This window comes from Cnephaeus nilssonii (assembly GCF_951640355.1).
Source record: "Cnephaeus nilssonii genome assembly, chromosome: 8".
NCBI classification, from domain to species: Eukaryota; Metazoa; Chordata; class Mammalia; order Chiroptera; family Vespertilionidae; genus Cnephaeus; species Cnephaeus nilssonii.
Genome location: NC_137079.1, coordinates 27,029,057 through 27,173,235, shown reverse-complemented (window position 1 = coordinate 27,173,235; position 144,179 = coordinate 27,029,057). Strand labels below are relative to the sequence as shown.

Here is a 144,179-nt window from a genome sequence, read left to right as displayed (position 1 = left end):
CCTCACTTTCAAACACCTATAGAGGGCAGCATCTGAGGTTTTTCAACAAATGGAAACTGAACGGATGAATGAAAAGTAAAGATTGCAAAGAAAAAGGAATTTTAAATTTAAAAAAAAAAAAGTTGAAATAGGCCAGAATTGGGGATTCCTAAAAGTAAAGGAAGACAAAAGACAAGAGGCAGCATTGACGAAGCTCTTACTGTGCGCCAGCCACTGGACTACGTTCCTAAATGTGATTTCATTCTGCACGGCATCTCCCTACGGGGAGGAATGGTGCTGGCATTTTTCCACGTAGGAAACCAAGGCTGGGAGAGGATACGTGACTCGCCCTTGGTCATACAGTTAATAAATGGCAGAGGCCACTTGCAACCCAGGTATCTGGGATGGCAGAGCAAACGCTCGCTTCCGTGCATCCAAATGTTTGACGCTTTGCTTCGAACCCCAGCAATACAGTTTGCAAGCAGACATAGGCGATGTGGAACACAACGATGAACAATCCTGTGTAATTTAGAGCACATATCGCATGGCAGTTCAACGCAGAGAGAGTGTGAAATAGATCCTGGGTTCCTACCATGGGCATGGATGGCCCTTCGCTGGCTTCCCAGGGACGGCCATTCTGTGGGTACACAACCCACAGTCCCATTTCCTATTCCGCACTTACACGCGTTCAGGTCCCTTGCTGTGACTAAGGCTTTCATTTTTGCTTTATGCTTCTAATTCCAACTGAGAGACTTTCTCTCCTTCCAATTAGCAGCATGACAACACTGCACGGGACTTATTAATGTCCGTTGTTACAAGTAACAGGACTGATAATTATGACTTTCTTGTATGAACACTGTTAGCAAAATCCAAGAAATCTGGTAGAATTGCACTTAAATGTCTAAGTAAAAAAAGATGTGGAGGAACAGTTATTTTTCTAGACCCATCTAATGACATTGACGTAAAAATACTCTGAGGCTTTGAAATCAGAATAAAAGTGGAGTGTGCGAAATAACCATTCTATGACTTATTCGTGTTTGCTGTTTCGGCATGCACAGCGCTGGTAAAATCTCCTCCTCTCCCATCACTCTCTCTGTGCTCATCGATGAGAAGATAACTTCGACATCCTGACGGTGGTGCAGGTGCAGGAAGTGTGGCGGAAACAACAACTTCGCCTTCTCTTTGTACAGCTTCCCTCCTCCTTCCCGCCCTGCGAACCCCGGTACCCCCCAAACCATGCCCTGAAATAGCTCCTAGCCGCTGACCTCACAAAAATACTTCCTCAGGGCATCCTCGGTCGCGGAGACCGGGGTCCGGGTCCTGTGCAAGCAAGAGAGCACGCTGCCCACCCGCCACCCTCGCACGCCCCCTCCACCCTCTCCATCGCAGCAGAACTAGCACCCCAATCCCGCCAAGTGGCCCCGCGGGCACGTGCCAAGGCTACTTTTTCAGCGGGCGTAGGAGAAAGTCATCAAGCAGCTACAGGCCACTAGGAAGGTTGGTGAAGCCAAGTGACACTCGGCGGGTCACAGCCCGGACCCTCCCTGGGCGCCTCCCTCGCGCATCCCCGCCCGTCCCCCGAAGGCGCAGCGCCCCGCCCGGGCGAGCCGCCCGAGCCCCGCGGCGCCGCGTCCCCTCCGCTGGCGGGAGCCCGCAGCCCAGCGGGCAGGACGGCGGGAGGCCGGGCGCCGCACCACCCTCCGGGCTGCACAGCCTCCCCGAGGTCGCGGGCTGGAGAGCGCCGGGAAGCCGCCCCGCCGCCCCCACGCGTGCCACACCCGGCCGGCCGGGGAGGGGACCCCCACTCACCCCGAGGCTCCCCCCGGGCTGCCCCGCCGGCTCCCGCTGCTCCCGCGCCGCCCGAACTTTCCCTCCTGCGCGGCCGCCGCCGCGGGCTCGGCTCCACCTCCCGCTCCGGCAGCCGCGGAGCCTCCGGGGACCCTGGGGGCGGGGAGCGGCGGCGGCGGGCGGGCTGAACCGCGGCCGAGCCCCAGCGCTCGCGCCGGCCGAGGCCGCGGGGCCGCGAGCCCGCGCTGGGCTGCGCCCCCCCGCGCCCCCAGCGCCCCTCTGCAGCGCGTCCCCCCGCCCGGGCGGAGCGGGGCGCCCTGGCGGAGTCCGTCCGCCCTCGGACGGGGGCGCGGGGGCCGGGTCCCCTGCAGGTGGGCGGCTTTGCACGTGACTGGTTCCCGAGACCCGGCAAAGTTGAGGGAAGCGGCTCGGACCCTGGTGCGCGGCCAGCGGCCCGGACAGGGTGGCCGGGTGTCAGTTCCACCAGGAGACGGTCCTTCCTCTTTCAGGACCGAGTTCCCCGGGCTCCCTCCCTTCCCGCTCCAGCCCGTTCCCTTAACCCTCGCTGGGCTGCCCTCCCCTCCAAGGACCGACTCGCTCAGGGAAACTTTGTCAGTTGTACCTTGGGGAATGGATTCTGTAGTCAGTTACGACGCCCTCGCTGCAGAGCTTTTCTGTGCCGCGAAGGTTAGAGCCCCTTCAGCCCTACGACCCCATCACCGTGGGGAAGTGGTGTCTGCAGGGATCCTTGACGGCCACTGGGAGGCCCGGGAGAGGAAGCGGGGGAAGGATGGAAAACAAGCAAGTGGGGCATTGAGTAATAAAAGCCACCCACAGGCACAGGCACAGGCACAGGCACAGAGCCGCGGGGGCCTCAGGTGCCTTTGTGTGTAAGTGCCCCTGCACCTCTCTGCGGGAGAGGGAGTTTGGAAGTGTCCTAAACCCCAGTTCTCGGCGTCATGAGGGGGACTGGGGAGGAATCAGTGTTCCATAGAAGAGGTCAGCCCTCCACCTCTGCAGAAGCACCTGCAGAGGCTCCTGGGCTGAGCCATAGCAGAACCAGAGGTAGGAACCAGTCCTGTGATACCTGGTGCAGAGTTCCTTCTGCTGCCTGGCCATCGAAATGCTCCCAGTCCCCGTCTCGCACCAGACTTTTTAGGTGGGCGCGTGGCAGGAGTCCGGAGGCAATAGGCAGTCCTGAAGCAGCCAGTAAGCCGTTACTTACCTGCAGGAAAATCCTTGCTTCCTACCAACTCCCCGGCCCACCTGGGCTCATCCCCCTTCCAAACCAGGCTGCCCTGGGACCTCGGGTGGCCCTGTCCCCACCCCCACACACCTGGAGGAGTTAGTTAATCAGTCTTGTGACGTGAGATCCTCACAGCAACTCAATTGGAATGTGGGGGAAGAGGGAAGAAGCTGGTGTTTACCAAGTGAATGAAAAACACATCTGTTCTGTTACTACCCCCAAAATGTTTCATGGTAATGGGGGTCATAAATAAATAATCAGTCCGGCATCCACCTATATGTAGGACCAAGTCATTGGCCAAGCTTCCTCCATACAGCATCTCACAGCAGCCTGGTGGGGCAAATCATGTGACAATCCCTATTGTGCGGATGGAAGGGCCACATGGAGGTTGGGGTTAGCGAGGAGCTGTGTAAAGGTTCAAGCCTACACAATCGAGTACTGTAAACAGGTAACCCCTTCAAATATTTCCACCTGTCACCAAAACATTCCCACGCCTCCATGTATGGATGGGTGGGTTGTTAAAGCACTGGTTTTCTTTCCTCTCCTGAGGTATCTCCCATCACCATTCAGTGACATCTCCATAATTTCTACATAATAGGGTTTAAGCGGGGAATCTGGTTTGAAAGGCAGGCCAGGCACTTGAGTAGGGGCACATGCCAGTAGGTAGACTCAGATTCTGGGTTCCTGTGGGAAGGTGAAGGAGGTTGCCGCATCTCTACTGCTGTCATCTAGAAGAAAAAGGGAGATCATTTCAGGATTAATTAACATTTCCTTTAGGGGCTTGTAACACACTTTTCAGTTAGGATACTAATACTATCAGCATAGCAATATCAATATGTGGCATATCAGTATACATCAATATATATTGAGTCCTAAAGCCAGTGCTAGCTAAAGGGTTTGGTGCCTCTAGGTACATCTTGACAATAATTAGTACATGAAAAAATAAGGCAGTTGAAAAGGTGATAAAATTATGAACACGGTAGATATTATTTGGATTACTTTGGGCGGCCCTCATTATGAAGCAGTGTCAGCCATTCTTAGGCTCCATCATTAACAGAAACAGCAATGTATGAGGGGACAAGACCAACCAGCTTAACTCTGCAGGTCCCCTTCCAGAACAATGCCTAGCAGAATAGTGACAGTGAAACCTGTAAAAGACAGGGTTCCTTTACACTTCAAAGACCAAAGGACTAGAAAAACAGCGTTGAACACCGAATCCAGACGTTAAAAAAACAATTTTCAAGGCTTACTACAAAAAAATTTTTCTACATGCACTTTAGCTTTTAGATACAGTGTCATTATGTAGTTATACATTTTTCATAACCATCATGATTTAGGAATCAGAATATGTTATTTGAATTTTTAAGCACCTTATATGGGGCTGGTAATGTGATAACAGTAAAGAATAAATAGAGCCCTAGAGCGTTTGGCTCAGCAGATAGAGCATCGGGCCTGCAGACTGAAGGGTCCCGGGTTCGATTCTGGTCAAGGGCATGTGTTGGGCGCCTGCAGGAGGCAACCAATCAATGTGTCTCTCTCACATCGATGTTTCTTTCTGGCTCTCCCGCTCCCACTCTCTCTAAAAATCAATGGGAAAATATCGAGTGAAGATTGAAAAAAAAAAAAAAAAAGGAGAAGAAATAGAAAGTTCTGGAAATAGAACTGATGCCAGTGATTTTATCCCCTTGGGGCAGGAAAGTTAGCCCATATAAAAATATATTGTAAAACAGTACATATGGTATCAAACTTTCACACTCATAAAATGCAAAATATGTACATTATAACATGTAATTTGTTTAATAACTTGTTTTAAATTATACTGCAGAGGTGTTAAACTGTAAGTACAGAAATATTTCACACACAGTTCCAAGTCAGACTTCTCAGCCTCGCCAGGATCCTGGAGAACCTTGGTCCAGAGATCCAGGAGCTGAAAGAGCAGCTGTGAAGCTCGGTCATTAAAACACAACTACTCTACTTTCTAAGAGAGGCACTCAGGCGGTCGCTCAAGTTGTGTTGACTCTTTAAATAGCTTTGATAATCAGTGTTATCTGGTTTAGATCACAGCAAATGTGCTGTGTAGTCAGAGGTAGCTCATTAGATGGGAGAGGTCTGTTGTACTAACGCATGGAGACTTGCCAGACGGCACTACTGTGAGTGATGAGTGGTGAGTCATTGAGATAGGATCTAATTATGTTCCATATAATCTACTTCAGAAATCTTGAAAATATGCAATATAGTCCCAAAAAGGTTTTCATTTAAAATGAGTAAAATAAATAACGTTAGACCCAAAAAGGCAGACTTTGTTTTTCTAGGGGGGAAAAAAAATCACACGGGTTGAAGACCTCATTCCATGAGCACTGTAACTCAAACATAGTCAGGCTTAATTAATATTTGTTGACTGAATAAGGGATGCTTTTAACTTGAATGTTGTACATTGACATCTTTAAGTATGCACATTAAATCAATGAGTTGGTTCATAGTGTTTTCGATCTGACGCTCTGCATTATGCATGCTGCTCCTCTCCAGGTCAGTCCAGGAGGAGGGCATGCCAGGAGACTGGCGCAGCTCTACGCTGTCAACAGTGAAACTGAGGTTTCACGTAAAAGCCACCTACACCAGGTGCTGACTTTCCATTCTACTTCCGTGCACTGAACTTCACCACCCCCTTGTTTAAAGAAGAAAACAAAATGGTTTCGGTGGGAACTATAGAAAAATAAGCGCCGGGAAGCACAAGAGACTAATCCACATCTGGCCTGGATCTGCCTGAGATAAATTCCAGATAGCTCCATACAGATCAGCTCAAAACGCTGTCTTTTACTTCTATAGCAGTTGCACTCACTCACTCATGTGCACCCTAGCTCACCCAGGCCTTTCATTCTGCAAACCAGGAATACTGGTTCCCAAACCTTTCCCTTGGATACTCAAGTCTCTTTGGTTTACAGAGAAGAGGTCCTCTAACTTTCACGTCAGCTTTCATTATTTTTAACTCTGATAGAGTATTTTAAATGATTATCATTGTTTCTTTCCAAGCATTCCTAGCATCTTTAAAAAAAAACAACAACACTCATTTATCATTTAAGACAATATCTGCAAGTCCTCTCCACATTCAGGCCCCACTCAGTGTCCTTTCACTGCTATAAATATACACTATGATAAGATCTCCATTAATAAGAGAATATGTTTCAACAATACACATTATTGTAAGAATCTTCATTGCCAACAGTAGACATGGGATGGTTGGAGGTGTACTCAAGGGTGTTAGGACAGGAGTGCTACTGTATACAATATTAACATTGAACAGGGAAAATGGCCTGGGGATAGGAAGGGAAAGTATAGCTAAAAATCAATAGATCCAAACATAAGAAATGCCTAAAGGAGATGCAACAAGTGAGATACCCACTAAAAAACACAATAGACATAGAAAGGCAAAGATGACGCTGATAAGGAAAACAAACTTTACCAATTTCAAGGAAGGGTATTTCCTTGCCTTTTTTCCTAAGGACCTAAAGCCTGTGCAGGCACGGGGGTCGTTGTGTATAACCACACACATGTGCATCTGAGGGGGACTTTGTCTTCCAAGCAGATGGTGCCAGTATTGCTTCCCTTGCTGAGACAGATGTGGCTTTTTGTAAATAACCAGGAGATGTCTTAGTCAAGTTATTATTCATCCAACAACAGTGAGCTAGGCAGTGAGTGTGTGCCAGGCACTATAAAAATAACTGCACAGTCTTTAACCTCAAGGAACCTAAAATCTAGTAGGAAAAGCCAAACACAGTATTATACAAATTCAAAGGGAAAAATAAAAAGAGAGATCCCCGGGTGTGCATGGATGGCTTCATGTTAGAAGTGGCTTTTCAGAGAGATCTTGAAAAATGAGTGGGATTTTGATGGGCAGAGAAAATAGGAGGGTGGTACCCAAGAACTAAGGCCTGACCAGTGAAACTGAGATGGGTAAGTGCTGAGCATTTCCTGAAAATGGTGACCCACAGTGGCCAGAACATAGGGGACATTTACGAAGAAAAGTAAGCATCTAAAAAGTGGCCTGAGCCTAGATTATGGGGGACTTTGAATGCTAATTAGGAACTTGTTCTATGAGTTTTAGCAGGTGGGAATGTGTACGTGAGCTGTCCAATCAACAGCTTATCTTGCTTGCTGAAGAACCCGTCTCTGAGAGGCCCTCCATAAGGCCCTGAAAGGGCAGTAAACTAGCCCCCAGCTCTGGGTGGGATGTAGGGATGAATCATGGTTGATTTAAGCCAGGGGTAGAATATGTCCAGCCTGAGGTCCATATATGGCCTGCAAAATCATTTGGTCTGGCCCTGCCAAGGTATTAAGGGTGAGTTAATTAAATGTTTGACCAAATATAGCAGGCTAATTTTTAAAGTTGATAACTTTGTATGGCCTGAGAATCTACATATATAAAAGCCTAAGCGAACGCTACAACCGGATGACTGCACAACTGGATGGTAGCTATGATGTGCACTGACCACCAGGGGGCAGACGCTCAATGCAGGAGCTGCCCCCTGGTGGTCAGTACGCTCCCACGGCCAACCTCCTGCAGTCCCTCCCCCCAGCCAGCCCCTATCAGCCCCAAGATCACTGGCCAGGCAGAGGGACCCCACCCATGCACGAATTCATGCACCAGGCCTCTAGTGATGTTATAAATAACCAAATGGCCCTTTTCAGAAAAAGGTTCCCAACCCCTGGTTTAAGCCAACACGAAAATCAATGTGAAAAATGGCTGAGCTATCATATCTATGCGATTCTTTAGAGGAGAGGTCTGGTATCAATTAGAAATAGAGATCTAGATAGGTCACAGCCAGAGATATAGAGAGAATGGGGAGTCCCCCAAATAAAAAAATGTAATCACTTAAATAAGAATGAAAAGATCAACTAGTGAGAATATGTCATGTGAAAGAAGGTGGCTGAGAGCACAATTTTGGGAACATTAGAATTAATGGGACAGAAAAGAGAATTCTACAAAGGAAATTGGGAAGAAATGGGAAGGAAGAGAGGAGAACCAGAGATGTGTCTTAGGAGCCAGAGAGCTTCAAGAGGTGGGTCATGGTTACAAATATAAAATCCTGTAGAACCCATGGGTTTTGTCAAGAAGTTACTTTAGCTATAGACAAGCCATTATCAACATTTCAGAAACCAAACAGAAAAGGCATATTTATTCTCGACGACACTGCATCTGCTAACTAAATATAGAAAGTTTCGCTGGTTTTTACTGGGATCATATAAAATTGATTACACTGACATTTCACAATGGGTCCATGCTGATTTGCTGTTGACTACAACATAGGACTTTCTGGGATGTGAATGGTGACTCTGTCACTATGCATAGAGTGTCCAGCACGTCATCGATCTTGGCCTAGAAGACAACAGCCAGAATTAAGCAGCCAGGAGCCGTGAACAGGACCCAGTGTCTGTATGTTTACTAATCCTGACTGTTTCTTAGCATCACAACCTTGTCAGAAATTCAAGCAATAAGGTAAATGTATTATATCCCTTTGATAATGGTGAGTCGAACCAGAGATGAATTAGAAAAATAATGTAACTACAAACGGAAACAGTCGTTTTTGTTTGGTTTTTATCTGTATTGTTGAAAGTATTACAGATGTTTACTTTTTCCCCCCAGAAACACTCCCCTTTCTCTTCACTCCCCCCACCCCCACTCCCCAGAAACAGTCATGTTTGTTATGGGACCTCAAGACCTTTAAACTGCAGACCCAGCTGTATTTAAGCCCTGAGTTTATCCTAAACAAATATGGTCATCTGTTAGGATCCACAGTCCAGGGATGCTATTGGTCCTGCTGCCCTCAATCTGTATCCACTAAAGAGCATCTGCCTGCCAGCAGCTACACCCTCTCCCCTTAGCGTCTTCTTTTTCAGGCAGTTTTAAGGATGAGACTTGGTTTTCTGGAGGCATGAGCTCTCCTCTGAGAACGAACGGCCTCTGCTTTGAAGCCTGGGTTTCTGACCTGAGCCCTGATCTCTTCTTGTTTTGTTTCCCAGTTGCAGTTCCTCCACCTGCCGTACTATTCTCTAACTGAATCCTGCTCCGACCTTGACAACACAAGCAAAGTTAGCTTAGATCTCTGCACCTGAAAAATAGTACTGCCTTTGCACCCAAATTCCTGTTGCCCACTCCCACACTCCCTTACAGGTACAGCAACATCTCAGACCAAAGTTTGTTGTATCCCTTCGGGAAGAGTGGGGGGAGGGGCTACCACTCAGCTCTCAGAAGGGCCAACTCTTCCATCTGGTTAGTTCAAATAATGATAATGCCATTATCATTATTATTATTATTATTATTATTACTATTACTATTATTACTACTACTACTATTACTAAGATTTTGGCTTTTGCTATGTTCCAGGCACTGCTAAATGGGGCTTAGAGAGTCTAGTTATATAACTTTCCCAAGGTCTTATAGCTAGTCGGCCATGGGGTCAGGATTAACACCCAGACCAGCTTTCTTTCCCTTTGGACACACCCCTAGGGTTCCTATGTCTTTGCCTGAGATAAAGGAGTTCAGATAACTAATGAAATCTTTCAAAAAATGATGTCTACAGGGCAAAAATAATAAAAATCCCAAATTCAGCTCTAGCTCATTGACTCACAAACCAGTGCTCCTCTCCTGTGCCACGTGTTCTTCTAACCTTCTAACTATAATTGTTTTCGGGAAGTGCAGCGAAGTACTACAGTGGAACAGTAAACTAGATGTTAATGCATCTGCATCATCATCTGCTTTTTTCTTTAGTCACATGACATTATGTTTTGAACTCTAATTGAGGTGATAATCAACATCATTTATGCATTCTCCATTTATTAAGCCAACAACTAGAATCATACTGTGTTTACCTAACCAAATAGAGAAGCTTTTTTTGTTTCTTTTTCTTCACGCAGAACAGATACTTCTTGTTCCTAATTTTTTTTTTTTTAACCAGCATCTTGGAAGACTACCAGTCCCCGGACCTATAAACAGAGCTTCCCTCCAGATAGAGCTTTTATCTTGTTGGGCCGGGAAAGGTAGATGGCTCCCTCACTGATAAAGGGCCTTTTGAAGACCTATTACATAACATCTGTTATGCGTTAGAGAATAATGCCCAGAAAAAGGGTGGGGGAAGGAGGGAATATTGCTTATTGCTGTACATACAGTTCTTTTTCTTTTTTCAGAGTAATATGCTGATTAGAGATAAATAACTTCACAATACCACATTGCAGTTGAATTTCCCCAAAAGAGATTTGGACATTCATCCTCAAACTCCTGGGTAATTTGCACATGTTGCCTCTTTCCCCAGGGAAGGAAGAGACTGCTGGGGCCCACTCTTCCTAGGAAGTCTCTAGAAAACTCAAGCAATGTCAGCATTGGCTAAGCTCATCCCCTCCTCCAATCCTGCCACCAAGAAACCCCCTCTGAGAAAAACTGGGAAGTGACATCACATTTGGAAGTGATGAAGAAGCCGGCACACTGGCACAGGAAGGTGTCCTAGCCAGGGCGCCTCTGCTCATCTTCTTGCAGAAGCCCTGGTGCAGCTCTGAATTTGCAGTTACAATTAACCGGAGATTAACTATGGCTCTGCCCTTTTAGTTGGGGGCTGAGGGTTGCAAAGTCTATTTATACGATAATAAAAGCATACCTAATCGTAGCTTTTAGGAATCTTTCTTCAGAGGGACCACTCAGAGCCAGAGAAATTGAAAGGCCAGCCAGGCAGCTTCTTAGAGTAACAGTCTATAAGGAGAGACTAACATTTCACTAAAATAAATCAGAATTATAGCCCCAGTTAGCCTGAGTAAAATGTAACTGGCCTCACTACTCTTGAAATAGATGACATTCTGGAGTGGGAAAACCAGCACCATACACACACACACACACACACACACACACACACACACACACACACCTATTTCTGTTGAGTATTTTGTTAGTGTGTAAGTGCCAAATAGTAATTAGGTGCCTTTAGCAGAAATTCTGAAATAATGTGTGGCATAATGTTTACTGATGTGAATGACATTTTAAACCTTCTCGCATACCTCCTAAAATGTTGTCTGTTTCAGAAAATTAGAAAAGGAAATGGAAATGCAAAAAAGAATTGCAGAAAAATGGAAAGTAAATTTAAACAAATTTATCATCAGCAAATGAAGTTAAATAAGTGGTTCTCACTCCATCCCATGTTCATTACTATAAATTAGTTTCTTCCCACTTCCACTAAATAAAGGCTACATGATTATTTAAAGAATGTAATTTGAGTGGTGTTGCATTACTAGCTTGCTTGGACTGCACATATGAAAATCTTAAGCCAATGTCAGAACCACTCACACTTTTTCACTACCAAAAAAGAAAGAAAGAAAAAATATGGCCTCTGCCACTTTAGAAAACAGTTTGGCAGTTTATTTTAAAGTTACACACAAATCAACTACGTGATCCAGCCATTTCACTCCTAGATGCTTACCCCAAGGAGGAGGAAATATATGCCAAGCAAAGAGCTGTACACAAATGTTCACAGCAGTATTGTCTGTAATAGGAAAAAAACTGGAAACAACCCATATGTCCATCAACAGTTTAATGAATAAAGAACTTGTGGTCTATCCATACATTGAAATACTACTCAGAATAAGAAGGATTGAACTATTTAGACACTCAACAACATGGATGAATCGCAAAGCAATCATGCTGAATGAAAGAACCCAAACCAAAAACACTACATATTGTATGCTTTTGCTTACATAAAATTCTAGAAAATGCAAACTAATTCATAGGGACAGAAAGAAGATCAGTGATTGTTTGGGTATGGGGTGGGCAGGAAGGGGTAGGAGGGAAGAATTACAAAAGGGCATGAGAGCCCAGCTGGCATGGCTTAGTGGTTGAGTGTTGACCTATGAACCAGGAGGTCAAGGTTCAATTCCTGGACAGGGCACATGCCCGGATTGTGGGCTGGATCCCCAGTGTGGGGTATGCAGGAGGCAGCCAATGATTCTCTCTCATCATTGATGTTTCTATCTCTCTATCCCTCTCCCTTCCTCTCTGAAATCAATAATACACACACACACACACACACACACACACACACACACACTAGAGGCCTGGTGCACAAATTCGTACACAGGTAGGGTCCCTCGGCCTGGCCGGTGATTGAGGCCAATAGGGGCTGTGGGAGGTTGGCCAGAGGGAGAGGCCTCGGGAGTTTGGCTGGCCTTAGGAGATTGGCTGTGGGAGCACACTGACCACCAGGGGACAGCTCCTGCATTGAGCGTCTTCCCCCTGGTGGTCAATGTGCATCAAAGCGACTGGTCAACCAGTTGTTCAGTCTTTCAGTTGCTTAGGCTTTTATATATATAGATTTTTTTAAAAGGGCATGAGAAAACTTTTTAGGGTGATGGATATATGTTCACATTCTTGTTTGTCATGATGGGCTTGTCAAAACATAGTTTTGTCAAAACTTAGCCAATTATACATTCCAAATATGTGCTGTTTATTGTATATTAATTATACCTTTCTAAAACTATTTTTAAATTAACTTTAAAATTTAAAAAATAGGCCTCTGCATTTGAAAGAACACATTCTGTAAGAATCAGGAAGAACCTTTGGAGACTAACTAATTGATCTTGATCTTTTTGTTCAATGGCTAAAAGAGTGGTTCTCCAAATTTAGTGGGCACAGAATAACTGACAATCTAGATTCCTGTGTTTCATCCAGGGGTGAAAAAAAGGACCAGAAAAATGCTGGTATTCCATATATACATAAATATAATATATTTTTTGCTGAGAAATTTACAACATTCAATGTGTTTTTTATTTGTTTTTGTAAATTTCATAAAGTTAATTCACTCTTAGAAAATGCTTTGGTATTTCTGCCAGACTCTATCAATAGCTAACCTATGGTTGCAGTTGATGAAGTATAGTTTCAACATGACTGATGGATGATTTTTTCATTGACATTAATGAGTAAAACAAAAGTGAACCATCATTTATTAATGACATGAGAGATTTCTTTGCTACATTGTGGAATAGCTTTTGAATATTGGAAGAATCTTTCCTCATTTTTGTACTACTCATGATATATGAAGATATGACACTGTACAGTCTAATCTGCATTATTAATATTTTCTCTATCACTTTCTTAAGTCTGGACAATAAATTAAAAAATAAATCAAACCTGGTTTGTATTTGCCAATTTCCATGGTATAAATGCTTTTTATACCATATAGCCAAATTCAAGCTACCACTGAATGTGCAGTTGGGACAAGATGCACAGTTGCACACTATTATGTGGGGTTTCTACCACACAAACACAATGAACATGACCTCAAGAACATAGATAATAATAAAGTGTAGTAAAGTCCAAAGAAGTGATGAGTTTGGAGTATTTTTACCTTTGTTTTTAATATAATTTATTTAATGGTAAGCTTTATAATTTAATTTTTAATGACTTTTAGTAATTGGTTCATAAAATTTCTTAAAATTTAATAGTTGGCTCTCAAGAGCCAGTATAAGTTGGCTCCAGCAAACCACTGGCGCCACCTCAGCCCTAAGAAATTAGATCCTCTGAGACGGGGACCCAGGAATTTGCATATTTAATATCTCCCAAGATGGTTTGATGTAAGATGCCAGCAGAAAATCTAATTACCCTTTTTTTTAGCTAATAAGTAGGTAATCTTCAGAGGCAACATGTTCTGGGTAAAGAGTACAGGATTAGGCATTAGAACACTAGGGTTCTCACTCTAGTTATGCCACTAATTATATGGCCTTGGGCATATCACTAACCCTCTTAGTTTCCTAATCTAATAAGGAGGGAATGGGACTTTGAAAGGATTAATAGATGTAATTTTAAAAAGATTTACTTACATACTGAAGTATTTATGAGTTTAATGATCTGCTATCTATGATTTGCTTTCAAATGCTTCAGGAAACAGAGAAAGAAAAAACTGTTGGGCTAAGAGGTAGATAAAATAAGATTGGCAAACTGTCTTTGTGATGAGAACATGAGGATTTCTTACACTATTCTCTCTACTATTGAGTATGTTTTAAATTTTCTATAATAAAAATGTCTTGAAAAGTCACTAATAATCTCCTATCTTTAAAAATATGTTTCACATCAATTAAATAATATGTATGCAAATTGGGAATATTGAGACATTTTTGTTAACTTTCTATTTTATTTTCTAGATTATCCAAATTGCAAAAGCCCAATATTTGAAGGCTGTAGAAAGATTTAAAAATGCATGACTTTGATAGTAAATATATGAAAATTGCATTTGTTGATCTAGTATTAAACTAAGACAGCAAAAAAAAATTTTAATGTTTCACATCATCCTTGGGTTTCTAAATTGTTTAATGTGACAGGGGTTGGAGTCAGAAATTAGCATGTATTAGGGATTTAATGCTTATGAATCTAAATCTGCTTGGAAGTCGCAGAGCCAATGAATGACTGAGCTACCAGAGTCCAACACCCATGCAGCCATTCGAGCTAAATAGTACTAGGCAACATTTAGAACTTTTACATTGTGGATTTAGTAATTTTTTATTCATTCTAATTATTAAAAAATTATTATATTAATAAGGTTACTGAAAATTTTCAGTTTAGGAATTTTAGGTCCCTCTTGTATAAACCCCAAATGATAAAATTAACTCTATAAACATCAATTAAAAGACAAATTATTAGATTAGAATAATAAAAAAGGAAGCAAGACCCAATTATATACTAATTATAAAAAACAACTTGAAAATGTACTATGCAAACTCTAACCGAAAGACAGTAGGAGTGGCTGTATTAATATCAAAGTAGACTTCAGAACAAGGAGTATTGCCCAGGATACAGAGGAAATAAAAAATGTGCCATGATGGAAATCATGACCCAAGAGGTGCAGACAAATGACTTGAAAGAAGTGGTCAATAAATTGATTCCAGTTCGCATTGGAAGAGACATAGAAAAGGCTTCCCAATCTAGTATCTGCTCTTTTTGTCTTTGTTAGAAAAGTCAAAATGCTGAAGAAGCCCAGGTTTGAACTGGGAGAACTCATGGAGCTTCATGGTGAAGGTCGCAGTTCTGGAAAAGCTCCTGGGAGACAGGGTTAAAGTTGAACAAGTGGAAAGATATGAGCCCCAATCCAAGAATCTATTCAAAAGTCAGACTTTCAATGGTGACAAATAAAAAATCCTATTTGTGATATTTAAAAAAAAGATTCTGTCTCCAAATCTGGTCACATTCCAAGGTGCGGGGGGGTTAGGACTTCAACTATGAATTTGGGAGAATACAATTCAACCCATATCAAACCCAAATGTATAGCAATCGCAGAATAGATAAAGTTTGGAATACTTACCTGGCAGGGAAGATGCCATCATCACGAAGGTGGCTTTCCCAGGATGAGGCTTATCCATTGTACTTCGGATGTGCTGACCCCTGCAATTTCCCCAAATGTGGGAAACTCAACTGCATAATGTGTGGTAGTGGGGGACTGTGTTCCCGCTCTCCCCTACAAAATAAAAAAGGAAAGAAAGATAAAGTTTGGAATAATTACTCAAAGAAATATTACACAGCAGTAACATGAATGGTAACAATTACATGTGATAAGATGGATAATGTTGATTGGAAAAGCAAGTCATAAAAGACTAATTCCATTATACTATTTCTACATAAGAAAAAAACAAAACTAAAAGAATATAATTTAGGGATGTATATACATGATATCACTATTTTTAAAAGACAAAGGAATGATAAATATAAAATTCAATATAGCGAATTTCTGAATTCTTCTTGGAGAGAAGTAGAGGAATGGAACTCAGGAGTAGCCCACAGTATTGATCATGTTCTAATTCATAAATTGGGTAGTGAGCATTTAATAAATCATTACTTATATATACTCCTATCATCATATTCATAATATTAATATATATAATGTGAATGTATATAATTATTTTTATAGATTATTTAGTATTTATCAAATATTACCTAATAATATTAGGTAATAAAAACCCCTCTTATGATAACATATTTCATGTAAATCTATTTGGAAATGGATGCTAATTCATTTTTATTATTTCGCAGTAGTCCTAATTTTTTGTTATATTCTTATAATAATTTAGTGGAGGCTGTAGAATTATAAGAACTCTTTGTAGATAATAGAATGTGTCTCTGGTACATGATTATCCACATATCAGACTCCTCTTTTTGTGCAGTTCAAATTTAATACATTTGTGATTTTATCCCATGCATAGTGATAGCATAGGCAGAATCTACTTCTTTTCATCTCCTTATCCTTGTAAATTAATGATCGTGATAGTATAATTATACTGATTACTTTTTTTAGAGCTGGTTTCTCAGCCTCAGCATTATTGACAATTTGGGCCCATAATTCTTTGCAATGGGAAACTACCTTGTGCCAGTGTAGGATGTTTAGCAGCATCGCTGGCCTCTACCACTAGATGTCAGTAGCACACCCCTACCCCAATCCCCAGGCATGACAATAAAAAAATGTCTCCAGGCATTGTCAAATGTCTCTTGGGACAAAAACCACCCTATTTTAGAACCACTGTTCTAGAGCATTCCTGATTCGAATAACACTTAGATACCTCACACTCAAATTAATTTTTTCGTATCTACTTCACTTTCATTTGAAGTATTTCATTGCCAAATATATCCATTTTGTTCCTTAATGTAGAATCTAAGTGAGCTACCAAAACAATGCTGACCACAGTATCACATTCAAACACTTGTAATAACTGAATTTGACTTTTTAAATGTTTTATTCACAAAGGGGTGTGGATGTAGAGTGAAGAAAAAGCACCCGAGTTTCTCTGTGTTGTCCTGGTAACAAACCTTAAACTTTAATTTTCTACAGCTGTAGACAAATCCATGCTTTTACTTAAATTTTTCCAATTATGACATGAGGCTGTAAAATACACGCAGAATCTTTTCTTCCTACTTTTTTTTACATAAAGCTCCTTGTATATTTACAATAAATCCATCATTTCTTAAAATTGATTTACCAAAAAGGAAATTATTGGCTCAAGCTTATGAATAGTTTTAGAGCTCTTGAATGTACTGCCTTTACCAAAGGGTTGTACCAGTTCATACCAGCATCATATCTGGTTTGAAATACTAGTAATACCACTTAGTAGATAATGCTGCTAAAACAATAAGACTTTTTCCAACCACCTTGAAGATATTGGCTTTCTCAGTTCTTTGGAATGCTTTCCAATTTCTAGAAACTTAATTCTAAAAGCCCAATTTCTAGAAGGAAATTTCTTCAACATGATAAAGGCAATATACAAAAAACTGACAGATAACATCACACTCAATAATGAAAGGTTGAAAGTTTACCCCCAAATCAGGAACAAGACAAGCATGCCCTCTCTTGCCACTTCTATTCAACATAGTACTGGAAATCCTCCCAGAGCAATTAGGCGGGGGGAAAGCATCCAAATTGGAAAAGAAGAAATAAAATTATCTGTTTGAAGATGACATAGTCTCATATGTAGAAAACTTGAAAGAGTCCATCCACACAAAAACCTGTTAGAACAAAGTTGCAAAATATAAAGTCAACACACAAAAATCAGTTCAATTTTTATACATGATCAATGAACAATCTACAAAGGAAATTAAGAAAATATTCCATTTACAATAGCATCAAACAGAATAAACACTTTGAAATAAATTTAACCAAGGAAGCAAAAGACTTGTACACTGAAATTATAAATCACTCCTGAAAGAAATTAAAGAAAACATAAATAAATAGAAAGACATCCTGTATTACTGGAATGGAAATTTTAATATTGTTAAAATGACAATACTATCCAACGTGATCTACAGATTCAGTATAATCCCTATCAAAATCTCAATGACTTTTTTGCAGGAATAGAAAAATCCAACTTAAAATTAAAAAATATGGAATCTCAAGGGACCCCAGCCAGCGTGGCTCAGTGGTTGAACAGCAACCTATGAACCAGGAAGTCACAGTTTGAATCCCTGTCAGGGCACATGCCAGGGTCATGAGCTTGATCCCCAGTAGAGGGCATGCAGGAGACAACTGATCAATGATTCTCTCTCATCGTTGATGTTTCTATCCCTTTCTCCCTCTCCCTTCATCTCTGAAATCAATAAAAACAATTTTTTAAATTCTGAATTTCTAAATAATTATAAATACATATTTTTCTGAATGTCTATACACAGGAGGAAAGAAAGCATCAGAAATGAATATTCCAAATGTCACCCAAAAAATGGTGTGTGTTCAAGCATGTAAGCTCTAACCATAGGGCTGGCACAAAAGGAGTATTAAATAAAGGCTAGCCATTATTATTGCTCTCAAAATTAAACTAAGTATTAGTGGTGGTGAATGTGGAATTGTGGGTAATTTATGTATTCATTTTTGCTTATTTGTTTTTTTACTGAATTTTACACAAGAAACACATATTGCTCATATAAATTTTAAGGAGTTTAAGTTTTTAAAAATATTAACGCATATTTTTAACATGTGAGTTTTACTATCTGAATACATTGCTGTCCTTAAATTCACTCTGAGCCAGTTTACTGAATCATATTCACTACCATGTGTTGATATTGGTCAAGATAAGCGTTCTGGAAAGAGAAACTTACACTTTTTACACTATATACTTCAGTAACATTTTACGTTCTTATACTGAACATGTACAAATATATTATTGCCTGTGTACTTTTTAAAATAAAATAAAAAACTTGAAGAAAAACTAAAAGTCTCTGTTCTCAGATTATAATCAGAGCACATAATACTCTTGCTAAAAAATTCAGTAACTACTCAACTAGTGATCTCAAACAGATGATAGATTTTAGGATGGCGATTACTGTATTTGGAAGGTCTGCAGAAAAAAGAGAGAAAAGCCAAGTAGCCCAATATTTCTGCGCTTTGTTGTCTTGGTAACTAAGGCAGCTGGATGAACTCTTTTCTATTATTTTCCAATCCTGTCACAGAAGAAATTTTCAAATGGGAAAGCAGATGTGCCAAGGGTATAATTAATCTCCCTGAAAATGGCCCATTAAAATAATGTCAGTGGACATAAGGATAAAAATGAAACCAAACAAAAGAACTGGAAAAATATGAGCCTAAAGCCGAAAAGGGTTACACATTTGGTTCCCTTTATACAGTAATATGAAAAATTTTGCGACAGGCCAAAAATCTCCACAGCTGGACTCCAAGGAGGCCCAGCAGGCTTACTCAGAAACCAGTCAGAGTGGGAAAAAGCTTCCTAGGGCCAAAATCACTAATACAACGAAATAAAACTCCCACTGGTAAAGGCTTCAAAGAGGAAAAAGTATGACTTCATGGGATAAATCCGTATAAATGGAGTCTGTTTTCAACAGCCATGTGCAAAATGAGAAATTAATACTGCCAGAAGTAACTGGATCAAGAAAAACCTCTGTATGCAACTAACATGACAGGGCTGCATTAGTACAAGGACACATCACAGAGCACTTCCATGTGTGTAGATTTCTACAACAGGTCAGTTACCATCAACCACACAGATTGCGCCAATGTCCAAGTGCAAATGTAAATAGAGATAGATTGCTCTTAGTTGGGTTCGATTTGAGGCTAGTTTCAAGTCAGCGGGACTTTTAGCAACTTTTCACTCACCTGAGAGTGTAAAATAAGATCAGGAAATTTGTTTCTTACTTTTTATTTTTTTTTCTTCACTCTCCACATTGCCCAGCACAGAGGAATGATTTCTCTCTTAGTGAATCAATACACCAGCTGGGAAAATGTCAGAGGTCAGTTATCCTCAGATTCAGGCAATTAGCAGATTAAATAAGCAGCATTATTATCTGCATATGCTACTAGTGTTCAACAAAAATCTCCCAGGCCAAATGTTTTTATTGTGGGGTGGTGTTTTTTTTGTGTGTGTGTGTGTGTGTGTGTGTGTGTGTGTGTGTGTGTGTGTTTTCTGAAAGAAAGGGTTTACTGAGCCATATGCTGGCCAGAAAAAGGACCAGGTTGTGGGGCGTCCAGTCTCACCCAGCAGCAGCGGGGCTAGACACAGAAGGCCAACATGGCCAGTGGCTCGGGATTGACAGGCTCTTTTACACCATGAGTTTGGAGAAGAAAGACGTAAGCTGGTTTGAATGACTTTACATTGGCTATAGATAAAGGGGCAGGAGGAGGGGAGGCAGAGGAAGTTCTGGGGTAGGTGCATAGTCCTTTAGGAAGAAGTGTTGACTGCTTTTGCATTGGTTGTGGGCAAATAGTCCCGAAGTTCAGCATAAGAAGGACGCTGTTGCACCTGGTGATCAGCTGTTCTTTCTAGAAAAGGGCTGAAATAGCTTCCTGGAAGTTAATTCAGGGTTTCAACATACATTTAGGAATGAGAGCAGTCTTTGGTTGGTTTTCTGTATTAACTGATTAACCTCCCTGTCTCTCTCCCATTCTCCGGATCACTGTAATTTAATTTAGGATCTCTCAAATTTTTTCTCTTGTTACTAGCTTGAAAGAGATTGTTTTAAGTAAAAACAAACAAACAAACAAACAAAAAACAACTGGGTCATCCTAAAAACCATTTCTTTTTTTATATATGTTCTTTTTGTTTGTTTGTTTGGTTGGTTGGTTTTTTTATTGATTTCAGAGAAAAGAAAGGAGAGGGAGAGAGGGATAGAAATATTGATGAGAGAGAATCATTGATCGGCTGCCTCCTGCATGCCCCCGACTGGAGATCGAGCCCACAACCCGGGCATGTGCTCTGACCTCCTGGTTCATGGGTTGACACTCAACCACTGAGCCACACTGGCCAGGCAGAACCATACTTTTTTAGCTACCCTCTACCCAGGAGGAAAAAACTTTGAGCTTAATTATAGGTCTTTTTTATATTTAAAAGTAAAGTTTCCTGTTATTTTTCTTACTACCAAAATAAATTATGCTCATTGGCCTCCCCTCCTAAAGAAGAAAGAGGAAGAAGACATGGAGGAGGAGGAAGAGGGCAAAAAAACAAAATTGAGACAAGCAATAAAAGAAAATTAACAGAAGGTCCAATCTCCCAGCAACAGCCACTGTGGACCATCTTAGCATTGCATGTCCAAATGCTTTCCTGCGCATATACAGATTTCCCCGAAAACGTATTATTTATAAAGTTTTTTTTCACTTAAATTGTATAAAATGTCTTTCTCTTTGCATTTCTCTCCTTCTCCTTCTCCTCCTTCTCGTTTCCCTAGTGAACAATTTGGTCTATGGACCATTAGATCACGAAGTTGGGCTGAGCAAGGCAGGTCTGAGTGTGGGTGACTGTGAGGGGTGGGGTTGGAGTAGGTCCACCCAGCACATAGGATATCAGTCTGACAGGGTGAGGAGGAGATGGGGGCATGGGGCGTGACCTTGGCAGTCTCCTGTGAAATGTCAGAAGCCCAGTGGGTGAGGAGGGCGGCAGCAGGAACGACAGCCTGATGATGCACAGAGGCCCCCCTCAGGGAGTTGGAGTCTGGGCAGGGTGAGAGGGCATCTGCAAGGGGGTTGAGGAAGCAGAGGTGATGGGAGATGGATCACATGGGAAAAGATTAACAAAATAACAATACCTAATATCGAGGATGGAGAAAATCAGCATTCCCCTGCAATGCCGATGAGAATCTAGTTTGTCATCATTTTTCTGGACGGCAATTTAGCAACATTTGACCTTTAAAAAAAATCTTTTAAATGTATACACTTGATTTAAATAACTTCACTTCTATGATTTCGCCAAAAGAAACTATCATGAACATTTGAAAAGATATATTTACAAAGATGTTTAGCAAACCATTATTTATATTTAAAAAACTAGAAACAACTGTCTGATAATAATGAATATGTTAAATAATTCAAGGGACTATAATGAGGCCATCAGAGGTAGAACACAATGAAAATGTTTCTAAAATGTAGTTTTGCAAAAAGCAACTTTAAAAGCATTGTCTAGTGCAATACTTTTGTTTCCTTTTTAACGTTTTTATTGTTTCATATAATGTACATAAATAGTAGTATACAAAAGAAGCAGGTATAGCTGATTTACCACAAAGTGAGTATCTTCTAACCCCCATCCAGGTCCAGAGATAGAACCATTCCCTGAAGTGTCCTCCCGCAACCTCCCAGGCTTTGCTTCCTTTCTTTTCCCCAAATAAACCACACTCCTGACATGATTGTAACCATTTCCTCACTTTTCCTTCTCGTTTCGCCACTTTGTGTTTATATCAGTAAATACTGTAGCTTGGTTTTACCTGTTTTTAAACTTTATGTAAATGGGATTATATGGTGCGTGCACTTTGGTTCTGGCCTCTTCCACCCCCTGATGTTTCACATAGTAGTCATTTCTCATTGTTGTACATTGGAATGAGGAATGCCTTTCTAAATAGCTGTATGAATATATCACATTTTATTTATTCACTAGAGGCCCAGTGCACGAAATTCATGCACAGTCCCTAGCCTGGCCTGCGATCAGGGCCTATCAGGTTCCCCACCTTCCCACCTCCTCCTTCCCTCGCCACCCACGCACTGCCACTGCGCGGTTCCCCCCCAACCCCTGCCTCCCCAACTCCCCCTTCCCTTACCACCCACGGGCCCCCACTGTGTGGTTCCCTCAGTGCCCCACCGCCTCTGGGGGCCCACCATGTTCTGTGGTGCCCCCTGGTGGTCAGCGCACATCATAGTGTGCAATCAAACTCTTGGTCTTCCAGTCAAACTCCCGAGGGGACACTGCATATTAGCCTTTTACTAGTATATATATAGATTCTGCTCTGAGAGGACATTTGGGTCTATTATGAATAAGGTTACTCTGAACATTCTTCTATATGTCCTTTTTTTTTGCATAGGAACACACATTTTGTTGAGTAAAATTTAGGAGTGAGATTGCTTAGTGAAATGACATGTGGATCTTCAATCTAGTAGATATTGTCAGTTTTCTAAATTGGTTGTAACCAGTTGACATTTTCATCAGCAGTGTGTAAGTTTCCATGGTTATACTTCCTTAACAATACTGGTTATTGTCAGTCTTCCTACATTTTAATAACCGTATGAGTACAGAGCATTATCTTGTAATTTTAATTTGCATTTTCCTTATTTCTAATGGTTTTATTGGCCTTTTAGACATAGTCTTTAATTGAATGCCTGTTCTAATCTCTTGCCTGTTTTTTTATATTGAATTGTTTATCTCTTTCAAGAAGTAGAAAAGACATTTTAAAAAAATGACTGCATAGATATTCCATCATGATAATAATAGTTATTTCTGAGTGATGGAATTATGTGTGATTTATATTTTCTTCCTTGTGCTTTTCTGCACTTTTCTAATTTCTTATAATGGTTATGTATTAATTTCAGGACATTAACTATTGCACAATTTTAATGAATAAAAACAATGGGGTTTTTTGCAAAAGATACTGTCTAGGGAATAAAGTTTGAATGCTTAACTGTTAAATTTATGAGATGTTTAGATGATTTATGGTAATCATTCTCAAACTATTCAAAGGTGTTTTATAGCTAAAATTGAATAATAGTACCCTTTTCCAATTTGCAATGGTTTCATTTATTTTGTTTAATGTCTTACGACCAAATTTAATACATCAAGTTATCAAACTATATACACAACAATGAATTATTAATATGCCAAATAGGATCCAGCAGAATAAAAGTTATGGAAGAGGTTTGGGCCATAATTAGGACAACATATTCCTGTCTCAAGAAGAATTTCTGCTTTCACTCCCATCGGAACTCCTATTAATATAGCAGCTTCTAAAGTAAAAGTATTTGCATCCTGTCAAATCATAACTTAAAAGGACTTAAATTTCTCATACTCTGAAATTTTAATTATCAAATATTAATTGAATAACAACTGTGTAGGATAAAAAAGAATTAAAACATGATGCTTGACCTCAAATGCCATACAATTGGAGAAATAAAGTGAGCCCTTAAGAAAACAGGAAAATGCATAATAATGTATAAATTATGTAGGGAGTCAAGGAAAACAGATTTTGTAACATAGGATGAAGCCTTAAGAAACTGCCTAATACTAGAGGAACATAAACCTTGGATAAATATTCTTTTCTCATTATTGGGACTGAGGACTGTGCCCCACAGTAGATGCTATCATACAACAATATAAAACTTTTTACCTAAATGGGTGCTACCCTCTTATTGTTACTATAGTGGCAGATCAAATAGTTTTAAGATGGTCTCTAAGCTGCGACTCCCTAGGATACCAATCCTTTCTTTACTGTTTTGCTATACTCTACATCAGTGGTTCTCAACCTTTCTAATGCCACAACCCTTTAATACAGTTCCTCATGTTGTGGTGACCCCCAACCATAAAATTATTTTCGTTGCTACTTCATAACTGTAATTTTGCTACTGTTATGAATCGTAATGTAATTATCTGTGTTTTCTGATGGTCTTAGACGACCCTGCTAGCGGTTCTTAACAGTAGCAAAATTACAGTTATGAAGTAGCAACGAAAATAATTTTATGGTTGGGGGTCACCACAACATGAGGAACTGTATTAAAGGGTTGCGGCATTAGAAAGGTTGAGAACCACTGCTCTATGTTTTACATAGACACAAAAATGTGCTTTCTTTTAGCCAAAGTACCAAGGATGCCCTTGCATAATCTGAAGTATCTTGGAGAAGGCCTTGAAATGTCACTAAAACGTTAATTTCCAGCTATCACTCTCAATAATTCCAAGTTCCACTCAGCACTCTTTAGTCAGTTTTTATAACTGTTAAATTAGAATTTTGACACTGAGAATTTAAAATAAACTACTCCAGGGTGTAAAACTAAATAAGCCTGTATGTCAGTAAAGATGGCAATGCAGAAAGAGCCGGGAATTTCTCTCCTCATCTGGACAACATGTTAGCAAAATTTGTCTTAATGTAATTATTTTAGAATTCTATAGTCTATACAAAGGCTTGTAGCTTCCAGGGGAAGAAGTGTCTGATAAATTGTGGTTAATTTGGATCGATTTCAGCCTCCTGCAGTAGTGGCTACTCATCCTCCCCACTTCCAGCCGCATGGAAGGCAGCTGTACCAGTGTTTGCAGGAGCCAGAATGGCAAGCAATAAGGACTTTGGCCTCCAAATACCAGGGATCTTGTTCTGATCACAAATTGCTGCTTCTAATCATGGAGGTGCAGACACAGAGCAGGCAATCATTGTTGCAACTTCCACCACCATCATTTCATGCTCCTCCAAGGCAGCAACTTTCGTGGGATTTAAAGAAACGATGGCTATTTTATTTCCCTTATAAAGTTGGGAGTGTGTACAAGCATTCTACTATTTAATGGAAATGCAATAGGTAAGAGAAAGCCTGAGCAGGTCTGAAAAGCACGAGGAATTTTCAAGAGCATGGCTCAGAGTCCCATGGAGCTCTACCTACTGCCTCACCACGCCTCCCTGAACTCACACCTGTGGCCTCATGGGAATACAGAGAGTATACAGAAGGGTGTGCATGGTATGTTGGCAGAGGGAATTGGGTGACCACCAAATGACAGCTGTACTAAGGAGTAGCCCTAAAACACAATGAGGAAAATATCTCCAGTAGGTAGAACTTCAGGCAGTTCATCAGATGGTCCACTCTGGAAAGACAGTCTAAGGCGTGAATCTCTACGAACAGACGGTCTGACCGGTCAGGGACTTGGAAAGAACAAAATTGGAAGATTGGTGACAAAGAGGTCTAAGAGAGAAGTAGGTGGACTCAGAATTGGTGCAAAGTGTAAAGGCAGTTGTGTTCTATGTAAATGCTCCCCAGAGGACATCCACAGCGAAGAAGACTCTCACTAACCTGCTGGAAATAAGAGGACTCATCCTGAGGATGTCAGTCAGTCTCTTTCCCCAAACATCTGGTGTTTGCTCAATGGATCCATGGCAATAGGGATGCTTTGTGTGGACTCAACAGGAACTTCCCCTCATTAAGCATGTGACTAGAGCTACCACTGAGTGCCCAAATGACTAATGGCAGAAGCCAAAACAAGTCCCCAAATGTGCACCACTCCCCAGGGGAACCGGTCAGCTACCTGGTGGAAAGTAGATTACATTGGACCTTTTCCTATCACAGAGGAGGGACTGATTTGTCCTCATGGGAATTCACACTATTATAGATTCAGATCTTCCTACTGATACACTTACAAAACATTTTATTCATTACCATTGTATCCCATACAATATCACTTCAGACCCAAGATCTCATTTTATAGCACTGAAATGAAGCATGGGAACAGGCCCAAGGTATTCACTGGTTCTACCCTGTTCTCATCACCCAGAAGTAAGTAGCCTGACAGAATGGTGGAATATAATCTACTGGAGGCTTGGGATTCAGCTAAACCACATCCTGTGAGGTTGAGGTGGGTGTTATCCTATAGACACATTACTAGCATATGCTTTAAACCAACCAAGGGTGGATGAGGGAGTCACCCCTCAAATCATGCTGAATAATCCACTAACGGAATTCTTCATAACTGTCTCCCCAATCTTGTGTTCTGAGAATTTGAAAGTGCTAGTTCCCAAGGGAAAGGGGCTTCCCCAGGGAACATAGTGATGCTCCCATTGAATTGAAAGCAAGAATGGGACTCCCTATACTACTGACCCAATAGGCAGAAAAGAAAGGGGGTTACTTTATGAGCCAATGACTGATTCCAATTACCGAGGAAAAATAGTCACTGCTACGCAAATGATGCAGAGACTATGAAATCCAGAGAATTCATGAGACACCTCTTATTACTCCCAGTCCAGTAATAATTATTGCCTTAGGTTGAGTTACCCAGTAGTGCCTGAAACACATGCTTTATTGAGGGAGGAGCCTTCAAGAAAACCCTATGAGGGAAGGAAATAAGGAAGGAAAGGGCTGAGCATGAATGTGGTCTCAGACAAATCTGCTTTAGCACATAAACTATGCCATAGATTTTCCCCCTTGAGACAAAGGCACTAGCTTTTTGTACCTAACCACCCCTTTGGGAGTTGTTAACTTCTAAATGAAGATGAAGGCATTTCTCTAGAGAAGGAGGCAGCTGTGAGGGGTTAGCCGCCAGTACTCACAGCAGTAGGGAACAGGCATGACGCCTGGTAGAGGGAATTTGCACAGGGCACACAGTAGCTATTAGAATCTATGGGCGACTATAGCAACCCAATAAGAACATGTCCTCTTCTGGAAGGAACCAGTAGAAATAGATTGAAACTGTAGATATAGGGATAATTGATAAGACAAATTCTCTGAGGAAGCCAAGGCTATGGGATTCTCAGCACAGGTGAAGATTTTGGCCTTGAACAAATGGGACCCTTTATCCTCTGAAACTAGAGGGAATGAAATTTGTATAAAATTAGAGGTTATATGAAAATTTGTAAGCAAAGGGTGAAGAAATTAAAAATTCACCTAAATTTTATTGATAGCCTGTTATTAACACACTAGGGGTCCAGTGGACGAATTCATGCACCTTGAAAGGAACTGTGGGCCATGAGGCTGTGGTGGGCACAGAGGCGGGTCTCGGCCCATCCTCTGTGCCCCCGCCCGGCCCCTCCTGCTGTGGCCCCAAATCCCCTATCTGTAGGCAGCCCCAGTCCCGCTGCATCTGCTCCCACGTGCTGACGGCACCAGCCCTGCTCGCACCCGCTGACAGCGTGGAGCGATTAGGGCCAGCGCCAGCAGCGGGTGCAAGCAGCGGCTGCTGCCCTGATTGCCCCTCAGAAGCAGGGTGAGGTGGAGAAGCCCTCAGGGGCAATCAGGCCCTGCAACCACCACTTGACAGCACCAAGTGATCAGGACCGGCGTCAGGCGTCAGCAGCAGGTGCGAGTGGGGTCAGCACCAGCAGTGGGTGCAAGTGGCGGCTCTAGCGCCAGCAGCAGGTGCAAGCAGGGCCGTCGCCAGCAGTGGGTGCAAAAGATGGCTGCCAGCCCTGATCGCCCCTCAGGAGCAGGGAGATGGAGAAGCCCTGAGGGGTGAGCGGAGATGGCGCTGACAACAGGTGCAAGCGTCAGGCGGGACAGCGGCGCATGGGAGCAAAGAATTTTTAGTAACCGCCAGAGGCTCACCCCGATGACAGTGACCAGCACCCCACCTTGGTCTGGCAGCCCCCGCTCACCAGCTCCACCATCCCGCCATGGCCAACGCCTGCCATGTTCCCCACACGCACCCCCTGGTGGTCAGCGCATATCATAGCAACCAGTTGTTCGGTTGTTCTGCCATTCAGTCTATTTGCATATTAGGGTTTTATATATATAGATGTCTAGCATATCTTAGTGGCTGGGAAAGTAATATTTTAAAAGATAGTATACAAGAGCTTAATGTCAGGTAATTCATCAGATATACAACAGTATAAGGACCATGGAACAGAGGAGGGGTGAAGCCAGGGAGTTTCCCTGAGGAAGTGTTATCTAACAAGCAAAGAATTAGCCCCTTGACATTGGCCACGGTGACTGTTCTAAGCAAAGCAAAAGTGGCAGTACACGAGAATATGTGAAGACAATGTACCACACTGAAGAACTGAAAGAAGTCCTGGGTCAGGGGTGGTAGCAAAGGCAGAGCAGTAGCTACACGTCACACATCAGCATAACTGGAAACCATAAAAGGGTTTTAAGAATACTTACATGATCAAATGTTTGATCTTGAAATGTAAATAGGGCCATGATCCCTAAAACTGAAGGAGTTTAAGGCTTGATAGCCTCAGTCTTCTCAGTAAAAGGTAAAGTCATCTGCTCACAGTAAAGATAAGCACTTGAGAAAAATGACAAAGGCTTGAAACACAGTTGACTCTTGAACAACATGAATTTGAACTGTCTGGGTCCACTTATAGGCAAATTTTTCCCCCCAATAAATACAGTCAGCTCTTTGCATTTTCAGATTCAACCAAGTACAAATTAAAGACAGTATTTTCACATCCCCAACCACAGGTTCCAAACCACAAATCAAAACTACTGTTTTCCATCTGCAGTTGGTTGAATCTGTGGATGCAACGGGCTAACTGTAGTTAAGTTTTGGAGGAGTCAAAAGTTATACGCTGTCATCTGGCCAGTGTGACCCAGTCATTCAGCATTGACCAGTGCACTAAGAGGTCACTGGTTCAATTCCCGGTCAGGGCACATTTCTGGGTTGAGGGCTGGATCCCCAGTACGGGGCGTGCAGGAGGCAGTCAATCAATGTTTATGTTTCTCATCGATGTTTCTATCTCTCCCTCTCTTTCTAAAATCAATTTTTAAAAAAGTTAAAGGCTAATTTTTCAACTCAGCAGGGGTCAGTGTCCTTGACCTCCATGCTACTGTTTAAGAGTTAACTGTAAGCTGGTGAAAGAATGGGAGGTGGAGTCGTCAAGAGCCCAGACTGATACTAAAACCTGGAATTAGCTGTAGCATCAATCTGCACAACAGAACTCAGCCTCCTGGACATTCATTCATTGCACCTATTTCAAGCCAGTCACACATCCAGGAAGATGCACCATAGGATGGGACACAGGGGTGGTAATTTGAAGAGTAGATACAGTGAAGGGATAAAGAGGCAAAGACATTGAACATGCTGAGGGTACTAGCACAGGCTTTTTAGTATGAGCAGGAAGTAGAGTAAGCCCAGGAGAAGGCAGATACATTAGGAGAAAAAAAAGTAGATGTCAGGGAATAGAGGTCTGCGAAGCTAAAGTCAGGGAGAAGAGAAATGAAACCACTAAAAAGAACCAAGCAGGGAGTTGAGGGCAGGAAAGAGGCTGTGTCAGTGAAAGTTAAGAGGTTGTATTTTTGGGTTTTCGTATTTTGAAATTGAAGATACAAAGCAACACAGTGTTTACTACAAATCACTGAACTGAGTTCAAGGAACTTGAGGCTGGATGCTGGGCATCTTACATGACTTAGAATTTGTCGTGGAGAACATGAGCCAGATTGAGGAAACGTCTCCAAATTGGGAAAGGTCTCCAGCTAAACATTTCTCCTCGAGAGTGTCTTACTGGCATCTCAAGTATATAAGGAAGGTACTAGACCTAGTGAATGTACATCTTTTGGCCTCCTTGCCGTGATTTTGAATCTTCACTGAGAATCTGAGCACCTGGCTCATGTTCTCCAGACGACAACTTCTAAGTCAGAGACAAGAGCCAGGCATCTCAACTTCTTGACAGTATCAAAGGCCTTGAGGAAGAAGCTGTTGTAGTGACAAATTCACGTTGATATGACCACACCTGGAGGAACAGGAGTGCTTTGGTATATCTACAGCAGCCTTCTCTGCTGGGAAGAAATGGCAAATAAAAACTGATGCAGCTGGTGTGGCTCAGTGGTTGAGCATCAACCTATGAACCAGAGGTCACAGTTCGATTCTGGGTCAGGGCACATACCTGGGTTGAGGGCTTGATCCCCCATCCCTGGTGTGAGACATGCAGGAGGCAGCCAATCAATGATTCTCATCATTGATGTTTTTATCTGTTTCTCCCTCTCCCTTCCTCTCTAAAATCAATAAAAATATATTTTATAAAAAATAAAACTGATGCTGACTTGAAAAAACAAAGTTGGGTAGAAAATAGCCACAAATCTAATGTTGTATTCTGGCAAAAAGAAGCAATTTCAATTGATTGGCATCTAAAATACATCCAGAGTTCCCTTATTTAGCCCCTATAATTAAAAGTTTAGTTTCCAATTGTTACCTAATAGAACACTAGAGAACTCAAGATTCAGGAACAAGTATACAGGTTTTTTTTTGTGTGTTTTTTTTGGTAATTCCAAACATAAAGATTAATGACCAAATCAGCCGTTTTGCCATTTGAAAATCTCTACACAAACTTTGTACATTAAAATCAATAAAAATGCCCAGCCATTGAGTGTTGACCTATGAGCCAGGAGATCACGATTAAATTCCTGGTCAGGGCACTTGCCTGGGTTGCAGGTGTGCTCCCTAGTGAGGGGTATGCAGGAGGCAGCATCAATGATTCTCGCCCATCATTGATGTTTCTACCTCACTCCCTTTCCCTTCCGCTCTGAAATCAATAAAAATATCTATAATAATAAAAGCCAAGATGGCTGCCACAAGATGGCCATGCGCACAGCAGAGGCGGGGGCCCAGCGGCAGCTCCGCACGGTGAGGCCTGGGGGTCGTGGAGGAGGCAGATCCCAGCAGGGGAGGGCAGTTGGGGGCCATCGGGCCAGCAGGGGAGGGCAGTTGGGGCAATCGGGTCGGCAGGGATGCAGTTAGGCGTCGATTGGGTCGGCAGGGGAGCGGTTAAGGGGCAATCAGGCAGGGAGGCTGGCGAGTGGTTAGGAGCCAGTGATCCCGGATTGTGAGAGGGATGTCCAACTGCCCGCAATGATCAGGCCTAAACCGGCAGTCAGACATCCCCCAAGGGGTCCCAGATTGGAGAGGGTGCAGGTCGGGCTGAGGGACCCTCCTCCCCACCCCCCGTGCACAAATTTCATGCACCGGGCCACTAGTATTTTAATAAAATAGCCCTGACAGGGAATGGAACCATGACCTCCTGGTTCATAGGTGACCTCCTGGTTCATAGGTCAACGCTCAACCACTGAGCCATGCCAGCCAGGCAAATAATGAAAAAAATATTTAAGACAGCAATCTGTTTTTATGACCTACCCTTTATCAGGTAAAAGTTACCCTGATCTGTTAAGTTCAGTTTTCTGCCTTCTTTTCTACAAAGCCAAGTAATTTTTATCACAGCTTTCCTCGCCTACAAAAGGATCGAAAAATTAGGCTGTTCCTGTGCATAATCAGAGGACATTAAATAGCACCTTTGGAACCATAATGCTTCCTCGCTACATCACAGAATGACTGAGGTAAATGTAGTGAATCCTACCAGAAGATACCATTGAGAATACCAATGAAACAAAATCAAATTTTAAAAAGTTTTGGGGAAAGGGGAAGATACTTAACATTACCATTTTTGGAATGGGGTAAGAAGCAAAATAACCTCATAAAAGAGCTCAGACATTAATGAGTTGATAGCATTGGCACTTTACGTTGTGTTCCTTTGTGCCTGCCCTATATGTCACTTATCTCTAAAACTAGCCCACAAACATAAATAAATAACCCACCACTGATTTTTAAGATTGTTTATTTATAAAGTACTACAATTAGTAAGTATATAATTATACTTTATGCATAACCATAAATAGTAATGGTATATATTTATATTTACTTAGAATATTTATTATGTTCATGTTTATGTAAGTACATAGTAATTTCTTTAAAAACACACACACACAAATCAGTTTTGAATCCTTAATCCCTTGGTTTTAAATGGAAGTTTTCAGTGGTAATAGAATTTGCTAAAAAAATTTTTCTGCACAACTTGGATTGAAAATCTAATGCACTAATCAGAACCCACACTTTGGTACATTCTTCCTATTGGGCAAATATTGCTCCCTAAGGCCTTAAGTGCGGCCTCCCTTCCAAGAGAACATCAATTATTTCGTTTTCCTTCCCTCCAATGCTAAACAAATCTGAAGTTTTTGTAAAAATGACACTGATTCTGGTTGGAGAAGATACTTAAAACAGCATATTTTCCTGTAGGTCATACGTCCATAACATTGTAAATCCCTTGCTGGGACAGGCACAATCACCTTTGCAGCTCCCACAGACCAATTACTCCAACTGCTCAATAAATGTCGGTTGGGGAAACCAGCGAATAAAGGCGCAGCAATAAAATACAGACGTACTTAGGAAAGATAAAAGGCACCAGACCAAAAGCGAGGAGGCATCACATTCCCCTCTGCACCGAGCACCGTGCCCCAGATTTTACGCCTAATCTACTCCCGGGCAGTGAACCAGAGGCCAGTCCCTCAACCCGGCGGGGACGACGGGGATCCTTCCCACCGGCTCCGGGACCGCCCTCTGATTTTTCTCTCGAGCTTCTTCCCAGCCTGGTCCCGGGAACCGGGAGTCGCGGGCTACCCAGGCACCGCCCGCCACCTGGGACCGCCCATCTCCGCGCTCCCGCTTCCGAAACCTGCCCGCGCGAAGCTGCCTGCACTGGGAAGCGCAGCCTACCGACCGCAGCTTCCCGCGCATGCTCCCTGGTTTGACCAGGGTCTCGGTGAAACCCGCCAGAGTGAGAATCCACTTCTCCAGATTTTGGAGGTGACCTGGAAGACTCCTCCAAAACACTAGCTGCGCGGAGGAGGAAGGGGCCTGGCGGTCACTGAGAGCCGACCGGAAGAGGCTGCCCACAAAACCCGGAAAACTTCTCCCCGATCCACTGCCGGCGTCCGTGCGACCGGACATGCGCAGTAACCTTCCCGGCGGCAGCGGCGGCGGCGGCGGCGGCCACGGCGTTGGCAGTGTCTCCCGAGCCGGAAGGTTCGGCTGCTTCAGGCCAGCGGCCCGACCCCTCCTGGGCCATGTCGGCCCAGGGCGACTGCGAGTTCCTGGTGCAGCGAGCCCGGGAGTTGGTGCAGCAGGACCTGTGGGCGGCCAAGGCGTGGCTGATCACGGCCCGCAGCCTCTATCCCGCCGACTTCAACATCCAGGTGAGGTCGGGCCCTGCGCGCTCCGCCTTCGGGGAGGTGCGAGCCGCTTAGCGGCGCCCGGTTGCCCGGGATGGGCCGCCTCCTGCCCGCCCGCCCTGCCCTCCGTTTCCCCCCTTCTCGCTACCTGCTCCCCGCCCCGTTCTCCCACACCTTCCACAAGCCTTCTCCCCCGCGAGGCCAGCCCCCGGGGCCCCCGCGAGCCCCCTGGAGGGCGGGTCTGGTAGGAGGCGTGGCGCGTGTTGACTGCTGGGTGGCCCCGACCGCACACCCACGCCACTAGGAAGGGCTTTCGATCGTTCATTTGTCACGATGGCAGCCATTTGTGCAGCGCCTTCTACTTTTAAGACGTTATTCCACTAATCCCGGGAACCCGGCCCCGTGGCCCCGTGGCCCCGGGTGATGCCTGACTCCCGGGCACACCGCCCCCAGGCCCACCGGCGGCCCCGGCGGAGGTGGGGACCTGACGGGTCTGATCTGTGTTGCAGTACGAGATGTACACCATCGAGCGGAATGCGGAGCGCACCGCCACCGCGGGGAGGCTGCTGTACGACATGTGAGTGGGGACCCGGGACTTCACGTTCCCGGCGCTGGATCTCGCCTGCGGTTCTGTTTCCGCGAAGTGGGCATCGGAGGAAGAGCTTCACGTCCATCCACATCCCTCCTTAGACAGGGCTCTAGGCCTTCCGTTCATTGCTGACATGCCTTCTGCAGAGAAGTCGTTTATGTTTCTTGTTAACACTTTGCTGTCCAAGAGTTTCTTTTATTTTGGAAATAACACATGATGCTCTATATAGAAGTTAAAACAAGACTGAAGCAATTCAGAATAAAAAGTGAAAGCCTCCCCTCCCGCCTCCTAAATTCAGCCCGAGTTAAGTTTTGTGCATGTGTGTATGGTACACATACACACGATGCATATAACACGTTTGGGGGGGTGGATTACAAAAGCGAGGCCATACTAATTATTCTGCAGCTTGCTCTCTTCACCCACTGTAAAGGATCCATTTTCCTATTAGTAGGTGGAGATGGACTTCTTTCTTCTTCATGGCTGCATAGCATTTCACAACCACTCTTTTATTGGTAGTTTCCAAGTTTGATGTGCAGTGTCCATAGGCAATTTTGTACCCATATTTTGATGTTTTCCGTAGAATAGATTCTACATGGATTTTCCTAGTGAACGTTTGCACATTCTAAATTTTGATACACTGTCAAAGTACTCTCCCAAAAAGTACTATTCCAAGTTACATTTTCACTAACGGTGTACGCGTGTCCATTTCTCCATACCTTTGCCAACAATGGATATTATCAGACTTTCTATCAGATTTCATTTTTTGCCAGTGTGATAGAAAATGGTATTTTGCTATTTTTAAATAGTTGTCTCCATTATATTTCTAATCTTTTCAAATGTTCTCTTTGGCTACTTGTGTTTTTTTCTGTGATTTGCCTTTGCCCACTTTTTCTCTGGGTACCTTTTTTTTTCTTGTTGATATTTAGAAGTACTTTACACATTATGAAATATTATTTTTTTCACTTGCAAAAGTCCCTAAAAAGTTTTGTGGGTACCCTCATTTTTTAAAATATGTTTTTATTGATTTTTTTTATTTTTGTTTTTTTAGAGAGGGAGGGAGAGAAAGAGAGAGAAACATCAGTGTGAGAGAGAAACATCACTTGGTTGCCTCCAGTGTGCACCCCACCAGGGACCGAACCCACAACCTTTTTGGTGTACGGGAAGAAGCTCAACCATCTAAGCCACACGGGCCAGGGCTGATACCCTCATTTTTTAAAATTAGTTTTTATTTTTATATCTTTATTTTGGTTTATTTTAGTACATCTACATATTCACTTGGAATAATGAAAAATGTGTTTTTATTGAAATGTTAATGTTCTTTCTTTGTTGGATATTATATAGAATCTGACATTTTAATTTAATGCATTCATTTTAAAACTAGGTTTGTGAATTTCCCAGATCAGCCGGTGGTATGGAGAGAAATCAGCATTATTACATCAGCATTAAGGAACGATTCACAGGATAAACAAACCCAATTTTTAAGAAGTAAGAATGGAGTAATTACTTAACAGTGTATAAATTACTGTTTCTGGAATACCAAGTTAAATGTGGTAATTTAGCCAAAAAATGATATCTGTATTATTGGTACCCATATGTATGCTTATTGGCAACGGAAGTCTGTACAAATGGTGTCACTTGGTCCCTGAAGCATTTGCTTAGGATCCTATAAACTTCCTTAAAGGATGTGGATTTATCAGTTAGTTCAGGGAACTGAATATATTTTTAACAGGTTTTACAGCAATTGGGAAGTATCTGTACATTAGGCAGATCTCCACAAAACAGGAGAGAAACTAATAATTTATGACCTTTCTTTAAACCTTTACTCTGTGTTGGTTGCTATAGCCAATCAAATATTTCAAATTCTGGATAAAAAAGTAGACAGTTTAGGTCCTTTCAACTTAAACAAGTGCATGTTCTCTGTTTCAGCCAGCAACAAGCACTGTTGTGACCTTTCATATATATCATTCTTGTCTTCTGGATCCCCAAAAGGTTCTTATGGTCATTCAACAAACATCTTGTGCCCAATGCTGTCTGACCCAAAAGCCTTCTAGGTTGTAGGTGAAACCCAAGAACAGTGATTCTTCACGTAGTATTGACTGTTCTGTATGTGAAAACGCCTTCCTTCCACTTTTGCTTCAGTGTTCTTTCTGAAAGGAACTTTTAAAAGCGTGATATACTATGTTCAGGTTTATTTGAAACTCTTCCTGGTCGAGTCCAGTGTGAAATGTTACTCAAGGTTACGGAACAATGCTTCAACACATTGGAACGATCAGAAATGCTGCTGCTGCTTTTGAGACGCTTCCCTGAAACAGTGGTGCAGCATGGGGTAAGATTTGATCCTTCCCTTTTCCTTAAGAGAAAATAAAATTCATCAACAAATTCATCAGTGTGCTTAAAAGCTATAGTGGATATTGTAAAGCAGAAATTCTGAGGAACATTAGATAAGGTTGAGCTTAAATCTTTATCAGTAAAGCTAGAAGGATGTCACTATTACCAAACTATTCATTTCCAGTAGAAGTTGTTTTATCAGTGTAAGAAAACAGTCACTGAGCTTTGAGTAAAGTTTTTTAAAAATAATCTTATTCCAATGTTCTCAAAAATATGTTGGAATTTTAATGAGAGCCATAGTGTATATTCTTAACAGACATGTTTTTCACGTGCTTTTGCACTATGAACATTGTTTTCTCTTTATTCATGCCTTTTCTTACATCCGTAATAATTGAGTGCTATTGGCAGGCATTGGGAAATGTTAGGAATTTCCTTCTATTCTCCACAGACCCCTTGAGGTAGATAGTATCCACTTTGCAGATGAGGGAACTGAATCTTAAATGTTAGTAACTTTCCGTAAGTGGGAGAGTCAGGATTCAAATCATTAATCTTCCTACTGTTTCCTAGCTTTGGGTGGTCAACAGCAGTCTGTCATTCCTCGGTTTGCAGCTACATCCTTCCAGTTTCTGCCTCCATTGTCACATGGCCTGCTTCCTGTGTGTCTGTGTCTTGACATGACCTTCTTATATTAGGTCATTGAGTTAGGTCCCACCCTAGTCCAGTATGGCCTCATCTTACCTAACGGTATCTACAAAGAGCTCACATTTTTGTAAGGTAACATCTGTGTAAGGTCACATTCTGAGGTTCTGGGTGGACATGAATTTTGGAAGGGACACTATTCAACTCAGTGTAGTCCCTGATCATTACTCTGACTTTAAACCTTCTGTGCTGTGTAATCTCTCACATTGTCCCACCCCAACCTTGTGCATGCCAAGTAGTTGCAAGGAAGATAATGCTGACATCTTGGTGAATTTGATCAGCCAACTTTCTACTATGCTAGGGCATCAGTAATGGAAAGGTGGCTTAAAACTCCTACAGTCTGTCCAGCCTACTGCAGGCTGTACGACTGGCTACTCCAGAAAACTCTTGAAAGTGATGTTTCATCTACATAACACATCTTGAGGTAGATAGCAAAGTTAGTTTCCACATTTCTTAGAAAATCTCTACATCTCTATTATCATTCTAACGCTAGTTCCAGTGCATTCTTTAAGTTTCTTACACATTTGCTAGCGTTTTAATATTACCATTTCAGAGGAAAATAACAAAGTGATCTGTGGTCAGGTGAATTAGGGATTCCTTTCTGAGCTGTGTTGCTGGTATCTTTTTGTTTTCTAGTCTTAATATGAGATATTTGTTTCTCGGGAAGCTTGAATATACAAACTATGTAGTAAATTTAAAAATACCCTATTGCCCTAGCCTATTTGGCTTAGTGGTTAGAGCGCTGGGTCTTGGACTGAAGGGTCTCGGGTTCAATTCCTGTCAAGGGTGCTTACCTCGGTTGCAGGCTCGGCCCCTGGCCACGGTCGGGGCACATGCAGGAGGCAACCAACCGATGTTTCTCACATTGATGTTTCTCTCTCTGGCTCTCCCCTTCCCTTCCACTCTCTACAAATCATTGGGAGGGAAATATCCTTGAGTGAGAATTAAAAACAAAAAATACCATTTCTTCGTGTAATTCTGACATGTTAAACTGTAACACATTTAAATGATTAAATGTATTTTGAAACAGGTTGGCCTTGGGGAGGCACTGCTAGAGGCCGAAACCATTGAAGAACAAGAATCTCCTGTTAACTGCTTTAGAAAATTGTTTGGTAAGAAAAATTGTATTTTGTATTAATTCCTTATGCTACATAGAATATGCAGGGGTAAATATCATTTCAGGGATCAGGTCATTGGTAGAAAGCAAAGGAACTTTTCATATTTCGGCATTTAAATCCTTGTTTATTTTTCAGTCCAGAAAGCATTTTAAACAACTTCTAAGTTTTTGTAATGTAATATTTGATATCTCCCAAAGAATATGTGTGACTGTATATTTAAGTACGCAGTGTAATAATAAACATACACCTTACCCACAATATAGAATCTGCCCGTGTCTTCTCGCTGACTTCACCCACTGGTGTGCCTCTGCACTGCAGTTTTCAAGTAAATGTGCCATAAGGGTTTGTCCCCGTACATTAAGTGAACTCGAAAATAAATTCTGTTTTTGTCGGAACCCTACGATAGACTACTAAACCATTTTTTTCTTATTTTTCCTCATCAACAGTTTGTGATGTCCTTCCTTTAATAATTAACAACCATGATGTTCGGTTGCCTGCCAATTTATTATACAAGTACTTGAACAAAGCAGCTGAATTTTATATCAATTATGTCACCAGGTCTACTCAGATAGAGAATCAGCATCAAGGTAAGTGGGAATGTACTACAATCTTGTTTAGACAGACTTTAGTAAAATTGCAAAGTCCGAAATCCCTCATCATTCTGATTATTCCTTCTGGATACATACCAGTTTGATAGTGTTTCTAAAAGATGGTTTCTAGAAAAGAAATACTGCAGTTAAGAGATGAGACTTTTCTGGACTCAATTTTACCCCTTAATTACAACAGTTAACTTGTTGAACTCTGTGAATACACTGAGCTTTATACATGTACCACAGCTCAAAAGTCACTTCCTACTATACCAGTGGCCAGTGTAGGTCCTTGGGCAAGACACACACATGAGATTCTGTGCTCTAGCTTTTTGAATAGGGAGTGAGACTTTTTTTTTCCTCTATCATGTACCATATAAACAGTTAAGTAGTAATGTTAATTGCAGGCTATTTTTTCTTACATCTCAGGTGCGCAAGAAACATCTGATTTAATGTCACCTAGCAAACGTAGCTCTCAGAAGTACATAATAGAAGGATTGACTGAAAAATCATCCCAGATTCTGGACCCTTGGGAGAGGTTGTTTAAGATTTTGAATGTTGTTGGAATGAGATGTGAATGGCAGATGGATAAAGGAAGACGGTAAAAATTGTTCGTTTCTAGAATTACCTAACAAATCTTTGATGGCATAATCTCAGGATCCTAAGAAACAAAAACACTTTTTTTTCCCAAAGCAACTAATATATTAATACTAGAGGCCTGATGCACGAAATCCGTGCAAGGACTCGGCCCTCGCAGCCCTGGCTGCTTCTGCCGGCCCTCACAGCCCCGGCTTTGTCTGGAAGGGTGGCCAGAAGGTCGTCCGGCTATTCGGTCTAATGAGCATATTAGCTCTTTATTAAATAGGATATTGGTACATCTCTCTTTGGGTAAATTCTGTAACATAGTATTTATGCAAAATAAGGTAGTTTTTCATTTTATTAAAAGATTTTCAACAGAAATAGGAACTCTTAAGATGATGTTGAGTTTGAAGTACTCCTTGATGTTCAGAGGAAAGAGAAGCTACTTGGCATGTTTGTGTCATAAAATATTGGTCTAATCGCTGCTCTAATTCAGTAGAATTTGCATCCATATGTGGACAATAAAGACTAGTTTTACGTGCCTAAAGCTGCATTTGGTAAATGTGATGGCTCTACTGGGACATTTCTTTCAACCTTTTGCTGACAAGCCCAGAGTAACTAAGCAGATTTTATCATTCTTCATCTTTCAGAAGCTATGGTGATATTTTGCACAGAATGAAGGATCTCTGCAGATACATGAACAACTTCGATAATGAAGCTCATGCAAAATATAAAAACCAAGTGGTTTATTCCACAATGTTGGTCTTCTTTAAAAATGCATTCCAGTATGTCAATAGCATACAGCCATCTCTCTTCCAAGGTTGGTTTAAGAATTTTAGAGTGTCCCAAAATACTGGCCTCGGCGGGGATGGTGAAGATAAAAATGCTTACCTTAACATTGTTCTTGGATCCAGATAATTGTGGGGTGATACCAGCACTTTTTTAAGTTATTGTTGGTTTATGTAAGTACGTCGTCATTTAAAGTTTCTATATCAAAAAATGTAGTGACAATATGAAACTAAATGCAGACATTGAATGCCTATATTTTGCAAAAGCAGATGTAGCAAAGTATTGAAGTAGATTTCACAAAGACTGCAATAGGCAAAGACTTTTTAAATTATACACACACACACACACACACACACACACACTAGTATAGTGTTTGCTTCGGCAGCACGTAGACTAAAATTGGAATGGTAAGAGAAAAAAATATATATTCATATAAATTCTGGAAAATAAAAATACGAGTATGAAATCTCCCATAATTCTTCCAGTATAACACCAATCTCATTTTTGTGTATTGCCTTGTAGTCTTTTCATATATTAGATTTGTTTGGAATTTGTAACCATCATGTACGTGTAATTTTGTAGGCTTCTTTTGGTAATTTTATGATTCATGATTATGGTAAAAAATTTGTAAAAACATAAGAACAAATACAAAAAAGGAACTTTTTTTGTAATCTGCTACTGATGGGAGAACCTCTGTTAACAATTGGTGTATTCCTGTACAGTCTTTTTCTATACGTATATACTTGTTTGTTTTCCTAATTGGGGTCACACTGAACAATTTTTTAATGACCTATATTTTTACATAAAAGTTGAGTAAACTTTCACCTGATATTAAGTGTTCTTTTCCTTGCTACATTTTTAATTGTTGGTGTTTTACCCCACCCATAGGTCCTAATGCCCCAAGCCAAGTTCCACTGGTTCTCCTGGAGGATGTATCAAATGTGTATGGTGATATAGAAATTGATCGTAATAAACACATACATAAAAAGAGGAAACTGGCTGAAGGAAGAGAAAAACCCATGGTAATCCTTTTCAGTGATTATTAATAGATTATATGCTTATGATTTTTTTAAGAAATTAATCCTTGTAAAATATGGCTTTGGAACTAAATTGATAAAGTTATAACATGTAATTACTGTATAAATCAGTGGTTCTCAGCTAGAAGTAATTTTGACCCCTAGGGACACTTGACAATATCTGAGGACTTTGTTGTTGTTGTTAATCCTCACCCAAGGATATTTTTCCATTGCTTTTTAGAGAGAGTGGGAAGGAAAGAGAGAGACAGAAACATCGGTGTGTCTGACACATCGATTGGTTGCCTCCTGCATGCGCCCCAACCAAGGCCAGGGATCAAGCCTGCAACCAAGGCTGTGCCCTTGACCAGAATTGAATCTGGGACCCTTCAGTCTGCAGGCTGACTCACTATCCACTGAGCCAAACTGGCCAGGGCAGAGGACATTTTTGATGGTCATATCATAGCTGGGTGGGGAAGGGTTGCTATTATATGTGATGAGTAGAGGCAGGGTAACTGCCAGAAGTTCTACAATACACAGGAAACCCCCACAACAAAGAATTATCCATGTTCTTCACGTTCTCTAAGCAGAGTTCAGACGATGAGGACTGTTCAGCAAAAGGAAGGAATCGTCACATTATCATCAATAAAGCAGAACTTGCTAACTCAATTGAAGTGTTAGAAAGCTTTAAGTTGGCCAGGGAGAGCTGGGAGTTGCTCTATTCCCTAGAATTCCTTGACAAGGGTAAGAATATGCTTGTCCTATTAGTGTTGTTTAATTTTTCTATATAAAATCAATGTGCTAAAAAAAAATTACTTGATATGTCAAGTCACTTATGGCTAAATTAAGTAAGATATTTAATCAGTTATTAATAGTCAAATAACCATTCACCTCTTAGCTTCTGCTCTGAGTGTATATTATAGTCAGGGTTGGGGTGAAGTAGAGGGAGAATTTTGTATCGTTTAAAATTTCTATTGCTGGCCTTTTTTTTTCTGGGTTTGTTTGTTTTGTGGTTTTAATTATCCTGTCCTATTGCTCTTTATCTTCCTTAACCACATGTAACTAAGAATATAAAAGGTAATGCTGTTTTCCATCTGCATTAACTCCACTGCCTGAAAACCTCAAAATCCAAATGCTATAGAAAGCCTGTTTTCTTTGAAATATAGACATAAAAATAGGGTGTTTCATCTGAATAATATTAAACTATTAAGTATATCAGCATTTCTTACAAATGACCAGCACTTTATTTTTGCCATCCTTTGGAGTCAAGGTTTATTACTTCCTTTTAGCCAGTGGACATTCATGCCCTGTCCTGCTCCTGTCACGTGCCTATACAGAGCCCTTGGTCATGTTTCTAAGTAAATATAGCATCATTCTGTTTCTCCTGTTGCATCTAGACTTGAGAGCATGTATGTGACTTTTCCTTTAGCTACAAATTATCTTAAAAAGGAATAAAACTCTTAGTGTTGCATAGTATTTTAACAGGGTAAAAGTAAAACAAGATCTTTGGGGGGAGGAGCAAAGTAATTGAAAAGATAAATGAGGTAATATGTGAAAAGCATTTGGAACAGTTCTTGGCACATCGCATGTGCTCAGTAAATGTTGGTGCCTAATAAGAATGTGCTTGTGTATTACTAAGTATTCTGTTCTAACTTCACTGTCTAATTGAAGTTCTAGACCATTGTTTTAGAAATCAGACTACAATTAATGTCTATTTTTTTGGTAATGTGTTTCTCTGACTGTTGTTCTTTCTTACTGGGTTATTTAGTTCTGTTCTGTGTTACATATTTTTGGTAAATTTGCTTTGAATTCTCGCTCAGAATTTACAAGAATTTGTTTGGCATGGAAGACGGATACTTGGCTTTGGTTAAGAATCTTCCTCACTGATATGATCATCTATCAGGTAGAGTCATGTATATTTAAGCACCTGTATCTGTACAGGATGACTGTTGCTAACCATCAGCATGCAAGATGTGTATGTCCCTCTGTGGACTATTAGTCCCTGCTCTGAAGACGGGTGTTCTGTCTTCAGTGACGGAGGAATTGTGGTTCACTTTCATCTCACAGTAACTCCAAAACAGCAAGGCTGCATCTTCTGTATTGCTTTTGGTATGTCCAATCTAGTCCTTTGTAAAAATAAGATTTTTACTTTTCACTAAAAGATGGGTACTTCTCACTCCTCCTCCTCTCTACTCTGGTGAAGAGTTTCTGCCTTGCTCTGCTGTTGCTGAGCTCCTTCTGCTGGAATGGAGCGAGCAGACCATTCACTAATGGGATGGAGAGCCTTCAGCCTCTTGTGGAAATGGACAGGTTGCTGCTTTCACCCTTCATAAAAGAGAAGTGGTCTTAGTAGTAAAATGTTGATGGAGGAATGGTATATTCAAAATGTACTTTATCAAAATGTACTTTGTCATTTTATTTAGTCTTAAGATTTAAGACCAGAAAGGCCATTGCTAAGCCTCCTTATTCCTCCTTGGGGAATCAAGCAGAGGTACCTTATTTGTAGTTGTTTGCTAGTTGCTTAGTTAACTCAGGAGGTTGGTTGGTTGGTTTTTAATGGCAGTATTTTTCCCCTTCTTGCTGTTTCTCTTTCTAAGGGTCAATATAAAAAGGCAATAGCCAGCCTGCATCACTTAGCAGCTCTCCAGGGATCACTTCCTCAGCCACAGCTCACGGGACAGGGCACCTTGGAGCACCAGAGGGCGCTCATCCAGCTGGCCACTTGCCACTTTGCTCTAGGGGAGTACAGAGTGAGTACTGACACCTTGCTCGGGCCCTCAGGGGCACTCAGCTATCCTGGTCTGCTCTTTCTTTCTCCTTGAGTGGCTTTTTAATTCTGTGCGTGTTTGCTTGGAAATTTGTTCTTTCTGCCTAGATTTATTACCCAATCTGCTGGGAAATCACGGTGATTTTGTTGTACTTAATTTTCCCTCTACTATAGCTTCCCTGAAATTGGGCTTCGGTGCTTTATTATTGTTCCATTTTGTTGGAAGATTATCTTTCTTCCTTTTTTTTTTTTAACTTTCTTGCCTGAAATCCCTTCAGAGTGGAATCAGGCCTGAGGTTCTGAACAGAAGGGGCCTTTACTCAGTGGGGAATGAGGACTTACGTTAGCTTATCCAAACCTCAGGGTATCTCTGTGGTTGTGAGCCCCTCCTTCACAGTGTTCTTTATCTTGGATATCTTACTACCTATCACGGTAGTTTGCACAGCTTCCATACTCAATAAATGTTTGAATTCAGTTCATACTGTATGTCCTGTTTTGTTAATTTTTCTATCCGGTGAGTTAGTAAATGTTTTAAAGACAGGGACATACTTCTTTTGGGTTGCCACTATGCTATTTAATACATTGGTAGTTTGATTAAGTAGTAAGTTTTGTTTTGTTGGTTTTTAACAACAGAGAACGAGTTATTGTTCCCTCAAAGGTCTAATACATAGATTTCACCTTACTGTTACTTTCTCTGTATGTTGAGCAAACAATGATGGCCACTTGAAGGATCTGGAGGCATTGCCACAGACGCTGTGTGCACGTGTTGCCCAGTTGTACACAGATAGTCAGTGTGGTGTCGGTTTGCTTTCAGTTTCAGAAACTCCACATTAGCTCCTTCTCCTTGTCTTCCCAGATGACATGTGAAAAAGTCCTGGATTTGATGTGCTACATGGTGCTCCCCATTCAAGATGGAGGCAAATCACAGGAAGAACCTTCAAAAGTAAAGCCCAAATTTAGAAAAGGTACAGTGACAAGTTTTACTTTTATTTTGTAAAAATAGCTTTAGGACCCAAGGCTGGGAAATTTTTTATAATTCCATATAAGATAGTACTGTGTGATCTGCAGGGCTTGACAAAGTGTATCAAAAGGTAATCCCTTTTTCTTGGCTCTGATTTCCTAAGTCGCTGTAAGTCTGCCTTTCTTCCAGAGTTCTCTTCATTTCTTAAGTTTGTTATCTCTTCAGTTCTGAACTCCTTTTCCTTCCTTTACCAATTCTAGGAAAACGTGTAGATCGTACATATCCCTCTTGAGCTCTTTTGAGCTGCACTTCAAGTTGCATGTTGCTTAAAAACTACATAAATTTAGCTGTAATGCTTATATAAGAAAGATTCACTGATCTAAATTTCTACCTTAAAAGTCAGAAAAAGTTGAACACATTAATCCCAAAGAAAGCTGAAGGCAGGAAATAATAACAATATGAGCAGAAGTCAATGAAATAGAGAAAATTAATAAAGCTAACAGTTGGTTTTCTGAAAAGAACTAATGAAATTGATAAACCCTAACAAGGCTGATCCAGAAGAAAGGGAAACTGCCTGCCAGTATCAGGAACGAAAGGGGGAATGTCACTACAGAGCCTCCTGAAGTCAAGGACATTAAGGGAGTAAGTTATGAACAACATTAGGCCAATAAATTCAGCAATTTAGATGAAATGGAAAAATTCCTTGAAAAACACAACTTACCCAAATGGACACAAAATGAATTAGAAAATCTGAATGTTCCTGTATCTATCAAAGAAATTAAGTTTGTTATCAAAAATCTCCCACAAAGAAAACTCCAGGTCCAGATGGCTTCACTGGTGAATTCTACTAAGCATTTAGGAAGAAATAATACCAATCCTACCTGCACTCTTTGAGGAATAGAGGAAGAGGGAATACTTTTCAGTTCAGTTTTTAAGACCAACATAACTCTGATAGCAAAACCAAATAAGAGCCTTACAAGAAAACATTAAAGTCCAGTGCTCATCCTGAACCTAGATGCCAAAATCCTTAACTAAATAGTAGCAAGACAAATATATAAGAAAGGTAATACAAGTGACCGAATATACAGGGAATGCAAGTCATTTAACATTAAAAAATCAATAACTAATTCACCACATTAGCAGATGAAAAGAGGAAAATCATGGTTGTCTTAATAGGTAGAATTTAATTATGTTTACATTTATTATTCCTGATTTTAAAAATCTTAGCAAATTGAAAATAGAAGGAAACTTCCTTGCATCATACTTAACTATGAAATATTGAATGCTCCCCAAGATCAGCAGCAATAGAAGGATGTCTGCTCTCACCACTTCATTCAAAATAGTCTCGCTAATATAATAGGCAAAAAGAAGAGATAAAGGTTGAAAAATACCGCCATTATTTACAGCTACATATTTGGCTACATAGAAAAGCCTAAGAAATCTCCAAATAGAACACCATCAAAAAACATAGAATACATAGGGATAAATTTAATGAAAGAAATGTTAAAATCTTGTTCGTGGCCCTGGCCAATAATGGGTCAGTTCATTGGAGTGTCATCCTGTACACTGAAAGGTGATGGGTTTGATTTCATTCAGGGCACATACCCAGGTTACAGGTTCAATTCCCCTTTCGGGGTGCATCCAAGAGGCAACCAGTTGGAGTTTCTCTGTGTCTATCTGTCTCTCCTTCTCCCTCTCCCTCTCCCTTCCTTCTTTCCCTTTTCCAAGATCCATTTTTTAAAAAATCATGTTTGTAGATAGAAGACTCAGTATGGTTAAGGTACCAATTCTCCCCAATATATCTATAGATTCAGCAAGTTTAGGAAAGAAGATTGATAAATGAAATTCAGAGACCATTCAAAAACCAATTTCACCTCCACTAAACATAATTGTGGTTTAACTATTTATGAAATCATGTGACTGTTGTTCATCCTTTTTTTTTAGGAAAGCATCTTAAACATTTGCTTTTCAAAGCTGTTTTCTTTGATAATAACAAGCATATTGTGGACTTTTGTTAGGTTCGGACCTGAAGCTTCTGCCTTGTACCAGCAAGGCTATCATGCCGTACTGCCTGCATTTAATGCTAGCTTGTTTTAAGGTAAGCTTAAAGTTGTGGGACAGTTCATTTTGTGTGAAAGAAATTTAATTTGGAATATTGTTCAGATGATTCAGAATAACTTGACTTCAGAACTTTGAGAACAAACATTAGTTTAGTCCTTTGCAAATGCAGGTGGTGTAGTGAGGAAAGTGCGTGGCTGGGAGTGAACAGACCGTTATTAAATACAGACCGCACTGGGCGAAGATGAGTAGGAAGTGATCCCCATCCTTGAGAAGTTTGCAAATAATAGTGGGACAAATATGCAAATAACCTTGCTTGTAGCAGTGTTCAGTAAATATTTATGAATTACTATACAATTCAGAATATATTAGTTACAGAAGAAGGGGTTGTCCATGTTGGGTTCATAGAGGGATAGTGAGTGTAACATCATAACGATACAGTGGGTGGAAGCGTTTCAGGCATAAGGATGAACACCAGCAAAGGCCCCGCAGAGCTGGGGAAGGTTAAGGACTTGACAGAACGCCAGGCCCTCAGCTGCAGGCGCTGTGGAGCCTGAGAGTAGACAGGTTTTATGAGCAAGAGGACGATAATACTGGGTCTCCCTTTAGAGTAGTTATTCCAAACTTAACTCATCATCAGGATCACCTGGGGCGATAGAAACTATTGAAAGTGTGATTTTAGGCATGGCTGCTCACTTGGACCAAAAGTCCTTTGCCAGTTTCTCCAGTTCTCACTGCTGTTTACTTCCTTTTTACTCACTACCTTTCTCTCTCCCCGAGTCCATGTTTTCCATCCCTTCTCTCCTAGAGGGTTTCTTGCCCACCCTCCTCTCTCAACTATCTCCTTAAAAGAAATCCCCCAATTCTTCTCTCTGTTATATAGACCACTCTGCTTTCTCTAGCTCTTATTCCCAAATTCAAACCTTCGGGCCCATGGTGTGTGCCCAGGTTCCGTCACGATACCATGTAAACCCTGCCAGCCCCATTCGCACAGTGCGGGGGTGGGGGCTGAGGCTTCTCTGTCAGGATTCCCTCCTCGGCAGGCAATTGTGTGCTGCTTGCAAGGCCGGTTTGTTTTCTACCCCTTCTTACGCTAATGACCTCGATTGTGCATTTTCAAACAATAGCATTTTTTTAAGGAAGTGATATTTGGTGTATTTTGGATTGCCCCATGATTTCCTTTTCCTTCTGTGTCTGCATAAACCCTTGTCTTGCAGCTTAGAGCTTTCACGGACAGCAGGGATGACATGGCTCTGGGGCATGTGATCGTATTGCTTCAGCAGGAGTGGCCGCGTGGAGAAAATCTTTTCTTGAAAGCTGTCAATAAGATTTGCCAACAAGGAAATTTCCAATATGAGAATTTTTTCAATTATGTTACAAGTATCCTTTTTCTTGTTTAAGCATAAGAAATTCTGATTTTTTTTTTTTTAATGAATGCATGTTCCAAAAACAAATTGCTCATTCTGGGTAGAAATAATGGTTTTCACTATTTGGGGGGAAAAGAGAAGGTTTGGTGATCCAAAGTGGGACAGTTGCCATTGGTCTTGTGAAAGTCATAAAAAATAAAAGGTTTCAAAGAGGTCATGTAAGGAATCAGGAACATCAACAACCCTGTTCCATTGTCTATTTCCAGGGATTTCTGGGGAGGTGCCCAAGATGCCTAAAGTAATAGCCTACCTGTTCCTAACAGGCCCAGAGTTGCTGGTATGGCCATAGGGTATATAATAGCTCACAGGCCTTCATCTTTCAGAAGAGAGCCTCCTGGGCGTCAGCCATCCCTTGGGATCAGTTGTTGGAGTTCTACTCACCGCTGCTGAGGGCTCACCAAATGTGCAGCCCAACAGTCGCTTTCAGTGATAAGAAGTGTTGTATTCAGACTGTCTGTTAGGGAAAGAACACATTTGAATGGAAGGTTATGCATCAGTTTGGTGTTTCTACTTTATTGCGTATCTCAATACATTATTTTTGAGTTGCGAGAAATCTAATATCCTTGTCCAAGTGCCTAGAGCAATAGTTCTTACCTTTTTTGGGCGTATAATGCCTCTCATTTCTTATTAAGAAAAGATTTTGCTCTTATGATCATATAGAATTTTATATTGCCATCTCTGTGAAAAACATGTTTACCTTTGTGAGGTAGCTTGGTTGGTGTAAGAGTCATTAGCTTTGGAATCAGTGGGACCTGGGTTCCAGTACTGACTCTCCAGCTGTCAGGGGGTGTTAGTTCCTCAATTGCTATAAGGCGGTTTCCTCATCCGAGAGACCAGGGCACCTTGTTCTCACACGTGGTTAACCTGAATCTGACCTGCAGATATTGACATGCTGGAGGAATTTGCCTACCTAAGAACTCAGGAAGGTGGGAAAATCCATCTGGAGTTACTGCCCAATCAAGGAATGCTGATCAAGTAAGCAGACTGTCTTTTGCTCTCCCCTGCTAAGTGCTCACCTTTTGTGTGCTTATAGGAAATATTGGTAAATTTCAATACCTTTTTAAAATTTAATAGGAAGGAATCCAAACCTAGTCTCTGTTTTTGAGAGCAGATTTGATTCTGGTGCCTTTTGCTTGGCGTTTCTTTAATGACATTTCTGACCAACCATTATTTAAACTAGGATGTTTTTGTCACTTCTGAAACTATTTCACTAAACAAAAGTCTCATTCGTGATATCTTTTCCTTTCTAAAATTTACAGACTAAGTCAGTAAATGTCTGATTAAACATAGAGTGCTTTTAATGAAAAAAAGCCAGGCTTAATTGGAATACCAGATTAGGATAAGTCCTCAGGAAAACTATAGACTTTAGTTATAAACTGTACTTGAATTTCACTGTTGAACTGAGACCCACTAAGCAGTCCTCACTGCATTATAGCACAAAGAAATGTAGCCCAGGCTAGAGCCTCCAAAACACACCTGTCCCAAGAAATGATGGTGGGTGCTGGGTCTCAGGCATGCCCTCCCACACCTAGAGTAAGTTCGTGACCATTTATGATTTTTAAATAGCTCATAAATCTTGCTTCTCTCCTTCAATCCTCATCATAGTTTGGATGATATATGCTCTGTGCTGTAAATGCCACACATAGTGTGATTTTCATACTTCCTCCTTTGTGTCCCGCATAGTCAGCATGTCTTAAGTCAGCGTTAGAGTCTCTGCAGGAGACTGACCCAGAGGGAGAAGGCAATGCTGCTAAGGCTGAAAATGTCTTCCTTTCTCCCTCACTTGTGACCTGAGCGAGTATTCAGTTGTTGACGGAGAAATATCCACAGCTTGTTCTATCTCTGTAGTCTTAGAAATGTTAAGAGGAGGAGGTAAGAGAAGTTCATTCTGGATTTCTGTGACCGCAGTAATTTGTGCATAGCAGACACATGCTGTCAATAGTAGGGTCTTGTAGAATCCAGTCTAAAGAAAGGGAAGACTCAGTGGGGTTCTTGTCCTTCATCTTAAAAATGTTATTAATATTCTAAACATTTAAAACAAAAGAACAAATGCTCTTTTAAAAGAAAATGAGACATTTATACATTCGGTTGCTTCAGCAAGATGGACTGGGCATGCTCATCTTCCCATCTCCATTCACTTTCCAAAGACTGAACACGAACTGGGAAAATAATTGCATGGGTCAAAATATTCTTAACAGTGTTTGAGAATGAAGATTCCTTTTGACATGGGCGCCTTCATAACCCCTTTATGTTGTGATTTTGTGATTTCTTTTCTAGGTTTGAGGCTGGGTATACAAACATAGCTTTTTCGTTAATTCCCATTAATACTCATCGTACAAATTATCATAATATATAGACAGCCTTAGTAGAACCAACTCCATTTACTTAGGAGTAAACCTACAGAAGATTCTCAGTTTGCTTCAGGGGTGGGGAACCTTTTTTCTGCCCAGGGCCATTTGGATATTTATAACATCATTCGCAGGCCATACAAATTATCAACTTAAAAATTAGCCTGCTATATTTGGTCACTCAATTAACTCACCCCTAATGCCTTGGAAGGGCCAGAGCAAAGGAGTTTGAAGGCCTTATATGGGCCGGACATGCCCCACCCCTGGTTTAGATACTGCTTAACTGTGGAAGTGGGAAAGAATAGATTGCCAAAAAATCACCAGTTGAATCTCAGAGTTTATTATACTGAATCTTTTTTAGCCAGTTTTTACTGAGCTAAACAATGACAGGTACATGCAGACAACCCCTGAGATAAGGGGCTTGGACACCCACATAATATGGCAAAGCGTTGTTTAGGATAAGGCAGGGATACACAGCATGCATTTCTAGGCTTTTGGGAGGTAACTCCATGCTCCCTACCGTGGTCAGCATAACCCTTAATTGCTAGACCACTAACTTCGCAGGAAACCGGTCTGAAAGCAGGCATAAGGATTGTTACTTAGTGAGCTGACCTTGTAGGAATTTGCCCAGTCGTCACTAAGTGAGTCTCAAAGTCCATTTGAAGCTGCATTTCCAATTACTTATGCCTAACCTACAGCGGGAGAAGCAAGCAGCATAAGCCAGAGCATTCTTGCCAATTGAGGTACGATGAAATCTTGAGTAAAACTATATTCCTTTTCCCTTTGGGTTGCACACAAATTCTCTGAAGCCATTGCAGACCTTGTGGGTGGCCCCTGCGCCTGAGTGGCAGAGATGTTGTGAGCAGTGTACAGCCCCTCCCCTTGGGTAAGGTTGTGAGTCCGTCCTAGTTGTGGCATCTCGGATGCAAGCAGGTACAGTACGAACACCGGGCACCTGGGGCCTGCCCCACAGGAGGGATATGCTCTTTATTTGTTACATAGACATTTTGTTCTTATGTATTTTAAAGTAGAGAAAAATTTCTGTGCTGATATTTGCAGTCTCTTAGTTGCATTAGACTGGATGAAATAGGAAACGGTGTCCGATGTATGCTTTGAATAGGATGGATAATAATCTATGAGGTGATCACCCAGCTAATGTACTAAATCTTTGTTGTTACAGAATTCTGCAAAGCCATGGGTCCCAGGCTCTTTCCCTTCCCACCCCCATTTTTCCTTTTCTCGGTACTTTTTTGAAATTCAAACTAATCTTTCTTTATCAAAAACATTGCCAGCCCCTCTAATCCTCTTGGAAGGGCCTCTTCAATTTGGGGCTTCGATCCCGTCAAGGATGGTTACAAAAAGTCACCAGGTTTATTTCTAGGACTGGCGTGAGCATGAGAAGAGTGGAGAGTGAAGGAGGCTGGATTTGAAAACACGTCTTCTCAAATGTTCACCCCTCTCCCCACTGCCATTCAATTGCATCTCATCGTCCTCTTCCTCGGTGGTTGCTTTTTATGCCAAATCTCAAGTGGGCTGAGCTCGGGGACCAGGAACCAAGATGCCTCGGGACGCGCCCCAGCAGCGGGTGCAGTGAGAGCTGCGGTCAGGGGCCTCGGTGGTTAAAGGGTTTCTGTATAGTCTGCTTCCCGTCCTGTGCATTTTCTCTGGAGTGTTGTTTTTGCAGTGCAGGGTGAGTCGGTGTGGGTGTTTGAATGCTGCCGTTTGCTGTTTTTTAAAGGCCTACTAGCCCTCCCATGGGGTTACTGCAGCAGGAATTCTTACCTGTGCTTCAGCCCAGCATACAGACTGCTGACAGGTACCAAGTGGAAAAACACCTGCTCATATAGTGTGCTGTTTTGTCAACATGTTTCCTGCCCATGGTCTTCAGCTCTTTGTTCCTCAGTGCTCTTTTCCATGCTTGCTTTATTTTTTAATTTGTTCTGCATTCCTTGGCAAACCATCCGGTTGTAATATTGTAACATTTCTTATTTTTTTGCCATAAGTTGCCAGTGTTTTTGTGTTCGGTTTAAAAATCATTATGGAACTGGAAAAACATGAAAGTTATATAAAACTGTGTCAGATTGAATGCACATTAGGCACTGAACTCTTCTTTTGAGAAAATGTAAGGCATTCCGTTATAAACATTGGAGGATGCTAAAGCTTATTTTAAGTAAATGTTTACTCTTAAGTTTTTATACCAGTGACCAGTGTTAAGATTTCGGTCTCAACAGGCATTAGCACAGTATTTGCCTGTCGCCGACACTGGTTTTTCAGACCTTGTCTTTCTGAATTGAAAATACTCGGTAGGCTAGAATGTCACGGTTATTAGCTGATTTATCCTATTAAACCACAAAGCTAATACTCTTCTTCATCTAAATTTACCAGAGGGACACATGACTGAGTTGTGCTGCTCTGTATATATGTTAAACAGTACCTTTGAGCCATGATCAGCAGGATATAGTTTATTATATTTTTACTCGTATTAAGAAGAGAGTTTGCTTTGCACCACCAATGCCCTTGATTGTTTGCACATACCAGTAACTTTTGATTGGTCAGAGAGTCGGCTCCAATTTGGGGTTGTAGCCTGGCTCCCAGAAATGCAGCATCTCAGGACAGCCTAAGGTCTGTGTCTGTTCCCAGTGGGACTCGTGGCCTCGGCCTGACACTGTGTCCTAATTGCCAAGCGAACCAGCCAGACGTGACTGGAAAAGTCCACAGGAACTGCGTGTGTTCTCCGGGGCACCGCTGTTTTACCGCGTAGTCCCCAGCATTGCAGCGTGCCCGGGAATGTCACTGCTGGCCTGACAAGGCTGGGTGTCTGTTCTTTGCATTGCAACTTTATGACCTTGTTGTACTTGTTTACATGCTAGTCCAAGTTTACAAAACACACATTTTAGAGCGGTTTCAGTAGTGTTATTTTTGACCAACACGTAAATATCTAATTTATTATATATGCTGCTGAAGCGAGCACATAAAAATCTAATTTTAATCCCTGTTACTGTGTCTGAGAGAAGTGAGGCAGTAGGGGGTGGGGAATGGAGGTGGCTTCTATTTGTCTAAACCCACCAAATTACTGCACTGGTGTTAAAACTCCTTTCCTTTTCATTGAATCCATTGAGTTTTGCTAGGTTTTTCTTTCCTTCTTCACGTTGGTGTCTTTTCTGGGATTTCCTGTGTGGTTTCCCTCTCTAAAGCAGCGGTCCCCAACCTTTCGGACCTTACGGACCACCGCTTGGTGACTGCTGCTCAAAGGTTTCCTTAAACCAACGGTCGCCAACCTTTTGGACCTCGCAGACCACGGGTTGGCGACCGCTGCTCTGAAGCACACCCTGGAGAATGTAGTTGGAGGTCTTTACTTGGGCTCCCACGGGCCCTTCACCCAGCTGCAGGTCTGTGCACATGGACTGGATCCGGTCTTCAGGTGGCTTCTCTGGCCTTTGACTGGTGCTCAGTGACGGTGCTGCTCCCTCCCCGCCTGTGCCAGACTCTCTCTTGTCTGGGGAGCCAGCAGACCTGACCTGCTGGGCTCAGCACCTAGCGGAGCCGTCCTGTTCTGGCAGCAGCGGACAGAGACGTGCTTGTGACCGGCGGCTGTGCACAGTCCCGGAGCCCTTCACGGAGCCCCGCCCACGGGGCCAGGGGCCTAAGCTGTTCGGTGGCACTCACTTTGGTTTCCCTCCTCCCTGCTGCCGCCTCTGCAGTGTGGACTGGGCCCAGTCAGCCCACAGTAACTGAATTGTGCACACGTCAGCGTAGGGATGCATAATGCCAAGCTACAGGAGTTCAGAAGCGAAGCAGGTGGCATTTTACCGAACATTTAGATCTTTAAAATCTTTTCTTGAATGGGAAAGGTGTCTCTCTAGTTTTAAGTCTTTGAGAAGGAATGGGCAAAGGGGGCGGTTTGGTTAGGGCTTTTCTTTCTTTTTAAAATGTCTTACTTATGCTTAGATCTGAGGTAGGCTTTACTCCTACCCCAGAGGCCCTGCCCTGTAGAACCAGCGCTCAGCACGGTGTCCCTCTGTTTCCCTGTTGCTGCCCTCAGGCACCACACGGTCACTCGGGGCATCACCAAGGGCGTGAAGGAGGACTTCCGCCTGGCCATGGAGCGCCAGGTGTCCCGCTGTGGAGAGAACTTGATGGTGGTGCTGCACAGGTTCTGCATCAACGAGAAGATCTTGCTTCTGCAGACTCTGGCCTGACGGGAGCCCTTTCCGCCAGAGACGCAGAAATTTGGGGGAGACGTGAAGCCTTGATAAATGTCGCTTTACACCTCTTAAAATGAAGAAATCCATCTAGGTTCTAACTCCTTGGTTACTTAAAAATAGTTCCCGAAAGCCTGAGAAGCTACTTCTATTTTTTAAAAGTCATTTTTTTTGTAATTTTTGTAAAACAAAAAAATCTGTTTTGTAAATAAAAAAATCATCCCCAATTTGGAGGTTTTAGAAATTTGTGGTGTACTTTACTTTAAAACATTATTCCTTCACCCAGCCACAGTGGCTCAGTGGTTGAGTGCCGACCTATGAACCAGGAGTTCATAGTTCGATTCATGGTCAGGGCACATGCCCGGATTGCAGGCTCTGTCCCCGTGGCGGGGGCGTGCAGGAGGCGGCCGACCAATGATTCTCTCTCATTGACGTTTTTTTCTCTCTCTCTCTCTTCCTCTCTGAAAAAACAAACATACATTATTCCTTCCATGATCTCAAGATTTTATTTTCCACATTTAGGCCGTGGTTAAAAATTCATATCAACACATCTAGACTTTCATTCTGGAAATTTTATTAATACCAAAAACCTGTATGCCAAAGTGAACCTGTGAATTCCGCTGAAGGAGCCATGGGACTGGGGGCGGGGGTGGAGCTGGGGGTGGAGTGTCTGCCAAACTGCCCAGGAAAGGGAATGGTGGGGGGGGCGCCTCCCCCCTCAGGCCACAGGCTGGCCTGCCCTGCCCTGCCCTGCCCACGCGCTGGTGCTGCCCAGGCACTTGGCCAACTGGCTTCCAACCCTGGCTCTGCGGCCCTGCACTTGCCATCTACCAGGGACAAGTTCATGTCTCTGCCTCACGCTTGTTGGAGAAACTCGGATAGTGACACTTCCCTCACAGGTGGTTATAAACACGAAGTGTGACTTCATGTGAAATGCTTAGAAGAGGGCCTTACACATTGTAATTGTTCAGCCAGGGTTAGCTTATCAGGTTTACTTTTTTCTTTTGATCTTCCAGAAATGTCAGTAAAGAGCAAACAAACATTTGTTTCTAGAGGCTCTTTAAGAATGAAATAGCTTAAATTATTCAGTTACTTTGCATAAAAAATTTTAGAAATCTTTTCTAAATGAGGCCCTTTTTATAGCTATATTAAAATCAATAAAAGGGGTTTTTTAATCTCAGAAATTGTTTCCTCTAGCTCATTTTAAACTGTTTGTCACCTTAATATGAGTTGATAAATATATAAACCATCCTGTTGATTTTATCATGGAGTGTGTCCCACAATAGCTTTCAAATTAAACACTCTCTTACCGCCCTAGCTGGTGTGGCTCAGTGGATAAGAGTGTTGGCCTGTGAACTGAAGGGTCCTGGGTTCGATTCTGGTCAAGGGCACAGGCCTGGGTTGCAGGCTCGATCCCCAGCAGGGGGCATGCAGGAGGCAGCCAGCCAGTCAATGATTCTCATCATTGATGTTTCTATCTCTCCCTCTCCTTTCCTCTCTGAAATAAATAAAAATATTTTTAAAAATAAATTAATTTAAAAAAAAAACACTCTTACCTTTTGGTTTTATAACACCTTCCTCATATTAGTGTTTGGAGGCAGCATGCAGCAAAACAAGGCATTCCAATACCCAAATGGTTCGGCACCAGGTAACAGTCCTCTTCATTTATTTAGTGGTGCCACTCCTGTGTGCCAGACTGCAGGAGAGGTGGAAGGTGTGGCCACAGATAGGATAAGATGGAAGAACAAGCAGCTAGCCATGCAAGCTGGGAAAGTCGGGAAAAAAACTGGTTTCTGTAGAGCAAGTCCTAGTAGTCAGGAAAGAATGCCACCAGAACCCAGAATGGTAGCAGGCACTGCGGGAGCCCTGTGCTCACGCTGCAGGGAGCAAGGCCGGCTCGCCTTACAGCCAGCGTTTGGATGGAATTCTGCAAAGGAAAACCAGCGTGACGATGGCATCTCGTCTTACTGTTTTGACATGCACGATTAGATAAGGGGTTTATCAAGTCTGAGGCAGTTTATGACATAATACAAGTACCTAGCAGTTCTATCAACTTTGAATTTGGAAATGCACGTAGCCTGAAGAAAAACAATATTTTGGAACTAATGCCCAACAAATACTGATTACCGAGAGAAAAATGTTGGCTGGCTACACTGGGAGAAGAGATTATACATACATACAACTAAAAGCAAACACCGGCCATGGGTGTTCCTTTCCAATTTTACGCCCCCTTGCCCTCCCAAAGGAGGTAATCGCCATCCTCCACACAGCCACGGACGTGGTCTAACCCGGTTCCCGTCACTGCTCGTTTTTCTAAGTCGCATGAAGCACTTGTAGCCAATGAGACATGGGGGGAAGGCTGCCCAGAGGCTTGGGGACGGCACAGACGGGAGGCCCTCTCCTTCCAGAGAGTGTCCCATTTCCTGAGTGTGTGTCCCATTCCCCAGTATGTGGCCATCACGCGGTCGGTCCTCCCACAGCCCTGCAGCGAGCCGGCTGAGCCAAGCGGATGTGCGGGGGCCTGCCCCTCCCGACTTCTCATGTGAGATCAACTTCCCTTCTAGCCCCGCTGAGTCAGGATTTCTTGTTCCTTAGGGTGCAGGACATCCTAACGGACAGATTCCCCAATTTAAGAAAAGCTGGAGAATTCATCTGGAGAGGCCCAACCCAACTTCACTTGCTGGGGCTTGGGATGACAGCTGTGAGCATGCATCACGAGTCACTGCAAGAGGGTAGCAGCCAGTGCCCTCAAAGGTGACTGTCCCATACACATTAGCTCCACCAACATTTTCATGGGGTGCGCCAGACACTAATTTTATCAGCACTTAAATGTTAAAAACAAAAACAGCCAGCATTGCTTTGCTTTAATAAATGTTTATTTAGTGCCTGCTATGTACGAGGCGCTGTGTTTGTGCCAATGATATGCAGATGAACAAGGCATTAATTCTTGCTCTTAATGAGCTCACAGTCTAGCGTGGGAAACTAGACATGTAACCAATAACTATCATAAAGTGACAGATGCCAGGAGATCGATCCCAATAAGATATTATGAGAACCCAGAGGAATAAAATATTACTTTTGGATGAGAATACAAGTTTGGAGAGGTGTCTTAGAAGTAGGGAGTCTAAAGTGACAGGTCACGGATGGACCTTGAGAATATTATGCGAAGTGAAACAAGTCAGGCAGAAAAAGCTACGAACCACATGATTTCACTCATACGGGGGATATAAAATGGACACTCGTGAACACAAACTGCAGTGTGGTGGTTGCCAGAGGAAGGGGGGTGGGGGCTTAAGGGAGTCCTAATATATGATGACAGAAGATGATTTGACTTTGGGTGGTGGGCACACAGTACAATATATAGATCTTGTAACATAGAAACCCACACCTGAAACCTATCCTATATAATCCTATATAATAAAAGGCCAAGAGGCGTCACGACCGAAACGACCAAATGAAGGGTCACCATGAGGGGACCCCTGCCATGATCGGGGGCATGGCCCGCCTTCAAAATGCAGGTGGCCCCTCGTGCAGGCCGGCCAGGTGCCCCAGAGGGGACCCAAGTCTCAGGCTCCCCACCCTCGCGAGCCCGCATCTGGCCTCACCAGCGGCTGCTGCTCCCCTCAGCCATCAACCCACCGGCACGGGAGGAGAGGAGAGGAGAGGAGAGGAGGAGGGAAGCTGCCGGTGCGAGCGCGATCAGAATCACAGATCGCCCTGCTAAAAGCCACACACTCCCACCAAAAATCAGTCCTTATAGATGTTTAAGCTCTCCCAGTGTGCCTCCCTGCCCCGCCTCTGCCGATGGGACACCGCCCCTGACATGCCACCATCCTGGGAAGGTCAATGCCTGGCTGACTGCTCAGGCCTCAGACAGTAGACGCCAGGCAGATGCCATGACAAAGAGGTCATGGAGGGTCAAGACACTGCCTCTGAAGCAGGGGGGCGTGGCCCGCCTGTGGGAGCAAAGTGACCAAAAGAAATAGTTATGTCCAAGTCATCTAATTCCACACATGGTGTGCGAATTAGTCATTGTTAGAGCCGAATTTAGTACTGGTGTGCTCCATTTTAAGCAGATCCCCCAAATAGACTTACCATGTTGATAATTCACTTTACTACAGAAAGAATGCACAAAGATTCTTGAAATAGGCAAAATATTTTGCACCTCATAGTGCGAAATGTTTAAACATCATTAAAAATAATCTCTCTGAGTAAAGAGAGTTGATATTAACAAAATCTAATATATCCAATTCAAAATGTCATTCAGAAATGCATTACTATGTAGAATCAAAGTATGGGATCTAGGGCTTGGAAAAAACAACTTTACTCCTTTCTACCTGCTCATCCCCTCAGCCTTATGCTTTGCACAAAAGTCTCAATAAAGAGATGGAGCAGAAGGAAAAGTAATGCCTCACGGCACTGAAATTTATCTGTTTCTTCAACAAATATTTATAAAAGTTGTATTGACTTTGTGCCTGTATTATAGAAACACAATACAGCGCTGTCCCCATCTTCAAAGGGCTTAAAGTCTCTGTGAGTTCCCGGTAAGGTAAACCTGCAAACAGCCAAAGAAGGATCAGATTCCAATACAATTCTTATTATAAAAATTACTGAGTAAAAAACTGTCCTCACTCTCCCTCTAGAACAAGAATTAAAAGGAGCAAATCAATATAATGAATGAACCCGAACTCCTTTGGGGACCCCAACCCTCAGGGACTAACACAGGTTTTGTGAGGCCTAAAGTTTACTGAACCTGAAGGACTAATTTTTTTTTTTTTTGGGGGGGGAGGGATTTTTAAATAAGGTTCAAAAATGACCTTATTTAGAATAAGAAAATAAATTGCAAATAACTGTAGGCTTGGGGAATCTGTCACTTTCTCTTTTAAATCATTTCAGGCAGGTTATCCAAAATGCTGCTGGTGGCAACTTGCTTGCTCTCTCCCCCAGAACAAATCCAGCCCTCACAAGAGCTCTGAAGCTTCCTTAGCTTTACCATAAAAATAAAAATAAAAAAACATTTCAACAACACTTTCTGGACAAAATTCTTTCTTTTTAAATTTTTTAATTTTATCAAAGTAGTAAATACATAGTTCATAATGTATCTTTTTTTTTTCCTAATAGGTGTGTAGTGTAGTGGTATATCATTGTTGTTTTTATTCTATTGTTGACACTATTATAGATGCCTCCCATTTCCCCCCCTTTACCCTCCTCCACCCAGCCCCCCACCTCTGGCCATCACCACACTTTTGTCTATGTCCATCCCCCTCCCCTCTGACCTCTACCAGTCCCTCCCATCCTATATAATAAAAGGCTAATATGCAAATCAACCAAACGGTACAACAACCAGTCGCTATGATGCACACTGATCACCAGGGGCAGACGCTCAATACAGGAGCTGCCCCCTGGTGGTCAGTGCACTCCCACAGGGGGAGTGCTGCTCAGCCAGAAGCTCTGAGCTAGGCTCACATCCACTGGGCTCAGACATCCCCCAAGGGCTCCTGGACTGCAGGAGAGCACAGGCTGGGTTGAGGGACCCCTGCGAGTGCACAAATTTCATGCACCTGGCCTCTAGTATGATCATATTAACCAATGTCACCTGTGGAGAGTGGCTACAGCGTTCAGGCAGGATCAAGCCTCAGACTGACTTGTGGCAAAGCCATATACAAGTCCCAGCTTGGAGGGCAAAACCCTCCCAGCACAATTATATCCAAAAGGCTATGGTTGTAAGCTTGACCTTATAGTCGGATGCTAGGTAGCTAAGGGATTTGGGCTGCGGGGGGTGCAGCAAGTGCTGCCAAAACAAGGCTTGAGAGAGTTCAGAGAATGGCAACAACAGGAAAGAAGCAGATTTGAAATTCGCAAGAACAATGTAAACATCTTGCCCTTGTTTTGCTTTGTGTGATCTGACTATAAAATAAAGACTCGGCTTACAGGCTGTGTCACTATTTCCTCATCCAGGCACAGTGATCCACCTGGTCCCAACTGTACTCTCTTGTCTGTCTTCTTTAATCCTTCACTGTCCCTCCTCAGGTTCACCCCTGGCCGTGCTGGACGCGGTGCAGCCACCTCAATAAATTTAATTTAAAAAAATGTAGATAGGAGAAAAGTAAGAGGAAAAAGTAATCCAGGAAGACTATGATCAAAGTCGGAAGCAGGAGGTCCTGGCTAAGTGAGGGGGGCAGGAGGGGTCTAGTGGGGTTGGAATAAGTAGGGTGGGCACAGGGGGGTGGGGACGGGAAGCTGGAAAGATGTTTTGGGCTCAACGGAGGACAGTTATGTCTGCCCGGCAAAGCTGTATCAAGGTCAATGGAAGCTTTTATAGGGAGGTGATATGCTCTGAGCCCGGCTTCAATCAGCTCAATCTAGTGACAATGGGTGCGACTCTCTGGAAGGAGGGACTGAGGGAAGGAGGCCAGTATAAAAAGAAGTAGAGTCTAGACTAGAGTCACAGGTAGTGACAATGAGCATGAAGAAGGCACAGGGGGAGGTGGAGACAGAATTGGGAAGACCTGGCAGTGACTCAATATGGGAGAAGCAGGGATCATGGAGGGTGGGTGAAAGAGGGCAGCAGTTTTATACCAGAGATGAGATCCACTCACAGAGCTAGGAGAACCCAACGAGGAAAAGGTGTGAATTTGGGACAAGAAAGGGGGGAAGAGGTGAGCCCGGATGCTGGCGGACATCCAGGTGGAGGGGCTTGCAGGCAGTCCCAAGTTCGGGGCAGGGGTCGGAGCTGGGACACAGACCAGGCAGTCGTCCGTGCAGTGGCGACGGTGGAAGCAACGCTGAGCTGGCCCTGCCTTGCCACAGAAGGACGCTCTGGAGCACAAGCTATTGTCGCATTTCCCTTACACACGGAATCCTCACAGAAAATTCCCAAGTATGATGATGCATCACAGGAACAGTGCTGTTTCTCTTTGTGCGCCTTCCCACCCTCGCTCCCGAGAAACGACTTCTGCAGTTTTCATTCCAAGCAGGAAAGGTGCCTCCACTGTGGAGGGTCATTCTGAAAAGACGGACTCCAATGAGAGTTTTCTAAACTTTTCATTATCGCTTATTTTGGAGAGTTTTCTGTAGTGAAATTATTCTTCTAAGGATTTCAGAAAAGCTATTGATGTACCCCACCTCACTGAGGACCTGAGAGGTCATCGCTCTCTCCCTCATTTCACAGATGAGGTAACTGAGACTCAGACAGGCCAAGGGACTTGCCCGGCATCTTACGTGGCAAGGATGGCAAAGCCGGAGCCACAAGTAAGACGGCGCTTTCCTCCCCCACAGCCTTGTCCCTGGGCACCAGCTTCCATCTAGTCACACAGACACGCACAGGTAGCAAGGAGGTGGGTGGGTGGAGAGGTGATCGACAGACAGGTAAATAGATAGAGACGTAAGTAGATAATGAAGCAAGCGTGGCTGAGAATCACACACCTACATTTAACTTTTTTTCAAGTAGGAAAAAGAGAACATGGCTTCTGACAGGAAGGCCTATTTTGTTGGACCCACCAATGCCTTGCAGACCTGAAAGGGAAATTACCCTTTCTTAAAGTATTTTGCTACACTTCACACACACACACACACACACACACACACACACACACACACACACACAATTACACTACACATCACGTGCCATCAGCCGTAGAGTCAGCTGACAGAAATGGTGGCGAGTGGTGGGCGTGTGTGTACACGGAAAGGCAGTGTGCAGAACAAGACCAGTGAGAATCAGACCTTAGATGGTTTTATCCGTCATGGAAGCAAATGCCCAGGGTAATTCCCTTGTGAAAAGCTATCCGAGAAATCCTTGGGATGGAGTTCCAAATCCATCCATGTACAGAGAAGATGGAGAAAAAAGACCATTACGTTCCAAACAGTTAAGTTGCAAATATGCAGGCAGAGCTCTGACGAGCCCTGTCACAGTCACCTAGCCTGAGAACGTCAGCATCGTCCCCACTCATCTGGAAATTCACACCCTATCGATTTTGTCATTAACGGTTCCCTTTAATAAAGGCTGGGTCAACACTCCCCACCAGCCCACCACAGTCCCCCAGCAACACACGTCAGGTGGAGCGATCAGATTTTCCAGAAAACCTTCTTTCTATAGAGCACGTAGGCGATGAGCACCCAGAGTGCGGTGGCGACGAGGTTCTGGACGAGGTGCTCTTTGTGCGACTGGTTGTCCTGCAGCCTCCACTGGAAGGGGAAGTAGTTCTTGAATACCTCGTGGCCCACGTACACCAGGATGGAATTCATTCCTGAAGCAGAGAGACAGATGGTCGTGTTTTCCTGCGTGTTTTCCTTCCACTCATCTATTTAACCCTCTTTTAAAAAAAATATTTGTATTGATTTCAGAGAGGAAGGGAGAGAGAGCACTAGAAATATCAATGATGAGAGAGAATCTTTGATGGGCGGCCTCCTGCACGCCCCCTACTGGCGATCAGGCCCGCAACTTGGGCATGTGCCCTGACCAGGAATCGAACCATGACCTCCTGGTTCGTAAGTCGATGCTCCACTCCTGAGCCACACCAGCCGGGCTCATCTACTTAATTCTTGAAATTTGATTTTAGTTCAGTGAAAAAAACAAAAGCATGCACTGATATGTGCCAAAAACTGTGATGCATATTTTAGATACTTAAGTGTAAACTATATAAAAAATTATTAGAAAGTCTTCATTTCTTAACAGCATAATTCTTGAATACTAAATCTGAAAGGAAAGCCAAAATTTTAACTCAGATTTCCTCACAGAAAACTGGAGGTCCAAAGAAAGCAACGATTACTAGAATCAGAGGGATGCAATGAGTCACTGAAGTTACTGGGCCTATCGGTCTCCAGGCAGAACCGCACTGTAACCATTCTGTTTATCTCTTGGTATCGTCTCTGGACATTTCTTCTGTAGCATCTGTAAGGCAGTGCATTCACAGTAAGAAAGAAAGCATGCCCCATTTCTGAAGCATTGGAGACTGGATGATATGCCCCAAGTCGTTGCTGAGGACGTAATAGATCTAAGCAGGTACACTGGGGGGACTGCTTTGAAACAGGCCAGGGCTGTCCTGTGTGGCCTGGGCCTGCGTGGGCCCTGCCGCTTCCTCTCTCCGCCTGCAGCTTGGGGACACACCACCCGGCTGGGGCTCGAGGCCCCCGGTGGGCACTCAGCTGGTCTCTGGGCCAGGCCAGTTGGTCAGGGGGGACTTACCTGGATAATAGAATGGGCTTCCTGTCCACAGTCCCTTCACATCCACGATGGGGTACAGGATGAGCAGGATGAAGAAGGCAAAGGAGCTCAGCGTCGTGACGTACGAAATGGACCTGGGAGGAGGTGAGCGAGGTGTTTTGGGGCTCCCGAGAGCACACCAGCATGAGCAGCACCAGCCATCCCATTGACGCGACAGTTTTCTGTACCTACCAGAGATTCTTGTTTACCGGAACAAAGCCTTCGTTTTCAGAAACTTTCGTCAAAACAACAGAGATAAGCCCCTATAATGGGGGAGAAAGATGTTAAAGGTTTTTTTTCTATTACCTCACAAAACAATTATGTTTCAAAACTGGAAAATATTATTTATGTAATTGCTTAGGGAGGGCTGAAATTGTGTCATATCTTGTTCTTTTAACTGGAAAAAATATTTTTAAGATGCATAACTAAAAATATTCTCTCAAAATATTTTTTCAGCATTCCCCTGAATTGAAGGTAAAGAGAGAGATACATCAGAGTGAATCCTGAGAGGAACCATGACGGCAAGGTCAGGGGTAAAACACAGTCGACCTTACACTCCTCTGTCACCTGTCAATCTGGAAGCTGATATCTGGAAACCTGGCACCATGTGCCTGGTCGTTCTGGTACGGCTCCCCACCAAGACCCGTACCTTGGTTCTGTTGCCTCGTGCATTCCTGGCTGGCTGCTGATGCCAGTGCTGACTTCTATATAAAGACAGTTTCCTTAAAAAAATAAACCTGAGAATTTAGGTGGAAAGATGTGTTCCTCTCAGTTATTCAACTGAAGAATGCTGCCCTGGCCAGGTGGCTCCGTTGGTTGGATCGTCAAACCTCCCACCAGAAGACTGCGGTTTGGTGCCCAGTGGGGGCAGAAACGTAGGCAACCAATTGATGTTTCTCTCTCATCGATGTCTCTCTCTCTCTCTCCCTCTCTCTCTCTCTCCCTCTCTCTCTCTCTCTCTCTCTCTCTCTCTCTCTCTCTCTCTCTCTCTCTCTTTCTCTCTCTCTCTCTCTCAAATCAATAAAAACATATCCTCAAGTGAGGATTTAAAAAAAAAGAAAGAATGCTACCTGTTGCGATGTGGTGACAGCTGATACACAAGTGTTGCTAAACATTTTTTAATTTAAATACGTATGCGTGAAGAAAAGGCGTTTTAGGGAGGAACGTCGTTACTCACCAGAAAACAACACCAGGCAGTGAATCTGATCAGGATGTCTTTGGTCTGATCTTTGTAATACAAGAGTATTTTTCCTGCCTGGAAAAGAAAACACAGTCTGATCAAGAGAATCGCCGAAGGTACATTCTAATTTCACATCCATCCATTCTCTCAACCACCCCACTGACCCCTCTGCCAGGCACAATAAATCAATAAAAATAATAAATAAACTAACAAAATAAAGAAAATAAAATTCAGCCCTTTAATCATACTAGCCACAGTTCAAGTACTCAGTAGCCACACGGAGAGCTAACATACAGAATATTTTCATCATCACAGACAGATTCATTTGCGCTGCTCTGCACATTTTTCTTCTCCCAGTTAGCACCCCTCAAATAACAACTTCAAATACTAGTGAGGAGAACTTTAGGAAGAAAAGGCCAGACTGTTCAGAATATTAGCATGTGAGACAAACCAAGAATAACCTGCATTAACTTTGTCATAAAACACGCATGACCTGAAACCTCGTAGAGTGTACACAAAAGAAATGTGAAAAGTGTCACGGTGACGTCCCCACATCACCAGGACCAAGTCCTCCGCACAGTCCAGCGGAAATCTTTTATCAGAAACAGCTGTGCCTCCGTTTCCAAGATAAACCATGTGAGTAATAAGAATCTCTTCTGACAATACAGACATTATACCCAGTTATTTAACGTGCTGAATTTTAGCAGCTTCTAGTTTTGACAATTTGTCCAACACAAAACAAAAAAGTTTAGACCTAGAATACACAGAAGAGGATATATGCTCCAATGACTTTAATGAAACATTTTTTTAATTAGTAATGAACCAATAATCCCAAACTGTCAGAAAAAAAAAGTTTCCTAATGAAATGGACGCATACCTGAACTCCCAAAAATGCCATCACAATGGAGTTGATGGTCCCCAGGATGCCTTCGGGGTCGTAGGCCACCGTGGTGTGATAAAGTACCTGAACAAAACAGAACATGGGGGCAGCACTCGCTCCCTGGCCACGAAAATGCACACAACTCGTAGACGAAACATAAGCTTCAATACACTCCAATATTTAATGGGCTTCATTTTTACTGCAGAAATGCACTGCCCACTTGCAGGGATTGTAAGAATACTACCTCCGGCCAAGACAGCACGTGTGATTGACACCTCAGAAGGGACTCTGAGACCAAGGGCCAGCCACGGGCCAGCACCGCCACCTCGACTTCAGGTGGCTCAGCGGCACGACACACCCCTGACCAGTGTCTAACAATTTCCAAGTTTATTCTTTTTGGTCAATCCTGTTGTCACATCAATAGCGTCCTATCTTCTTTTAAGACAAGTAACACTTAACACATCTGTCTGTTATTTTATTATAAAATAAGTTGTTGTAGGAATTATAGAAATTTGGAAATATCCAGTGTAGCGGATGCTGTAGGGTGCCACCCAGATTCCCCCTCCCCACCCTGCAGGACTAAAGCCTTCCTGCCTAGCTGCTAGAAGTGTTAGTGGCCGATAGCTCTCAGCCAGGTGTCGCTCTGGATCTGTCCTTGACTGAAGAGAGCTGCCTCTCTAGGAGTCAGACCCCCTTGCTGGGGGAAGTCCACATCCCACCAGGGGTATAGGGCCAGATCCCTCCCCTCAATTCAGAACGCCTCTGAGGGCTACCCCAGTCCACCCCGCTCGCCATGAGATCAGCTGAGGCCTTCATGTGATCGGGATGCATTCCAACTGCTCCCTCAGCCCTTCATTCCCCAGCAAGCCTGGGTCCCACGGGACTGCCTGCTAAACTTCCTGCTAGTGAATCTGTCTCAGAGTCTGCTGCCAGGAAATCCCACCTGAGACCCACAGAAAAGCACGAGGCTTTGCATTTGATACAATGTAGACTCACTTTGAAATCCAAAGTAATGTTTCCCTACTGCCCCATCATGAACATTGACGTCCCTAACATCAGTCACCTTTTCAAATAAAAATCAGTCCCCGTCCTAGTCTGTGAAATGCACACAACTGAAAGCTGGCCCGCCCTTTCTACCTTCCTTCCCTCCTGAGCTCCTGGTGCCCAGCTCCAAGGACAAGCTCGTGCCACTCACAGTCGAGGAAGGATGCTGATAAATGTGATCGTCTCCCAGAAGCAAGCGGTCAATGTAGCCAGCAGCTCCTCCAGTGCAGTTCGGGAACTCCCCCAGATCTCCGATACCGCCAGGCCCAAGGTAGCCGCTGGGGAGTGAGAGCACGTGCTTACCTGACAAGACTCCAGTGGGATAAGAGCACATACTGGCTGTGCACGCAGCCCAACAAAGAGCCGCACTCGTGTACCAGCCAGGAACCCCTCTGCACCAGGCCCTCTGACCAATGCTCTTTCGACTAGCCTGCCTCCCACGTTAAGGCTCCGCAACTTCCATTCAAACGGACCCTGAAAACACCTCCCGGGGACACTGCTCTGGACACACACCACGCTCTTCTCCCAAACATACAGTGGCCTCAACGGAGAAGAGAGAGTGAAAGGATTCCTTGGACTCGGGGAATCTCAAAGTAGAGCCCCAGAGGTCTGAGGAGGCAGAAAATCACAAGCACAAAGGGATTACGTACACGGGGTCACTTACGTGGGGCATCCGGGAACAGGTAAGAAGAACGTCAAAGCCAGCCAAACGCTCTCCAGCATCAGGATGACGAGCCACTGGGGCCAGCTGGATGTGATGTCCTGAAGAGAAGGGCACCTTCTCTCCTGAGTGAGGCCATAAAAAACACACGCTGAACGCAAGCAGAACGAACAGGAAATGGCATGCAAGCATGTGTGTCTGGGAAATTCCCTCTGATTCTTCTCCTGGCCTTTATTGCAATAATGCAGAAACACATGCATGTTTATCTCATATGTATTGCGTGACCTAGATGTTTCCTCTCTATGAAGAACCACAGTAAAACATTAGTTACAAAGAAATCAGTGGACAATTCCAATCCTATAACCAAAGAGAATTGAACACAGATGTTCACACAAAAACTTGTCTAAAAATGAACACAGAATCATTAAAATGCAAAATAGCCAAAAAGTGGAAACAAGTCAAATATCCATCAACTGATGAATGATACAAAAATGTGGTTCAATCACAAAATGGAACACTAGTCACCAAGGAATCCAGGACTAATACATGGCACAGCATGGATGAACCTTGAAGACATTACGCTGAGTGAAAAAAGCCAGACACAAAAAAACCACATATTGTATAATTCCACTGATATGAAACATCCAAAACTGGCAAATCTATAGAGACAGAAAGTAGATTAGGGGTTGCCTAAGGCTTGGGGAACAGTGAAAATGTTCTAGAACAAGATAGTGTTGATTGAGTGCACAACTCTGAATACCATTAAACATCACTAAATTGTATACATCAAACACGTGAGCTTTATGGTTTGTGAAATATGTCCTCCATTAGGGAAAAAGAAAAAGCTGTCACCTTGCTAAACTCAGCAATTTATAGCAAGACAGAAAGTAATCACAAAAGAAGCGACTTGAATACTTCTTACAACAAAGAAATAGCCAAGGACGTACTGTCATTCTCCCACACTCCAGCTTGGCACTTTCCCTCCACGTTGAACCTTTGCAGTCTTTTGTATAGATAATGATATGTACTACAACTCAAAAAAAATATAGCCCAGCCGGCGTGGCTCAGTGGCTGATGAGCATTGACCTAAGAACCAGGAGGTCATGGTTCGATTCCCGGTCAGGGCACATGCCTGGGTTGCGGGCTCGATCCCCAGTGTGGGGCATGCAAGAGGCAACAGATCGATGATTCTCTCTCATCATTGATGTTTCTATCTCTCTCTCCCTCTCCCTTTCTCTCTGAAATCAATAAAAATATTTTTTAAAAAAATATACATATATCATATATATAATATACATATATTATATATCTATATATATAAAAGCCTAAGCAACTGGCTGACCAGCTGGCCGGTAGCTATGATGCACACTGATCACCAGGGGGCAGATGCTCAACACAGGAGCAGAAACCACAGACATGGAAACATGGAACAGACTGATGAATCTCAGAGTGAAGAGAGGAGGGGGGAGGGCGGGAAGAGATTAACCAAAGATCTTATATGCATACTAGAGACCCTGGCCTGCACCCTCTCGCAATCCAGGACCCCTTGGGTGGGGGTGGTGGTGTCGGAGAGCTAGTTTTGGCCCTATCTCCGCAGGCCAGGCCAAGGGACCCCACTGGTGCACGGCCTCTAGTATATTATATATATCTTATACCACAAGGAAATTAAAAGAGATTGAGCCAGCAATCTAGATGAAGGTGTTATTATTTTAACGCCATCCAAATACCTTTGGTTACTGGACACTTAAAAATGTGTTAAGAGGGTAGATCTCACGTGTTTTTTACCACAATAAAATAAAAAAAAACCTGACCGATAGCTCTGGCTGGGTAGCTCAGTTGGTTAGAACGAGGTCCCAATACGCCAAGATTGTAGATTCAATCTCCATTCAGAGTACATACAAGAGGCAACCAATGAATGCATAAGTAAGCAGAACAACAAATCCATGTCTCTCTCTCTCTACCTTGCTCTCTCTCTCTCTAAAAATTAACTTTAAAATGGCTGATATAAAGACTAAATAAAAATAACTAACTGAAGTAAAAAAGAATATATGTGACTAACAGCATCAAAGAATCTCCTGAAGCACAGTACTGCACTCAGAACTAAAGAAAGCTCTAAAAACTACAGAGACATTTCCCCCCTCTTTTAAAAAATAGGGTTTCTCACCGAGACACAGCTTTCAGGCACAGGCTTTGCAAAGGGGAGCTCTAACACGGCCACCACAAAGTAGGTCACCCCCAGCCGCTGGAGCACGCCGGGGATCCGCACCTTATCCCAAGACACTGCAGGAGGTCCAAGGCAGGGGAAGGTTAGCAGCATCTCTCATCTCACCCCAAGGCATTCCTTTCTCCTACGGGGGAAGTCGCACCTGAGCTCTAAGCTCTCAGCGATGGAAATACGACATGTGGCCAGCAGACATGCTCCCACTCACAGCGGGAAGCTGGCCCGCTGGGAGGCTGGGATGAGAACAGAAGTGTCTGCCTTGGGGGTGGGGATGAAGCAGGAACTACCCTTAGCCCTGAAGTTCATCTCCTGGCCCTTTCCCATGAGACTATGGATTCAACTCACAATCCACCTACGGACTCTCCCTGCCCTATAGGCCACCGGGCTGTATCACTGGGAGAGGGGAACCCTATAATGAACCTATAATGTATCCTGTGAGCAGTGGCCCACCTCTGGAGACCCACCGAGTCAACTTTTCTGTGACACCTTCCCTTGTGACCCCAACTAGAAGTGACCTCTACCGCCTCCTAATGCCTAGTCTTAGTGGTTCTTGCCCGGGGGGTTCATCTGGCTCGTGTCTAGCTATTTGTGCCCACTTCTGCCACGGCCACATGAGGACAGTGACCAGCGCCTTCCTCGGTTCTGACACTGGGTCCCAAACCAAGGACTTACATCCTTCCTTCAGCTCTCCTACCTTGCTCACACCCCTAAGACAATGACAAAGGTGTCATGCCTTCCCAGCAACCCAGATGGCATACAGGTGGCAAGTGACAGAGGTGAATTTTGAACCACCACACAACAGCCTTATTATGGAAGTTACTGAAAGCAAAGTGGCAGGAGGGCAGGGTCTGAGAAACAGGGGACCTGGTCTGGGCTCCACTTGGCCCCTCACTGCACTTCGATCATCTGGAGAAGGCACTCCCATGTCTCGTGGCAGGAGATGGGTTTGGGTGGCCCAGGTCTAAGAGTCCAATAGAATAACAATAATGCCCACAGTTATACAAGCATCATGTATACTTTTCTAATAACTGTTCTTTTTGTAGGTACCTGCGATGGAGAGATTACACTTCTTTCGAATTATACCGTGTAGTTTCCATATTTCAACCTGAATATATACTAACAGAGGGGGGATATACTTACATGGACCAAGGCAATAATTGGGGTTCACAATGATAATTCCTATGCAGATTAACAGGAAACTCCTCCACGCAACTTTCCCCAGTAGTCTGAATTTTGTACATCCCCGCTGCAGTATGGAATTCATTGATAGAAAAACTGAAGACCCCATAATAAACACAAACCTAAAAAAAAAAATACCCAGCTATTACTAGATGGCCATTTCTAATTTTTTGGTCTATATATACAAACAAATTGTAAAGTATCATAACATTTTATAATCTGTTGCGTAAGAGAAGCGACACATGATTTTTTTAGAGTAGCCAATTACTGAAATGACGTCGGGTTAATAGCGGAGGAGACAGAACGCAGCCCTGCGAGGCTGTCGGCTTTGTGTGCCCTCCAGTCCTGTCTTAGAGGAAATTCTTCAGGACGAAGTGCAATTTCCAAGAACAACTGTCCCGTTTAATCATCAGAGAGAAATAAGGATGGAGATGCTATAATCCAATCAGCTCGACATTCACTAGCATGCCCTCCAGTCCTGGAGAAACAGACCACACACTTCAATCATTTCTCACTCACTCCTGCTCCTGGAAGAAAAATGAAAGCTGTTTGTTTGTTTTTCTTTTCTGATTTTGTCTGAACCACGCATCTCTTTTCTTTTCTTTCCTTTCTTTTACCATACTAAATTACCACTTAAAAAAAAAATCAGAATAGCCATTTCTCTATGTGGAGAAGGGTTACAGAGATGCGTCTGCTCTGACTGCACACCTTGGTGTCTCCTGGCTTCCTTTTGGGCTCACGTAATCAGATAAGAGCCCCTAGGAGAGGACCAGAAAGCCAGCCACTGCTCTGTAGGGACCCTCACAGAGAATATACGTAAATAATTAGCAGGTCTGTGGTCCCTTGTAAAACTTCCTCCTAATCTGGCTAAAAAAAAACAAAACAAACCCAGCCCCCTTCCCCCCAAAAGCCCTGAGTTTATATCAGTGATGAAACACAAGGGACCAAAGACTTAAACCAACAGCCAGGTACGCTTCCCAGTGACGGAGCTCAAGGTGTCACAGCAAAGACACAGGTTCCACCGTGTACAGGAGGTCAGGGTCCCCCAACAAGGTTAGCACACAGAGGAGTAAAGACAGTGTTTAGCTCTCCATTGTTATTCCAAATTTTACTTTAGAATATCATTGCCCTGTTACAGGCTTACCAGAATTCCCTGATACCAATATACAGCGCTACTTTTAGAAATGACTTTTATACTTGTTTTCAGGACTAGTGGTATCTGCCATTTCCTACAGGATTCCAGGACCTCGTGCAGTGCATTGTGGCCACACTAACCAAACATCCCCTCTGAAATCAATCGTCTTTTATGGGCACACGTCTTAGATAAGCACTACACATGCGAAGTATAAGAACTGTCCAGTACAACTTTTGGGAGGACCTCGTCACAGGAGAGGCCTGTGAGTGACACAGGCCTGCGGCCCAGAATTCAAGGCTGGTCTCAAGAAAGGCTCCCACATCAGCTGAGAAGAAACCCTGGAGACGACCTGCGGGAGAGCTGGCGGCAGACGAACTCACCATGGGAACACGAGGTCAGCCACTGTCAGTCCTGCAGGGAAACACCCACACAGGGAGGTGAGGGAAGGGAATCTAGAGTGTGAATGCTTCCTAAATTGAAAAGGAAAACCTGGTGAAGGAACACACAGGCCCTCCCCGGGGACCCTGCAGCCTGTGCCTGGGCCCACAGCCTTGCCTAAGAACAGGACGGGGCCCGGGAGAACCGAACTAGAAGCTGTGGACAAGTCTGTTATCCTTAAGCACTGCTACTCCAAACCCACTCTCAAACCAACCGCCAAGGCCAATGCACAGCCATCCCTCAGCACCACTCAGACCAACTGCAGGTCAATGGCACCACGGAGGGCAGGCGTCGCCGAAGGTATGTGCATGGCTCTACAGAAAGGCATCTCTAGCACATGACAGGGGTCATTTACAACTGAGTTCTTTTTCCTTTTTTCTTTTGGCTGTTAATCCTCACCTGAGGATATTTTTCTATTGATTTTTAGAGAGAATGGAAGGGAGAGGGAGAGGCACAGAGAGAGAAACATCAATGTGAGAGACACACACGGACTGATTGCCTCTCGCACGCACCCGACCAGGGTGGGGATCGAGCCTGCAACGGAGGTGCGTGCCTTTGACTGGAGTTGAAAGCGGGAGCTTTCAGTCCTCGGGCCGGTGCTCTATCCACTGAGCCAAACCGGCCAGGGCTACAACTGAGTTCTTAACATCTGCAGAGTCCCTCAGTCCCACAGCAGAGACCGCGGAGTCTCCGTGTTATCACAGTGAGGCATCCCAGAGCCACTGAACACAAAGGACAGAACGACAAAATAACCTAAAGGTCATTCGATGGGGGCAGGAGCCTGCTGAGGCTTCATCTCTGGCTCCTGAGGGACACTGGGTGGCTCTCCTGCCCACAGTTCTTGGAAGGGGTCCCACTTAAGCGACGCTACCTTTAGGAAATAACTTACCATTCCAACTTGCATGCTTGAAGTACCAGTATTTTCCTCCTCCGTAATTAACGAAGACCATGAGGATGAGTGCTAGCCTGTGAAGCAAGGAGGAGCACAGTCAGGGCTGGCACATGTGACAAAGAACGGCCGATGGTCAGAGTCACACTTACGAACACAAGGCGCAGTCATGACACAAGAGGGCACGTAGGGAGCGAGGAATGATTGCTTCTAACCACCACAGTCAGGAACCTCCACCAAGGTACCTCTGTTGCCAATATTTCTAACATGATAAAGTCTGTGTTTTTTTTTAAAATATATTTTTATTGATTTCAGAGAGGAAGGGAGGAGAGATAGAAAGAAACATCAATGATGAGAGAGAATCATCGATCAGCTGCCTCCTGCACGCCCCCTACCGGAAATGGAGCCTGCAAACCAAGCATATGCCCTTGACTGGAATCGAACCTGCAACCCTTCAGTCCGCAGGCCTATGCTTTATTCACTGAGCCAAGCTAGTTAAGACATAACATGATGAAGTCTTAAGAAAAATTTACACTGATAGTAAACTGTGTAACCTGAAAGCAAAGCAAAAGATTCCCAATCTCTCGATGCCGTGCTAATTATTCAGGTGTCTCAAGTTCACAATCACTAGAGCCAGACCTGAAGGTTCAAATCTTAGGTGCTTCTCTCTTCTGGGTCAAAAGACCTTGGGCAAGACTCTCATAGGCACCTCCATGTGCTTCTCTGAAAGAGAGAACCTACCCCACACAGGAAGCGCTGGGACTCTTACAAACAATGTTCACGATAGCACCTAACCAGTGCTGGGCAATTTTCGGCACTTAGTAAATGTTAGCTCCTGTCTACCTGAGAACGTTTTATCTCCAAAAGTGGCAATGAGAATCAAAAAGGAAAATTAATACAACAACACTGATTCTGGATATGCTATTGTTTGATGCGAATTCTGTAGAATGCAGGCAACAAAGACTTTAGTATGTTAATGTGATCATTTATGGGGACCCTGGAGCTCAACTGCTCTGGATCAAATCCTGGCTGTCTCAGTCCTTCTGAGTGACCTTGGGCAAGTTACTTAACCCTGTGGCTCAATTTCTTCATCTGTGAAACAGGCATATTAAACATACATAACTCATAGGGTTGTAAAGAGGATAAATAAGACATGTTAGAACAGTCTTAGCACTTGGTGAGAACTCAAAACTGCCAGCAATTGTTACTATTACCACCCTTTTTGTTATTATTGCCTGGCTTCACACCTACATACCAGGAGCCCTCAGAGCTGTGGTGACGCTGGGACAGGATTCTAAGGTTATCACTGGAGTGAGAGACCCCGGTGAGTAGAAATGGAAGACCTGATACCTAGATATTTGTTTTCAGCTCTACACTTTTACACTTTATTTTCGGAGTTTGGTCCTGGCGTTCATTCTTCTACCAGAAGACAAAATTCGTACAAGAGTAGGCCTGCACAGCCGCAGCGGCTGCCTGGATCCCTCCCTTGCAGCCGCAGCAGCCCAGCTTCGGCTTTTGTCCAGAAGGGCATCTGGTCTAATTAGCATATTATGCTTTGATTATTATAGGCTATTATAGATAACCATTTACTATATGATGCTGTGGGTTTGTTATAAAAAGGCCTGGTGTTCTAGCTATTTTGCTAGTGGTGGTGAAGGCTGAGGACAACTCTTTGGGGTGCTGGTGTTTCGTTTCTAAACTAATGCGTCTTCTCATCTGTCAAGTGACTGACCAGGCATGGGGGTGCATGTGGATGTGGGGGTCCCACGTACAGCTACTTGCCCAAATGCAAATGACCTTAACTCAGCAGAATCTACACACCAGGGGCAACTGGCTGTGGTCTTGCCCCACCGCTCCTTGCCAGCTCACTGTACACTGACTACCAAAGCTTCCCAGTAAGGAGAGGATGCTGCTTTTCTTGCCTTTTTTTTTTTAATTAAACTTCACCCGAAGACGTTTTTCCATTGACTTTTGGAGAGAGTGGAAGGGAGAGGGAGAGACAGAGAGAAACATCGATGTGAGAGAGATACATCAACTGGTTGCCTCCTGCACACACCCTGACCAGGGCCGGGAAATCTGCGACTAAGGTACGTGCCCCTTGACTGGCATTGAACCCGGGACCCTTCAGTCCGCAGGCTGACACTCTATCCATTGAGCCAAACGGGTTAGGGCTGCTGCTTTTCTTTTATAGCTAGAAATCCTTTCTAGCCTAGAAAGTAAGAGAAATATGAAATACTTTAACATAAAAGTGTGTTTACGTGAAAACATGTAACCTGAGACTACCTGTGCCCACAGTGTTACAAGGGAGCCACGTACCCCCTGAACGTGTCCACGCAGCGGAGGCGCGGAGGCACCACCGACGGACGCCACACTTCTGGTTGGGCATCGTCACCGAACAGGCCTGCCCGGCTTGGAGAGCCCAGCTCCTTCGGAAAAAAAAAGGGAGACAAGTGATTCATAATGCTAGGGAGCAAATTTCATTTTCCCACTGTTTAGAGAGAACGAACCACATGGAAAGCTAAAGATCGCTGTTCTGAACAATACTTCAATTTGCTTTTGTAAAGATCCCATCCGGAGGCTTAATTTTTCCTTTATTTGGTTTTGTGCCTTTTGCTGAGCTTGCAATGCCTATGCTGACACACGACCACGAAGAACTGGTCCCTAAGTGCATCTGTGCAAACATACAAGCAAGAAAGTCCGCAAGGGGGCATCCCTATGTCCATAATGAACGTATTAGCACAGCAATATGCTTGATCATCTCAGGAGGCCTGGGCATTTACAGAATCAACACTGGTGTCTCTGGTGTTCAGTGACACTCTCTACGTAACTGTTCTGATTCAACAGCACTGCCCGCAGAGCGAAACGTCCCCACATCGCGCATCGCGAGGCAGCCAGAGCCCAACCTCGGGGAAGCAGCAGAGGGACAGTGCCCTTCACAGAGCTGAGAGAAGCTGCTCGTTAGTAAGAATACAGGACACACGACCTGGCCTCCCACAATGTAAATAAGTTGAATTAAACCAGATACTACAGATGACCAAATAGGAAACTGTAAATTCCAAACCCACAAAACCACCCAGACCACACAGGACGCATTCTAATAACTCACGGAGTTGATGAGGCGATCGGTTTCCCGAGAATTTATTGCTTTAGAAATCCAATTATTGAAGTCATCCAAACTGTAAACAAAAAGAAGGCACAGTTCTTTTGTTTTCTTTGGAAGAATTTCAAAATGACTGGATATCATATTAATTGATTAAAATGAAAATTACGTTACGTTCAAATTCCATACAAGTCAAAGAATTAAACATTTAAAATTTTTAAAGATGCAAAAGTGCAAATCAAAGTTTATAGCAACTGTATTTTAAATGCTTGACTCTTACAGCATAATTTTCTCATCAATAGGAACAGGAATAAAGAGTTGTTGTGAGGGTTTATTGAGGTTATTATTCCCTGTGGCTAGAATTCTTATTAATAATACTAATAAGAATTCTTATTAATACATCATTCCATGAAAATAAGAATAGCAAAAAATGTCAAACAAGCACACTCAATAGAGAAATGACCCTGTTACACAATATATAACAGCTGTGAAACAGGGTGAGATACAGCTATTAAAAATAACAAGAATGTGGCCTCTGTCTATACAAAGAAACACAAATCTAAACTGTTAAAAACAAAAAGCAAAAACCCATTACACAGACTCAACTACAACTACACTAAAATGCATATATGCATACTGAGAAAGCTTGAAAGTAACTTGGGAGTAATTCAAATAGTTAATATATTGGGTTCTTATTTTCTAGCAGGGTACTTTTGTTCAAAAAGATATCCAGATGATATTAAACTGATTTACATGATTAACAAAAGATAAATATATTATCTGGTTTTTCTTTAAAATGAGAAAAACTCATTTTACATGAACTTTTACATAAACTCTGTACATTTGAATTATCCAATACATAGAATTTTTTCCTTTTTCTTTCTTCCCTTTTTTTTTTTGTGTGTGAAAGTTTCAAGCATATGCAGAAGTAGATGAACTAGTATAATAAGTCTCATAGACCCACCTCCCAGCTTCAACAAGTATCTACACGTCAGTCTTACTTCCTCCACACTCCCACACAATACCCTTTTTATTTTAAAGAGTCCCAAACATCATATCATTTCATCCATAAACACTTCAGTATATATCTCCAAACAATAAAAACTTTTCAATTTTTAAACATAACATACCTTTATTGCATTTTAAAATATGAGCAATAATTCCTTAATATTATCAAATAGCCAGTTCAATTTCTCAGTCTCATTAAGTTTTTCCTTACAGTATAATTGTTTAAATCGGTATCCAAGCATGATCTATATAGTCAGTGAATATATTTATGTTGTTGTTGTTAATCCTCATCAGAGAATATTTTTCCACTGATTTTTAGGGAGAGTGGAAGAGAGAGGGAAAGAGAGTGAAACATTGGTGAGAAACGCACCAATTGGTTGCCTCCTCCATGAGCCCTGACCAGGGCCCAGGCCTGGGAGGAGCCTGCAACCAAGGTATATGCCCTTGACCGGAATCAAACCCGGGACCCTTTGGTCTGCAGGCCAATGCTCTATCCACTGAGCAAACCGGCTAGGGCTGAATATATTTTAAATCTCTTCTCTTGTTTCCCCCACAACTCAACTCCTATTTCTAGTTTATTCAGTACTAATAATATCACTGTTACATGAAAAATATTAAAATAGAGACATCTAAGGAAGGGTGAAAAGGAGGAAATATTTTAAAATTGAACTTTTAAAAATTCTTGTACATGCTTGTTCTCCAAGTGAAAGGAGAGAAGCGGTATTCTTACTACTTTTTCTGGTTCAGACAAACCCGAACTTCCCCAGACTTTCATGGGCCTGCTGGGGAGTGACGGGGCAAGGACAAGGGACTCTTGCTTTGCCAATCACAGCATTCTGCCTGCAAAGGCAGACTCTCATGCAAAGCAGAGTTTAGATTCCACAGTGGAGTGAGGTGGTACCTCCTCCCTTTGCCAGAGCTTGATATCAGCTACTAATTGCTTTAGAAAGTGATGTAATAGATACATTCACATGGAAAGCACCACATGAAGAGAATCCTAATAAACTGGAACAGTATTTGCATCATATCCAAAGACTGACAAGATGATACCTTAATTCAAAGAAATGAAACGCCTCTGCTAGGATTATACTCTGTCCCTAAAAAGCAGGGATTCCACACTTGCTTCTGAGCAGCAAGTCATCCTGTTACCCCTGCAGACAGTCAGGCTTCTCCTACAGGAGTTATTTCTGGGATGCACAAAGGCAGCGGGTCAAGGTGCATAAAAGCCCTAAAGTTGCAGAGCTTAAAGGCCAGGTTCTCTTCCTTCCAATTTGCATACAGCTCACCAATAAAACCCTGTGGTCCTTCCTGAGACCCTAACAGGCGGAGTGCATGAAAAATCAATCTTATTCCTTTTAAAACATACAGGAACTTTCCTTTGAAAGATGATTTGCCAGGCCCGGATCTATTTTACTTTCTTTTTCTTTTCCAGTCTATTAATTCACTCTCACCAGAATCGCTGTTACTCGAAGAAGAATTTCCTCTCAAACTGCTAGCCCAACAAAGGGAAGGAGTCCCTGCTGTGGTCCGGAGGTATCACGCCTCATCCTCCATCTCTGCTGCCAGATGCCCCGGCTGGCAGGAGTCGGGAAACTGGATTAGAGGGGCGGCCCCAGGGCTCAGAGCCAAAGGGAAGGAAGAAAAGTCCACTCTGGAAATCACCTCCTAAAATCATCACCACTTCTACTCGTTATAAAACAGGATGTGAGACTCATTCAGGAAATTATTTCTCAAGCATTTGCTTCTACCTTTTCAGCCATTTGGGAGGACTGAAGGCAAAGACCCAATAGAACTAGGCTATCATTTCACTGAAGTCAGGGATCATCTCTTAAGCTACATTATTGAATCCCTAATCCTAGGACTGGAAGGGGCATGGTGAACACAGTGAGTATTCCTTTCATCAAAGAATACTACTACTTTCCCCAGGGGTGCTTACCTCAACAAGAACCTTAGAAAGCACACAGCAATGATGACCGCTAGAACAACAAGCAACGCAATATACACAGCTATAAAAATAAAAGAAAGCATGTTATCACCAAAAATGTCATCATAAGAATCAAAGTTGTCACGTTATTACATTTAATCTGTAAATGAATGCAAAAAAATAAAAATCACAACAAATGAAGGAAAAGCCTATATCGTTATGCTAAATTTCCTATAGACAACTGAGAACACTTCATAAGGGGAGTGCTAATTTTCATTATGAAAAATACCAAACTACACAAAAATATGGAGAATTGTACAATAAACCCATGCACACCCATCACCTAAGTTCTATTATTATCAAAATATTATCACTCTTGCTTTATCTATTATCACTCTCCCCTCTGCTTTTTTTTTTTCAATTTTTTTAATTAAGGTATTATATGTGTACATATCTTACCATTCCCTCTGCTTTTTTTTTGGCCTAAAGTGTTTTAAAGCAAATCCCAGACACCCACACCCCTGCATCTCCAGTTCTCTCCCTGAAGCAACGGTCTCGTAAAAGATGTGTCAGCATCCTGCAGCTCCTGACATGATCCACTGAGAAGGGCACATCACTTCCACAATAATCTACCGGAAATGCACGACCTCTACCTCATCCTGAGAGAACAGCCAATAAACCCAAATAACAAACTGGCCAGTCCTCTTCAAAAGTGTCAAGGTCGTCCTGACCGGTTTGGCTCCGTGGATGGAGTGTCGGCCTGTGGACTGAAGGGTCCCAGTTTCAATTCCTGTCAAGGGCATGTACCTTAGTTTCAGGCACATCCCCAGTAGGGAGTGTGTAGGAGGCAGCTGAATCCATGTTTCTCTCTCACTGATGTTTCTAACTCTCTCTCCCTCTCCCTCTCCATTCCTCTCTGTAAAAAAAAAATCAATAAAATATATATTTTTAAAAAGTGTCAAGGTCATGAAAGACAAAGAACTGTCCTAGATTACAGGAGGAGCCTCACATTCAAATGCATTGTGGGATCCTGGACCAGGAAAAAAAAAAATTAGAAGGAACAACAGGAGAAAAAGGAAAAGGATGTAGATGAGAAGGCAGCACCGTACCAATGTTAAGTTCCTGGTTTCAATAATCGTACATGGGATCTTTGTACTATGATGATATACTTTAGGGGTTTAGGAAAAACTGGGTAAAGGGTATATGGGAACTCTTTTTTGCACTGTTTCTAGAAGTCTAAAACTATTTCAGAATTAAAAGTTTCTTAAAAATGGACCTTTTGTGATATAACCACAATGTCATACAAAATTAGCAATAATTCCCTCGCACTGTTTTTTGTAGTTAGTAGGTTCAAATCAGGATCCAAACAAGGTTCACATCTTGCATTGGCTTGAGTTGTCTCTTAAGTCTCATTTCCTCATAGGCAGCCAGTGACTTGATTCAAACACCAGGTCTCTGTCATCTATGAGTATGTCTCATGTTCTAGATCTGTCAGTACACTTCCTCGTGGTGCCACCGAACGTGTTCTTCTATCCTCCAAATGTTCTGTACATGGGAAAGCAGCTGTAAAGGTTTGAGTAAAAAGCTCACCGTCTTGGGGAAGAATGCTTCACAGATGGTATTTTTCCCACTGTACTCAGAGCACCTGAGACTGACCCTGTGCCGACACCGTGTTCAGCCTGTGAGAGCCTGACCCCACCCTGGTTAAGTTCCCGTTTCATTGGATGGTATCACCCACTCATGATTTTTTGCCTAAAGCAATTATTTCATTAGGGATTGCGAAATATTCTGCCATCCTGCCCTATAGTAAGTGGAACTCTTCTCTATAAAGAATTTACCCTCATCCTCTAGGACTATTTAATTATCCTCAAATACAGCTGAAACAGGAAAAACAGGATACGGGCTTCAATCTTTCCTTCCAACTGACAATTTTAAGTCACATTAGTTACCTTCAGGTGTCCCATAACCTCAAAAGCAACCCAAGTGTTTCTGTTTGGGGAGAGGGGCCTTGCTCTTCTGAGTTTCACAGTGGGTTTTGTATATTCAATGTGTTTCCATTGATTACATTCATTATTCTTTTTAATACTTAAATTGTCCCACATTGGCCCTTGCATACCGGCTCTTACATCCTCTGACAAGATCCATAGGCTTCAACAGCTTCCCTGTGAACAGCACTTACTAATGCCCTAGTTCAGTGGTCGGTAAACTGCGGCTCACGAGCCACATGCGACTCGCGAGCCGCGGTTTGCCGCTCTGTTGACTAATGAGTTTGCCGACCACTGCCTTAGGGAAAAACACTTAAAAAACATTTTAATAATGTACTGATGTCTTTAACCTGAAGTCAAAACTTCTGGGTAAGGGTAATGCCTTACAGCAGTGGTTGGCAAACTCATTAGTCAACAGAGCGGCAAACCGCGGCTCTCGAGACACAGTTTGCCGACCACTGCCCTAGGACTTACTATATTATCTAGTGGAAGGCTCAGAGTAACATATTCTTCAGTGGCGTTATTACAGAATGAAAGCCCCCTCCTAACCTAAGGGGACTCTCAACGTAAGACACACACAAGGAAAGATACTTGACAGTCGATTGCTCTATTTCTAGTTTCTTTCCAGTGCATTAACCTTTTTTGTCTTATTTATGCTTCATAATTAAACAACTATGAGACTATGTTGATATACCATGTAATTTTTTTATATATCACATAATCTTCTTGGTACTTTAAATGCCAATGACACAGTAAGTACATTTTAAATATACCATAACTATGGGACAGATAAACTACAATCCAGGTTTTAAATTGCAAAGTATTGCAAACAGTACTCAAAAACTAAAACGCTTGAAAATGCAAATTTTAAAAAAATCAACAAAGAGTGTATACATACGAAGGTTGCTGTCGACTGGTTTCTTATTAACGACTAGGTCACAAGCAGTTTCATTGACTCCATTATGGACAGGCTTGACCAAGAGAGAATAGTTTCCAAATTCACCAAATTTGTACTTCAGCCTATAAAGATTAGGTAAAATTAAGAAAAATTATTAGATCAGGAAAAAAAAAAAGAGCTGGAATTTGGGTAAATAATGGAAGCAGAGTGACAGGCATCCCTGCGTGCAGACCAGGAAAGATAAAGGAAAATATTTTGAAGGAAGAAAAAGCTAAAAACCCAGTAAGAAGAAAAGCAGGGAGAAAACAGACTTCCGTAGATCACAGCAAAGCAGGTACAAACCTACAAACTTCTCTCTCTTCCAACGTGTCGTTGAGTTGCAGGATGGATGTGTGCTGGGTGCTCACAGCCACAGGTGCCACGCTGGGCTTCCCAGGTTTTCCACTCCCAGAAACACTGCCCAGAACCTGGGGCAAGCACTACAAAACAAAAGCATGAGCACACTGTCGGAGGTGCTGGGAAGTCTGCTGGTTGTTGGAGGACACCAACATCCAACCGAAGATCCCGAGATGACTTTCTTTAATATTTATGAAAAAAAATTGTTAAATTTCAATAATTTAGATAAAATTTGCCTGTGTAACTATGTGTTGTTATGGAATTATACAACCTTTATTCATAGGTAGATTTTTCACATAATTAACAAATACAAAACGTACATCTTGCATTCTACTGTTTTGATTATTATCCTATTAATAAAAGCCTATGTGGTCGTGATGCCCTCACGCCAAAACGAGCGATCACCAGGAGGCTGGGTCCACAGTGGGCGCGCTCGAGTGGATGGGGCTGAATGCGTGCAGGTGGGCGGGGGCTTGACGCTGAGTGTGTGGTGTAGAGGTGGTTCCCACGTCTCTGCGTGGCGAGGAGGTGGCTCTGGCCTACCTCTTTGGGGCAAGCTACTGAAGAGCCCCGGATGGGTGGTCGGGGCCTACCTCTTTGGGGCAATTGATCGCAGGGCTCCCGCACTGTGAGAGGGCACAGGCCAGGGTGAGGGCTGCCTCCCCCTCCAGTGCATGAATTTCGTGCACCAGGCCTCTAGTTTAACAAATAAATTTCCATGATTCTACACAATTTGCATATTTATAACTTTTAATGATTGTATTATATGTCATCAAATATTACAATTTTGCGTTTTTAGGCTGCTTTCAAAGCTTGTTTTATCTTTTTATATGTAATTTATATTAATTATATTGTTGTAAAAATAAATATGCAATTTAAGTATATTATATATATTTACAATTTATATAAGTTATACTGTTTTAAAAGATCTATATATGGCACTTGTATTCATTTAAATTCTTTCCCTAAAATAAACCTCAAAAAATAAAATTACTGGATAAAAAAATAATCATTTTAATGGTTCTTGTTATATGTGCCAAATAGTACTCAAGAAAAATTACAATATATTTATTTCTCACTAGCCTTCCCAGGATTTAAAAATCATTCTTAATGATATCACAACATTAAGATTGCATTTTTAAATTATCAGTAGATTAAATAAATCAATATTCTTTTGCAATTTTGTGTTCTATGGTATAAGCCATCTTTTAAACACCAAATTCCCTTGGACATAATAGTAGAAATGTCCTCCTCATATACTGTAATATTAAACTTTTAACTATCAGCTATTTCCCCACTCTAAGGCTTTCCTTTTCATCATGTTATATCATTTTTAATTACAAGTGTTTAAAGTTTATTCAGTCGTGCTAATCTGTCTTGTCATTTCTTCTGTTGCTTCATTAATTTAAAAATGTAACTAATTACATCTGCCTTTTTTAGTATTTTTTAAGTTGTGGAGGTTTTTTTAAAACTTGAATCCACTTCAGGCATTTGATAGATGGTATACAATAATTCTAAATGCCTTTCCCCAGTGTTTTCGTTGTAATATGTTAAATTCTTATGTAAATTAGCTTTTGCTTCTTACACTTACTTTGGTCCTGGTCTTCACTTTATATATATATATATTTCTCTCCCCCCCGCCCCCCAGAGAGGAAGGGAGAGAGATAGAAACTTCAATGATGAGAGAGACTTATTGATCGGCTGCCTCCTGCTCGTCCCCCACTAAGGATCGAGCCCACAACTTGGGCATGTGCCCTGACTGGGAATCGAACTGTGATCTCCTGGTTCATAGGTCGATGCCCAACCACTGAGCAACACCAGCTGGGCTTCCCTTGTTTTTTTGGCTACCTAGCCAGCTGTAGCTTCACAATAGATTTGACCTGGTCTTCATGATGCACATTCTCCTTTTGGGCTGTCCTTTGATTCTCTTGCTCACTTACTTTTTCATATAATTTTTGGAATTATTTATGCAGATTCTATAAAGTATCCATTTATGTATTAATAACAATTGTGTTAAATGTATGAATTTGGAAAGTGCTGCCACTTTCCCTATGTTTAGTCTTCATATCAGAGAGTACTGGCTATTGCTCCATTTAACCTCTATTTTTTTCCATTAAAATTTCATCATTTTCTTTTCATATGAGCTCTAAAGATTCCTCAAGGATAAAAATGTCAACATAAATAAATCTTTAAATATGCTAACTTATGCCCTAGCTGATTGAGCTCAACGGACAGAGTGTCAACCTGTGGACTGAAGGGTCCTGGGTTCGATTCCAGTCAAAGTCACATGCCTAGGTTGTGGGCTCAATCCCCAGTAGGGGGCGTGCAGGAGGCAGCCAATCAATGATTCTCTCTCATCATTGATGTTTCTATCTCTATCTCCCTTCTCCCTTCCTCTCTGAAATCAATAAAGAAATATCTTTTTTAACAATGTTAAATATGCTAACTTATTCTGCATGTTAGAGTTTCATTTAAGACTTTTAAACCCATATTAATTAGAAAGTTTGGATTGCATTTCTTGTCATCTCTTTGCCGAGTTTTAAGATGAACATCCAAACTATACTGCAGAACAAATCAGATACCAAGCCATCATTTTTTGGGGGGTGGTATATGCAGGTTAATTTATATAGATTGAGAGTTACTTATTATTTGAAAATGTAGAAAATGTTACCTATTTTTAGGTAGAGGAATTTGTTATAATTTTCCAGATTTCTTAATCAGCTGATCTATTAGTGTTCTCAATTTCTTGAATTAATCTTGATATTGTTTTTTTGAAGGAAATCAAGTTTTGAATTTCAAATGTATCAGCCTGTAATGCTTCACTGGACCATAATTATTTTAATTACAGTGGTTATATATACCCAGCTAAAACAAATTCTTTATCATCATGAGCCTCTCCACTGTCCTCATCACCTGGCCCTGGAAGAATGCCCAGGTGCCTCACTTCCTTCTCTGGTTATGCATTAGGCAAAGGAGTAAAATGAAACATGCTCCACCAATCCTGCTCATCACTGAGAAATGGGTTTTTTAAAAATAATAGGTAGTGGAAAAGATAAACAAATGTTGTTCATTGCCAGGCATTCTCCCTGATTATATTTCCTCTGATTATATAGCCTGTTTGTTTCTTTACCTATAGAACTAAAGTTAACATGTGAAGGGCTACAGGTATGAGCATCAAGGATATATCAAATTATCCCCAAAGTAAACAAAACTGTGAGCATGAACACTCTACCTACATGATAACAGCGTTCAGAATTCCAGTAGACAGTCAAGTTTGTCCCAAGTAGTTCATTATGGATGAGCAGCAAAGCCTGATCCATCTTCAGCTCTACATGCTTTTTTCCGTCTAAACCTGGCAAGTATTAGAAAAAACAAAATTTTTTTAATCAAAGAAAAACAAAGCGCCTGAAAATGTGTTTGATACAAAGTACACCTGTGGGAATGGTGGCTTTGCAGGAGTGCTGCTTAAATGCCTGCATTCTGGGGTCTCTGGTCCCTTACTTTGTGTATACACAGATACGCATGCGTATACACACACCCACAGATCCCCTTTCGCACAAGTGCCTCCACCACACACGAGACCTCAGTCAACACCAGTCACACCCAGTGTGTAAAAGAACTGTGTCAGGACCTTACATTCATCAAGTGCTAAGATGTGACAGGCACTGAATTTAGTAGTTTCCACATATCTTCTATTTTTATAAGACCATCTCATGAGTTAGGTATTTTCTCCATTTTACAGGTGAAGAAATTATGGCTCATAAGGGTTATATAACTGCCCATGGGCACAGAGTTTTTCTGTGAAATGTTTTCAATTGCCCAATTTGTGTGATTCCAAAATCCAAACTTTCTTTGGCCACACTCATCAGCTCTGGGTGCAGTATGGGCAGCATGAGACCAGCAGAACCCCAGACCTACGGTCAGGATGAGCAGGTCAGCAGGGTTCGTGTGGGTTTTGCACGCCCTTTCACCGAAGTCTGAGAAGCCCTGCTTTATATCACTTTGGTTTGGAATTGTGAATCTCCTTCTAGCTTCCACAGCAAATTTGGGGCGGGTAAGGAGAGAGGATAAGCCTCCGTCTGAAAGGCAGAAAGATCCAACTGCTCAGTGTTCCCTGGGCTTAACGCTCCCCATTTTCTTAGGTGCTTTTAGGAGTCCACCAAGACATGCACAATCTAAATTTAAGTTTGTCAAATTTGGGGGGAAACAAAGTGAACTAATACTAGCTAAAGCTGAAGCAAAACATTTCATTGAGACCAACTGAGCCATTTATATCTATTACTAGAGGCCAGGGGCATGAAATCGTGCACAGGTGGGGTCTGGCTGGCCCCATGGTGCCCGATGGGGGGGTGGGGGGGCCGAGGGAGGTTGGGGGGGGCCGATCGGACTGGTTGGCTGTCGCAGTGCGCGTCATAGCGACGGGTCGTTCCGGTTGTTCTGTCGTTCCTGTAGCTTGGCTTTTATATATATAAAAATATTACATGAAGAAGAAATGAATTGACCCTCTAGCTTCTAGGCAGAGGGAAAACACAGGAAACTAGTAACACAACTAGAAAGGGAATAATCCAGCCTCTTTTATTTAGTAATATGAAAGCTTCCTTCAAGGCTTAAAAAATAACAATAAACACAAAAGCCCTGGCCCCACTCCAGACCAATTAAATCAGAATCTGTACCCCCAGCAAGGTTTTCAAATGTTCCTCCCCAAAACAATAACAAAAACTCCCCAAGAAATTCTAATATGCAGCCAAGGTGGAAAACAACCATCAGAGAGACTATGAGTGCAAAGCCAGGGGATTTTGACATCTTTGTACTTTTTGAACATTTGAACATATTTTTTTTTAAATCAACGAGTCTGTATCCCTCAAACACACAAAGTATGCAATTCCTAAGCCATCCAATGACACTGAAATTGAACCTGATGCTCAGTTTCAAGAAAAGCTGCCAACTCCTGACACAGCTGACTTTAGAAATATCAGGGTAACACTCAAGGAGCATTATCTGCAAAAGAGCAACTCCAGCTGGCTGGTGTGTATCTCAGTGGTTTGAGTGTTGTCCCATGCACCAAAAAGTCACTGGTTTGATTCCTGGTAGGGTATATACCCGGGGTTGCGGACTCAATCCCCAATAGGGGGCATGCAGGAGGCAGCTGATGGATGTTTCTCTTCCTCTCTCTAAAATCACTAAAAACATATTTTAAAAAATAGAGCAACTCCCTCCTCTTCTTCCTGTCTACAATGTCTAGGTGAGGATATAAACCATATAAAGTCACCTTTCAGTAGCCCTAAGGCAGTGGTTGGCAAACTCTTTAGTCAACAGAGCCAAATATCAACAGTACAACGATTGAAATTTCTTTTGAGAGCCGAAAACCGACTTCTGCGCATGGGCCACGAAGTTTCAACTGCACCGTATGTGCACGCCCTCACGTGGTATTCTGTGGAAGAGCCACACTCAAGGGGCCAAAGAGCCGCATGTGGCTCGCGAGCCGCAGTTTGCTGACCACGGCCCTAAGGTAACGGTAATTTGTGTATCTGACTTTTATTCCACTTCCAAATATTTAAATTCTGGTTCTATCTCTCTGCTCAGGAGTATCTTTGCTGGGCATATTTTAAAGGACGTAGCCTACTTAATTTTTTTTCTTCTATTTTAAAGTAAACTTGAATCCTCAAATCATATGAAGATGGAGTTCTTAGTAGGAAGTTGTCCAGCCCAAACCTGGGCTCCAGGTGGCACGGAAGTTCTGGCTGTCCTTCATAGCTTGGTGAAGGTTCTGGAGTGGATCACTTAAGAATACTATGTTCTTGCCCTAGCCAGTTTTGCATAATGGTTAGAGCATCAGCCCAGGGACTAAAGGGTCACAGGCTCGATTCTGGCCAAGGGCATGTACCTGAGGGTAGCGGGCTTGATCTCTAGCCTCTTTCTGGGCACTTGCAGGAAGCAACCAATCGATGTGTCTCTCTCACATCAATGTTCCTCCCTCCCTCCCTCTCTCTCTCTCTCTCTCTCTCTCTCTCTCTCTCTCTCTCTGCGTCTCTCCCCCTCCTTTCCACTCTCTCTAAAAATCAGTGGAAAAAATACCCTCCGGTGAGGATTAACAACAACAACAAAAAGAATACTACTGTTTTCCTTCACTGCATGCAATTACTATTTGCAAACTACTTTTCTTCCCCTAAAATAATTATTATGAATTGCTGCTAAAATACAAAGGAAGCGCACTGTACGGCTCTGTCCCTGGCATTGTGACTGGGCAGATTATGCAACCTCTTGGGCTGTTTCCTCAATTATAAAAGAAGGGGGAGAGGACCAGATTGAGTCCAGGGGTGGGGGAGGCAGCATACAAAACATAATCAGCTAACATACTTTTTCAAAATTTATTCTGTCATCGCCCTACGAGATTCTGACTGGGGAGGAGGGGCAGTCTGAACTTCACCCTGACACCCAAAACCCCCGTGTTCTGACTCAGAAAAAGGGTGAAGAGGGTTTGCTGTACTTGGCTGATCCCACAATCCCCGGCCAAAGTACCATCTGGGGAGGGTCTTGGGGTCCTCGTTCCAGGGGGCTAGAGAAAGGCCCTGGAATTTGTATTTTCACCATTTGCACTGGCCAGTTCCCAGGCTTTAGGGAAACAGTGGATACGCTGAGCGCCTCTCCTCCCGGCCTCTCACTTCCCTGGCAAAAAAAAAAAAATACCCGCACCAGACGCCTCCAGGCTGCGAACCTCCCTCAGTGACATCCCCACAGACCGCAGGGTGCCCATAAACCACAACCTCGACTCTTCCTCCGGTCACCCCCGAAGTAAAAAGTCTCCTGAGGGAGGCTGGGGGGAGGTTCGCTTGGGATCGGACTCCGAGTTTTAAGGACCCAATTGTGCGATCGCCGCCCTCCCCACGTTGCCTCCTGCCGAGTTTCATTGCACGCTCGCTGGCCGCTGGCCGTTCGCTCCCGACTGTAATCCCAGCGCCGAGCCAGGCCTTTCGGGGTCCAGCTCGGGACCGGGGCTGACTGGCACGGGGGTCCCGCAGCTCCAGCCGCGGGGCAGGGCGTCGCCCCCGCTCCCGCTTTCCCGCCCCGCAGCGTGGCCCGGGCCAAATCCTATTCCTCTGGGGAAGGGACTCCACTTGAGCGGAAGATCCGCCGCACTCTGGTCCCGAAGAGCGATGCGCATCGGATGCACCGCTCTGGGTCAGCCCCCCTCTCATCCAGCTCTGCACCGGGGAGGGTCAGGGGCACACACACAAAAGTCGCCCTGAGACGCGGGGGGCCCCGCAGCCCCGGGCGGGCGGGGCGCGGCTCTCGGAGAGGTCGCACCCCGCTCCCGCCCCGCTCTCCCCGAGCTCTCGCCCTGGGGTGGGTGCCGTTTGGATGTGCACCCCACCCCACTGCACGATGCTGACCCGTGGGGTGCCAGCGACAGCGGCCAGCACGCTAACGCCAGCCTCCTGGTCCTGACACGTCCACCACCGCGTAGTAGAAACAAACATTCTAGTTCCGGAGACTCGCTTTTCGGAGCGCTCGCGCGGGGCCGGGAGGGGGCGTCGCGTCGCCCAAACCGAGGGGGCCATCGCGCGCCCTGCGGTCCCGGCAGCGGGAGGGGCGCGGGGGCCGCCGAGCCGCGCGGGCCGGAGCCTCCACGCACTCACCTCGCGTGCCGCGCTCCAGGGCGTCGCCGGAGGCCAGCAGCGCGGCGCTCAGCGCGGACGCGGCCAGCAGCAGCGCGGCCAGCACCCGGCCCGCGGCCCGCGCCCAGCTCATGCCGCCCGCCGCTGCCGCTGGCCGCCGCTCCCGCCCGGGCGCCGCCTCGGCCGCCGCGCCGCCGCCGCCGCCGCCGCCGCCGCCGCCGCCGCGCTCCCGAGCTCTGCGCTTCTTGGAGGCGCGCGGCCGCGCGCCCGTCATCGCCTCCCTCCCGAATGCCGTCACCGCCGCCCGAGTCACCAGGGGGGGCGGGGCGTGCGGGAGCCGGGGGCGGGGCCTGTCGGTGTGGGAAGGTCCGAGGGGCCGGGCCACGCTGGGCCCTGCGCTCTGGGAACCTTCCTAAGGAAAGGACCTAAGCAGAGGACCAAGATTCTCTCCAGGTTATGCACTGCCTTTGTCTCGGAGAAACATCCAGAAGAGGGGCCTCCCGCAGGCCACAAGCCACTACTCCCGTCTCTGATCACCTCCCTGAGAGGCATTCTGTTAAATTCCTGCGTCTGGTTATTCAACATACAAATGGGTGTTGGTGTCTTCTGTCCACTGTTCTGGAAATGGCCTGGTAAGTAAGACAGGCAGAGCCCCAGGCCCAAGGCATTCACGATCCAGAGAGAGATGAGACTTAAAAGCCATCGTGTACCAGCACTTTGAAGAGCTCTTTGGCAATCTCTGATAAAGTTCAAGGCGAGCAGACACGATGACCCCGCAGTTGCACTCGCAGCTATAAGACTGGAGAAACTACCATATCTATAAAGGGACATGTGCGATAATGCTTGTAGGAGAATGGGATATAGTCGCAAAAACCTGTAAATAATCTAAATATTCATCAGTAGAGGAAATGGATGTGATGGTATATATACAGCAGTATTGATGATCTAGAGTTATATGTATTGAAATGGATGAATCTCAAAATAAGGCAGAGGGGAAAATGCAAGTTGCAGAAATGCCTTTGTAATAACTTATATGTAAAGTGTAAAGCCAAGAACAACAATACTATATGTTGATTAGGGATAAATGCATATGTAATAAAAGTGTAAAGACACATATGGAAAGATAAATGCTAAACTTACAGCTAACATGACACTTGAAAAACTAAATGTTTCCCCCTTGGGTCAGGAACTAGGCAAGGATAACAGGACTCATCACTTCTACCCAGCATTGCCCTGGGTCCTGGTCAGTGCGAGAAGGCGAGGAAAGGAAAGGGAAACAGCATACAAATTGGCTTTATGCAAATATGGCATGAATAAATGTATGTGTGTAAACTCTTAAGGAATCTCCCACACACACCCCAAAACTAACAGAATTTATAAGTGAATTTAACAAGGTCACAGAATTCAAAGTCAATATACAAAAATCAACTGTATTTTCATATCAAGATGTAAACAAAACTGGAACTTGACTTTTTAAAAATAGCATTTACAATAGAATTTTTTAAATTAATACATAAATAAATTTAACAAAACAGGTATAAGATCTGAACACTAAAAACTACAAAACATGACTGAGAGAAATTAAAGAAGACCTAAATAGTTGGAGAGCTCTACCATGTTCATAGATTAGAAGAACTATTACTGTTAAAATGCCAGGTTTCCCCAAACTGATCTATATAGATTGAGTGCAATCCAAATAAAAATCCCAGTAGGTTATTTCGTGTGTGTGTGTGTGTGTGTGTGTGTGTGTGTAGAAATTGACAGCTGGTTCTAAAATTTATATGGAAATGTAAAATGATTTTGAAAAAGAACAACAAAATTGTAGGTCTTGCACTATCTGAGTTCAAGATTTACTAGAAAGCTATAGTAATCAAGATAGTGTGTTATCAGCATAAGGTAGCAAGAGATCAACAGAACAAGATAGAGCCTCTCGAAAAGTAAACGCACAGAACTGGTTTTTCACCAAGTTGCCCAAGAAATTTAATGGGGGAAATATGTTTTCAATAAATGATGCTAAAACAATCATTTCAATAAATGATGTTACGTGCGGAAGTGAACTTTAACCCTTACCTCACAGCATACACACAACCGAATGAGAAATGAAATATGGACCTCAATGTAAAAGCTAAAACTATAAAACTTCTGGAAGAAAATAAAGGAGAAAACCTTCATGACTTTCTTAAACAGTATATAAACCATTTTATTTTTTGTTAATCCTCACCCAAGGATATTTTTTCCATTGATTTTTTAGAGACAGTGGAAGGGAGAGGGAGAGACAGAGAAAGAGAAACATCGATGTGAGAGAGACACATCAATTGGTTGCCTCCTGCTCCTACCCAGGGCCGGGGATTGAGCCTGCAACCTAGGTACGTGCCCTTGACCGGAAATGAACCTGGGACCCTTTGGTCCACGGGCAGATGCTCTATCCATTGAGCCAAACTGGCTAGGCCTAAACCAGTGATGGCGAACCTATGACATGCGTGTCAGCACTGACATGCGTAGCCATTTCTGATGACACGCGGCCGCTGAGGCGGCTGCATGCCGAGGATGAAACATTTGCTGCTCCTGAGGATGAAACATTTGCGAAATAATGTTTTTTCCTCAAAGTGACACACTACTCGAGTTATGCTCAGTTTTTTGGCGAAGTTTGACACACCAAGCTCAAAAGGTTGCCCATCACTGGCCTAAACCATTTTAAAACACAAACTTAAATAAAACACAGTTAAGAAAATGAAAAGGCATGCCTCTGGCTGTGAGAAAAGATTTGCAAAAGATATATCTAGTAACAGACTTAATTCCAGGTTACACAATGAACTCCTACAATTTAATAATAAGCAAATTATTTAAAAACTGGAGGCCCGGTGCACGAAATTCGTGCATGGGAAGGGGGTCCCCTCAGCTCGGCCTGCACTCTCTCCAATCTGGGACCCCCTCAGGACCTCTGGCTCCTAACCGCTCACCTGCCTGCCAGCCTAATCCCCCTAACTGCTCTCCCCTGACAGCCTGATCGCCTCTAACCTCCTCTGCCTTGGCTCCGCCAACATGGCTTTGTCGGGAAGGATGTCCGGAAGGACATCTGGAAGGTCGTCCGGAAGATGTTCAGTCTAATTAGCATATTACCCTTTTATTAGTATAGATAGGCAAAAGATTTGGACTCTTCACCAGAGATGTGAATGGCCAATAAACATAAAAATTTATCTTTGGGAAAATGCAAATTAAAACTACAATGAGATGGCACTATACACCCACTAGCATCGCTAAAATTAAATGAGCTGATAACAAGGGTAGGCTAAGAGTGTGGAGCAAATGGAACTCTTGAACATTGCTAATCCTACCTAATAAAATAGTAATATGCAAATTGACCGTACCTTTGCTACGCCCAAGCCACACCCACCAGCCAATCCCGGTAAGTATGCAAATTACCCAACAAAGATGGCGGTTAGTTTGCATACGCTGAGGGAGGGAGGAGTGAAGACTGAAGACAACTTAGAAGGAAGAGGAAGGAAAAGCGGAAAGCAAGGTGGCTGCCAGAGGGAAAGCCTGGGCGGGGCAGGGCGGAGCGGGGCGAGCAGCAGCGGCCTGCGGGTGCAGGCACGGCGGCTGCAATGGCGGCGGCAGTGGCAGCGCACACGGCCACAGCATCCGCTTGCAGGATTCTTCCTGCAAATGGGCTACTAGTGGGAATATAACATGGTACAGATGCTTTGAAAAACTGTTTAGAAGTTTCTTATAAAGTTAAACATATACTTAAATGTGATCATAGGCACACTCCTAGGTATTTACCCAAGACAAAAGAATTGTATTTAAATGGCAACAGCAGTTTATTTCATAAAAGCCCCAAACTAGAAACAACCCAATGTCCATCAGCAGATGACTGATGATCATACATATAATGGAATATTACTTACCAATAAAAAGATATAAATTACTGCCCTGACCAGTTTGGCCCAGTGGATAGAGCGTCGGCCTGCAGACTCAAGAGTCCCAAGTTCGATTCTGGTCAAGGGCATGTACCTTGGTTGCAGACACATACCCAGTAGGGAGTGTGCAGGAGGCAGCTGATAGATGTTCCTCTCTCATCGATGTTTCTAACTCTCTATCCCTCTCCTTTCCTCTCTGTAAAAAATCAATAAAATATATTTTTAAAATAAAAAATATATAAATGACTGATATAAACAACAATATGGATGGATTTCAAAACCGTTGCAATGAATAAAAAAGGCACAAAAATGTTTATACCATACTGTATGGTTCCAATTATGATATTCGGGAGAAAATTCTAATCTTTCTAAAAAGAAGCAGAGTCATTGCCTGAGGCCAGCAATTGGGAAAGGATTGAAGGGGGTGGGGGGAGACACATGGGAAATTTTATGAGGGAAATGTTTTATGTTTTATCTGTAGGGGTGGTGACATGAGTATATAAATGTATCAAAACTCACTACAATGTACACTTAAACTGGTTGCATTTTATTATATACTAGAGGCCCGGTGCACGAAATTTGTGCATGGGGAGGGGAGGGTGCAGGGAAAGAAGGGTGGTACCTCAGCCCGGCCTGCACCCTCTCGCAGACCAGGACACCTCGGGGGATGTCTGACTGCCAGCTTAGGCCTGATCCCCCTGGCAGTCAGACATTCCTCTCGCAGTCTGGGGCTCTCGCAGTCCTGGACCCCTCACTCTTTACCTCCTGCCTGCAGTGGAGGCTGGAGAGGCTCCCGCCACCACAGCTGCGCTCACCAGCCATAAGCCCAGCTTCCTGCATTGAGTGTCTGCCCCCTGGTGGTCAGTGCGCATCATAGCGACCGGTCATTCTGGTCATTCTGCCATAAAGGTCACTTAGGCTTTTATTATATAGGTAAACTAGGTTTGTGCCTTAGAAAATCAGATGAATGGTGTGCCACTTACAGACGTAGGAAACAGAAGCAGCAAATCCAGTACAGAGAAGAGTAAATTGGGAAATGTTGAATTTGAGGTATTCTTTGTGTGGACCTGTTTTCAGTTCACTTGGGTAAATACTTGGGAGTGGAATTGCTGGGTCACAGTAACTCTATTTTGAACTTTCTGAGGAGTGCCAGACTGCTTTCCAAAGCAGCTGCACCATTTTACATTCCCACCAGCAATGTCTGAGGGTTCCAATTCTCCACATCCTCACCAACACTTGTTATCGTCCATCCTTTTGATTACAGCCCTCCTAGTGGGTTGTGGCAGTTTTTATAACAAAAAGCAGCAGTTAAAACAACACTGTGGGCAAGCACATTCTCTGATCAACCAGAGGACCCAGTCAACCACAGGCCGTAGACTAGGGGATCAGACTGATACTCCTGCCGTATCAGTGCCTGTGGTGCCCTGACAGGGGCAGTGGTTGTCACTGCCCTGGGGACCAGTTAGAAATGCAAAGTTCTGGACTCTATCCCAGACCTTCCGAGTCAGAAACTCTGGGGTCCCTGTGATTCCAGTGATTCTACCCCTCCATGTCAGCTCTAACCACCTTATTAGGGATGATTAATATGCACCAAATCCATCATCCTCTGCAAATGATGACGGTGAGCAAGGAAAGAGCTTTTTTGAAGATTCAATCGTGCAACTCAAGTGAAAGGGTTTGATACTTTCCAGTCATGAGTGACAGTGTTGATGTAAAATGTTCACAATAATTTTGGACAGAGAAAACCCAGCAGGAAGGTAAACATGAATATCACAACTACCATCCAAGGCAGTAACACATGTCATTTCCCTCATACTTGTTGTTATAAATATTCCTTATTCATTAAAAATTTCAGCCCAGCTGGCATGGCTCAGTGGTTGAGCATCGACCTATGATCCAAGAGGTCACGGTTCAATTCCTGGTCAGGGCATATGCCCAGGTTGTAGGCTCGATCCCCAGTGAGGGGCGTGCAGGAGGCAGCTGATCAATGACTCACTTATCATTGATGTCTCTCTCTGTCTCCGAAATCAATCCTATATAATAAAAGGCTAATATGCAAATTGCATCCTCGATGGGCAGTTCGACTGGGAGTTTGACCAGGGGGCAGGGCCAGCCAGCCAACTGCCCACGGACCCTCCCCCCAACCCCACCCCCGATCGGCCCCACTCACCCCGTTCGGGGCTGGCTGGCAAGACCCCACCCGTGCACAAATTCATGCACCGGGCCTCTAGTAAAAATATATTTAAAAACAAATTTCAAAGAGCATGCCATCATAGTTCTCCTTAAGCTCCTAGGAAGGAGAATGGCACTGGAGCTTCACAGAGCAATCATTTAAAACAGTAAGGGTGGCCTCACCCATAAAAGTGAAGCAGACCAGGGATAGTCCCAGGACCTGGTATGTTGATTACCATCTAAAAAAGAGGAAAGAAAATTCTTTGGAGAACTACTCTATGTTTCTTTCATATACTGCCATTTAAAAATCTTCTCTATCTACCTTTCTTACAAGCTTACAAACTCAGTTATTAGGACAGGGAAAGGCTCTTTGCAGCTACATCTTTCTGTAGTTACTTCCTTCAGATACGGGTCAGATTCACTGCTTCTCTGCATCTTCTGCTGGGAGCGATCAGTGTTAGAAGTGAGGCCAGACTTAGATCAAGTCGGTTGCTCTGGCTTAGCAATTTCCGCCCAGGTGGCCAGCAGAGGCAGCCGCTCACATGTGCACATGGGTACAGAGGAAGAGCCACCTGGCTGAACAGCAGCAAGCTCACTGTCAGAGCAGAACTGCTGTAACGGTTCCACTTGTTCCTTAACTCGCACCCTTCACTGACCGGACTAGTCTTCATAGCATTTCTCTGGTCTGAGACGTCACGGTGTCTCTGAGTGAACTCAGGACCTTCTGGTAAGTGTCCAGAACGGCCTGCGCAGTGGGCCTCTCTGCAGGAGTCTGGCTCTTACAGGCCTTATGAATATCGAACAAATGGAATCGGACCATATCGCTCCCTTCGACGTGCCCCAGAAGGAAACTGGAGACGTCGGGAATCTTCCAGATGTCGATCTTCTCGTCGTACGAGGGCATGAGATCGTCGCGAAAAGGCACGTCCTCTCCATAGGGCCACAGCTGCTCCGGAGCCACAAAATCCCCGTGAAGCTCCCTGTGGCCGCACTTGACCAACGCCCCGGCGCTGCGGTTCACCAGGGGCAGGGCGTCCAGGTCGTTCACCACGATGCTGAAGTTACTGGTCAGCAGGTACTGGGACAGCGTCTTGGGCAGGTCGTTGGAGTCGCACATGACCCGCGTGCCCAGGGGGCTGTGGTGCAGGTAGTGGATGATGCCCACGTAGTCCATGGCCAGCTGCAGCCGCTGCTGCCAGGTGTTCACCATTTGGTACTTGGAAAGGTTGAGCGTCGCTTCCAGGCTGCTCAACGACCCTAAGGGGTGATATTCAGTGAGAATAGTGTTGTCCTCTTCACAGAAGCCAAGCAGCGTGACAACGTGTTGACTCTGCAGAGATTTCAGCATCTGCAGTCCGTGGAGGAAATCGTCTTTCATCTCCAGACTGGTGAGCCGTGAGAGAGCAACTTTGCGTTCCTTCCACTCGGAAAGAAAGACCTGAAACACAGCCAGAGCACATCACCTGTGTTAGGGAGCCGGGAAACAACTCCACAAATTTCTTTCTTTAAGAACTGGATATGGTACAGAGGATACAGAAATTGATGAGACACAGACGCGGACCTAGGGTTGCTCTCAGTCTAGTTATAAAGACTCACGTATGAGCAAACACAAGATACCAGCGAGGCAAGTGCCATACTAGCGGGAGGATGTGAAGGGACTGACTCTGGTCAGGGTGCTGCAAGCCCATCCGTCTGGCCATCGGAGAGGGTGCTGGAAGGTTCCTGGGAATTGCTCTAAAGCAGAGGTGGGGAATGTCCGGCCCTGGGGCCGTATAAGGCCTGCGAAATCATCTGGTCTGGCCCTACCAAGGCATTAGGGCTGAGTTAATTCAATGTCTGACCAAATATAGCAGGCTAATTTTTAAGTTGATAATTTTGTATGGCCTGTGAATGATGTTATAAATATCCAAATGGCCCTTGGCTGAAAAAAAGGTTCCCCACCCCCTGCTGTAAGGATGACCAGGGCTTGCAGGGTGGATGTGAGCACGGGAAACACATTCCCAGGAGAGGGGACTGCGTGTGTAAGGCACTGAGTGGCAAACAGACTACCAGCTCCAAAATACTGTATCACAAAGGGGGAGTGGTGGGGGGAGAAGAGATGACTGGAAAATCCTACACAGGCAGTGAGCCCAGCCAGCCCATCACACATAACAAGATTACTCATTAATTGTAAAAGGTAGCACAGTAAACCACAAATAGGAATAGTTCTATGTCAGGTAAACATTTTGACATGGTCTGTGGGTTTGTGTGACTTCAGCTGTACAAGCAGGAGCTGAAATGCCACAAACACCAGACTTGCCCTGGTTCACAGCTTCCAGAAAATTGTACGGTACTGTCTTGGATTCTCAATTATGATTAGGTAGGAAAGGCTTGCAGGAAGTGCTGTAATTAAGAACCTCTGATCTTCCCCTTAAATTCCCAAAGGAAAGGCAGAAGAGAAAACAGCTCCGAGGCCTGATCCCTGCCCCAGGCTGCTGCTGCCCCCAGTGGGCTGTGTCTCTCTGAGCTCTGCTTCTTCATTGTGAACGTAAGAAAGAAATCTGGGGCATGATTTATCAAGAACTTTTAACATCTAAGTCCATAATCTATTTAAGGCAATAATTTAAAATAGAAAAAAAGTTCTAGGAGTAAAAATCTGACATTATTTACAAAAACAAACTGGAAGCTATCCATCCATCAAAGAATGGGGGGTTGTTCAGTTATGGTAGGTTCACTTAAAAGAATATTACGTGGTCAACAAAATGCATACATTGATAGAGTTTTCACAGATAAAAGTATGCTGCAAATGAAAACAGGATATAAAATTACACAGAAATCAAGGAAATAGGCTAATGTTTCAGCTCGCAGTTAATATGGTACAATTCTGGGTGATATTTTTTCTTTACACGTTTTGGTATTTTCCATCTTTTCCAGAATGTATATATTACTTTCATATTTTAAAACATTTTTCAAAGAACTCAAATATTATATCAAATGGAGGTGGGTCAGAGGACTTTGAAGATTTCTTTTGGATCTGAGGACAATTCACTAATAGAAAAACCCATGTAATGGATTGAGTCCCCTTCCCCATCTAGCTCTATAATTTTGTATAGACCTGTAACATGATTTTAAAGACATGATGGAAATTTAAATTATTTCCCATTTTTTTCTTTTTAACAACAATCCTATATAATAAAAGCGTAGTATGCAAATTGTCCCCTAGACTGGGAGTTTGACTAGGGCGCGGGGCTGGCCAGGGAAAGAGAGGGAGGCCCCAGCTGGCAGCCGCTAGGGACCCTACCAGTGCACTGAGGCTCTAATGTTACAATAAATAGCCTTATAGTTACATTTCTGTGAACATCTGCAAATATTTTAATAAGCTAGGTAAGTAGGTGGATTCCTGAAAGAATGTGTACTACCATCAGCACCCTCCAACGTCTGTGCCAACACTCGCTTTCACCAATCGTGTATGAGAGAATCCAATTTCCTATAGCCTTAATCACACCAAATCCTATTAATCATTGTAATCTGGGCCAATCTGATGGATAAAAAACATCTTACTGTTCCAATTTCAATTTCTTTGCTTACTGAGACTGAGCGGTTTTCATCTTTATTGGCATTTCTGTATGTCTTCTGTGGAAAGATGTTCATTGTCCTTTATCCAGTTTTCAATAGGGTTGTTTGCTTTGTGCTTACTAAATTCTAGGAGCTCTTCTATATTATCCAGGTGATCCTTTATTATAAATGTAAAAGACAAACTTTAGAGAATAATTCACTTACACAATCTTTTTTTTTTTTTAATCATAGAGTTTATTTAATACTTCCTGGATCTCAGAGACTTTTATTTTCCCCAAATTTTTCTGTTTACTTTAAGTTTCTGACCCAAGAGAGGTTAAATGACATCCCTGAAGTTCCATCACAAATCAGCATGTGGACAAGGAACGGAGACCTGAGTCTGCACTTCACCTTTGCTCTCTTGCCTGTTTTCCTGCAAGCTTCTCCACATGAAGGTTTGGCTGCTTTATTGGTCTCACATTACGCAGTGTCCTTCCGTAGTCTTCCAAGGAAACCTGGAGTATCCTCCATAAATCTTTCAACTTGTGGTGGCCCATCAGATATTTGAAGCTGAATATCATGATCACTCTCCACCTCCAAATTTTCTCCAGGCTAATGACTCTAGTTGCTTTGGCAAGGGTGCCTTTTAAAAAGAGAACCTTCCTAAGTACAAGTTTGTTTCTTGCTCATATAAAGTTTAATTCAGTGTTTCTGATTGGTGGGAGGCTTGTCTCCAAGCAGTAATTCAGAGACCAGGCTCCTTCCATCTTGAAAGGAATGCCCAGGTTGTGGGCTCGATCCCCAGTGTGGGCTCTGCCTTCTTCAACAGACGGCTTCCATGCCCGGTGGAGGGGGAAGAGCACAAGGACTGCATGTGGGCAATTTCAGGGGCCGAGCCTGGAGGACTGTTACATCACTTCCACCCACAGTCCATTGGCTAGAACTCAGTCTATGGCCACACGGACCTGCCAGGACAACTGCAAAACGTGGTCCCGCTGTGTCCTGAGGAAGAGAAACCACCCATCTCTGACAAATGTGTTTGTTGGTTCAGCCTCATCCTTTCTGGCCTGATTTCTTCCCAACAAGGGTAGCTTTTGAATTTTCCCACCATCTCGTCATTCCCCTCTGCTTTGTCAGTGTTCCTCAGAAAATGTTATTTCCGGAACTGAGCATGGCACCCAGGAGTGGTCCAAGCTGGGCAGAATCTCAGAGACTTTTTAAAAAAATCTTTATTGTTGAAAGTATTACATAGGTCCCCTTTTTCCCCCACTGACCCCTTCTAGCCTGCCCCTGCCCTACAATATTTTGTAATTCAAAGAATTTAGCTATTATGTAGTCAAATCCATCTTCATTCACTTAACAAGTACAGCTGACCTTGAACAATGCAAGGATTAGAATCTCCAATCACCTGCGCAGTCGAAAATCTTATAATTTAGGTCGACCTTCCACATACATAGATTCCCAACTGCCAACTGATCCCAGAACAACTTTAGTTTGTACTGCAGTCAATTGAACAAAGTGAAGTAACTGAAAAAATTCACATGTAGGTGGACCCATGTAGTTCAAACCTACATTGTTCAAGGTCAACTGTATTTATGTCAATTAAAAAACTGAAATAAATCCCTGCCCCTATGTAATTTACATTCTAGTGCCGGAGGCACAGTAAAGAAAATGTATAAAGTACATTGGAAGGTAAAATGTGCTTTGGAGAAAAATTAAAGAAGAAAGGTTTGCCCTAATCAGTTTGGCTCAGTGGATAGAGCGTCAGCCTGTGGACTCAAGGGTCCCGGGTTCGATTCCGGTCAAGGGCATGTGCCTTGGTTGCGGGCACATCCCCAGTGGGGAGTGTTCGGGAGGCAGCTGATTGATGTTTCTCATTGATGTTTCTAACTCTCTATTCCTCTCTGTAAAAAATCAATAAAATATATTTAAAAAAAAAAAGAAGGAAAGGTTTACAACTTTACATAGTATCACTGAGGTGATGGCTGAGCAAGAACCTGAAGCAGGGAGAGGAAGGAGCCATAAAATCTCTGCGGGCCTACATCCGGCAGAAAGAACAGCCAGGGCAAAGGCCACATGCGGGGAGGGAGCATGCCCAGAGGCGGCCAATCAGCAAGGCCAGGGCGGCCAGAGTGGAATAAGCAAGGGGATGGAACGGAGGCTGCTGAGGGGCGCAGACCTTGCGAGGCCTTTCCGTTGTTGTGACCCTATCTGACCTGGGATTTCATAGCAGCATTCTCACTGCTGTGTTAAGAATCGACTGAAATGGGTTCGAGGGGAGGGCAAGTGTGGAAGCAGAGACCACTTTGGAGGCTACTGAAATGCTCTTGGAACAAGATGATGGTGGCTTGGATGGGGAGGAGGGGATACAGGTAGCAGTCTGTGAAGCAGTCAAGTTCCAGATCTCTTCTGCCGGTACAGACACTACCGTTTGCTAAGGGACTGGACGTGGATGTGAGAGAAAGAGAAGTCAAGGACGCCTCCCGTTGGTGGCTGGAGCAGTGAACTGAGGGAGCTGTCATGAGTGGCGATGGGAAGAATAAAGGACAAGCAGGCTTGGCGGGGGAGTAGAGGGAATGTGTGATCTGGGACATCCTCAGCTTTAGCAGTCTTCCAGACATCCAGGTGGAGATGAGGGATAGGCAGTTGGGTAGAAAAGTCTAGAGAGTTTGGGAGAGAAGTCTCAGCTGCAGACAAAGGCCCGAGGTGGGATGAGGCCACCCAGGGGGCGAGCACAGAAGGAGAAAGATCCAAGGTTAAGAGGCATGAGGAGGTGGACCCTGCAAAGAATGAATGAATGAGAAATGAATACTGTTATTTTACACTTCAAAATACATAATTCAGGTAACAACTGATCTCACTGCTCCAGACCGAGGACACATGCCCCTGGCAACTCCAAACACAAACCAAAAACACAGACTGGAGAAAGAAGGTGGGAGTAGGATGTTTGCATACTGAGGAAACCATCAAAGGTAAGCCAATATTTTATAAGGATTTAACAAATGAGCCTTTGACTTCCAGCACCTATAATGCATTCTGTGAAAAAAATTAAATTAAATAAAGACCAGAAAGAAAAGATAAGTAAAAAAATAAACAAACAACTTAATAAATAAAATGTGTTCTATGAATCAGGCACTGGGCTAGATGCCGAGGACACACCCTCTAAGCCAGGGTGGGGAACCTTTTTCCTGCCCAGGGCCATTTGGATATTTATAACATCCTTCATGGGCCATACAGAATTATCAACTTAAAAATTAGCCTGCTCTATTTGGTCAAACATTTAATCAACTCACCCCAATGCCGTGGCAGGGCCAGACCAAATGATTTTTCGGGCCTTCTATGGCCTGACCCCTGGGTCAGACGTTCCCCCCACCCTCCTCTAAGCCCTCAGGGAACTTAAGTTTATAAGAGAGAGACAACACAGCAGAAGACAGATGAGAAGTTCATGAGGGGTGGGGTTCAGATGGGGGTGCCAGGGAAAGCCGCTGGGAGAAGTGACATCTGAGCTGAGACCTGGATGACAAGGAACTAGCCAAGTCAGAGGTGGAGGAAGAGGATTTCAGGCAGAGAACGGCAACTACAAAGGCCCTGAGAGAAAGGGCTGTTCCATCGAGGACCAAAAAAGAAAGGTGAGCCCTAGCCAGTTTGGCTCAGTGGACAGAGCATCAGCCTGCGGACTGAAGGGTCCCGTGTTCAATTCTGAGGGCACATGCCTGGGTTGTGGGCTCAATCCCCAGTAGGGGGCTGCACGAGGCAGCCAATCATTGATGTTTCTATCTCTCCCTCTCTTCCTCTCTAAAATCAATAAAAATATATTAAGAAAAGAAAGAAAGGTAGGTGAGTGCAGAGTAGGGAGTGAGGATGTCTGGGGTGAGTTTAGGGGGTAGCAGGGCCCAGATCAGGGAGTGTGGCAGATCATGGTAGGAGGTTTGTATTCTTCCCCCTAAGGGCAATGGGAAGCCTCTGAAGGGGTTTTAAGGAAGAGAACGGCGTGATCTGAATTGTGTTTAGGAAATGACTCTGCCTGGTGCATGGTGAAGGGCAAAAGTGGAAGCAGGGGTGCCTGTTCCAAGGCAAGAGCTAATGGTGACGTCACTCCCATGGGTCGGGGACAGAGGTTATCGAACAAGTTTGGGATGTGGGTGAGAGGACTCCAGATGACTCCCAGGTTTGGGCTCGAGCAACTAGGTGAGAAGTGATGGCGTTTTCTGCGATTTTAAGGCTGGGGAAGAACAGGTTTCAGAACAGGGAATTAGCAAGTGCCAAAGGGGATGTACTTAGATGCTCAAGAGACCTCCAAGCAGAGGTGTGGAATAAATAGTTGGATATACAAATCTGTGGCTCAGGGGAGGGGTACAGGCTGGAGATATAAATTTGGGAGTCACCAGCATATAAACTGTATTTAAAGCAATGGAACTAGATTAAATCAACTAAACGTGTATCTAAAGAAGACAAAAGAGGTCCAGGAAGGAACCAAAAGGAATAAGGTTTCTCAGCCTCAGGACTGCTGACATTTTGGACCAGATATTGTTTGTTAAGGGTGACTAGCAGCATCCCTGGCCTCTACCCATTGGATGCCAGCAGCACCCCCTATAACCCCCGTTATGACAACCTCAAATGTACATCTCTACTCATTGTATCTCTACTCATTGCTAAACGTCCCCAAGTGCTCTCTGATGTGGAGGCAAGATGGGGAACAGAAGCAGCAAAGGAGAGTAATCAGGAGTGGCCCGTGAGGGAGGAGGAACACTAAAAACACGTCATAGCGTGAAGAGCCAGGGCTGCAAGCAGAGAGGAGTCAACTGGATCAGGACTGCGAGAAGGAGCAAGAGGAAGACAGAGGAACGCCAACCTGAGAAGCGCTGGCGTCTGTCTGAGCGCAGAGGCGGAGTTTGGGAGCCGCAGGGCAGAGGGCGGAAGCAAGAAAGAGAGGAGAGGCAGCAGAGCTATGGCCGTTTTACTACAGAGGGAGGGGCGCTAAAGAGAAGAGGATGTTCTTATTCAAAGTACATGTTTGTGTGCCAGTAGGAACGATTCTCAAAGTGGGAAACACGGATGATGCAAGAGAGGGAGGGAAAGACTGAAGTGAGGGAGGTTGTGAGAAGTCAGGGACCAACCACGCATGAGCTGGAGGTTCGAGGACTAGTGGTGGGAAGATGAGGAAATTCCCTATAGGCGGCTTCTTATGTAACTTAAGTAACCAGATCGTCAGCTAAGTCAGGGACTGGGGGTGTTGAGGAAATATCTGTCTCAGAGATTGGGAAGGAAAAGTTACTACAGGCACAGAGTGGGCCAGCTGGTCTGTGCTGAGTGCACCGCTGAGATTTGTGGTCATGCACTCAACCACACAGCTGTGCTCAAGTGCAGATGGGTAGTGGGTCAACTGGGTCTGGGGCTCTGCAGCCAGGCAGGATGGAGAGAGCCGCAAAGGAGTTGTGGCAAGCGTGTGTGGGAGAGTGATGAGGACGATGGCCACGGGACCTCTCTGCTGGGTAAATCGGGGAGTGCAGGCAGGAGCGCGTCAGAAAGTGAAAACGTAGCACCAATGGCCTCAATGAGACAGGAATTACTGCAGCAGGGGCACTAGGGAGGAGGTGGGGGGCGGAGAGTGGGGCGTCAGGAAGTCTGGTTACAGAAATCCCTACTGAGAAACCCATGCCTCCCAGTGTGGGGTGTCAGTGAGGAGGGGCGCCCACCCGTGTGGAAAGGAAGGAAGCTCGTTCCTTCAGGGCTTGTTCAAATAAGGGAGGAAGAAGGAAGGGGAGATGAGGGAGGAGAGACAGAGCTATGGCAGTTTTACTACAGAGAGAGGGGGAATAAAAGTTCTTATTTAAAGAGTGTGTGTTTGAGCCCTAACCGGTTTGGCTCAGTGGATAGAGAGTCGGCCTGCGGACTCAAGGGTCCCAGGTTGGATTCCGGTCAAGGGCATGTACCTTGGTTGCGGGCACATCCCCAGTAGGAGGTGCGCAGGAGGCAGCTGATCGATGTTTCTCTCTCATCGATGTTTCTAACTCTCTATCCCTCTCCCTTCCTCTCTGTAAAAAAATCAATAAAATATATATATAAAAAAAGAGTGTGTGTTTGTGTACCAATAGGAATGATCCTCTGGAGGCTCCAGGTCTCCTGGAGGGCAGTGAGAGTCTACGCTGGGGCAAGACGAACAGGCTCCTGACCCCAACCCACTAGCATCGGTGCTCAGGATACCTTTGCCCTGAGAGCAAGTTTTGGCCAAAAGCACACACAAAATAAATGTAACAGCCTTTTAGTCACACTAATAAACAAACCACATTCCTCAGAGTTGGTCCCCACATTATTAAATCGCATATTGGGATGGGCACGATGTGTAGAATTCCCTAAAATCAAGTCTGTCCTCATACAACAATGATTTGCCACCATCAAAGCTACGCAAAAACATATCCTTTGAGGTAAAAAGCAATTCCCAAAAATAAATTTTAAAATGTTCCAAGTGATTCCAAGAATACGAAACAAGTTAGCGGCAACCTCTTTGGAGGGGACAAATTCACTGCTATGTCCTCTTCTCTCCTTAATCCTTTGGGGGTGATTTCTTCACATCCGAATGCGCTCAGTACCACCCCAGATGTATATTCCCCAAACCAAGACCTCCACCTGCTGGACTCGTACATCCAACCAACTGCCTGGCGACGTCTCCGTGTGGACATCTAAATGGCCTCGGCGTGTCCGCCTCACGCACACACACCGTCTGTTCCTTCCTCTTCTCTGTGTCGGGTAATGACGAACCTATTCGTCCTGTTACCCAGGCCAAGCACCTCGCAGTCACCCTCTTTCCCTTGTACCCCACATGCAATCTATTGGCTCTTCCTTTAAAATAGGACTGAATCCACTATTTCTCACTGAATCCACCGCGAACACCTTGTCAAGCTGTGACCGTCTCTCAGCTGCCAGGCCTAGCCCGGCCACCTCCGGTCCCCCTCTGACTCTGTGTGCTACCTCTCCTCCTCACCCTGCCCTCTGGGCTCACGGGCTCCTTCCTGCTCCCCAGACAACCAAGCAGGTTTATCGTGGGGCCGCTGCTGGTACCCATCTCTCCTACTGGAACATCTTTCCCCCAAATATCCACACAGCTCACTCTCGGACGGTTCCGGCCACCTAGGAACAAGCCTGTCACCGCCCTGCTTTGTCTTCACAGCGCATCACGGACATGTTTCATTACACAGTTGCTTATTTTCCTGATTGTCTGACTCCCCAACTAGAAAGCAAGCTTCAAGGGTCTTGGTTTCTTTCACGGCCTCACCCCTAACAGCCACAACAATGAATGAGTGAATCTTTAAAAGAACCAGTTACCTTGTTTTATGGTTTTACTTTATATAAACGCCTGTCCCTTCTTCCTAACTGACTTCTTCCTTTAAGATGCCTCCTTTCCACATTCATGGGAGCAGCAGCCGGGGTCCCCATCTCCCAAAATAAAGACCAGCACTTTATCAAGCGGCAGCCCCCTCATGCATTTTCTGCTCCCTCCTTCTCTTGCACTAGTCATTCAATGCATCCTCACAAAGGAACTGTCTTTGTTCAACAGTCCTGAACGGGCTTCTAGAGTCGCTCTTTGTTTTATCAGTAAGCCTCGGTTACCATGGAAACGATGACCACCAAAATGCAGCGCACACTCCTTGCTGATAAGACAAGGGCTCTTGAAGCCTCTGAGAACCGAATTCACCCATTTGGTTTCTCTCATTAAAATTAAAAACTTAAAAAAAATCAATATACCATCACAAGGTATGAGTAGTAAGAATGAAAAATATTGCCCACAATCCTTCACTGTAGCACAATTTCTATCATTTTTATATTTTTCTACATAAATACATAATTTTGCAGTTGAAAACAGTATATTCAACAATTTTGTATTTTGTTTTTTTTTAGGTTTTTTTTTACTTCTCATCCTAAATTTTTTTCATGTTGCTGCCCAGGTTCCTAACTACACTTAATGGTTACAGAATATTCTATCAAGTGGTTGGTTGGACCATAACTTAATTAACCATACTGCTGCAGTTACTATTTCTACTTTTCCATTACTATCAAAAACAAAGCAGCCTGGCCGGGTGTGGCTCAGTGGTTGAGCATCGACCTATGAACCAGGTAGTCACAGTTGGACTCCTGGTCAGGGCACGTGCCCAGATTGCAGGCTGGATCCCCACCCAGTGGGGACTGTGCAGGAGGCAGCCGATCAATGATACTCTCTCATCACTCATGTTTCTCTCTCTCTTTCCCTCTCCCTTCTTCTCTGAAATCAATAAAAATACATTATAAAAAAACACAAAAATAAAGCAAAGCACTTCTTTAAGCGTTTAGCTTTTTTCCTTCCACCAGTCTGTTTTATTAGATGTGCAATTGCTGGGCTCACGATGCCAAGTTGCTTTCCCAAATGGCCACCCACCAACACCGCGATGGTAACACAGAGGATAATCGGGAACTCACTCTCTTCACGGCTCCCTCCCCAACACGCTTCAGCTGCCGCACTTCTGTCCTCAGCTCCTCACAGGACAGCCACGCTGAGCAGTTGTTCATCTGCCCCACTCGGAAGTGACCGTAGGGGCAGTGCCGGGGGTCCAGGGCAGAACGCCGAGGGGCGATGAAGAAGCGATCCAGGCAGAGGTAGAGGAGCGCGTTCATGACAGCCAAGGCCAGCAGCAGCCCCACAACCGGGGGCACCTCCCTGTGGGGGGGGCTCCTTCTACCATCCTGGGGCTTCATTTCCATGTTGTTATCCTCTGTGATTTCCTGGAACGTAAAATGAAACAAGTAATATCGGCTGTCTTTTATTTTCAGTGAGGTGTTTAGATGATGAGGGCCTGAAGGTGGCCCACCCTCTAGGCCAGTGATTCTCAACCTTCCTAATGCCGCGACCCTTTAATACAGTTCCTCGTGTTGTGGTGACCCCCAGCCATAAAATTATTTTCGTTGCTACTTCATAACTGTGATTTTGCTACTGTCAGTGAATCGTAATGTAAATATCTGTGTTTTCCGATGGCCTTAGTCTCTATAGCAGCGATTCTCAACCTGTGGGTCAAGACCTACAGGTTGAGAACCGATAGCAGGGTTGCCTAAGACCATCGGAAAACACAGATATTTACATTACGATTCATTGACAGTAGTAAAATCACAGTTATGAAGTAGCAACGAAAATAATTTTATGGCTGGGGGTCACCACAACATGAGGAACTGTATTAAAGGGTCGCGGCATTAGAAAGGTTGAGAACCACTGCTCTAGGCCTCTTATACGCAAGGATCCTGCACTTTGGTGTCTTCGTGAGGATGAAAGAAATGCCTGAACACTAGGCTCAGTGTCAGCTGCTCTCAGTACTTATTACAAACCACAGTCTGGGCTCCTCTGTTATAGATTCAATTAGAAGGGAGGTGTTAGTGTGCGTCCGGTTTTGTCTTGACTCTCCCACCGTGTTTGCACCGAGTTGATATTCAATGACGAGTTAGTCAAATGAAAGCAAACTGGGGGTGCTCGTCCAGGGGGGCTGGGGCAGAAGCTGGACAAAGGAGAGCAGTAGGGGATTCGCCGGGGTGGTCGGTGGGGCTGCAAGGCCCTGGAACCCGGCAAAGGAACTGGCATGTTCCTGGGAAGGTACTCAAAGCTCCTTAATGTTTTTAAGCAGCAAAGGCGACTCTTCAGCAGGCGTGAAAGGTGCCTCTGTGGGGGGAAGGGACTGAGGCCGAGGGACTGGCCACGAGCCGGGATGCGAGCCAACGAGTAGGTGAGCGAGAATGGTGGTGGCGAGAATGGAGAGAGGGGATGCAGAGATGGAGCTCGCACTATGTAACCGCTCAGGGCATGGTCACTCACCAAAGGAATGCCCTGGCCGGTGTGAGGGCCGCGGTGAAGGCAGGCATCGCAGCTTTAGTGGTTGGACGGTGGAGGGCTGGGAGGGGAGAAGGCTGGGGAAGGGCCCTGGACATCAGGTGCTTGACACGCAGGGTGCTGGAGGCAGGCGCTCTTCACGAATGAGGATGGAACTGTGTCAACACCTCGACAAGGGATATGGTGCGTCAGTATCAGCACTGGGATGCACGGGGGACATCAGTGACAGACCTGACCCTGCACTTCTGGGGTCTGAGACACTTGTGACCCGGAGCGTGACCTTCTAGGTACGTCTTCCTTCTGCCAGCTCAGGTCTCCATCCGGACACCAGGTCAGTCAGTGTTCTGGTGGGCCCCGGGCACTGGTTTGAAAGTACCCCGCCATGAAGGACCACAAGGTCTGTTACCTGAAAACTGCCGCTCTGCACAGACAAATGGCAATCGTACAAATGGCCCGTCTTCCCCAGGGGCCCTCGCTGTGCCTGGGTGACCCTCGGGCTCTTGATTCCCAGGCTGGCGCAGCAGCGGCGGGAAGTCCTCCCGCAGCCCAGCCGCGGTCACGGAGGCCCTGTCCGCTTGTCTGGAGGCGGTGCTGAGCATCTGTGTGAACCTGGCAGTCTCCCAGGAAACCAGACCCTGGGGTCCCCTTTGCAATCCAGATCAGAACGTGACCTCTTTACAGACAGCCCTGCTTGCCTTTGAGCCCATCAAAATAAAGCTTCATTTCAATTTTGCCTAAACACCAGGTCCCAACGCGGTGCAGGCTCACCCAGTCAGTGGGTCAATAAACCTGACTGGTTCATTCCCATGGCCTACGTCCCCCTCTCTTCACACTATCACCTCTACCCCGACCCTCTCTCTCAGCGATGATCCTGTTACCTATTTTCCTGGAAAAACAGAAGCCACCAGAGAGCACTGCCACAAGCTGCCAACACCACATCGCAGGCTCCTGCTCCCTGTACCTCCTCTCCTGTGACTAGGAACAAAGTGGGGTTCCCAGCTCTGCAGCTGTGCACAGATCCCTCTCCCGCCTGCTCACGGGCACGGCCCCAGCAGGTCTCCCCTCTTCTCCTGCATCATGGCCAAGATGCCCTAACTTCCCCCATCATTTCAAACATTCTTCCTTCACCCTATTTCCCCTTCAGTTATTGCCTTATTTTTCCCTTCCCTTTCTGCAAATTTCTTAAAAAACTATCTATACTTGCCTGGCCAGTGTGGCTCAGTGGTTGAGCATCGACCTGTGAATTAGGAGGCCACGGTTCAATTCCTGCTTGGGGCGCATGCCCCAGCTGCAGGCTCGATCCCCAGTGGGGGGCAGGCAGGGAGCAGCCGATCAATGATTCTCATTATTGATGTTTCTATTTCTCCCTCCCCTTCCTTCCTCTCTGAAATCAATAAAAATATATTTCTTAAAAAAACAATCCATACTCACTATCTCCATCTCTCTCCTCCATTTCTCTTGAACTCAATGCTACTCCACCCACACTGACGTTATCAAAGTGACCTCTACATTGGTAAACACAACAGTCAATTCACAGTCCTGGTATTGACCTCTCAGCATAGCTGATCACTCCCTCCTCCTTCAAACACTTTACTTGGTTCCCAGGAAACCTCACTCTGGTGGCTCCCCCAGTCTCTGTCTGTGAATGCCGGGTGCCCCAGGGCTCAGATTGGACCTCGTCACTCACTCCCTCATGGGGGTTATCTATCCAGAATCATGACTCTCCACCTCCTGCTGACGGCTCCCAAGTGTCCAATAAAAAATACAATAACTCAATTTTAAAATGGGCAAAGAACTTGAACAGATATTTCTCCAAAGATATATAGATGGCCAATAGGCACATGAAAAGATGCTCAACTTGATTAGCCATCAGGGTAATGCAAATCCCTCCACACATCCACTAGGATGCTGTAATAAAAAAGTCAGACAATAACAAGTGTAGACAAGGATGTGGAGAAATAGGAACCCTCATGCATTGCTGGTGGGAATGTGAAATGGTGCAGCCACTGTGGAAAACAGTCTGGCAGGTCCTTAAAAAGTTAAACAAAATGTTGCCATATCACCCACTGCTCGGTAGATACCCAAGAAAACATACATTCCTATAAACACTTGTAGGTGAATGCTTACAACCATGTTATTCACAATCGCCTACTTCCCAAACTCGGCACCTGCTTTTTCCCTCCCAAAGAGCTGTTTTCACAGTGTTCACAATCTCAGCAAATGACAATTCTATTCTTCCAGTTACCCCGGCCAGGGAAGCTGCAGGTCAAAGGTCAGCACAGTGACATTGCTCCTCTAAGCAGGAAATTTTAGAAATAATGGCTCTTCTATAATTCTGTGTGCCTTTTCTAATTATTTGAAGAAAAGGCTGCTTTGCTTATCCCTGCTGTCATTAAGAGGTGCCCAGTAAACCCTGGCTCTACTGAACTGCTCCAACATTACTCAGCCTCCTTTTCTTTCTTTTTTTTTTTTAATCCTCACTCAAGGACATATTTTTTAATTGATTTTTGAGAGAGGATTATGGACATCTATTCAGCTTTGTCCGGTAACACTGCATCGTGTTTAAAGATCTTTTTTAAGGACATAAAAATATTACATATACAGTTGAAGCCCCTGTGGGCCCTGCCCAATCCTATACTGCTCCCTCCCAGGAAGAAATCACCCTCCACAAGGAGGTGTAGGTCAGTAGTTCTCAAACTGTGGTCCCTGGGCCTACAGCATCCCCTGGAAACTTGTGAGAAATTCAAGTTCTTGAGTCCTCCTCACTCCAGACCTACTCAATCAGAAACGCTGAGGTGGGACCCAGAAATCTGTGCTGACAAGTCCTCGGGTGGCTCAGATGCACACTAAAGTCTGAGAATCCCTGGTGCATTTAATTCCCATGCATGAGTTTTATTTTCACCACATGAGCCCATTTCTTTAAAAAAAGGCTTTAGCCCATCTCAATACCTGATGGGCTTTTTCTTTTAAAGTCGTATTTCTGGGGTAGGATGCCCCGAGCCTGGGATAAGACCATGTTGCCGAGGAACTTCTCTGTCCAGAAATAAGCAAAAAAACATGGAATGTTATGGGTTGTGCAAAATACCCAGCAAGTTGAATAACGACTGGGGCCAGTTGGGTAGGAGAATTCAGGCACTGTTCAGACACAAGGGATTCCTGACATTGACAGGAAAAAGCTGGCAAACCGGGAAAAGACTGGGAATCACTGCTCTACACTCAGCTTAATTTAAAAAGAAAAGAAGGAAGGAAGGGAGGGAGGGAGGGAAGGAAGGAGGAAGGGAAGAAAGGCAATGGAAGAAAGTCAGTTTTTACCAATTTACAAAACAAATATCTTATACAACCAGAGGAGAAACAGATTAATGTCACTCAGTACAATTTAGAATGAAACCCTTAATTAAAATAATTGTTTTAAATATTCCGGATGCTGACTTAGCTTTCAGGTTCTATAGTAAAGATAAGAGGCGGAGAAGACAGGACCACTAATAAAACAGCTAGCCCCGGCCGGTGGCCAGCTGGGTGGAGCGTGGTCCCTGCACCATAAGGGTTGCGGGTTCTGGTCCGGGCACATCCCTAGGTTGCAGGTTCGATCCCCGGTCGGGACGCATATGAGAGGCAACCGATCCATGTTTCTCTCTTTCTCTCTGTCCCCCTTCTTTCCTCTCTCTCTTAAAAAAAAAAAAGGTAAGTCAATAAATAAAATGGCTAAATCCTGCTTTTTAAAAAAGAGCAGCATACGTTTACGCCTAACACAGAGCTTGGAGGCAGCTGGCACAGCTGGCACGCATGATGGCGTGCAGAACAAACTGGGAGAAGGACCTAAAGCCTGGTGTTTCTTGTCCAGCGCGCGCCGGGCGGACGCGGAGGGGGCCCCGCGCGTGGACGCGGCTGCCCGGGCCGGCGTGGCCTCCGGTAAGACTCCGGGCGAGCCGCCCAAGAGGCGCGGCGGGGCTGCCCGGGCTAGGCTTGGGGGCGCGGGCCGGGCCAGGGACAGAGCCCGCGGAGGCCGAGCTGCGCTCCGCGCCAGCCCCGCAGCACCTGGTCTCGCCCTCCGGGTGCACAGCCACTGCCCCCCACGACAGGCCCCCATCCCGATCCCCACGCGCGCGCCTACCTGCGGACCCCGGCAGGGCTCGCGGCCTCCTGCGCCTGCGCCGCCGGAAACGAGCCCGGCAGGACGATCGCGAGGCTGCCCCCCTGGCGCCCCCTGGTGTCCACCGCCCGCCGGACACCTGGAGGCCCGACGCTGCCACGTAAAGCCCGAGTTCTGGCGCAAGGCAGATTCCAGACCCGGTGCACCAGACGGGTCAGTCTCCTCCTCTAGCTTCTTCTCCACAAACGTAAGAGGACGGATGTGTTGACCTATCACTGTCTTAGACCAGACGCGCAGCCTCGTGCTGGGTACGGCAGAGAGGGTCCCGGTCAGTGGTTTACAGAGGGTGGTCCTCAGACCAAATGCTGATGCTTCACATCTCCAGGGAAACTATTAGATGTGAACATTTTCGGCTCCATCCCAGACCTGCAGGGTGGTCTACCGATCTGTGCTTAGCCAGGCCTCTGGGCGATGCTGATGCCCTGCAGGTTGAGAACCACTGGAAAGTCAGAGCAGAAAAGCTGACCTTCTCGCATTCAGACGCCCCAAAGGAGGAGCCCTGGGATGGGAAACAAGCCTATTAAATAGTATTTTTTTTAAAGAACATAAAAGAAAGTGGGTGAGATATGAGAAACCTTGAACATAGGAACTTTGAACAGAAAAGTAATCTGGATGTAACTGACAAGACAGGAAATTAAGGAAAGAAATGAATAAAGTTAAGTGCAGTCAGTTCTGCTATAATACATTAAAAAAAACAAATATATTTCAGTATGTTTGATGTATTGGAAATTATTTGAGTATTGCATCATTTCCCATTTGTTTGTATGATTTCATCCTGGAGAGACACAAGGTGAATGCAGAAAACTGCACCAGCTGAGCCACACTGCACAGGAATGATCACACACATGTGCACTCCCCTCACATCTGACAGTGTCTTCAATTCATCCAGTAAGTTTGAGCCACATGCATCCACACCTGGCGTTGCAACTTTCCAATCGATTTCAGCTAATTCTCCAGCACTTCACAATAACTCACAAGCTGCAACCCTTCCAATGCCCACTTCCACAGCAAGCTTCAGGTGTTTTCCAAGGTAAACAGCCATAAAGTTTAAAGCTGTACTGCCATTTTCTTTTAACTGATTACATTTTTGAGTGTTGTATCTCTAACCCCATTTTTACCATATGCCCCCGTTTTTTATTCGTGACTTTGTGTGGCAATGTGATGTAGGGACACAGCATCACGTTCTAGCAGAACTGACTGAACAAAGGTTTTAAGTGGGTTTCAGGTGGAAGAATAGTAGCATCATGAACAGAGCAGATCGAGTAGGGAGAAGACATCTTAAAGTTGAAATGGAGGGGTAGTCCAAGTTAGTATGCAGCAGGTGAGTGGGCAGTAATAAAGATTCCCCATATACAAGAATTATCTCCCTCAAAGGATCCTGTGACACTCTGGGAAAGGATGTTCTCTCCAAGAGAGAGAACACACAGAGAAAAGAGCCACATCTGAGTTCTTGGAAACTGTGATTTCAGGACTAGAGGAAGCTTTTAAAAGAACAGAGAATCTGTGAAAGCTAATTAGGGAGAGAGTTAAAAAAGGACAAGACGGGCTGATTCCTGTTAAGATGGAGTAAACCCATGCAAACGTTTCTCTCCTTCTGAATGCAACTAGAAAACCTGACAATAACTCTGCACAGTTGCCGGGCGCCTCTGAAAAGGGGACATCACCAGATCAAAGGACAGCAGACTTTGAAGCACCACTGACTGGTCATGACGTCATTGTTTTTCTGCTGGTTTCCTCTGGCCTGAACTCAACACAGCCCCAAACCTGGACGTGAGCACTGCGGGGCAGAAAGACACCTGGAGAAAGCCCCTGGTTCTGGCTCATAAAGCGGAAATGGGAATTTCTAAAATTCAGGGTGGAGAAAATTATTTTTTTTCTCCCTTTCCTTTATTTAATTCCCTTGCACCCCAACCCCCCAAAAAAACCTGTGGCAGGAGCAATGGTAGGGGCAAAAGTGGCTGGATATAGAAAAGTAGGAGCCAAAACCGAGAGGGAGAGAGAGAGTGAGAGAGAGAGAGAGAGTGAGAGAGAGAGAGAGCACTATCTTTTTTTCTAGTCAGTGCATTGTAACTCCAAGAGGGCAGGGACAAACTCCATTGCTTTTCTTCTTTTTTTCTGTTTTCCTGTTGCTGTGGCACAATTGTGGAAGTAGGCAGTTTCTCACCTGAAATGGGAGGTCTCTGGCCAGAGGACTAAAATGAGGAACCCCAGACAATTGGAAAGACAGTGGAAAGGGAGGGGGCCAGGAAAGCAACTCCGTAAAGTTGTTTGTGCACTCTTGGGCTCACCCCTGACCATCATTATCTGATGCTAATTGGCTTACCACAGGCTTTGGGAACAGTGTTGACGAACAGACTTCTGCTCAGGCCCAGACTAACTACTGGGTGATGCACATCAGACAAATCCAAAAAGCACTACAAGAATCTCACAACTGCACTGACTTTGGAACATAGCACAGAAGGAGGTTTGGAACTTGCAGCCTACACCTAGATAGGGCAAACACTTGTTAAAATAAAAATACTGATATTCTCCATAAAATTTAAACAAGCTTCAGAATCTCATGTTCTAAATTCCCAGGATACAGCCCCAAATTACTAGGCATATGAGTATCCCCCAAATCTCAACTTGCATAGGAAAAGACAGTCATCAATGACAAAATGACCCAGATGTTGGGATTATCTGACAAGGATATTAAAAGTTATTTTAAAAATGCTCAAAACAATTAAAATAGAAGTTAAAACGTGCTCAAAACAAAAATTAAAATATCAGTAAAGAAACATATTAAGAATAAAACATTTTAAAACTGAAAAATATAAAACCCCAAAACTCACTGAATAGATCCAATAGCAGAATAGAAGTGACAAAGGACAGAGTCAGAGAACTTGAAGACAGATGAATAGAAATGATCCAATCTGTCTAACAGAGAGAAAAAGATACACAGGTGGTAAGGGGTGGTGAACAAGCCCTGGCCTAGTAGCTCAGTTGGTTAGAACATTGTCCTGATACACCAAGGTTATGTGTTCAATCCCTAGTCAGGGCACATACAAGAAGCAACAAGCAACCGGTAAATTCATAAATAAGTGGAGCAAATCGATGTTTGTTTTTTTCTCTTTCCTTCTCTATCCCTCTCTCTCTAAAATCAATCAATAAAAAAATGTTCTTTAAAAAGAACAGAACCTCCATCACCTTTGGGACAAGAACAAAAAGTCTAACATTCTGTCATAGGAGTCCCACAAGAGAAAGTAATATATATATTTGATGAAATAATGGCTGATAATGTCCCAAGTTTGATGAAAACATCTCTACAGATTCAAGAAGCTAAGCAAACAGGATAAATCCAAAGATACCTATACCTAGACACATCAAAATCAAGTTGAAAACTAAAGACAAACTAAAATTTTGAAAGCAGCCAGAGAAAAATGATGCTTAACCAATCAGTGAACATTCCAACGACAGTAGACTTTTCATTGGAAACCATTGAAGGCTAGAGGAAGTGGCAAAAGATTTTTCAAGAAAAGAACTGTTAGCCAAGAATTCTATATCCAGTGAAAATATCCTTCAGGAATGGTGAAATAAATCCCTTCTCAGACGAAAAAACTAAGAAAATTTGCAACCAGTGGACATACTTCAAAAGAACTGCTGGAAGAAATTTCTTCAGATAAAAGAAAAATGACACTGGAAAGAAACTTGGAACATCAGGAATGAAAGAAGAGTAGCAGAAATGGAAAGTATCTGGGTAAATATAAAAGACTACTCTTGAGTTCTTTAAAATATGTTTGGTGATTGAATGCAAAAAGTATAAAATTGTCTGATGGATTTTCAATGTAAGTTTGTTCAAGGTAACATTATAGGTGGCTCATTTGGAATATATTGGTTTGTTGAGTTATGTAGATCTCCCAATTGTTGACATAATTAACTATACAATATTTTAAAGTGACACTCATTAGTAATATCACTTTGATTCATTAGAAAAGAAAGGTCTATAGGTATTAAGAAGCTGTCAAGCTCACTATGGTAGATTAAAATTTTCACTTGAAAGCTCAAATTCTCTCATTGGCAAAACACTCAGTTGTTTGTTTTCTTTGAAGTGACAAACTCACTTCATTAATTTTTGAGAAAAATGTATGCCAGCCATTTAAAGTATGAAAAACCAGCTTTCAGTTGTTCTTTCAAGTAAAAATGGCATTCCATAAAAAGATGCCACATTTTGTTGGTCCAATGAAAATTGCTCATTAGGAGATGGTCCTCATTAGGAGTATCAACGCCTAAAATTATTATACATTTAAATCATGGAGGCTCCTCGCCTGACTCAATGCTCACTAAGTATCTTTTTGATAAATTGTCACCTTGTTAAACTTCAGACAGAACATGTGAAATGGTTAGGCTGATGTAACTGTTTGGTCTGCTTCTGTTACATTTCTCAATGTAAATTGGTTAGGCTTTTTATTAAACAGTCTCTATGAGCTTTGAGTCAGGAGGCCTGAAACCAATCAATATGGGGACACTAAGATAGTTTCTGAGAGTAAATGTTATCTTATGAAAACTTCTCATATAGTTTTTGTATCTTATGAAACCTTTGAAATTGTCTACATAGGGATGATACTTTATGACAATTTTAATAAGAATCAGAGATTATGGAGTCTAAAAACAAAGACATGGAAAATATCTGTATCTCTATCTATCTATCTATCTATCTATCTATCTATCTATCTATCTATAAAGAGGTAATATGCAAATTGTCTGGGACGCCATAATGTCATGACCACTCAGGAGGAGGCTGCGCGCACAGGTGGGCAGGAGGGGACTGCGTGTGTGGTGAGGCCACAGATGGTGCAGGCCACGACCCAGAGAGAAGAGGGCCTGCCCGCCGCAGCGTGTTGGCAGTCCTGCCTCTGCGCGTGAGCTGCAGAAGAAACACCTTTTCTGACCGCTCGTTGGCTAAGCTCCCGGTACACCACTCGCAGTGTTCTTGGTAACTTGTGTAATAAGAATCCAAGAAGGTGATCTAGGGTTTTTCCACCTCACTCCTGGAGGAAAAAACGAAGGTCTGCTGCTGAAGGGGATAAGAAATGTCACATCCTGCCCTAGCCAGTTTTGCTCAGTGGATAGAGCCTCGGCCTGCAGACTGCAGGGTCCGGCTTTGATTCTGGTCAAGGGCATGTACCTAGGTTACAGCTGCTCCCTGGCTGGGGCCCAGGTCAGGGCTCATGCAGGAGGCAACCAATTGAAGTGTCCCTCTCATATTGATGTTTCTGTCTTTCCCTCTCTTCCACACTCTCTAAAAATCAATGGAAAAATATCCTCAGGTGAGGATAAAAAAGAGAGAAAGAAATGTCATATCCTATGAAAGAGACATCTTGAAAATGCATAAAGAAAGTTGTCATTTTTTCGTGGTGAAGGGACTGGAGTCCGTGTTGATGAAAACACCTTGGTGGCTGTGGTGGCCAGCAGTGGCAGCAGCAGCGGGGTGATGGGTGCAGCGCCTTCCCCTGATCAGCCCGGTAGCTTCCCGCAGAGGGGAGCGGGCCCAAGTTGTCAGTAGGACATCCCCTGAGGGCTCCCAGACTGTGAGAGGGGGCAGGCTGGGCTGAGGGACCATGACCCCCCCCAGTGCACGAATTTTCGTGCACCGGGCCTCTAGTCTATAATAAAAGCGTGATATGCTAATTAGACCGGATGTCCTTCTGAATGAAGCCGGGGCTGCGAGGGAAGCCTGGATCCCTGGTGCCTGACGGCAGCTGGAGGGAAGCCCGGGTCCCGGGTGCCAAAGGGAAGCTGGTGCCAGCAGCCAGGGGGGAAGGAAGGCCTACTCTTGCATGAATTTCATGCATCAGGCCTCTAATTTAAAATAAAATGCCACATATTTTCTCCAGAAAGTTATTAAAATATTAAATCTTTCTGAATTCTTGAGATCATTTTTCTACTCTTCACAACTTCTTTAGTGGTAGTTTACTGCTTTGAACACTGAAAATTCTTTATTGATAAAGGTGTAAATATGTGCAGGTAGAGAACTAGCTTAACACTCCAATGTCTTCCTAATGTGTCTTCCTGAATTGCATAGGCTGGAAAGCTATGAACTACATTTCCCAGATTCCTTTGCAGTTAAGAGTTTTTGATGCCTAGATGCACTGAAGTGAGCCTTTACTTTGGAGCTGCATTACATAGCAAGGGAAGCAGATGTGCTCACGTGAAATGATCCCAGGCACAGGCAAAAAAACCCTTGATGGTCCAGTTCTGTAGTGTGGCTTTGGGATGTATTTCTGGGAAGATCAGGCAGTTATTCTGTGAGCTACCTATATACCTTAATAAAACCTTTGGGTTTAAACTAGCTTTAGTCAATTTTGTTACATGTAGTCAAGAACTGACCAATTCAAACTTTAATAACAGTTCCTAAAGCATAACCATGTTTCTGGTTTCTACAATTTTATGTCAGTATTTTCTCCCTCAATTGCTTTTCTAAGCTGGGAAAGTGTCCCTTATATATAGTTAAATGCTATTTTAAAAAATGAAACTATTTCTGGGAATATATCCTAAAAATCCCGAAACACTGGCTTGAAAGAATATATATACCCCTATGTTCACAGCAGCATTATTTATAATAGCCAAGATCTGGGAAGAGCCCAAGTGCACATCAGCAGATGAGTGGATAAAAACACTGTGGCACACTTACACAATGGAATACTACTCGGCCATAAAAAATAAACTCTTACCTTTTGCAACAGCATGGATGGACCTGGAGATTATTATGCTAAGTGAAATAAGCCAGTCAGAGAAAGAAAAATACCATATGATCTCAGTTGTATGTGGAATCTAATGAACAAAATGAAGTGATGAACAAAACAGAAACAGAGGCATGGATACATGGAACATTCTGACTGCTGTCAGGGGAGGGGGACTGGATCAAAGAAGGTGAAGGAATTAGCTAACGAATGTATATGCCTAACCCATAGACACAGACAATAGTGTGGTGATGGCCAGAGGGAGTGGGGAGGGAGCTGGGTGGAGATGGGTGAAGGGGGACAAAACAGGGACATCTGTAATAGTGTCAACAATAAAAATAAAGTTAAAAAAAGTCAAACTACTATGGTGTTGTTTTAGGATACATGTATAATTTTATTACAAAACCATTCTTTTGGCATTAGTTGGTTACAGTAATAGCAAGATATTGTGAGTGGCATAGCAGCTCTGAGTAACAACTGCATTCCTTGCTTCCTAAACCATAATTTAAGCTACCTCATATCCATTACATATAAGTTATCTGTAATCATTTATGATGCAAATCCTGATGCATATACCATTTAGGGAGGAGTTGATGCTAAGGGATTAATTAAAGTAAATGTTGATAAGACTACAAAAGGACCTTTATGGGACTTTTTTCCTTCTCCCTCCCCCAAATTACTTTGCTATAAAATAATCGAATTACTTAGAGCTAGTCTGCATGGCAGCAGCACCCAAGGAACATCGTACTTAGTTCTTGTTAAAAAGCAATACCTGTGCAGTGCATGTTTTACACTACAGGCACAGGGAATGATCACTCTAGTTTTAAACTCCTGCATTAGAGTCTCTTAAAAAAATAAAAGCAGTCTATCAAGTTCTTCTAGATGGTGTTATTGCTGTACATTTGTTGGTGGGTCACTTTCTGTGCTGTGTTTGCTTTGAAGAGATCTTCCAATATATCTCCAATACTCCTTTCTTATAGTGTCCTTTTCTTTAGCTAGGATTTCACATAACTAAAAATGAAAAACAGACAATTAATTCAAAAAATGTGTAATTAAATCTTTAGGGCAAATGCTTTTGAGCTAATACAGTTTAACTCAATCACATTCAAATGAGATACACCACCAGAGTTGCATACTATGTTCACTAGTGACGTGGGTATTGCTCTAAACAACAGACATAGTCCTGCATTGAATTCTGAGTTTCTGTGTTGAAAGGAACATGAATATTAGTGGCACTGGGAAGACCCAATTCTAAGATAGCAAAAAGCAAATGATGAGTCCCACGAGCTTACCTCTAATGCTTTATTAAGAATGTCCTCCTTGTTGTCACATTGGTTTTCTAGCATATCTTCATAGATATCCACAAGAAAGGCAATTAGGTAGGGGGAACTATGACTTGGTTGCAAATCAAGCAATTGATTTAATAGATTGGGATATTTGGAAAGACCACGGTCCTGCAAAATTCTAAAAACAGAAATTATTCTAAATTTTGAGAAGAGCAAAAAGAGTAGAAAGATCAAGAGAAAATAGCCCCTGTGACATAAGCAAGAAAAGGAGACATTTTGAATGAAGTTGAAACTAAATGAAATTCACACAAAATTAAAGCAGAAAATAAATCTTCTTAAAATTAAGAAGTGAAGGAAAACACAGGAGAGTTTTAACTTATCCTTTTAGCTCCTATCCCTTTAGCTCTCCAGATATTACAGGCCCCTACCCGGCACACACCTCCCAATGTGACTGGGCACCTCCCAATGTATTTTGGCTCTTGGAGACCTTTAAGTTCGACAGGGAGCCTGGGTATGTCAGTGGCCAGGCAAGGGAAACCTTGTAGGTTTAACAAGTAAGACTTGTAACAGGAGCCTAACTGGTTTGGCTCAGTGGATAGAGCATCAGCCTGCGGACTGAAAGATGCCAGGTTTGATTCCAGTCAAGGGCATGTACCTTGGTTGCGGGCACATCTCCAGTGGGAGGTGTGCAGGAGGCAGCTGATCAATGTTTCTCTCTCATCGAGGTTTCTGACTCTCTATCCCTCTCCCTTCCTCTGTAAAAAATCAGTATTTAAAAAAAAAAAAAAAAAAGGACTTGTAACAGGAGATCTCCAGAAGTGAATCAGAGAGGCTGCCTGCATTTGTGCAATCTGATTGTAAATAGTTGGCCTTGCCTTACTGTGTTCCTGAGCTGCACATACAATGAGGGTGTGTGTTCCATTCTTTTTTTTTTTTTTTCCACTAAGTCTATATAATGGCTTGTCTCATAGAGAAGAGCACTGGAATAGGTTAGACTTCATTGCTATAGCAAGCTGTATTCCATTCTTTGACATAAAGACTATAGGATTCATAACTTCAGTTATAATTTATTACTGTTCACTCATGGACTATTCTAAAAACTGGGCTGGTATACGTGCTTGGGAGGTGGAGAGAAGGGTAGAGGACACTGTTCTTGGGTGTTGCCATAATACACTTCTCTCAGAGAAAAACAGAAAAATTTTAATATCATTTTGGAATCCGATTATGGAACATAGTCTGTAATGCATCATATTAACAGGTTGTATTTTATATAAAACAAGCAAAAAAACATCCTCTTACCCTTTCAAATAGTTCCATGCACTTTCATTGTGTGGTACTAGCTTGATCATTTCCAGAGTGTACCTATAAGAAAAAGAGCACAAATATGTGTATGATTTTAAGAGCAGTGCAATAATTAGAAACAGTTTTAATAAGATGGTAGCATAGCTTAGATATGTGCTTTCCTTTCTCTCTGAGTGGACTTTGGTACCCTCTCTAGGTCATATTTAAGTCTCTCCAGTCTCCAACTGTCAATTCTTGACATAGTTCTTCCCTATTGAATATTTGTATCTAATTCTGGAGAAGGACACTCAATATGAAGGCTCAATTCATAACAGAAAAGAAATGGAAGATTTCCTTTAATTTAGGCTTTCCCTCTGAAGGAAAATGTCAGCTAAAACAAGATTTTCCTTTTACTAGTAAAGCAATCTTGGGGGGAAAGTCTAAGATCTATTTATGGCTGTAAATTCTTAATTGTTGAAAAAGGAGAACTATATAATCTTAGTAAATGCTTGATAAATAGTAACTATTATTAATAGTGCTAGTAGGTTATGTACTCAAATAGAAATATTACTATTACCATGATGTATTTAGTGGGAAAAAAAAAAGCAATGTGTATAATATGATTGTCTAGGTTTCTCTGTGTGTTTGCAATGTATTTATAAGGCTTGAAAGGATTCACTACTTGTAGCTCACTCTAAAGAATGGGATATGGGCCCTGGCCAGGTAGCTCAATTGGTTAGAGTGTTGTTTCAATATGCCAAGGTTGTGGTTTGATCACCCATCAGAGCACATACAAGAATTGACCAATGAATGCATGGATAAGTGGAACAACAAACTGATGTTTCACTCTCTCCCCTTTACTCTCTCTCAAATCAATGGGGAGGGGGGAAATACCCCACAATTTTTCAAGAATGAGATATGGGAAGAATAAGAGATTTTGATGTTTAATGTTACACAATTCAGTATAATTCCCCACAAGTAGACTGCATTGTTTTTATAATAAAAGGGAAAAACTATAGAAAATAATCAGCTACACCTGTATTCTTAGAGTTGAATTTAATTAACAAACTAAATTATAGAAAACTATTGCTATTCTTAGCATCTTAAATATTTCTTTTACCTATCTAAAGGGTATAATAAACTTTAAGAATGGAAAACTCTTAGATTCTTGGCTGATTATTTTTATTTCTATTTGGTACTAGAAAGCCAGTGATCTTCCTTTAAAGGCTATGAGAGAAGTCTGCATTTTCGAAACTCTTTATATTCAATTTTTAAAATATCTTATTATGTCTAACCTGATGTAGTAGGCTACAGTAAATAAGGAACATATAATATTTTTAAACTTCCTAATTATTAACTGGATTATTTCAAGGTAGAATAACCTAAAGCATCCTAACTTTTGCAAGGTAGCTATCTAACTTTCTGAAGGATGATGCTTTGCTTTCCTTCAGAGCACCCTTTTCCTAATCCTCACAACGGAATACCAACTATAAAAGGAAAAAACAGGAGCTGTTAATTAACTTTCACAATTAAAATTATGATTATGGTCTCATGAGGCTATAAAAGCAAACATTTTTAAATTTAAATCAGACTACTGAGACAAAATAGACAAAAGCCAGAAAAGAGGTGGCTATTAATGTTCATGGATATACACACACATTCATGCCAATTCAGAAATTTCTGGCTCTTATAACAGACTTATGCTTGCTAGACCAGTAGTTTTCAAATGAGGGTAACTATGCTCCCGAGGGGTCATCTGGCAATATTGGGGGGACATTTCTGTTTGTCACAACTGGGGAGGGAGGGTTACTACTGATCTACAGATGCCCCTCGACTTGGGACAGGGCTATATCCCAATAAACCCATCATAAATTGAAAATATTATAACTCAAAAATGCATTTAATACACCCAACATACAGAACATCATAGCTGGTTTCTACTGAATTCTACTGCTTTCACAACATCTTTTATTTAAAAAAAGCTTTATTGTTGAGAGTACTACATATGTTCCTCTTTTTCCCCCACTGACCACTTCTAGCCCACCTCCAACCCCCACCCCTTTCACAACATCTTAAAGTCAAAAAGTCATAAATAGAACCATCGTAAGTCGAGGACTGTCTGTGTAGGGTATACAGGCCAGGTATGCTCCACATACTACAATGCACAGGACAGCCCCTACAGCAAAGATTTATCTGGCTCAAAACCCTGCACTAGAACATGGCATCAGGGGACTATTATCCAACATACAAAAGAATTTAATACGATAGTTTTAAACAAAGCTTCCTAGACACTATGAAATCTGATTTCTTCTCAATATACAGTAGCAACAATATTTCAAGGAAGTTAAGATATTACAAAGCAGAGGTATACTACATACTTGTAAATTTATCATTATCAATTTCATCTAAGTAGTCTGTCCTATTAGTTCCGTGAGGGTAGAACTGGGGGCAGTCCTGACCTTTGCTGTATCCCCAATACCTGACATATGGTAGGCACACAAATATTCTTTTACTGAGTGAGCAAGTGAAGGAGATTACTAACTGGACTTCTCTTTCCAATATAGCCCGATCATTGTAACCAGTGGTGTTAGAAATTACGAAGTATCTTTGGTTCCAGACAGAATTATTTCTCACATCCTCTTTAAGAAGTTGGTCTACATACTGCAGCTCATTATCCCAAAGTTTAAATTCCTAAAAGAAAATAAATAATAAAACATCCAATTAGAAATGTCCCATTATTTATAAACAATAAAAATTAATCAAATTTCAGCAAAGCTAAGTAGGTCTAACTGAAGATGTGGGACTCAGCACACAGTTGGAGGAGAATGACAGCTGCAGGTCAAGCAAATGCAGTGGGAAGAAAAAAAATCAAAGACAAGGGATTGGTCATGAGGGAAGAAAACAATCAGGAAGAGAGAGCAGCCAAAGCAGCCTGCAATTCAGTACCATCTTCTTGAGAACAATTCAGGTAACCAGACGCACGTTTATGCTGAGCCAACAATTATTCCAAAGGACAAAATCAAAAGCAAAAGAAGTATATTTAACTAAAAGCTTATGCATTGTTTATGGTGAAGTTTTAGAGAAACATAAACCCCACCAAACTTAGTAAGAAAATGATTAACTACAACATATTAATTTGATGTGATTAATCTGATATTAATACATTAAATAAAACAAATATTCAAAATGCACACATATGACAAAATTACATTAAAATAGATGTAGAGAAAGACCCACAATTAGGTTTAGACATAAAGTTTTCACATTATAAAGCTATTTTTTAGAGGAGAAACCAAGATGGCAACATAGGTAAACACCTGAACTTGCTGCCGTGCACAACCACTTCAAAACTAAAACTAAAAGACAAAACGGACATCATCCAGAACCACAGGAAGGCTGGCTAAGTAGAGATTCTACAACTAGAAGGGAAGAGAAAAGCACACTGAGACTCAGAGGAGGTGCGGAAGTAAAGTGCAGAGGTATGGAGGCGCGCGCAGAAAGGACTGGCAACTGAGTATGCGGCTGGCTTTCTCAAGCGGGAGGGAGACACAAGCTCCTGACTACTTTGAACTCCAGTTCCGGGCGAGACTCTGGGGACTCAGACTCATACGGGGAGAAACTGGACTGTCTGGCAGCGCGAAACTCGAGGGCGGCTTTCTCTCAGAGGTGCTTGCAGCGATTACCAAGGGACACTGAGACCTGGGGGCTGCTTAGGGCAGGGCGGACGGGAAGCCACTGCTGTTTGCTCTGCCCTGAGAGTCCGCCCCATCCAAGCTGTGCACAGAGGCTTTTGCATAGAATGGCCTGGTCCTTTGAAATCTAAAATTACCTTACAAACTGCAGCTGAGACAGAGAGACCCAGAACATCCAAAAGAAGGCCCAAGGCACCACAGCAGCTTGCACTGCTTCACAGCTGGGCCTCATCTGGGCACCTCCAAAACCCAAACAAAGAAGAGGAATCTGCAGATCTCTCTGTAGCTCCTGCTGGGTGGCCTCAGGCAGAGGCTAAATTAGCACCTCCTTGGAGATCCAAGAGCCAGTGTACACAGGGGTCAGAGTAGGACCATCCAGATTACAACTCCTCAGATCCATAAGGGAAACAATCAGGGGGCAGACTCAGTGAGCACCAAAGCCCCAATGAAGCAAGTCTTGCCTCATAAGGGTGTCTCCAGCACAGAAGTTCTCCCATCGTAGACACAGCTGATCCTCACAGCCAATTGGCTTGGAGGTCAATTCCTCCCAGTGATACCAACAACAATCAAGGTTTAACTACAACAAGACTGTGCACACAGCCCACAAAGGGGTGCACCAAGAGTTTCCACCTCAGGTAACTGGGGAGGCTGAGCCACTGGGCCCTATAGGACACCTAGCACACAAAGCCACTCTATCAACTCAGGGAAGCAGCCAAAATGCGGAGACAAAGAAACAGATCACAAATGAAAGAAATGGAGGAAAGCAAACGACTGGATATAGAGTTCAAAACCACGGTTATAAGGTTACTCAAGAATCTTCTAAAAAAAGGCCGATAAATTTAGTGAAACCCTCGAGGATATGAAAAAGGACCAACTAGAAATTAAGCATACACTGACTGAAATAAAGAATAATATACAGAGATCCAACAGCAGACTAGAGGATCGCATGAATTAAGTCAAAGATTTGAAATACAAAGAAGCAAAAAACACCCAACCAGAAAAGCAAAAAGAAAAAAGAATCCAAAAATATGAAGATAATGTAAGGAGCCTCTGGGACAACTTCAAGCGTACCAACATCCGAATTAATGGGGGTGCCAGAAGAAGAGAGAGAGCAAGATACTGAAAACCTATTTGAAGAAATAATGACAGAAAACTTCCCCCACCTGGTGAAAGAAATAGACTTACAAGTCCAGGAAGCGCAGAGAACCCCAAACAAAAGGAATCCAAAGAGGACCACACCAACATACATCATAATTAAAATGCCAAGAGCAAAAGACAAAGAGAGAATATTAAATGCAGCAAGAGAAAAACAGTTACCTACAAGGGAGCACCCATACGATTGTCAGCTGATTTCTCAACAGAAACTATGCAGGCCAGAAGGGAGTGGCAAGAAATATTCAAAGTGATGAATAGCAAGAACCTACAACCAAGATTACTCTACCCAGCAAAGCTATCATTCAGAATTGAAGGTGAGATAAAGAGCTTCACAGATAAGAAAAAGCTAAAGGAGTTCATCACTGCCAAACCAGTATTATATGAAATGCTGAAAGGTATTCTTTAAGAAGAGGAATAAGAAGAAAAAGGTAAAGACAAAAACTATGAACAACAAAGTGACAACAAATACATATCTATCAACAAGTGAATCTAAAAATCAAGTGAATAAAAAGTCTGATGAACAGAATAAACTGGTGAATATAATAGGATCAGGGGCATAGAAAGGAAGTGGACTGACAATTCTTGGGGGAAAGGGGTGTGGGTGGTGTGGGAAGAGACTGGACAAAAATCGTACACCTATGGATGAGGACAGTGGGTATAAGGGCAGAGAGTGGGATGGGTATCGGGGGGAGGGGAGCTATGGGGTCAAAAAGAAGACAACTGTAATAATCTGAACAATAAAGATTTATTAGAAAAATAAAATAAAATAAAAAATAAATAAAAAATTGATACTCCAACCAACAGAGCCAAAAAAAACAACAACAACAAAAAAACAACAACACACCAATGAATGTATAAATAAGGGGAACAACAAATTGATGTTTCTCTCTCCCACCTCCTCTCTCTCTTTAAAAATCAATAAATAAAAAATTATAAAATATGAAACAAAAAAAAACAATGATGGAGAACAGAACCCATACAGATAATTTGGAAAAAAAAGTAGAATGATCAAAACTTACAAATGCTCAGTCAGGGACATTAACTATGAAAAAGCTAGTGGAGTTATAGTTCTTATTTTTTAATAGAAAAAAAGGTAGAAATTCATAAAAAATTAAAAATACTGAATACCTTAAAAAATATATCCCTTTATTCAAATTTAGAAAAGTTTAAAATTTTAAAGAAAAAATAATTTGATGAAATAATCTTGGTATAATGAATAGCGCAGAAAGTAGTAATTACTGGGGAAAATTTCACAACGCTAGAATTATTTGGTAGAATAAATTAAATGCCCAGAGTGGGAGTCCTAACTATTCTCTTCTATTCAAGATTTAGCATAAAATTTTAACAAATAGGCGGAAATAAAATATATATTAGTTTCTGTAAAATCATATTCCTAAGTTTATATATGCAAAAACCTTAGTGTGTACAATGCTCTTGTTAATTAAAATAACAAAGTTGTATTAAAAATTAGAACTACTTTTTCTATTCAATTTGTTGGCAAATATAAGATGTGATATATATTCAATCTAAAAATATTAAGTTACTATTATTCTTCTTTAATATGAAGCTACTTACGAATATATCTCAAGAAATTATAAAGGTTAACCAACATGAAGTGTCAGATAATTAAGTAACTTAATAATTATTAATAATGATATACATATTGTGTGTTTATATGTATATACATAAACTACATGTGTGTTTCGGTTCAGAAGTATACTTGCAATTTAATAATTTTAATTATTTAATTCAGTTAAAAAATTGGAAAACACTGTAGTAAGAAAGGCAATACCTGAATAACCCACTGTCGATGTTGCCAGGCATGATAATTCTTTGCATCCTGATTAAGAATATCAGCAATAAACTCAAGCTCCTGAAATGGATCTTTCAGCCACTCCACTAGTACTCGCCTATGATGCCTAAAGCCGAGTGGAAAAGGGAGAGAAGTTTTGTGTGAATTTATTCAGGAACTAAAGTAACAGTTGCATGTGCTGTGCTAGGTGATGTGAAGGGACACTTAAGAAACAGAAATCATCTCTAATTCTCAAGGCTCTACTGGAGAGAAAAGGTAACAAAAAAGAAACACTAAGAAAAAAAATTTCAGAATACTAAGTTGAAAAACATAAAACAGTGATTTGTGATTTTTGTATAAAATGAAATCAAATAGTTTATAGCTTAAAGGAGGTTTAACTCAAGCTAAGTCTTTTAACAACCACAAAATTCTATCAAAGACCAATGGCATAAGACTATAGGATATATAATATCATTTTATCAAGTTTGAAGCTCCTCTGGTTATAAATAGACTGTCAGTTTTCCTTAAGTCCAAGTGTCACTGTACAAGCAAATAAATACTCATTTCACTAGTTTGTGGGCAGAATTGTAGCCATGATAAGTGACAAATTTGTCAAAAGAGGAGTTTTCCATGTTGGAAAAACAAAACAAAAAACCTATCCCTGACTAGCTAGTTGCTATCCCTTCTTTTCTCAACAGCAAACCCTCATCTCCCATTTATGATTCACCCCACTATGTGCCTTCTTTTCTCTTCCTACCACTTCCCTCCTGCCCACCCAGTCACCACCCCACCCAGGTGGGAGGACTGTCATGCCAAGATCACTAACTCATATCCACTTAATTAACAAACTCGTCGGTCATCTTTTAGTCCTGACTTTCCTTGACCTGTCAGCAGTATTGAAACCGTCATCCACTCCTTTCTTCTTAAAACTCTCTTTTCTCTTGGTTTCTGTGGTGACACTAAACTTTTGGTTTCCTTGCTCAGTCAACCTGGAATGCTGCTTCTTCTTTTTTTTTTTTTAATATATTATATTGATTTTTTTTACAGAGAGGAAGGGAGAGGAATAGAGGGCTAGAAACATCAATGGGAGAGAAACATCAATCAGCTGCCTCCTGCACACCTCCTACTGGGGATGTGCCCGCAACCAAGGTACATACCCTTGACTGGAATCGAACCTGGGACCCTTCAGTCCACAGGCCGATGCTCTATCCACTGAGCCAACCTGGAATGCTTCTTAAATGATGTTTACTGGTGTTCTATCCTCAGCCTTCTCCTCTAATTCTCCCTGAGCATCCTCATCCATAGCTATGATTTCAACTCCTTTGAGCATTTTTCAAACATGTACTGGACCACATATAGGTCTTTCCATAGGCACATCAAACGCCATTTGTCCAATACTGGATCCATCTCTCTTCCCCAGAAATGTGCTGCTTTGTCTTATAAATTTCCCAGTGGTTGGCACTACCATTCACCCAGTGGTCAAGCCAAATATATTGACATCATTGTTCTTCATCACTCCTCCAATAAATTAAACTTCAAACCTGTTGCTTTTGTCTGCAAACCCTCTCTCGAATATATCCTTCTCCCTCCTAAACCCCCTCCCCACCCTCTCTTAGCCTATACCAGTGCCATGGCCTACCAGGGCTGTGAACCTATTCCATCTATGCTCCACCCTACAGTCAGGGTAAAACTTCTAAGACACAAAACCAACCATGTTACTTCCTTAATTAAAGTTTGGCAATAGCTCTGCACTGCCTAAGATCAAGTCCACACTCCTTACTAATGTTCATAAGGCTCTTTATGATCTTATCCCATTTACTCTAATCACATGGATTTATACAACTCCCTGAGTGCATTGTGCTCTTGCATGCGTCTCCCCAGAATATTTCCTTTGCCCCAGAGATTGTTCCTCTCAGAAATCAACCTTAAATCTCAGGCATAAAGACAGGCATGTGTCGATTATTATATTGGGGGAAAAAATGGTATAACTCCTGCATTTTGAGCAGGCAGTGAGTGGCACAGAAAGTGGAAACAGTTGCTTCTGCTACTTCACTAGCTTCAGTACCACTCCCTCCAGCTCACCTCCTCCTCTACCACCACCACGACCACCACCACCACCCCTTCAACCTCCACTTCCTCCACCAACATGACCTCCTCCTCCTCCACAACAGCAGCCACAGCAGCTTTCACTCTTGGAGTGCTCACTGTATCCTGGGTACTGTTCAAACTCTTTATTTCTTTGTCCTCTGCTCCATTATTTACCGTTCTTTTCCCATTGTATTCTGCTCCCCTCACAAATACTAATCCATACTCTTGTCTATCTTAACTTAGGGGCTTAATTTTTAGAACAAATATACTCTGTAAAAAACTATCATTATGCTTTTCACACTACACTGTAAAATAACTGGTTTTATTATTTGCTTTTCCTTTTAGATTGTATCTGGTTCATCTTTGTATCTCCAGCATCAGTATAAATATTTTAAATAAAAAAATAAATACAAGATCAAATACCAAAAAGGCATTTTTTAACACAAAGAAAATATTTCAGATTTTTTAACTCAAATTCTTTTCTGAGTCTAGCAGGATTACATGCTAGATATTTTAAATAATAATAGTAGCAAACATTTTAGTGTTAACCATGGGTCAGGCACTACTTTAAACACTAAAAACATTGTTTCATTTAATCCTCCTAACAACCCTGTGAGGCAGGTAACATTAGCTTCAATGCAAAGTACTAAAATTATAAAGAAACAAACAATTCCCTATATTTGCATCAACCATTGGTAGGTACTACCAGCATAGTAACATGTTTCCCTCCTATTTTCATCCTACCAAACTTGGTAGTTTTTGGGCTGTTCTTCAATTATTGCAGTGATGTAGTTCATTTCCTCATGTAGATCCTTTTGAAGTGATTTCAAGAGAACTCTCCGGAAATGCCTAGAGCAAACATCAAGCATTCAAAGTCTCATTACTCCACATAAATCGCCTCCCCACAGTATCAAATAAAGCTACAAGACAACAGAATAAGACTTTTTTTTTTGGTCTAAACTCCTACATATATCTGGTCATTGGAAGAATCAAGCATTTAAAAGTAATTTTTTTCTTCCCATCCTCCCAAACCCTCTCTTTGGGCAACTATCAGTTTGTGCTCTACAATTATGAGTCTGTTTCTGCTTTGTTTTATTTATTCATTTATTTTGTTTTCTTTTTGATTCCACATATACGTAAAACCATATGGCATTTGTCTTTCTCTGTCTGACTTCACTTAGCATAATACCCGCTATGTCCATCAATGTTGCCACAAATGGCAAGATTTCATTCTTTTTTATTGCTGCATAATATTCCACTGTGAATACAGGGTGTGGCAAAAGTAGGTTTACATTTGTAATACAAATAATACAATAATTAATAAATAATAATACAAGAATAAACTTTTGCATACTCACAACTGTAAGTCTACTTTTGCCCATTGCTGTATATATGGTACACTACATCTTTATCCGTTCATCTATTGATGGACATCTAGGTTGCTTCAATTTCTCGGTTGTTACTAGTAATGCTGCAAGGAACATAGATGTGCATAATCTTTTCAAATTAGTGTTTTTGCTTTCTTCAGATAAATGCCCCAAAGTAGAATTGCTGGATGACATGGCAGCTCTACTTTTAATTTACTGAAGAATCTTCATAAGAGTCAAGCATTTTGAAGTAAAAATAGCGAAAGGCAACAAATGTGACATACAAGAAAAGACAACCACCTAATGATTATTTTTAGGTAATAATCTGGGGTTACCTGTGTTGTATTACACAAGAATCAAAGACATTTCTTTCCCTGTACGGTAAGCTTGTTCATTTAGATAATCCTATCTAAAAAAGCGGGAATATGCTAATTGACCATCATGCCTTCACAAAGATGGCGGTGCCCACAGCCAATAAGGAGGGAATATGCTAATTGACTTCCACGCCCTCAAAGATGGCGGCACCCACAGCCACAAGATGGCAGCGCCCAGTCCCCTCAGCCCCTCAGGGCCTGCCCAAGGCGCAGACAAGCCTTGGATGGTGGCTGCCCAGCCGATGCCCGAGGCGCAGGAAAGCCTTGGATGGCGGGTGCCCAGCCGCCCAGGGCTGCCCAAGATTCAGGTAACCAGGGCTGGTTGAGGTTGCGCTGCTGGCAGTGGCAGCAGCAGAGGTGTGATGGGGGCGTCGCCTTCCCCTAAGGACCAGGTCGCCTCCCGCCCCCGAGGGCTCCTGGACTGTGAGAGGGGGCAGGCTGGACTGAGGGCCCCCCCCCCAGTGCATGAATTTTCATGCACCGGGCCTCTAGTTATTTATATAATAGTTCATTTAGGTAATTATTTACATAATAGTTCATTTAGATAATTATTTATATAGTAAATTAATTCCATTACAAACATTATCACATATGTTACTTTTAAAACCACCACAAAAATGCTACTTATAAATAAAACAAATGTTATGGACAGTGAATTCTGTATCTTCCACAGAAGGAAAAGATAATATTTAAAATGAAAACAAAATTAAGCATACTATTTAGAATATACAGTTTAATTCAAGAAAAAACAGCTAGAGTGAGAAGGAATGGGGCAGAGGTTGCTATTTTTCATATGCAAATTATTATTTTGACAAAAATTAAAGTTCAGTTAAGAAAAAGAAAAGCCATCCAAACTAAAACATAAGATATTTAAACAGGAAATATTAATAATGTATTACTTACCACACTGTATAATTGGCTGCATTTAACTCTATAGCATCTCTGGTTAATTTAAAAGCTCGCTCACTTCTTTCATCACGCTGCAGAACGGCCCGGAAATAATCATAAACATCTCTAACTGTAAATAGCACAAAATTGCATTAGGACTATCCTTCTTGTTTAAACTACTATTATACTATAAAATGTTGTTATATCTTACAAAGAAAGATACTTCATTGCATTATTTAGAACAATAAGCAAAATTAGTCACATGATTGTGTGACTACCACCCTGAAAATACTTTAGTATCACAGGCACAAAGTTTCTAAAACTTGTGTCTTTTTTTTTCACTGAATGTTGTTTTTGAGATCTGTGTCCATGTTGTAACAGATCTAGATCTTCTTAATAGTTATATAGTAGTAGTAGTAAATTGTATGACAACAATAAATTTTATTTACCCATTAGAGGCCTGGTGCATGAAATTCATGCACTGGGCAGGGGGTCCCTCAACCCGGCCTGTGCCCTCTCACAGTCTGGGAGCCCTCAGGGATGTCTGACTGCTGCAGAGGTGGGGGAGGCTCCTGCCACCACTGCTGCACTCGCCAGCAGTCAGCCCAGCTTCCGGCTGAGCGGCGCTCCCCCTGTGGGAGCACCCTGACCACCAGGAGGCAGCTCCTGCATTGAGTATCTGCCCACTGGTGGTCAGTGCACATCATAGTGACCAGTCATTCTGAGATTTGCATATTAGCCTTTTTTATATAGGATTCTCCAAAACCTAGATATAGAGGAGGGAATAGAGGTGCAGAGGTTAAATTTTAAATAATATGTTCAAGGTGACTGTAAAATGAAGTGAGAATGCGAACCAGGTGGTAATAAAATCTGGATAGTGACTTGCACTCATTCATAACCTCCTAGTATGGCTTCTGATGTCATATGTGAGAGTGAACCCAGAATGTATTATAGAAGCAGCACTTCAAGGTTGTAAGATGTGGGCATTTTCCAGTTTTACTAGATATACCACACTGCTTTCCAAAATGGCTAAAATATGAAAACTACCATCAGAAATACATGTATCTGTTTATATGTCCTAATACTTGATATCACAGGTTTAATCTTTGCTATTCAATTCATGGGTAGAAATGGCATTCCCATTTTAATTTGCATCTCTCTCATTCTTAATGATAATAAATTTTTCCCCTCTACTTAATAGACAATGAAATTTTCTCTTCTGTGAACTAAAGGTTATATCCTTTGTCCATTTTTTTTTTTTAAATCCTCACCTGAGAATATTTTTTCCATTAATTTTTAGAGAGTGAAAGGGAGGAAATAAGAGGGGAGAAAGAAAGAGACATCACCCAGGCCGGGCACAGGGACTGAACCTGCAACCGAGGTATGTGCCTTTGATCAGGGATCAAACCCAAGACACATGGGCTGACGCCCTAACCACTGAACCAAACTCATTAGGGCACTGTTGGCCCATTTAAAAAAATATATATATATATTTTATTGATTTTTTACAGAGAGGAAGGGAGAGGGAGAGAGAGTTAGTAACATCGATGAGAGAGAAACATCAATCAGCTGTCTCCTGCACACCCCCTACTGGAGATGTGCCCACAACCAAGGTACATGCCCTTGACCGGAATCGAACCTGGGACCCTTGATTCCACAGGCTGACGCTCTATCCACTGAGCCAAACTGGTTAGGGCCCTTGGCACATTTTTTTAATGTTTGTTTCCTTAACCTTTTGTAGGAATTCCTTATAAAGTTCTAAATTATCGATCCTCTGTTTTATATGGTGTATCTTCTCCCACAATGCCGTTTGCCTTTCAATTTATTCATGGTGTCTTCTCTTATACACATTTTATTTATTTAATTTATAATATATATTTTATTGATTTTTTTTACAGAGAGGAATGGAGAGGGATAGTAAGAAACATCGATGAGAGAGAAACACCAATCAGCTACCTCCTGCACACGCCCTACTGGGGATGTGCCCACAACCAAGGTACATGCCCTTGATCGGAATCGAACGTGGGACCCTTCAGTCCGTAGGCTGACACTCTACTCACTGAGTAAAACCGGTTAGTGCTCTTATACACATTTTAAATTTTGATATATTCATATATCAATTTTTGATCAATAAGTCATATTTCATTATATTTTCCTTTGTGGTTTGTAATCATAATATATGTAATAATTTAAAATGGTGATTTTCTTTTTTTATCTTACAGAAAATATCTTATCATTTTTTAATAAGAGAAATATATGATTATATCAATTTTCTCCAACATTTTTGTTATAGGTACCTTATGAATATGAAAAAATTGTGGTTTTTCATTTCTCTGATCACTAGTTTGGTTAACAATTTCTTCTAGTATTATACCTCCACATATAACATCTCACCATGTGAAAGCTTTTTATTTTTTATACAGTTATACCTTCTGATCTTTTCCTTAATCAATTCTGTCTTGTAACTTGCTCATTAATACCTTCTTCACTCCAAGAATGAAAGATAACTCTCTAATATTTGCTCCTAGTATGTTTATAATTTTGTTCTGAAATTATTTTCATGTAAGCTATGAGATAGGGATATAATTTTGCTTATATCCAAATGCATAGCAAACTGTTACAAAAACATTATTTGATTAATCTATCTTTTTCATACAGGTATGAAATATCCTTTTATCAAATATTAAATTCTCATTTACAGTGATGATGTATTTTTAGATTCCTTACTAATCTATTTCTGTTCCAGTTCCATATGATATTTTTAGTAATACATCTTCATATTTGGTAAGGCAAACCCTTACACCATTATTCTTCCTTTTCAAACATATCTTCGTATTACTTCATAATAAATAAATAAAAAACAATTAGTGCTTTTTGTAACAGAGGAATGATCTTGGATAACAAAGCCTTAACTGAAAGAAATATATATATGTACATACATAAAACTATAGAACTAGCATTCCATTTTATTCATTTCACTTCCCTAGAACAACAATTAATATTTGCATGACCTTCAAAGTACAAAGCATTTTCACATTCACTATGAAAGAATGATACTTTGTTAAAGAAAATAATCCATTCATTTTAATATCAGTAAATGTATTCCAACTGAGCCTAACACTCATTACTAAAATGTATTTCAAAATACTCATGTTTCAGCAACCAAAGTTTATTCTAAATAAAACAGTAACTCATTTATGTTATAGATTAACTGTAAATGAAAAATACAATCCCAAAGTAGCTATTATGTATTAAAAAGTAACATTCATGTCTTGGCCGGATAGAGCATCGGCCTGGGCACCCAAGGGTGGCGGGTTCGAATCCCGGTCAAGGGCACATAGCTGAGTTGCAGGTTTGATCTCCCACCTAAGTGGGGGTCTGTGAAGGAGGCAATCAATTGATATATCTCCCTCACATTGATATTTCTCTCTCTCCCTCCCCCCCTTCCTTCCTCCCTCCCTCTCCCTCTCCCTTCACTTCCTTCCACAAGCTCTAAAAATCAATTGAAAAAATATCCTTGGGTGAGGATAACAAAAAAACACACAAGAAATAATGTAACAACATTCATTATTTAGAATATGTCTCTTTGTACAAAATAAAAGTCATGAAAATAAATTATAAAAAAACACAATGTTAGCTTATCATAGTCATTTAGATCTTTGTCAGACAAAAATCTATCATTTACCTAGCCATATAGTGGTGAATTTCAACTCTGCTACTAAGTTTGACTTCCAGGCCTTTTCCTAATAAAAATAAACTTACATTTTTCACTATAAATGATCTGGACCACTGGATTGGGGCCATCGTTCTGTGGCACTGGCTCTATATCAGCCCATTCTGCTCTGTCTCTGAAATATATATATATATTTTTTCAGTGATTATATTCAAGTAGGTAAGAAAAAGAACTCTGGTATTTTTAAAATAGCAACAATTACACTTACATTAATGTTAGTAGCTTTTAAACATCTTAATGTAACTATGGTTGGATTCTTCATGACCAAGTTTTGCCACTTTGCTTTACATGTTCAACTTTAAAATAAAAATAATGTAAATAATCTTCTAAATAAAATAAATTAACAGTTTTCAAATTTAAGATTTATATGTAAGAGGAAAAACATATTTTTGCAGCACGTATACAATAGTTTTAAATTAGAAATCAATCTAATTCATTGGTCTAATAAGACTCTTTGGATTTAGTATTTTTTTAAAAACCGAGTAACAATTTACTAGGAATTGACATTTTAAAATCAAAGTAAGCACTATTAACTTACTGTACAACTGTCTGAGTTGAATTTTGGCTCTACCACTTACCAGCTGTGTGACCTTAAGTTACTTAACCTCCCTGAGCCTCAGTTTCTTCATTTATAAAATGGAGATGATAATATTACCAACCAAATTTAAAAGATTGTTTGGAGGATTGAGATAACATGTCAAGCACTTAAAATGTGCATTCAATGAATACTCCCATTATCAATGCTAAAATAACATTATAGTGGCAACAATTGGATACCACAGACATTTTTGTGTGAACACTCTTTACGTATATTCTTTTCCTTTCACTTATTTTTTAGCTCTCTATACCAATCAGCTATTGACAGCAAAGATTCTGTGGCATCCAGACAATCCTGAAATTGTGTCCACCAGGGAAATCGCGGGAAGCAATTACCAGGGGTGTGAGACATGAGAAAAGTAAAGCTGCCATTTAGTCACTGGGAAAGGAGATAGAGCCACGTGAATAAGCCGAATATTTCACAATTCAGACAGACAGGAGGAGGTTGGAGAATTATGGGGTCACCCCCACCCATTTAAAACGGTAAAACATTAACAAGAAAACAGTAACAAAATCTCGACAGCGACTTGCACTCATTCATAAAAACAAGGCAAATAAGCAATCTAATGGATTTACCTAGAACTACAGGAGAGAGAAAAAAATAAGACAAAAGAAAAAGAAGACGTAAGGACTTCTCACTAGTCTCTGTAGGTTCAATTGGAGCTAGGGAACACGCGTTATCAGAAAACAAAGAGCTGATGGAGATGGGACCGGGTGTTGGCAGACACACGGGGAAAAGGCAGCAGAGTTTCAGCAGTTCCCACACTGCCCACTGCACAGCATTACGGGCGAGGCGAGGCGGGGAAGTGGACGGAGAGTCCAACCACCAACATCTCTCCACCCGTAAAGCCCAACGAGGTGCCCGGCTGATGCGAGGCGCTAAAAGGTTGAATGGAAATGTCCCAGTCCGTGAAGAGCTTATACTAGCTCTCTCCATTTCAGCAGAACAAATCACGGGAAGTCCTTACACCTTGTCTTTCAAGTGAGCAAATCTGTAACTTATTGAAATAATCATTTCCTGCCAGAGGGTCAAAAGGTGCCCACCCCCTCTGGTACGCAGTCAGCTTACTCTCAGGCTATTTGTGTGGGAGCAGGAACAGCGCGGGAGATTTCTTAAATTCCCGAACCAGGGACACCTACACAGCCTAAGAGCGCGGTCCAGGGTGTACAGTGGTTTCTACGCGGCTGGGCCTCCGGCCGCCCCCGTCTCCCGGCGACAGCGCGGGCTCGGGGCAGCGCGGGGGCCGCGGGCGGGCCTGACCCCGCAGGGCGCGCCCCCCGCCGCCGGACAGCGAGGCCGCGGAAACTTTGGCCCGACAGGCGGAGGCAGCGGGAACCGACCCGGGAACCGCCGCCGCCCGCCGGGGAAGGGCCTCCGACCCGCGGCCCCGCAGGGGGCGTTACCTGTACAGAACATAGGTGGGCGAGTCCAGGCTCAGGAACCCGTCGTCCATAGGGGATGGCACCGCTTCTCCGGCCTCAGCCGCCATCACTTCTTCTTGCTGCTGCTGGGGCGGCGGGGGGTGCGGTAGGGGCGGCGGCGGCTCGGGCTGACCCGGCTCGCTGCCCTGCGTAGCCTCCCCGACCCCCTCGGTAGCCGCCATCACGCCTCGGCCCGCAGCGGAGTTGGCGGCGCAGGCCCCGCCCCTCCAGGCCCCGCCCCTCGCTCTCTTCCCCCGTTGGAACCCCGCTTCCGGTTTCCTGGCTTTCCTACCATAGAGATGCGGGCCAGAGAGTCTCCGGCTGGCGCCTGAGCCCTGGCTGACCTAGAAAGAAGCTCGCCTGCGGACGGGACTTCGCCCAACTCCCGAGGGCGCCCCGGGTTTCCCCTCCGTCGTCCCATCTGTGTATCCATCCCACGAGCTTGTACTCGGCCATTGGGGACGTGCTAGTGTTGTTAGGGTCCCTCAGCAGCGGAGACGGCTCCCCTTTCTTTTGTTCGCAGTCTTAGGAGCCATGGATGAGGGCAGCTGGCCTACAGCTAGAAACCCAACCCAATCCCAGCGCCTCCATCTCCAGGGAACTGGCCTCCACATTAACCTTTGAAACGCCTTTATGTTCCTTGTACACTTTTTTCTTTTCTTTTGGATGCTAAGAGTTTATATCACAGAATTTAAGTAATTCAGGGTTTTTGTCTTTAGAAAGTAAAGTTCTAATGTACAAGTAATATGTGTATAAGTTACAGGAAAGGCAAACATTTAACAACATGACTACCTGTCCTGTGCTAGGGTCACTCATGGCGGTAAATGAAGTCTCGGTGACATTCTGGTGAAGGGTAGCAGTATATACAACCTAACATATATGACTGTAGGTGTTCAGGGCATGCCACTTCAAAATAAACTGCTTTGGCATATTTTGAGCTGTAGGCACTAGCAAAACAGCAAATGCATGGACAAGCTTTCTCTGATCACTACCACCCCCTTTATCTGCCTAAAGTCATACCTTCTAAAAGGAACTCAATGGTCATAAATCCCCAGTCCAGGAGTTTGGATGGTAGAGGTGGACACCACACACAGACAAACTTTGTCACAAATTATCATGTCTCCTATCAATTCTTCTAAGGGCTCATTAATCTCTCCTAAAAATCACTTACTCGCCCCTAAGAGGCCTGCATTGCATCCCCTTATCCCCCTTTCTTATTAAGATGGTATTTAAGCCTGAGTTCGAAACAACCTCAAGGAATTACTAATTTTCCCCTAGGTCTCTCCCAGGTACACATGTACTATACATGTTAATAAATGTTTTTCTCTTGTTAACCTGTCTTTTATTACAGGGGACTCAGCCAAGAACTCAGAAGGGTAGAGGGAAACAAGTTACAGAGGCAAAAGAAGAGTCCTTGGAGGTTAGGAGATTTTGGAAAGCAAAGGTACAGCCTTGAGGGAAAGGAGGAAGATGCAGGTGTGCTTGAGAGAGACAACAGCAGCTGAGGGGAGGTGGTGGAAAAGGCAGGGGCATAGGAGAGCCTGTGAGGCAGGAGGGGTGGGGGGAGTGGGAGACGGGGACAGAGAGACGGAGCGGGAGCTGGGTCCTTCATCCTGAGGGCTTTTATTTGTTTACCAAAGGCAGGGATTTTAGGGGAGGTATCAGGAGAAGACCCAATAGAATGTTCATCAGCTTTCCAGGTGGGTCCTTTCAGGGTCATGGTCTCTACAAATTGCTTGGCACTAGTCATTGCAGCTGGCACTGATGTCAGCCATGGCATTGTTTTAACTGGTTTTGCCGCTTTTCTGGGCCAAGAGCTGAAACACAACTGAGGCCTAGATGTTATCTCTGGTATGATGAAACTCTGTCTCTGTGGTCAACAGACTCGAGTCTTTGTTCCTAAGATTCTTTGATGTGGGTCAGAACCTCATTGTCCTGAGGGCTTCATGCTTAAGGGAGTGGTTGTTCAAGGGCTGGTATGGGAGTTGGATAAGGCTATTTTCCGGCCCCCTTGTTCCTTCTCTAAGGGGGTTCACCACAAGAGTAGTCACATGCCAATGGAGGAAAGGTACAAACCACATGACCAGTGATATGAAAGTTGGGGTGGGGGGAGTGTCTAAAATACATGACTGGCGATATGCTAGGGGAAGATCACCCTGGGGGCAAGTTCCCCCTACACTACTTGCATTCCCAGTTTTGTCCCTTGCATCTGGGGCTTTCCATCCCGGTGACCTTCTGTACCTGGTTTATGGCTCCTACTCTGCTCATGTCTAACTGCTTACTACAGGGGTCCTCAAACTTTTTAAACGGGGTCCAGTTCACTGTCCCTCCGACCGTTGGAGGGCCGGACTATAGTTTAAAAAAAAAAAAAAAAGAACAAATTCCTATGCACACTGCTAAGTCGGCTGCTAAGCAGGACAGGCAGCGGCGGCAAAAACACCCGGCGGGCCGGATAAATGTCCTCGGCGGGCCGCATGTGGCCCGCGGGCCGTAGTTTGAGGACCCCTGGCTTACTATGTCAAAGCAGAAATCTTCCTTTTCTTTGAATCCAGAAGGGTAGCTGGGTGGTAACTTGGTCATTTCTCCACTGAGAATTGGAGTGTAAGCAGTCAGCCCCTGAACCTGATCTTGTCTGACAGTTTTGACAAAAGAGAAGTGATGCTGGGTAGTTCCCAAGGTTGGGTCCTATGAAGTTTTGAATCTTTCACTTGGGTCTCTGAGAAGTCTTGCTCTGGATGATGTGTGCGTGTGTGAAGCTAGCTGCATGTACTAAGTCCATCTACCCTGAGACTCAATTTGTGAGAGTGTCCAAACCAGTCATGTCAGGAGGTTGTCTGGAGTTGCCGGATTTGCCCTCAGGTTCTGTCCATATCAGTAAAGGTATGAAATATGTGAGAATAGCCTCCAGATGACTAGCCCCAGACATCATCTAAGTGCAAAGGAATGAGGGACCCCAATTGAGAGCAACGGAGTCCGTCTCCAAACCTGAGAGAGATAATATAGTTTTAAAGCCATTAAGTTTTGGCCCTGACCAGTTTGGCTCAGTGGATAGAGTGTCGGCCTGCGGACTGAAAGGTCCCAGATTCGATTCCGGTCAAGGGCATGTACCTTGGTTGCGGGCACATCCCCAGTAGGAGGTGTGCAGGAGGCAGCTGATCGATGTGTCTCTCTCATCGATGTTTCTCTCTATCCCTCTCTCTTCCTCTCTGTAAAAAAAGCCATTAAGTTTTGGAGTGGTTTGTGATGTAGCAATAACCAGAACAATAGCATAAATGTTCTTAAGGCAAACTAGTAGACTTCCAGCTGGGCTACTTCTATTTAGGAACATTTCTGTGTTGTGCCCCATATATTCATCCAAATCTTTGAAGTCAGACGTTTTTTGTGATTCAGCCTACCTTCTCATGTGCTTCAATATTAAATACTCAGGACACTCAAAAAATGTTAAATTTAATATGATTACCTCCATGCTAACATATATATATATATATATATATATATATATATATATATATATATATATACATATGTCCATGCTAATATATACA

General features: G+C 43.1%; 5 protein-coding genes across 14 annotated transcripts in view; 1 reads left to right on the top strand and 4 right to left on the bottom strand.

Moving 5' to 3' along the window:
• The window catches only part of CSGALNACT1 (chondroitin sulfate N-acetylgalactosaminyltransferase 1), a 290,722-nt gene extending 288,793 nt beyond the window's left edge, over positions 1 to 1,929 (bottom strand). For 2 of the 4 annotated variants that reach the window (XM_079779436.1, XM_079779430.1), the window contains exon 1: positions 1,789 to 1,929. The gene's annotated coding sequence lies outside the window, so the exon portion shown is untranslated. The remainder of the gene's footprint in view (positions 1 to 1,788) is intronic. The other 2 variants (XM_079779433.1, XM_079779438.1) reach the window with 2 other exon arrangements.
• A 30,712-nt stretch (positions 1,930 to 32,641) lies between these two features.
• Positions 32,642 to 55,099, top strand: INTS10 (integrator complex subunit 10). Of its 5 annotated transcripts, XM_079778940.1 has the most exons (19): positions 32,642 to 33,420; positions 33,906 to 33,973; positions 35,367 to 35,470; positions 36,172 to 36,311; positions 38,043 to 38,124; positions 38,577 to 38,717; positions 39,147 to 39,318; positions 39,947 to 40,116; positions 40,974 to 41,107; positions 41,689 to 41,842; positions 42,919 to 43,001; positions 43,696 to 43,848; positions 44,722 to 44,830; positions 46,845 to 46,924; positions 48,102 to 48,264; positions 49,193 to 49,286; positions 51,469 to 51,567; positions 52,407 to 52,475; positions 54,702 to 55,099. In XM_079778940.1, exons 1-19 carry the CDS (start codon positions 33,292 to 33,294, stop codon positions 54,856 to 54,858), a joined length of 2,301 nt encoding a protein of 766 aa, XP_079635066.1. In that variant the 5' UTR covers positions 32,642 to 33,291; the 3' UTR covers positions 54,859 to 55,099. The 5 variants fall into 5 exon arrangements, with proteins under 5 accessions (XP_079635066.1, XP_079635062.1, XP_079635063.1 ...); XM_079778936.1 differs by lacking the exon at positions 51,469 to 51,567 and having other exon boundaries at positions 41,686 to 41,842; positions 52,398 to 52,475; XM_079778937.1 differs by lacking the exon at positions 51,469 to 51,567 and having other exon boundaries at positions 32,644 to 33,420; positions 52,398 to 52,475.
• Positions 55,100 to 60,145: 5,046 nt separating this feature from the next.
• Positions 60,146 to 90,894, bottom strand: HGSNAT (heparan-alpha-glucosaminide N-acetyltransferase; the record flags this gene model as incomplete). Its single annotated transcript, XM_079778669.1, has 18 exons — positions 60,146 to 63,110; positions 64,049 to 64,161; positions 64,259 to 64,329; positions 65,244 to 65,321; positions 66,124 to 66,210; positions 67,322 to 67,448; positions 67,835 to 67,956; positions 69,996 to 70,111; positions 71,193 to 71,353; positions 72,747 to 72,777; positions 73,694 to 73,770; positions 76,010 to 76,119; positions 76,800 to 76,869; positions 79,738 to 79,807; positions 82,609 to 82,730; positions 82,951 to 83,087; positions 86,241 to 86,356; positions 90,642 to 90,894. 18 exons carry the CDS (start codon positions 90,892 to 90,894, stop codon positions 62,929 to 62,931), a joined length of 2,043 nt encoding a protein of 680 aa, XP_079634795.1. The 3' UTR covers positions 60,146 to 62,928.
• A 670-nt stretch (positions 90,895 to 91,564) lies between these two features.
• On the bottom strand, positions 91,565 to 114,289 carry POMK (protein O-mannose kinase). Of its 3 annotated transcripts, none has more exons than XM_079778480.1 (4): positions 114,202 to 114,289; positions 110,076 to 110,257; positions 108,698 to 109,000; positions 91,565 to 98,150 (listed from the first exon to the last, which is right to left on the bottom strand). In XM_079778480.1, the coding sequence occupies exons 3-4, from the start codon at positions 108,977 to 108,979 to the stop codon at positions 97,380 to 97,382; spliced, it is 1,053 nt and encodes a 350-aa protein (XP_079634606.1). In that variant the 5' UTR covers positions 108,980 to 109,000; positions 110,076 to 110,257; positions 114,202 to 114,289; the 3' UTR covers positions 91,565 to 97,379. The 3 variants fall into 3 exon arrangements, with proteins under 3 accessions (XP_079634606.1, XP_079634608.1, XP_079634607.1); XM_079778482.1 differs by lacking the exon at positions 114,202 to 114,289 and adding an exon at positions 113,040 to 114,155; XM_079778481.1 differs by lacking the exon at positions 114,202 to 114,289 and having other exon boundaries at positions 110,076 to 110,905.
• A 6,628-nt stretch (positions 114,290 to 120,917) lies between these two features.
• On the bottom strand, positions 120,918 to 140,853 carry FNTA (farnesyltransferase, CAAX box, subunit alpha). The gene is made up of 9 exons (XM_079778969.1): positions 140,617 to 140,853; positions 138,645 to 138,730; positions 134,898 to 135,012; positions 132,998 to 133,102; positions 130,166 to 130,292; positions 126,069 to 126,217; positions 123,545 to 123,607; positions 122,252 to 122,423; positions 120,918 to 121,970 (listed from the first exon to the last, which is right to left on the bottom strand). Exons 1-9 carry the CDS (start codon positions 140,814 to 140,816, stop codon positions 121,848 to 121,850), a joined length of 1,140 nt encoding a protein of 379 aa, XP_079635095.1. The 5' UTR covers positions 140,817 to 140,853; the 3' UTR covers positions 120,918 to 121,847.
• Between the last annotated feature and the right edge of the window lie 3,326 nt (positions 140,854 to 144,179).

Excerpts from the sequence above, each read along its gene's own strand:
- POMK (XM_079778480.1), bottom strand. The coding sequence starts at position 108,979 with ATGGAAATGAAGCCCCAGGATGGTAGAAGGAGCCCCCCCCACAGGGAG. Across the intron at positions 98,151-108,697 it reads GGGAGGGAGCCGTGAAGAGA|GTCTTTCTTTCCGAGTGGAA; the intron begins GTGAGTTCCCGA and ends GCTGTGTTTCAG.
- INTS10 (XM_079778940.1), top strand. The coding sequence starts at position 33,292 with ATGTCGGCCCAGGGCGACTGCGAGTTCCTGGTGCAGCGAGCCCGGGAG. Across the intron at positions 41,108-41,688 it reads AAGGAAGAGAAAAACCCATG|AGTTCAGACGATGAGGACTG; the intron begins GTAATCCTTTTC and ends TTCTCTAAGCAG. Across the intron at positions 44,831-46,844 it reads AAAGCCCAAATTTAGAAAAG|GTTCGGACCTGAAGCTTCTG; the intron begins GTACAGTGACAA and ends GACTTTTGTTAG.
- FNTA (XM_079778969.1), bottom strand. The coding sequence starts at position 140,816 with ATGGCGGCTACCGAGGGGGTCGGGGAGGCTACGCAGGGCAGCGAGCCG. Across the intron at positions 135,013-138,644 it reads GATCATTTATAGTGAAAAAT|TTAGAGATGTTTATGATTAT; the intron begins GTAAGTTTATTT and ends TGCTATTTACAG. Across the intron at positions 121,971-122,251 it reads TTCTTAATAAAGCATTAGAG|TTATGTGAAATCCTAGCTAA; the intron begins GTAAGCTCGTGG and ends TTTCATTTTTAG.